Below are 144,179 nucleotides of genomic sequence, written 5' to 3'. Positions count from 1 at the left end.
ATGATGATGTGTTTCCCTCTTTATGCACTGAAGCTGGCACGCCCTGAGTTTTTCCAGCAAGATGGTGCACCACCACATTATGGGTGTCAGGTCCGAGCATTCCTAGATGAACAGTTTCCTGGAAAGTGGATTGGTCGTGTGGGCCAGTTGAATGGCCCCAAGGTCTCCGATCTGACCCCTTAGACTTTTATCTTTGGGGTCATCTGAAGGCAATTGTCTATGCTGTGAAGATATGAGATGTGCAGCACCTGAAACTACGGATACTGGAAGCCTGTGCTAGCATTTCTCCTCGGTGTTGCTATCAGTGTGTGAAGAGTGGGAGAAGAGGGTTGCATTGACAATCCAACACAATGGGCAGCACATTGAACACATTTTATAAGTGGTCAGAAACTTGTAAATAACTCATGAAAGAATAAAGTTACGTTAAAACCAAGCACACCATTGTTTTTCTTGTGAAATTCCCAATAAGTTTGATGTGTCACATGACCCTCTTCCTATTGAAAAACAAAAGTTGGATCCAAAATGGCCGACTTCAAATGGCCACCATGGTCACCACCCATCTTGAAAAGTTTCCGCCTCACATATACTAATGTGCCACAAACAGGAAGTTAATATCACCAACCATTCCCATTTTATTAAGGTGTATCCATATAAATGGCCCACCCTGTATTTTCTCATAGGATTGATGTTTTTTATATGTTGGATTTTCTTTTGGTGGATCAAGTGCAAAGGGCGGAGGAGTTAACTTTGATAACTTTTGTTCATTTATATACTGATGTATGTTAAAGACCAATCAAAAGACTGTGAAATACCTTCAAACGGCTCCTTGAAAATGGCCTTAATGAATACTCGGTCTCACAACCTGAACTTTCTATTTATGTCAGACAATTGGTTAAGTGCTGGCGACTCAGTTTCTCTCCTTGATCTTTCTCCTCCTGATTGTACCTTTTTAGCTCACCTAGAATCACTGGTCGATTCTACTGCTACTGGTTTTCAGAATCGTTTTAAATATAGACTTTTGACTGTACACAATTTGTTCATTTTTGAGGCTCAGCTGTTTAAAATTGATCTTACAAATCCCATACTGCGCCGCACTGGTTTATAGACCTCCAGGATATAAAAGAATTTTGTCCAGAAGTTATCAGTATTCTTATCTTTCATGGGTGTCACATAATAATAGAATGCTGATTCTAGCAGATTTGAACATTCATTTTGTTGTCCAACAAAACCCTGGTTAAAGAATTTCTAGGACTTTTTATTTTACTCAAGTGGTGTCAAGTCCCACACAGGGAGGACATACATTGGACTTAGTTCTAACACTCTCTGCAAATAACCTGGAGATCTCTGATGCGGCATTTTTGATCACTTTGCAATTGTTTTTGAAATTAAGTTTTTGCGTCTGCCCATCAATTTCACTAAACCACACACAGTATGAATGCTGACACAGCACAGCAGTTCTGTGATTTTCATTTAACCTTGGTGTTAGAAGCCCTCTTCGTGTGTTCGGATATTACTGATATGATTTAAGCTTCTCGTTCTCACTTGTAAGGATACTCTGGATCTGGTCGCACCCTTAAAGTTAAGGAGAGTCAAGGTAAAAGCCAGTGTTCAGCTCTGGTTAAATGATGCCACTTGCGCTCTCAGACAGGAATGCAGGCAGGCTGAGTGGAGATGGAAAACTGACAAACTGTAGGTCTCTTATGAAATTCTCAGAACTCGCTGGATGTCCTATCAAGAGGCTGTGAAAAAAATTTTTATCTTGCTAATGCTGCCTCAAGACCTAGGGTGCTGTTTAGCACCATAAACACTCTCTTAAACCCACCTGTCAGCAGCTTCCCTGAGAGTACACCTGAGGCCTGTGAGCTTTTTCTCAGTTATTTTATAAATAAAATCCAAGCCATTCGATCCAGCATTACTCTTCCATTGTGGGATGACACCAGCCCCTCTAAGGCCAGTGCACAGTCATTTTACTTCCTTTCAACCAATTTCCTCTTCTCAGCTAGCTGATATAAACCTGCATATGAAACCTTCCAATTATTCGCTAGATATCATACCCTCGCACCTATTTAAAGATACTTTTAGAGCTAGCATTTCTATTTCTAAGCTCCCATTTCTGTCCAAAATTATGGAGAAAGTGGTTTCTTTGCATGTGTTTCAATCAGGTTTTAAAAACTTCATAGTACTAAATCGGCTTTGCTGAAGTTGACAGATGATATTCTATTAACTTTGGAGTCGGGCTCTTCTGCAGTCTTAGTCTTATTGGATCTTAGTGCGGCAATTGACACAGTGGACCATGGGGTTCTGATTAAACGGCTTTAGGGTGAATTAATCATTCAAGGCTGTGAATTGAAATGGTTTAAGTCCTACCTTAAAGGTAGATCTATTCTGTTAACATAGATGGGAACTTCTCTCAGCCAGCTCCTCTTAGAAAAGGCATCCCACAAGGTTCTGTTCTGGCTCCCTTCTATTTATCTTCTCCCCTGATGACCATCTTTCAAAAACATGATGTTGCGTATCATTGTTATGCTGATTATACGCAGCTATACCTCAAAGTTAGTCCTGACATCACATCATCTGTAAAAAGCTGTTGAAATGTTTTGAGGATTTTCAGTATTGGATGGCACAAAATTTCTTACAGTTAAACAGAGGTCATTATTTTTAGTCCTACCACATCTACAGTTGAAATTGGCCCTCAGGCTCCTTGGCAGCAACGACTCCTAATGATATCAGAAACCTAGGTATCATCTTCGTGTCGTTGCTAAATTTTGAAAATCAAATCTCAATGGTAGTAAGTTCCAGTTTTTACCAACTGAGGCAAATTTCTAAACTAAAATCCTCTCTTTCACAGAAGGACTTGGAAACAGTCATTCATGCCTTTATTACTTCGGCTAGATTGCACCATTTCTAATTATTGTAATTCCTTGTATGTGATACTACCCAAATCTGCTGTGTTGCGCCTTCAGCTGGTTCAAAATGCTGCAGCTAGATTTTTAATTGGGTCTAGAAAAAAGGATCATATCTCTCCTGCTTTAGCCTCTTTCCACTGGGCTACCAGTGAGGTGGTGTGATGATTTTAAATTCTTGTTGTTTGTTTTTAAAGCCTTGTATGGTTTTGCTCCAAAATACATCTGCAACCTCCTTCACCCTTATGTGCCACCAAGAGCATTGAGGTCATCTGAACAACTACTCCTTGTAGTTCTAAGATCTCAGCTGAAGTCCAGGAGAAACTGAGCTTTCTCAGTTATTGCTCCTAGGCTTTGGAATGATCTGCCTTTCCACATCAGGTCTTCATGTTCTATCGATGTTTTTAAAAGTTGGCTTAAGACCTACTGTGTATGATGGGATTGTGGAGGATGTTTTAATTGGTTGTTTTATTAATTTGCTTCTGTATGATTGTTTGCATTCTGTTTATTTTAATGCTTCTTTGTACAGCACTTTGGTGCAACTTCTATTGTTTTAAATGTGCTTTTATAAATAATCTAACCTAATCTGATTGTCAAAAATTGGAGATGGAGATGGTTTAAAGGCTGGAGAGGTGGAAGAGGTGGGCCCAGGGGACTGGAACTTGGAAGTGATATCACTTGTCGTTCCATATCTTATTGTTGGATGTGCAGGAGATGTGAGGAAAAGCATTAGGCAAAAGCACCAACCCTTGCATGAGGCAATCTTCATGCAAACACCTTCTGACTTCTAGAATTTCCTAACCATCATAAATGCCCAAACATTTAGCATATTCAGTGATCTATTTGTTATCAGTACCATATGTGATTAGGTTTCTAAGGCCCAATATAGCACCTCTTTCCCTATTAACACACAGTGCACCTATTGTAATTACTCATGATCTTACAAATAGATGGTGCACTGCAATGTTAATGCTAAGGTCTATATTGATTACTTAGATTTTAACCCATTTTAGATGGGTAGCACTGATAGAAGATGAATAAAAATACAAACCTTCACGTTTGCCTGTTTTGGTACTTTATCTTGTTGCCTGAGGTCACAGATATGAAAGGAAGTGTAAACATAATAAGGATGTATATTATATTATATTAGCTTGCTTCATGCAGTGTTTCTCAAGTCATGATTTTTACTACAATTTTTTGTCTGTGATATAATATCTACAAGAGTGGCAGTTACTGGTTACAATCTAAATGTACTCCACTTTTCCTTAGGTTTCTCCTTGCTGTGTGTGATGACACTGTGCACAGTAAATTACCAGAAGATTCTAATGAAAACACTGAAATTATTACATTTGTGATTTTGTAGTTCTTTTGCACCTTTGAAAGGAATAAATAGAAAAATGTTGGATATACACAGTACTACCAAGGGTTAGTTCCTGCCTTACATCTGGCAAGGTTGAAAAAAGAGGAGACAAATGAATAGAAAAATGTTCCATTAAACACACCATTATCTAATTCTTTTAATTAATTATGTTACAGGAGATTATGAAATATCTGTGAATCTGTCAAAACATACACTAAGTGATCTTAAAGAAAAGCTGTATAACGATCTGGAATTCCTCCTAATATACAACACTTCAGGTCAGTATGCAAAATTTCTATATTAAATACAGTGTTGCAAAATTACATAATAATGTTTTGAATTCTGTTTTTTATTCTACTTTCACTGGATGTTTAGATATAGTTCTGAATTTTCAGGATGGCAAGGTGCTCATAGAGTATTATGGTGCCTAGAAAAGAATAGGTTAAAGGTAAAAAATGCAGAATCAGAGAACAAGTCAGTCTAAACAGCCAAGGAACTGTTAGTACTTAATGTTGAAACAAAAACACTAAAGCAAAATCATTGTCAGGAAAAACAATGTACAAATTTTAAAGTCATGCTTGGTTCATTTGCCTGTAACTTACACTATAAATCACAATTTTTTAAAAATGTGATCCAGTATTCGAATGCATGCTGCTGGGTGCCTCAGCATAATGAAATGACTCACTAAACGGTCTCAGTGTCATATGACTGGTAATGGATAGAGCAAAACAAACAAACAAAATGACCTTGACCATTCTTCACAATAAAAAATAGACATGTTAAAGAAAGGGTACAAAAATACCAAAATACAATGAATCAGAGACCTAGAAAACATGGATAAGTAACAAAAATCATATTATATCATTTTAAGATATGGGCTACAAATGCACCCTTCAGTGTTGTGAAATGTGGACTTGGTTAATTTTGTTCTAGCTTTAGTTTTCCTGTAATCAAACCTCTTGTAATAAAACATTTTTACTTCCTATGTATAATACTTTACATTTACTTACATCAAATTTCATCTGCCATGAAATGGTAAATGATTCAACAGATTCTAGACTATCTGCCAATCTAGCCTGGTATCATCTTCAAACTTAACCAGCTTGTTAGTTACATTCCTATCCATTTATATAATTTATGTATATTAATAATAGCAGCAGCCCTAGCCATGATCCCTGTGGAACACCACTCTTAACATCAGCCAATTCTGATGAGCTTCCTCACACTCTCACCCTCTGCTTCCTGTATCTGAGCCAGTTTTGCACCCATCTGCAAACACCCCAAAGTTCGACTTCTTTAGGTTTGATGCCCAACCACTCATGTGGTACCTTATCAAATACTGTCTGTTAAACCTGAGAAAAGAGTATTGACTGAGTTTATAGACAGTATGTGTTTAAACCAATTTTGGCATTTGAAGAAGAAAGAGAGAGATCCTCACAGCTATAATCATAGGATATTTGCAAGAGCATTCCACCAGCACAAGGAGTCTCTTCTAATTTGATCATCATTAATTGTACACCTCAAAAACATTTCAAAGGTCCTGATTTGCCCTCTCCACTTACCCATTATTCTAAGTGTGATGGCCTGAAGTTAGGCTTAATTGAATGCAGAGTCCTTTTAAACATTGGGAAAAAGTTGGTGCTTCGACACTGAAATAATAGACTTTAGAAATCTTTGAGAAAAATTTTAAATTCTAATTTTTAACTCAATTTACAAGTTGTTTTCTTACAGTTTGGACAGAATGTTACAAATATGTGTAATGTGAGTCTCAAAATTCTACTAAAATATTAGTATATTATCTATGTATACTGAGACACATAACACCAAAACATCTAAAAAATTATTGTTGATGAAAGAATATAATACTGCAGGGTGTTAGCTAAACCATACAAAAAACAAGGTACTTGCACTGACAGAACAAAATATTGAATGTAATTTCCCTGTTGTTCCCTTCTTGAATTCTAATAGGATTGATTATCTGTGCTACACAAATCTATCTTGTCTGGGAGTGGATACTCCCTGGGACCTGATTTTGTACTGATTGCACAAGGCAGCAGCAGTTGTAAGCAAGATACTGTAGAGTCAGAAGAGGAATCAAAAAGTAATAGCTAGCCAAGGTTGTAACTAGGAGGATGTTATTCAACTAAACAATGGTCTGGAGTTGAGACAAAAATATAAATTGAGAGACAAAGAGAGAGACAGTCACATAGCCTATGCCAAATGACATAAATCAAAGTCAAAGAGCAGAAAGCAATTCATGTCAGGAGAGATCTTTAGCAACAATGACACCAGTAGTGGTGAACCTACAGTGAAATTAATGAAGCTTAAGCATGAGAAGATTTTTTTTTAATAATATTAATAATATAGTGGAATACAAAATACAAAATAATAGTTATAAATGAACCTTGTTTCTGGTTGTTAATGGAGCCCAAAATGTAGGTCCACCACTGGACACTTGGGTTTTGTGAATGAGTCACAAACCTAAGTACCATCACAGTAATTACATCACTCATCGCACAGTCCCAATGTCCTACCTAGAAACAGCCTGGCAACCCTACATTACCAACAGCAAACAATTGTGGTGCTGATAATAAAACAAGTGGAGACATATTTGAAAATTACTCTTCAAATTGAAACGCACACCAGACCATTAAATTTCTTGACCTCTAAAACTTAGAAACACTACCTCTGTTATTTTTAGGGGCCAAGGAAAAGCTGTAAAATAAACCAAAATAAAAACAAAGTCCAGATCATGACAGATATAATAAAGATGAGTGGAATGAAAGTGGGAAGCTACTTTTAACTGTTAACTTATTTAGCTGTCAGTAGTCAATACAGGTACATAGAGAGTACATCGGTTATGATCCTTTTAAGTACCCTTTATCTTAGCCCATCAACAGAGTTTTGGTTAATTTTACTTTATTTTTTAAAATATTGCTCTAATAGACTATTATGGTTAATGGTGTTATGAAACAGAATTTTCTTTGGATGTCTTTAATTATTATGTCATTACACACACCTTACTTTTGAATCTCTCTCTCCCTCCCTCACTTGCTTGGTGTACTGTGTAGATGAAGTTAAAAATTCTTCCAAAAGAATTTAGGATTATTGTGAATCCAGCTACAAAAATATAACAGAAAGAGTACATGCCTCAACAAACCCACACAACAGCCTACTGGATAAGCTTCACCCCAGGCAGCCAAAGGCTGACTTTCCAGCCTACACAAAACCCAATGGGGCTTGGACTTTAAAAGTTAAAAATATACCAAAATGACCTTCAAGAGAGTGACTGCAAGCCTATATTTTAAGACAAAATTAAAACAATGTACTTTATTTTAAAGAATGTATTTAATCAAAATCAAGCAGAAAATAGAAAAGCAAAGGAAAAAAACTTTTCTTAAAAGCAACCCATATCAACCATAGCCAACCTAAAGTCAAGAATTTGAATCAACTAAGCAGAAAACCCAAACAGCACTTACTTTAATGATCTAAACTTCTGAACAATGGCTCTCTGCTGGACCTTAGCCCTCTATGCCTGAATATAAAGGCTGTGGACATAAAAAATAAAAATAATCTGTTGGGATATAATATTGAATAATTAAATAAAATGTTAACAAACATTTTAAAATTGCATAATTTGAAATAAAACAAAATATCCAAAACAGAAATAACAAAAAAATTTTAAGCCAAGAGATAAACCCAAACTGACATATAACATTTAACAAGAAATAGGACTTGCTGCTTGTTTCTTGACTATGATTTTGTTTTGTGCTTTACAGCTAATGTTCATTTCTCTTTGGTTTCTCCTTGGTTTTGACTGTCCTTGACTAAAGGCCATTTTATACTCAGGCATAGAGAGCTTGAGACGTGGCATGCACTGAGGATGTGCACCTATTTACAGTACAAGTGTTCAGTGCATGACACCGCACAACTTTGTGCTTTTGCAGAATTCCTGGTTTTTCCTCCAGAGTTTTTAATTTTCGTTTAGCTTTTTCTGTGTATGATTAATGTTGGGTGGTTTGGGTGCAGGTAGGAACAAATCACTTCACAAAACTTTTCATCGAATGAGCCTATGTTTTCACAGTTGATGTGCTTGAGACTTCAAAATTAAAAGATTCTGAAGGCATGCAATTGCTGATAAGAAGGTTTGTGCACTATGACTGCTAATAAAATGTATGTCAGGCACACCCTAGCTGACCCTAGCAGTGATGCAGACACTCAAAAATAAACAGGCCTTTAGATGCTGCCTGTCCTTTTTCTGTTCTTAATCTCACTGTCTTTTCCCACTCTATTCACTTCAGGACATTCTCGGTTTTCCAACATTTGTTAATATTTATCATCTATCATGATCAGTTTCTTTTTAATATTAATTCTGTGGCATTGACTTCAGGTTTTGATAAAAATACATTTTACCTTTTAGTAGAGGAACACCGGGTAGAAGATTCATTGCACGATTTTATGGTTGATAAATCAAAAATGTTTATACTCAGTGAACAAAGCCTTTGCTGAACAACAGATTATTGGATTAATACGTTTGGTAGGCATAATTGCAAACAATTTTGTCTTCAATACTTCTTTAATGAATATTCCAATTAATATAATAAGAGTGTTTCTACACTCATGGAAATCCTAAGATTATTTATTGCTATTTCTAAAACATATACAACTGTTTCTTTCTAAGAAAGTCACCCTTTTGAAGTTTAAATTATGGCTATATGTGTTTAACAGGTGTGACAGGTAGGGGCGCTGTCGTCCCCTTGAACCCTCAGATCAGTCACCAGACACCAGGTAAAAGTCCAATAATACTTTTTATTTGGACAAATACAGTGCACCCTCCTCTCCACAATACTTATATAATTAAACACAATACAATAATCAATAATCCTCCACTCTCCCAGACGCGCTGCCACCCTTCCACCCAACTCAGCTCATTTGTCTGGGGTTTCCCACAATCCTTATACTGCTTAACCCGAAGTGCTTCATCCCTCAGTCCATGATTCCCCATCACTTCGGGTTAGATAAAAAGTCCTTTTTTCATCCTGGAAGTGCGTCGGTCTCTTTGTCCATGTGACTAGGACGCACTTCCGGTTGTATGCAAAAGCCTCGGTTCTCCTCCCTGCAGCGCCTTCTAGTGGCCCCTGTGGTATCCAGCAGGGCTGTGGATGAAAACTCCAATGTCCATAACTCCCTGCTGGCATTTGGGTCACCTCTATGCTGCAGGAGGGCTCCACCTGCCTGGGGTATTGACCGGAATGACTGGCCGGCTATAGTACACACAGGACACTTCCCTATTAGCACTACATCCATGAGTTTCAGGTGTATTTTTAAAAGAACTATTAAACTGTTGAAGAAGGCATTGAACTTAACCTAACATTCTTCCCCTTCTTGAAGTTTATCTCTGTCCAGATGCTCAGGATAAGGTGTGTTTGTGTGTGTTATATCACAAATGATGTTATTTGTTTAGGCTTTTCTTTTAGCATTGAATTTAGTGTTTTACTCTGGTTTAATATCTTTTTCCCATTTAATGCTTTGCATCTCCTGTGATTATCTGTTTAGTGTTCTAAACAGAAAATGTTTGTATCCAATTTTCATATACCCTGCTGTTTAAATAAGTGCCTTTAGCATGGGAAACGCACTATATAAATAAAATGTATTATTATTATTATTATTATTATTATTATTATTATATTATTATTATTATTATATATATGGAAAAGACATCAAATATGATGAAAAGTGTAAGATAACGATAGTAGAAGAACTATGTTCCTATTTTGGTAGTGCCAGGAACATGAAAACCTCACCGAAAAGATCAAGAATACCCACTTTAACAAGGTTAGGATGAATCACTGTAGCCAGTGCTTTAAAACAACTGTTTGATAGTAACTGCAATGATCATGGCTATTTTTGTCCTACACTTATCATTTTGGAACCAGCTCTAAATTGTATGGGTTTTAAGTGCTCTTGCAAATAATGAGTATAACAAAACTACCTTTGAAGTATAATCCTTGGGTCATGTCCATTGGTTGTGGTTCCACTGGGAATGGCCAGTTAGAATTTTTACATCTTCCATAAAGATTCAGTTTGAGGTATTACATGTGGAGACTCTTATTTTTGTGATAGTGACACATACAATCTCATTTTAGTATATATTTGTCTTAAGAGATGTAATCTAAGAATTAATTAGTTTGCTTTAAACTTAGAGAGAAAGCTTGGGTTTGTAATTTGAAAAAATCTGTCTGTTGACTCTCCAGCCCACTACTGTATTTTTTATTTGAAACATTGCTTCAAATTTTGGTACATGTTTAGCAATTAGACATCATTAACCAGGTTTCCATCCAAGGAGTTTTTGAAAAAATATTTAGCGCTTCAAATTTTAGCTGATGGAAATGCTAATTATCGATAAAATGTTGTACATGTCGACATAATATTTTTCCGTTTAACTTTAGCACATAAATTCCATATCGATACTTCAGATGTCGAAAACTACATTGGAAACACTTTTGTCGGAAAAAAGGGCTTTAACGCAAATAAATGTGTCACATGATACATTTTCATCACGTGCAATCAAAACGAGAATAGCGGAGCGTTCGCATGGTCTGATGAAGAGACTCGTTATTTCTGATGAGCCAATGCAGTAGCGGATAGGCTGGGTCTCCTGCTACTAAAAGGGTACCTGAACTCCCTCCACATCAACTGTAGCCTGGGGGTGTCTCTCAGGATGTCTAAATAATACAAAAACCGCAAAGGTAATTTACTGTGCCAGTCAAAATATTTAATAAACCGTGTGTTTCATTATCTAAACATTTTTTTCTTATTATTAAATGGCAGATGTTTTAGCATATATGAGAAATTCTCTCATTAATATTAACTTTAGTTTTTTGATTAAACGTCGTTATTTTGTATTAATTCAAATTTCAGTTTTAATTAAAACCTTAAGGGAAGCAGGTTACAGTACTAATTCAGTTGTTATCGCACTGAGAAGGGATGTTGAAAGGTAGGCTCACCTGTACAGATCCGATGCTGCAAACACAGCTGCATCATGGGCACTTCCAGGAGTGCCAACGCAAATGTCTCGTTCATGCACCTGTCATCAACAAGGGCCTGGAGAACAATAGATGGCCACCCTTTGCGATTAATGTAATCGCGTAGCCTTCCGTCGGGAAGAATAGGCACATGCGTGCCATCCAGCGCACCGTAAATCTGTGGCACAAGATGCACCAAGGAATTGCGGTATGCAATTTCATTGGCCTCCGCTACAGTCGGAAGTCTGATATAACGCGCATTAATTTTTCTTTAATAGCGGTGCACACAGCATATACACATCGATGGACGGTAGTTTTACTAACCCCAAAGTTTCTCCAACTACTCTATACTCGGCAGGTTGCCAGCTTGTAAAGGCGATGGCAATCCGCTTTGGGTTGGAACCGTGGTCGGTGGCAACCTGTGATGGGCAACATCAGGACTGATGAATCCACACAACATCTCAAATGTCGGCCGTGTCATTCTAAAATGTTGCAGCCAGAGATTTTCTGTGAAGTGTCTTCCCACCACCTCCTCCCAGAAGGTCTTATTCCGTCGTCTCTCCCATACCCGTGGGTTTCATCGCACTGGGGTACTTTCTTCGAGCTCTAGGGCTATCAGACAAGCAACTGCTTCATTCTGCTGTCGTCTTCGGATATTATGTACAATTCCAATTATTTGTGAAACTGAAATAACAGTAAGCTGGCAAATTTCAAAAACTGTCTGAATAATCTCTCCATTTCTTTGTTTCTTTGTTTAGTGGAGGTGTAACGTGGAAAACAAAAGGTAGATAATTTGCGACATACACAAAATTATGTATGGAAACGGCTCAAGGGCAGATTTTTTTTCGCGATACAACAAAACTTATGCGACAGTTCGTTTTGGAGGGGATGATGTCATCACGCACACCATTTTATCGATAAAAAGCCAGTTGGATGGAAACAGGCTGGAGACAGCAAATTTCGCACATTTTTTTTACGTATATTCTGTTTGTCGATAACAAAACGTCGCAAAAAACTGGATGGAAACTTGGCTATTAATACGTCCTCTACATTGCAAATATGACTGCACAATAGTGCTCTTGGCAAGTGCTCCTTTTCTATAGGAAAAATGTATGTATTGTAAGAACCAGAATCAAAAGCAATGGAAAATTATATACAAGATTATATAACATTTGAGTACATACATACAGAATGGGTACATAAGATCTTCTAACAGTCTTCTGGGAAATGTGTTTTCCTTTGTTCAGAAAAAAATAGAACTTTGTTACTTTTTTTATTTTTTATTTTTATTTTATTGATTTTATTGTAATCACACAACATTCCATACAAATAGATCAATTTTTACAAAAATAGGATCGAAAACAAATCAACCCCCATCCCTGAGAAAGAGAGCTAGGCCAGCAGAGTAAAACCTCAAGCTAGTAAAAATAAGTAAATAGATTAATTAAGTGAATTAAGTGAATAAAGATAAATGGAGAAGAAAAAGAAATGGAGAGAGAATCTGCTTTGTCAGTGCTTTAAAATCTTATTCTAAAATGTTATTGATTAGATCCTGCCAGGTTTTGAAAAAAGTTCTGCATAGATCCTCTGAGTGAGAATTAGATTTTTCAAATTTCAAATAGTATAAAACATCAGTTACCCACTGACTTAAAAGAGGAGAGTTAGGATTCTTCCAGTTGAGCAAGACAAGTCTGTGTACCAATAGTGTCATAAAGGCAATGCAGTTTGTTTGTCCTTCTCCACTTTAAGCCCATCTGGAAGAACACCAAACACAACTGTTAATGGATTAGGAGGGATTGTGACATCAAAGCTGTCTGAAAGCCATTTAAAGATTTTTGTCCAGAATGATGTTAATTTGGCTCAGGCCCAAAACATGTGACCCAATGATGCTGGAACTTGATTGCAGAGTTTGCAGGTTGGATCTTGCCCTGGAAACATTTTGGACAATTTTAAATGAGACAGATGGGCTTGATATATAATTTTGAGTTGAATAATTGTATGCTTTGCACATATGGAGCTCAAGTGAATTCTCTGCATTGCTACCTTCCACTCCTTTTCTGAGATGTTAAATGTGAGAGATCCTTTTCCCACTGTACTCTGGGATCTTTGAAAGGGAGGGGCTGTAAAATGGTTTTATATGTTGCAGAAATTCTGTCTGAGTCCTCCAAACTGAGCAATTTTTTTCAAGCATAGCGAGAGGAGGTGAGGAAAATTGGGAAGGTTCTTTTTAACAAAGTTTCTAATTTGAAGGTAGTGAAAGAAATGTGTTGCTGGAAAGTTAAATTTGGAATGTAATTGTTCGTAGGTTGCAAAGACATTGTCTATGTACAGATCTCTAAGTGATCTAATCCCAATTGTTTTCCAGATATTAAAAATTGCATATGTTTGTGAGGATGGAAAAGGTGGTTCTCGTGCAGAGGTGCCACAGATAAAGGCTTCTCTATCTTAAAATACTTCCTACATTGATTCCATATTCTGAGTGAGTGCAGCACAATTGGGTTGTTAGTATATTGGCAATAACTTGCATTTATAGGGGCACAAAGCAGGGAATATAAAGAAGTACTGCAGGATTTTATTTCTATTGCGGATCAAGCCTGTGTCTGTTCATCTATTTGTGTCCATGTCCAGGTTTTATAGCTTGCATATTTGCCTCCCAGTAGTAAAACTGAAAGTTAGGTAGAGCCATGCCACCTTCTGCCTTTGGCCTTTTAGGTCGCTCTTTGGATACGTGGATGTTTTGAATTCCAAATAAATGAGGCTATGGTTGAATCTAATTTTTAAAAACTATTTATTGATGTATATTGGAATGTTTTGAAATAAAAGAGAAAGCTTAGGAATGTCACAACCAGCTGGGGGCCAGACCCAGCCGGGACACCTTGAAGGACGGAGGTGGCATGTACGTCCTCCGGCCACGAGGGGGCAACCAACCTGGATCGGAGGAGGATCATGGGAGAAGAGCAAGGAGACTCAAGCCCATTGGCCTGTGGCCACCGCCAGGAGCCCAGTCTCAGAGGGCCCGGAATTATCTACTTCCGCCACACCTGGAAAGATGGAGGATGATCCCTCCAGGGGCGCCGGAGTGCTTCCGAGTGCTCTCCCAACACTTCCGCCACATTAGGAAGTGTTGTCAGATGGAGCACCTGGAGCATATCCGGGTGAGAATAAAGAACCCGCCTTCCCACAGTCTGGGAGCTAGAGTCGGGCGGAAGTGGGACAAAGCTCCCGTGGAGAGGAAAGGCAGCCCACAGGCATTTGAAGAGAGGCCCGGGTAAAGGTGGTTAGTACTGGGAAGCAATGTGTACTGTGTGGGATTGTAAATAAAAGTGCAGTTTATAAAGATGTGGTCTCAGTCTGGTGGTGTCGGGCATGCCTCACAGGAAGAATATTCATCTTAACAACGTTAATTCTTCCAGCTAAAGTGAGATGAAGGTTTGACCATCTATGCAAGTCTTGCTTAATTTTTTCCATATAGATGGTGAAATTTTGTTAATAAACAGCTTTGTGTTTACTTGTGATGTTTACCCCATGGTATTTAAACTGACCCAGCGATGATAAAAGGGAAGGTGTCCAATCTAGTGTAATATTGTGTGCTTGAGAATTCACTTGAAAGAGCACACTTTTATTCAAATTAATTCTGAGACCAGAAATCTTTTGAAATTCTGTAAGTGCTGTTAGGACTACAGGCTTAGTATTTTGTGGGTCTGATATATACTGTACCATTGCATACAGAGTAATTTTCTGTTCAAGTCCTTCTCTGATAATCCCCTTTATCTGATAAGCATTTCGACAGTTAGCAGCCAGTTGCTCAATGGTGATTGCGAAGTAGTGGTGACAAGGGGCATCCTTGTCTGGTACCACTTTCTAGTTTCAAGTAGTCTGAATTAATGTTGTTAATACAAACTGAAGGTTCTGGATTAGTATACAGTAGTTTGATCCATGCACAAATGTTTGGCCCAAACCCAAATTTCTCCAATGTAGTGAAAAGGTAGTTCCATTCAATCATATCAAATGCTTTTTCTGCATCCAGCGATAATAATATCTCTGGGTTGTTTGACTTTGCGGGTGAATATATTACATTAAACAGGCATCAAAGATTGGAAGCTAAGTGTTGGCCTTTAATAAATCCAGTTTGATCTTGTGATATTACAGAAGGCAGCACTTTCACCATCCTTCTAGCTAGAACTTTGAGAGTATCTTAACATCATTTGTTGGGAAAAGATGGTGATTAATGATTGGCGAAAAGTTTGAGGTAGAATTTGATTGTCTGTAGCTTCTGTGAATGTTGTTGATAAAAGGGAAGCTAGCTGAGTTGAGAATTTCTTATAAAATTCGACAGGGTAGCCATCAGGGCCTGCTGCTTTCCCACTCTGAAGTGACTTTATACAGTAGCATCTAGTAATTATGATAGTGCCAAGGTTTAACCAATTCCTCTGCACTGAGAGTATCTATTTTGGTATCTGTAATGTATCCAGAAATGCATTAGATTGTATCTTGTCTTCTAAACTCAGTAGAATATAAGGTTTATAGTAGTCTCTAAATGTGTGCATTATATTTTTATGGTCAATGATTTTGTTTCCGTTTGTGTTGGTGATTGCTGGGATTGCATTGCAAACTTTTGTTTGTGGGTTTGTTGAGCTAAGGTCTTATTAGCTTTCTCCATGTTCATAGTAATGATGTCTTAATTTAAAAATGAGTTGTTCAGTTTCTTTAGTTGTTAAGAGGTTGAGTTCTGAATGCAGAGCCTGCCTTTTCCTATGAAGAGCCTCACTTGGACACCTGGAATGTTCTTGATCTATTCTAGTAATTTCGCTGGTTAGCTCTGATACCTTCTTGGTTTCCAATTTATTTCTGTGGGAAAGATATGAGATAATCTGTCCTCTTAAGAAGGCCTTCAGGGTTTCCCAGAGTATTCCTGCAGAGACCTATGAAGATGTATTTGTCTCTAGAAAAACTGATTTGTTTTGATATAAATTCTGTCTAGTTCTATCTGCTAATTGAAGGCGGTTAAGACGCCATCTGCGAGAAGAGTATGGGGAGCATAATGATTTTAGCTCCAAGATCAGAGGGGGAATAACAATAGCATCGTACTTGCAAGATTTAATCGTAGGCAAGAAATTGTTATCTACAAAGAAATAATCAATTCTTGAGTAGCAATGATGCACTGGTGAGTAGAAGGAATATGTTCTTGAGTTTGGGTTTAGAAATCTCCAGGGTCTGATAAGTTGTGGTCAAACTGTGTAATTGTCTTTGCAGTGTTAGATGTCATTACCCTGTGACAGGAGACCTATCTAGGTCTGGATTAAAAATACAATGAAAGTCCCCAGCCATTATAATTTTATGAGTGTTGACATTGAGAATGGATGCAAATACATTTTGGATGAAGTCTCTATCATCCACATTGGGTGCATAAACATTTATCAAAATCACTTTACAGTTAAATAAATTACCCATGACAATCACTACATCTGATACTACAAATGAGACTGTTCTATGTATAAGAATTCCCACACCTCTAGTTTCCTTTGTAAAGCTGGAATGGAACATTTGGCCAGTCCAGTCTTTTGCAGCGGAACTGATCCTTGCTTAATAAGTGGGTCTCCTGTAAAAATACTATTTTAGCATTTAGACCTGTTAGGTGAGTATATACTTTCTTTCTCTTTAATTGTGATTCAGGCCTTTAACATTCCAGCTCACAAAGTTAACTGTCCCATCATGGAGATTCTGAATTTTTGATGTCATTTTGTAGTCTTAACTGAAAGTGAGACAGCTTTGACCTTAATTTCCAGTTTTCCCAGGAGTTATTGCCATGCAGCCTATTGTTACATAGGCATTATAATTATAAGGATTAAAAGGATAGATTAGATATAGCTTGCTCTTTCTCTCCCCCACCCCCCATTTTGCCTCCCCATTTGAGGCTGGACCACAGTCCTCTGATATACTGTACCTAGAGACAGGGCACGTCCAGAACAAAACAAGCCCCGCAGCAGTGGCGTATGTGGATTAAAATTGAGATATCTATTGCCGATAAAGTCTAAATACTATAAGCATAAAATATAATCTACAACAGTCGTGAAATAGTAAGATAGTAAACCCAGGAATGGTGTTAAAAGTGGCCCTGGATAAGCATAGTAAACCTAATACAATAATAACAATAACAATAAACCAAGGGTATGATGTTAAATAGTCTCCTTTAAAAGAGTAAAAAATAAAAAATTAAAAGTTACTCATTTAATTTCTTCCACACCTGCATACATATATGCATATAATTGTAATAAAAACGTAAACAAAAAGTGACCAAGAAGGAAGAGGATGTATAATTATGGTACCAGTATCATTGCAAACGGATCAGACAGCCAGTAATATCTTCTTTGCCATGCTATGACAGGATGCGAGTCACGATCATATTTCAAAAAATTGTCAGGATAAGCTTTCTTAACTCTTTTTCTGCTTCCTCCGTAGTGGTAAAGATGTAATGCTTGTCTTGAATATCCACTTTCAGTTTGGCAGAATACAAGAGGCTTTATCTGATCTCAGCTTTCCATAAGCACTGTTTAATGTTATAAAAAGCGCACGCTTAGCAGTTGTTGAGGGCAGAAATCAGGAAAAATACTAATGTGGTTATTTTCAAATATAATCTCTAGTTTCTGTCTGAGAAGTGACATTACATTAAGTTTAGATTGTGATTTTTGAAATGCACGAAAAGTCCTAGGTTTAGAGGTATTTGATCCGCATATACAGTAAGCAGCTGCTATCTTGGTGTATGATTTAAAGTCCTCTCCAATTATTTTTGAGAACAGTTCAGCTATGAATTTCACTGGGTTTGGACTTTCACAATTCTCAGGTAGACCTTCGATTCTAATATTATTCCTTCTGCATCCATCTTCTTTTTGCATTCGAATTCACAGCCCTTGTTTTTTCGTCAGCAGTGGATGCCAGATATTCGCTGTTTCAATTGATTCGTACATTTTTTCTTAATGTCTTTCCACTGATCACCAAGTGCTCTCAGTTTTCCTCAAACTTTGACGCATTTTCCTGAATTTGTTCCTCAGTTTTTCCAGCATACCTTTAAAGGCTGCCTCAATGAGATTATAAACACGTTTCTCCAAGTCTGTTATCCTGTCGCAGCTCCTGCTGCTCCAGCCACAGCTTCTTCTTTGGCTTCTTCTTTGTCTTGAGCATACCATTTATTTCTTTCTTTATATCTTTCTTTGAGCTCAGGGATCATTATCTTCAGTTCAGACAGATCGTTTCGGCTTACGCTCAAGGGGTGAGGCGGCAAGCCATATTACAGCCGATGCTCCTGGTTCGCGAGGAGCAGATAATGATGTGGACGGCAAGACCATTTCCAGTTTCAAGTGATCTTCTGGAATCGGCAAGCTATCGTGACCTGCATCACTTGCACATTCGCCCACTTTCACTCTCAACTGGAGACGATGCAGCAGACCAGGGTCCCGGGAGACCTGTGCTTTCGCCTGTCCGCTCCGGGTCAGTCTCTGACAGGCCATACCTTTAGGTTGAAATTGGACTTGATGCCTGTCTAGGTTTGGGTGTATTTTTGGGTTTCTTTTCCGCTTCTTTCTAAGCCCATCTTTATATATGCTTGCATATACTGTGATAGAACCTCCTCGAGTTGGGTAAATACAGGATAACTCGGGATAATAAAAATAAGAGAAAAATTAACTCCCCGCTGAGTTCCGCTTCAGACGTCCATCTCCGCAAAGGACAAGACTACAGTCAGAACTTTATTTCTATGCTTTGATAATCATGAACTACATAAAAATCTCCATCAAAATGAATTATTCACAGTCCCTATATCCTTATTTGAATCAGAAAAGGAGACAAGAGAAAGTGAGTATTTAATACATGCAATATTATGAATATATAAATACAGTAATCCCTCCTCGATCGCGGGGTTGCTTCCAGACCATCGCGATAGGTGAAAATCCTGAAGTAGAAACCATATGTTTGTATGGTTATTTTTATATATTTTAAGCCCTTATAAATTCTCCCACACTGTTTATAAATATTCCCCACAGTTATACAGCACAAACCCTTTGTATTCTCTTACATATTAGGTAAGATTCATTGAAATTATGTATGTAAACACACTGTTTATATACAGTAAAACCTAAATATTATTTTAAAGATATCGAGTGTCTCCGATATCACATATGTTACTGCTATTACGATAGACAGGCCACCAGCAATAAATACGCATAATGCAAGAAAAATTGTATACAGTAAATGTGTGTACAGTGACACTAAACGCATGCACATGTACTAAGTACTGTAAGTAGAAAATTAATTATGGGTACTCACCAACAATGACCACGATGACTTGTCTGATAACGATGAGTTTAGTTTTACTGCACAACAAAGGAGAGCGTTACAGCTCTTCTAAAGAAGCCTCTTCAGGCGACTGTGTAGCACCGCCATTGTTCTTCTTCAATCCAAATCCCTAAAGCAGATTCCATCCAGACTACTGCCTTATTACATCCACTTACAACTCGTTTTGCACCCTGGTTAAAAGGACACTGCAGCCGTAGATCTTATATTTCTTTCCTACTTTTAAATAAAAAGAATCGTAGCCTCATTGATGCCGTAATGGCATCCTACAGCGATGTAAGTTTTCCCTTCCTTCAAGAAATCCAAAACGTTTACCTTTTTGGCAGCCATTAACATCTTCCGTTTGCGCTTGGGCATGGCTCCTGAAGCAGTAGCAGGAGCAGATCGTTTTGGAGCCATAATGAAGGGGTTGACTATGCACAAAGATAAACACAAAGAGTACAAAAGTTAACTCTTTATACAGCTAAACACGTTGATGCTGAATGAGCTAGACGAGACTTCCTGGTTAACGCCAAGGAATCGAATTCAGCGCCCGTCGCTGAGCCATTCAGCACACGGGAACTTAACTGCACGTGCTCTGATTGGTTAGCTTCTCAGCCATCCACCAATAGCATCCCTTGTATGAAATCAACTGGGCAAAACAACTGATGAAGCATGTACCAGAAGTAAAAGACCCATTGTCCGCAGAACCCGCTAAGCATCGAAAAATCTGCATTATAAATTTAGATATGCTTACATATAAATCCTGATAGAGTGAAGTCGCTTGAAAGTCGGCGCGATATAGCGAGGGATTACTGTACACCATATGAGTTGGTTAATGTTCTGGCCATTTTCAAATACTCTGTCTTTGTCTATTTTTACTAATATTTTGAATTGGTATACGCTTGTTTACATTGATGATATATTTTCTTCCTGATATGAATGATCATGTGTGCCTTTGAAGGAACAACCTACAGTATGTGTGAAACTTGATAACTGCAAATTTCATAATTTAATCATGCTCTTATAAGGATATGATATTTGCCAAACTGTGTTAGCCATAGATTGTACTAAGACTTATGCTATTTTGAATAGAAAAGCCCTTAAAATGTTAAACAGGTCCAATTAAAGTCCAATATCTTAAAACTTACAACTACTATTGTTGCTTTATGAAAATTTAATCTATCTCACATGTTACTTAATTAACTGAGAAATTAAAGTCCTTTGTACCTTTAAAAATTATTAGGCACCCAAACAGTTCCTTAAAATATGAAGATAAAGTGAAAGAGTTCAGTATTGATATTGGGGCTATTTTGTCTGTATTCTAAGCACACGCATGTACTCAAGAATTATTGTAAGTTGCAAAGGTATTAGGACATGATAAGAGCATGAGGCCGTGAAGATACTCAGATAGATGAGGACTGTAACTGGAAATACAGATAACACCAAGTACCAAGTTCAAGGGGAATACCAAAAAAGAGTAGTCTTAAAAAAAAAACCAAAGTCAAAAAATCGAAAATGACTCTCTTCACTTGTTTAATCAGCTAAGCTATTGAGAAAAGTCAAGGTTGGTTTTGTTTATTCACCAGCAAATATTCCTATATACCTCTACATTTTCCTTGTTTGACTTAGTTTCTGATTAGGTTGGGAGACAATTGAAATAAGGTCCAGAGCTACCTGTTTATGGCAGAAGCCTCTGCCAAGTGATTCGTTGATCTCATGCCCCAAAGTTTTGACTTGGACAGATGATTTGGTTATTCTCCAGAGGTACCCACCCAGCTTCTCAGCCCAGACACATATACTGTAAATTGGCCCTTCCTTCTGTGATAAGTGGTCTGTGGCAAAGTGCTGTTTTAAATAACTAATCACTTCCTGGCAAGTGCAGACTCCAATTGGGTGTGGTTGAGTGCAAGCGCACTTCACTCTGGGGTTGATTGGGGTGCTTGTGCTGATCGCACATACATGTACAAATGTGAATCGATCAGTTAGGTGCCTCATTCACACTTGGAGGTAGCAGCATATCACACCTGCACCCAATCAGGCCAGATAAAAGAAGCCTACACAGCAGAGAGGGGACAAGTAGGACAACAAATAAAAGAAAGAGACAGGCAGGAAAAAGAGGTACAGAGGTTAAACATAGGAGAAGAAGGCAGGAATGGGAGAGAGCTGGTGCAGGAGAATGGAGGCAGGCACCCTGGAAGAGATCCAGGAAAGAGTGTGTGGCCACCGCTCAAAAGGGGACTGAGGGTCACTCCTGCTGAGCAACTTGGGGAGCAGGAGAGTATGAATGCTCTGGGAGAGCTCCCTGGCAATGGCAGTGGGATTTGGAGGAGTGAGGCTTAGTGGCGGCTGTGCCAGAAGCCAGTCAAAGGGGTGGTTGTGCTTGTTGTTGAGATGTCTTGTCTGGCTGCAGGATCCCATCAGGGTTAGCGGTGGAGATGTTGGTTTAAGAAGATTGCACCAGGACTTACAAGTTTTTAAAGAATTGTTTCCTGCTTGTAATTTTAACCTCATTTTAATGGATTTATTTATTAGATATTTTAACCTCTGCATTCACTAATTTTATGGATTATTGGAAACTTTGTTTTGGTTTGATTTTAATAACAGAACTTACACACTAACCCCTTGCTGAATGTGTGTGTCCTCATTTGCCCTAGTTATCTTGGTATATGACTATCAACAGTTATGGGTTAAAGCATCTCCCAGATGCAACAAGGGAACATAGACCTAACTTTCATATTTTAAAATTCAACTAACATTTCATGTGTTGTATTTCTATTCTAGTCCTTACCGAAGGAAAAGAAAACCTCCTCCCCGGTTCTGGTAGATGGGGAAAATCAATGCAAGAGTCAAAACAAATTTTGGGTTATTGTCAATATGGTTTCATGGTATTCTGTTTGGTCCATGGGTATAGTTATGGTCCTGCAGATTGTTTCTGGATATCTTACCAGGGTTTACGTGCACCCTCACTTTTGTGTCAAATTCTTCTTTGATATTTTGGAAAGCTTGATGTGTACTCTTATAGTTTATGGTTTTAGACACTGTTAGATTTTACAATTTTGAATATGGAGAACTCACTTCTAATCTTATTTTTTGGATTTATTTTCACTTTGGACTTAATATTTTACATTTGCTGTATACTGTATTTATGTTAACCACACCAGAGCTTTGCTGATAACATATATAATGTGAGAGAAATGTTGAATCCTTATAATGTGTAGATAATCCAGCTGTGAGTTTGTTTTAGTATAATGTAGACACTTGGTATATATTTGTTTATTCCATGCTTTCAGAGTGATGGTTATGTCATGCATTTTCTATTACATTAATTTCTAGATACAGTGAGGTTTTTCCTTTTTTCTTTTTCTTAAGGTTAACTTGCCTCAAGCAGCAGGAGAAATGAGCTGTTGTATGAGCAGCTTTGCTCGCTTCTCCACTTTTTGACTAACATGTATTAGAGATTCATTCTGCCTTCATGAGTGTTATGTGACACTTCTTTATTTAATGGTTTGTTTGTTTTTAATTGTCTTTTGTATTGGATTTTTATGGAAGTGATGGATTTCGACTTCTGGTGTGCCTACACAGAATAGTAGCTTCTAGTTTGTGGTTTGTACATTAATTCTGATTATTAAAAATGATTTGTGCATTTTCCGATTTCTTTTTGATTTATGCTGTTTTCTGTCATCTTGGTAACACTACAACACGTATGGCATAGGATTAAAGCTCACTACTAGCATATTTTTGCTATTTGAGATCGTGAATAACCAACAACAATTAATTATCTAATAACATTGTGGTTTCTTTTTCCTCCGATTTTGATTTTATCTGCATATCTTTTGATTTTGTTTCTGTTTAACATATTTGGTTTTGGCTCATTTGTTTAATTTGTTTCAGTCCAGACCTTTGCTTCATCCTTCTACCGTGTCTATTCTTCTGATCCTTTATAATCTTCAATGCTACTTTCCACTTTAGCAGTTGTCAAGGACAGCATGGATGTACTGGCATCTCAGGGTAGATGGACCTTTTTCTGTCTCAGCCTGGAAAGTGAAAAGTTCCAGTCTGGTTTTAAGCCTTCACAGTACAGAGACGGCACTTGTAAAATTACCAATGACCTTCTTATGGCTGCTGATTTTGGTTTAATTACTATTCTCATCCTCCTTGATCTGAGTGCGGCCTTTGATACTATTTGTCATACCACTCTCCTTAATAGATTATCTTTCATTGGAATTACCCACACTCCACTTGATTGGTTCAGATCCTACCTTTCAGGCTGCACTCAGTTCATTCAGCTTAAAATTTTCACATCCCATCTCATTGCTGTTACTTCAGGTGTGCCCCAGGGCTCTGTCCTGGGGCCTCTTCTTTTTATTATTTACCTTCTTCCCCTTGGAAATATCTTTCATAAATATTAAATTCATTTTCACTGTTATGCTGATGACACCCAGCTCTCCTTGCTAGTAAACCCACCTCTTCTTTTCTACCGTCTTTGCTTATTGACTGCATTGCTGAAATTAAATCCTGGTTTCTTCAACAACAACAACAATAACATTTATTTATATAGCACATTTTCATGCAAACAGTAGCTCAAAGTGCTTTACATATTAAAGAATAGAAAGATGAAAGACACAATTATAAAACAAAATAAATCAACATTAATTAACATCGAATAAGAGTAAGGTTCAATGGCCAGGGGACAGAAAAAAAAAAACTCCAGGCGGCTGGAGAAAAATTATAAAATTATCAAATTTTCTTAAATTAAACAGCGACAAAACTGAGGTTCTCCTCATAGGTTCAAAATCATCATTATCCAAAGCCGATAATCCTTCATTTACTATTGATAACTCTTTTGTTTCCCCTTCACCTCAGGTCAAGAGTCTGAGTGTCATCCTTGATAGTACTCTATCTTTCCAATCTCACATTAATAACATAAGCTGGTCTTCTTACTTCCACCTACGTATATTAATCACAACCGCCCTCCCTCACTCCCCATACCACTACCATTCTTGCTCACAGTCTTGTTACTTCTCATCAAGACTATTGCAGTTTGCTCCTCTTTGGACTCTCTAATAAATCATTCCATAAGCCTCAGCTAGTCCAGAATTGTGCAGCTTGCATCATTACTCAAATCCCATCTATTCACCATATTACTCCGGTCTTGCAGCAGCTTCATTGGCTCCCGATTAACTTTCAAGTGATTTTATAATTCTGCTGTTAACATTTAAGGCCATTCATACCCTTGCCCCTTCCATATCTGTCCAACTTTCTTCACGTTGTCATTACCTCCTGTAACCTAAGATCCTCTTCCTCCATCCATCTGGCCATCCCTCTCGCCCGCCTAACCACCATGGGGAGCAGAGCATTCAGTCGTTCTGCAGTATGCTGCCATTTCTTCCCAACTGAACAACGCATATGCATTCAATCATCTATGTGATCTATAAGACATTAGACCAGGCAACCTTCTTCCATTGCCCCATGGTCCAGTTATGACACTCAATTGCCCATTGTAGGTGCTTTTGTCAGGTCAGAATGGGCGCTCTCACTGGTCTGCAGCATTAATTTATACAGCAATTTGTGCTTCAGTAGCTCTTCTTTGTGATCAAGCCATACAGGCTATCCTTCGCTCCCCATGTACATTAATGTGCCTTGGGCACCCATGACCCTGTTATTGGTTCACTGATTGTTCTACCTTGGACTATTTTTGGTAGGTACCAACCACTACATACCCGGAACACCCACAAGACCTGATGTTTTGTAGTTGCTCTGACGCAGTCATCTAGCCATCACAATTTGGCCCTTGTCAGAGTCGCTCAGATCCTTACATTTGCCCATTTTCCTGCTTCCAACACATCAGCTTCAAGAACTGACTGTTCATTTGCTGCTTATTATAACCCACTCCTTTACAACTGCCAATGTTAAGAGGTAATAAGCTTCAGCAGAGTCCTATTGCATTTATTCTAGGACCAGTCATGCCCTGGTACTATAGCATACGGAGGAGCCAGCAGAGCTGTCATTATTACAACCCAAGTGTCAGCCTGGAAAGCAACTGAACAAGTGGCAGTTCAATACTAGTGCATATTGTGTAACTCTGAATACAGACAATGCTGTTCTTTTTCCATTAAATTGGTGCAACAGGTGAAAAAAGTGAGCCATAATGCTTATGTTGCTAATGGAATCTATTAAAGCAGTTAACTTTATCTGTTTATTTCTGCTGAGCCTGTAAAAGAAAGAGAGAGAGGGTTAAGTGCAGTACTTGCAGCCATGAATCCATCAACAGTCCATAAGCTACAGAATATAGCTGACTTCCCTGCATTTATTGCAGTGCAGGGGTGGCGATGACTGAACTTTTCTTTTCAACCTCTATTTCATTCTCCTTTCTCTCAGATTCAGATCTTTGCTGCTGTAATGATTAAGTACTCTTTTGTAATACAACTCAATGCCTCTCAATAATCTCCACCAGTCCTTCCGTAATTGACCAGGAGTGTTGAAGTATGGGTCTAATGAGATTTTCTTGAAAGGCTTGCACCAAATAATCACATGACACCATCTATAATATGTGTCCCACAGTGTTTGCACATGAATGCTGTATCGGCCAAGTACCCCAGTGTATCCAGCAGGGTGTGCTCTTTCTCCTCTGGGATGTGTTTCTTGATGCAGAAATGACTAGAACCAATACAATCCCTATTGTACCCATGGTGTAAAATAATTACAAGAGAGAAATATGGTGCAAAAAGAGATATATGCATTTAATTTGCTTTAAAATGTAACAATTCATTCCCTTATATATATCCTTATATATACAGTATATATATATATATATATATATATTGTGTGAAGGACAGCCGGGTCCCATGCCCGCAGGGACGCTTCTGCTGCTTATGTTCCGGGCGAGCTGCCATGGGAAGTCCAATACCTCCCCTGGGACGCTTGGTGGCAGTCTCCCTGGCCGACGGTGACTCAAGAACCGCCTGCAGGGCTCCATGGGAGATGGAGTCCTCCACAGCTTGGTTGGGGCCCGGCGTGGCCGCTAGGGGGAGCTGCCTGCTTCCCACAGCCCGGCTGGACGAGCTTTCAGCCCCACCGGAAGTGTAATTAGGACCAGGTGGTTAATCACCTGGAACGCTTCCGGGTGGCTATAAAGGGCCCAGCCACCACCACTCAAGAGCCAGAGTTGGGAGGAAGGAGACAGAAGCTTGCCTGGGAGGAGTGGTGGAGAATTGTGGTTTGTGTTGTGCTTTATTTGGTGCTTTGGGACTGTGTTTAGGCTGTGTAGCACGGGAAGGCGTGTCACACAGCTGAAGAAAAATAAAAGCCTGTGTGTTTTGTACACGCTTGCCTCTCGTGGTTCGTGGGTCGGGCGCTATATAGCGCCTTTTACAATATATATATATATATATATATATATATATATATATATACTAATAAAGGGCAATGCCCTCACTGACTCACTCACTCACTCACTGACTCACTCACTGACTGACTCACTCATCACTAATTCTCCAACTTCCCGTAGGTAGAAGGCTGAAATTTGGCAGGCTCATTCCTTACAGCTTACTTACAAAAGTTGGGCAGGTTTCATTTCGAAATTCTACGCGAATGGTCATAACTGGAACCTATTTTTTCGTCCATATACTATGGAGTATATGGAGTTACGCCTCCACATAATTTTGTGCCTGCCCATATAAGGCCGTCCGTCAGCAGCAATCCAATAGAAACACTGCCGCTAAATATTCACGGGTGAAGGACTGTGCTTATGCAGACGAAGATGAGATGGTCAGGGTGGTGTTTGGCACAAACTCAGCGAAACTGCGAGAGAAACATTTAAGTGCCGGGTCTTAGCTAACATTAAATACAGCCATGGACATCGCACGAGATGGCACCTGCACAGCTGGGAACCTTCGATGCATGTATACTGAGGGGCTTACGTGAACTGACGCGAGTGCACAGACAAAAGCAACAGTTCCAAAGAGTGCTGAACAAAACCGAATTACACAATTGAGAAGGCAGCAAAAAATATGAAGCGTCTGACACATACAAGCATATTCATAAGTGCAGCTACTGCGAAACAAAGCACACGGTGGAAAAGTCAATGTCCCGCTAAAGGAAGACAGTGTAAAAAAAACCGTGCATGCAGTGTGTCACGTCTCAGATAAAGAGGAAGACGAGCTGTTTATTGATGCAGTAAGAAACTAATCGATGAATGAAACCTGTTATCTTTACAACGATTGACAAACATGGAATGTAACTTGAACACAACACATCCTACAAATACGAACCTGATTGAAAGAAATAATGATAATCAAATCCTTGATGACAGCAACACTCATAACACAAAACAATTACTGTATATTGACAATCATGTTACGTTATTTTTTAAAATGTTCCCTTTTCTTTTTCATAACTTTTTAACACACTACTTCTCACCATGGCGAGTATATATATATATATATATATATATATATATATATATATATACATATATATATATATATATATATATATATATATATATATATATATATATATATATATATATATATATATATCCCGATCTACATACACTCAACTAGACAAACCAGATGCAGTGGCGAATGGAAGAGGCTTCGCCTCTAGCTGACGTCCGATGTTCGATTCCCGAGAGGGGGTGCACTGAGTATGTACGCTGATGACCCCAAAATTATGGCAAAACACGCGGTCGCATACTCTTTGCATTATTTCACAGTAAAACTATTTCAATATATATATACATACATATATATACACACACATACATATATTTCAGCTTCCCGATTCATTTTACCTCGCATCCCCTTGGTTTGAGACGATGAAAAAATATGCGTTAACGCAGAAAGAGAGATCACCAATTGAAGCTTTATGAATAATGGATACTTTATTCGCCATTAATGAATGTTTTGGTAAAGCCATACTCAGTGTATTCATTAGATGAACGGTAAAAAGTAAGAGCGAGGGAGGGTGACTTATTGAGGCACGCAGGCTTAAACACAATAGTACGCGAGCTCGATGTAGTGTGTCAACTCGATCTGAATTGCGTGATCACATTCGAAAAAATATATCTTTTCAAGTTCTATTTAGTCGACACAAATATCTTTGGTTGGAATGTAAGGCGAATTTACTCTTTACATTTCTATGGTGAAGAAAAATTTATGCAATGTTGCCTACATTTAACTTACATTCCTACCAAAGACATTTCTGTCGACTAAATAAAAATTCCTTCTATTTAAAATTTAAATAGAACTTGAACAGAATGATAGTTCATAATATCCACGCAGATTTGCATGTAAGAGCGGAGTCATCCGTTTTAACAAGCAGCGTATTGCACTGATACGAAATAGCCTGCCCATTTAATTACAGTATTTAGGAATGGATAAATAAATTAAGATTTTGTACAAATAATGTTTTTCTTTTTCTTCCTTGATGGATTCTGGCACCCCAGCAACAGTTGCTCATGTAGCAAAGTGTAAAATGTTATCTATAATTTTATTTTTTTTGTTATGAACTTCCCCAAAAGTGTTGATCCCGTAAATAGTTTATAGTATACCAACAATATATTCTATTGTAGCGCAGGCGTTAATTAGCGTCACACCTCACAACCCGAGTGCACCATATTTTTGGCTCTTAACGCCAGAAGCGCGTGGACGCTGTACGGTAGATAGATAGATAGATACTTTATTAATCCCAAGGGAAATTCACAGTAGGTTGTGGTTTCAGTTTCTTTCCCGATATTTTTTATTTTTTTTTATTTACTTTGTGTTAATAATTTATAATCAATTTAATTTATTATTTAATAGGCAGAGGGAAGAAGACGTGTATGTGACGCTCTGTCTATTTCTTTCCTTTGTTTTGCAAAGGGGTTTACTGGAAGAGGAAAATAAAAGCTTCTGTTCTAACCCAACGGGCCTATGTGATAATTATTTACACAACGCAGGAAAAAGCAGAGTCGAGTCGGTTACACTCTCACCCCAAAGATTGTATATATATATATATGTATATATATGTATTTGTGTGTATATATGTGTGTCTATGTATATGTACAGTATGTGTGTATATGTAGATATGTATATATATATGTATATATATGTGGATGTATGTGTATATATGTATATATATATGTATGTATATATGTGTGTGTGTGTGTATATATATATGTTTATATGTGTGTAATTATATATATATATGACAGCAACACTCATCACTCACAACAGTGACAAAACAATTACATTGACAATCATGTTACGTTATTTTCAAAATGTTTCCTTTTCTTTTTCATTATTTCTTTAACACACTACTTCTCCGCTGCAAGCGCGGGTATTTTGCTAGTATACTAATAAAAGGCAAAGCCCTCACTGTCTGACTGACTCACTCACTCACTCATCACTAATTCTCCAACTTCCGTGTAGATAGAAGGCTGAAATTTGGCAGGCTTATTCTTTACTGCTTACTTACACAAGTTAAGCAGGTTTCATTTGGAAATTCTACGCTTAACGGTCATAACTGAATCCTACTTACATACATATATCGTCCATAGCCTGCAGCTCGGTCGCTGTGTCAGCGGAGTTAAGGCCCCCATCCCCACGCCTCCCACATAATTGACTGCCTGCCCATATAAGGCCGTCCGTCAGCAGCAATCAAAGCTGTGAGAAAACAGTAAAAGGAGGCATGTCAGGCGTCGTGCTACATTTTCTGATGTAGCTAGACGGAAACAACTTCATGACGCTGCCGCCAAATACTCACAGAATAATCCACAAGTTAATAAACGCTGTCGCTAAATACTGCGAGGCAAATCCACAAGTTCATAGAGATGCTGTCGCTAAACACTCACAGAAAAATCCACAAGTTAATAGACACGCTGTTGCTAAATACTCGCAGGCAAATCCACAACTTCATAGAGAAGCCGCCGCTAAATACTCGCGGGCTAATCCACAAGTTCATAGACACGCTGCCGCTAAGTATTTGCAGGCAAATCAACAAGTTAATACCGGAATGCCTGTTAAACATCTTAGATTCACGAGTAGCGATTTGGGTGGTGAGATGTTTATCGAGGTGATCACCATCGATCAAAGAACTGTCACTTACTGAGTGGTTTCCATGCCCGGAGATGCCCTGTCTTCTCCATTCTCTGTGTTACATATTGCACGACCATATCAGGCTCAATCTTGATATCCAGAGGAACATTGTGTCTTATGTACTGAATGACTGGGACAGGTTCAAGGTGTGGACTGATGACGGTACAGGAGATAATTATACTACACAGGGGCACTATAAGAGTGAAATGCTTAAGCCCTTCACCTATGCTTCTACATGTGAGTTGATGGCTGCCGCTGAATTGTTCGGTTGTCGCTTTCAAGTGTACCGAAATGGCCAAATATGTTACACCTTTGGACCTTTCCGCCAATGCCTCTTAAACATCTTAGATTCACAGGTGACGATTTCAGTAGTGGACACTTTGATGTTTATGAATGTTTCAACTCTCAAAACCTGGATGCGGTTACGATGAAGCTGGTTGTATGCTTACAGCGCTTGACAGATGCCGAATGTCACTTCAACACAAGTCCTGCAAATACTAATGTAATTGAAACAAACCATGAAACTCAAACGGATTATGAGAGCAGCAATCCAAGCTGTGAGAAAACAGTAAAAGGAGGCGTGTCAGGCGTCAGTGCTACATTTTCTGATGCAGCTAGACGAAAACAACTTTGTGGCGCTGCCAAAATACTCGCAGAAAAATCCACAAGTTCATAGACACGCTGCAGCGAAATATTCGCAGGCAAATCCACAACTTAATACCTGGAATGCCTGGTAAACATCTTAGATTCACGAGCACCGATTTGGGTAGTGATGACTTCGATGAATGAAACTTGTTATCTTTACAACGGTTGACAAACACGGAATGTAACTTGAACACAACACATCCTCCAAATACGAACCTGATTGAAAGAAATAATGATAATCAAATCCTTGATGACAGCAACACTCATAACAGTCCCAAAACAATTACATTGACAATCAGGTTATGTTATTTTTAAATGTTTCCTTATCTTTTCATAACTTCTTTAACACACTACTTCTCTGCTCGCGAAGCTCGGAATTTTGGTAGTATATATATATATATATAAAATCATATACATGCATACATACATACATACATAAACAAGCTGGTGAGAAGCAGAAGGACATCCTAGCCAAGTGGGTAAAGGCTAATTTCAGATGTCCCTTCCAGCCGGAATGTCATGAACCTAGGTTACCTTCTGACATAGTACTGGATCCTCTCACTCATATGATTAAATATTCTTAGAATTCATGTCAGAAACCAGAATAACCAGCTGGTTATTAATACCTTCTTACTAAACACTATGGGTTCTTAGCAGATATCAGTACTTTTTAAAATAACCTGCTTGTGTGCCCCTCATACACCCCTCTGTCAATCTGACCTGATTTACAGCTGTCCTTTGTCCATCTCTGGCCGTCTCTCTCTCTCATGTGAATTACATGGCTTTGAGAAACAATCTACACAAATTAAATTGGCACAAAATAACCTTATTACACCCAATCAGCGTGTATATGATCCCACCTGCACCTGTACCCACCTTTGAGCCTTCACACATTGGGTCATTCATTTATTTATTTAAAAGTATGTCATCACGTACCTCTCCATTCACTGCTATTTAAAATTGACCTGTGCCAGCACAATGATTGTATCCCATGTTTAGAAATTGCATGTATTTATTTTGGAACCAAACACCGCGAGAAAAATATAAAGCTCTGAGAACTGCACTGAAAATTGAATATCACCTAGGGACAGATGGACGACATCGTTCCTGCCAGATCCTAGGAAAAATGCCACCCACACTCTCAAGGTGGACAGAGCCGATTGCCAGGAAGTCCACAACTGCATTGTGCTTTGCCAACAGCTTGTTGCAAAATTTTATTGTTATAGTTGTCAGCCAATATTAAAAGAAGCTACATGTATCCTTCCTTAAGTTTTTTTTCTTTCTTTCTTCATCTTCTTTTGGTGTTAAGGATTTTGATATTTTAGTAATGTTTTAACTTGCATACAGATTGGTTAGGCTTTGGTAACAACACTGACTTTTTGTTTGCATCTCATCTCTTGATCCTTTCTCACTGTCTCCTTCAGAGTCTGAACTTTTTACATTGTATATGATCACATCTAAAAATTATTTTATGATTTTTTCATCAGTCAGCTTTATTTTTAGTGTACCAGCACCCAAAATTCAATGCAGCTTCTTTTAAAGGCATTATGAAACAAAATACACATGTTATGAGTTTTGTATATGAGTTTCAGAGGGGACTGGGCAGTCTAATGGTCTGGAATCCCTACAGATTTTATTTTTTCTGTCCACCTAGCCATTGGACCTTACTCTTATTCTATGTTAATTAATGTTGACTTATTTTATTTTCTTACTGTGTCTTTTATTTTTCTATTCTTCATTATGTAAAGCACTTTGAGCTACTTTTTGTATGAAAATGTGCTATATAAATAAATGTTGTTGTTGTTTTATATATGTACATATTTCATTAATAAAAATAAAAATGTATGCACTTTGCTCAAAATGGGTGGGACGGTGGCACAGTGGTAGCGTTGCTGCAGCAGTAAGGAGACCTGGGTTCGCTTCCTGGGTCCTCCCTGCGTGGAGTTTGCATATTCTCCCGTGTTTAGCGGGTTTTCCTCCGGTGCTCAGGTTTCCTCCCACAGTCCAAAGACATGCAGGCTAGGTGGATTGGTGATCCTAAATTGTCCCTAGTGTGTGTGTGTGACCTGCAGTGGGCTGGCGCCCTGCCGGGATTTGTTCTTGCCTTGTGCCCTGTGTTGGCTGGGATTGGCTCCAGCAGACCCCGTGACCATGTAGTTAGGATATAGCGGGTTGGATCATGACTGACTGACTGACTTTGCTCAAAATTTTTAATATTAAATCCTCAAGCAAAGAAAGCAAAATATAATGTCTTTGTAGGATACACCTTTTTAAACACAAATTAATTTTATCATCCAGCCATGGCATTACATAGCAGTTGTTATCCAGTATATTGTATTTGTACAGTACATTTTATAATTGATTGATAGATTGATTTTTAAATTTTTATTGATTTTTCATTCGGACACATTCTTTAAAAGCTGCGTTTTGTTATCTTAATTACAACAAAGTTCAATATAAATATGTCAGAGTAATTTGCTGAAATAGTTACAGTATGCTAACAAAAGTGCATTTATTTGTTTGTTTATGTTTTATTTATTTTTATAGAGATTCTACCTGGAGCAATGTGGCTATATTGGAATCACTTGGAATTACAGAAAATGACTCTGTCCACATCATCTTGTCCTCAGAGTCTATCTCAAACCTAGCTTCTAATATGCAAAATTTTCATGCTAATATTACACCAGTTGTGCATCAGACTCCAAAAGGACTGAGCATGTTCTTTTCATCATTTCTTACGGTGGTAAGTAGGAAAAAATATAATTTGTTGTATTTTCTATAGTGATTTAGAACTAGAATATTGAAGCATACTGTTATGGTGTATAAAATCTACATTTTATTCTGTATTATATTTTGCTCAAACCCAACAAGATGAATCCAGATGTAGGAGGCATTATAATAAAAAGACATATCCTCTTTTGAATACCTCACTGTTATAACAGTTAAAGCCTGAGAAAGAAAGCCGGACCTGATACCTCAGGTTCTTGATTACTTTACGGATGGACATCTGGGACATCAATGGGATTTACAGCCTGAGAAAGGAAGAACTGAGGCAATCTCAAAGAACTTTATTACCTGGGGAGCAAAATTCATCCATCATATTGACAGCCAGCCAATCAGGTGCATGGAACATTCATGTGCTGTGAAACCACGGCATGGAACTTTATAATAAATATGCCTCATTTTTAAGCAACGTCGGAAGCAGATGAAGAAGAGAAACAGTGGCGACGGAAGAGCCGTCAGAGAATACAACAAAGACACGTGTAACCAGTTTTCATCCGATCGTCAGTTAACAGCATTCTCATGAACATCGTTTGCTAAATCAACCGCCGCCTGGGACTTTCATCCTTGACATCACTGATTCCTTTCAGTAAGCTTTTTAAAGACTATTTTATCCAGACTTTACTATCAAACTTATTTTCTATTATTATTTGTTTTAAATAAAAAGTAACTTGTTTTCATCTTTCTATGCTTTGTCTTAATATCTAGAGTGATTGAAGTAATAAGGTAGATTTCTAAGAGCACCTGAAGCAGCTAGAGATTTTGCCATTTAGCTCTGCGCTGCGGGTTTTAAGGCTGAGAGCGCTTTCGAAAGTTAGGGGCAATGCGAGAAGAAGGTGTTCTTGGCTAATAAATGGCCTATAGTCAAGGATACTGAGTCTTTGTATGTTTTAATATTTTCTTGGAGACCAAAAGTAATATTTAGGTCTGTGGTCTATTTAAAACATCGCATGTTGTCCGTGCCGATAGTAAATAAGTCTCTTGATGTGCTGAGAGAGTGACAAGTTGTGTTATACCTAAAGCATTTGTGTGGTTCTTTTACTTTTAAGTGCTAAAAGTTAGCCAACTGTGTGTGTGTCATTCATAGGGCACTGTTGTGGTTAGGGTCTGAGTGTATGTGTATCTGTGTATGCGTGTGTGTTATTATTTAGGGTGCGGGAGTAGACCAATCCAATAACGAACTTGATAAAGAAAAGGGTAACTTAAAAATAGTCGATAATACACATACAGAATATACTAAAAACACAATTTAAAGGATTAGCAAAGCAAACTTCCAACATGGTGCAAAGTTCATAATAAAACAAACCTCTTGATAGCTATGATCTTTAAAACAAGTTCAGATTGTATCTAGGTTGACATTTAACTGATTTAATGCTTGGAGTAATATGATAATATTTCTAAGTTAGGATCATTAATGTTACACTTTTGATTCAGTATAGGGGAAATAAGAATGATTTGAACTACTCAAAAAGAAAATAATTATATCTTTCAAACAGAGCTTTTAAGGGCACCTTCATTAGTGTTTATGTATCCTTTACAGTTTAACAATATATATAATCAGGAGAAACTATTTAAACTTATTGTAGCAATTAGTTGGGGATATAATAGGTAATTACGCTTTTAAAAGAATATGGAGTCCAGCATAAGGATTAAAGTTAATGTAATGTCTGCGCATAAGCCCTCTAACAGTAAAATAAAGAAAAAAGAGGTAATTTGGACTAACATTGTGGTTCATTATGTATGTATTGAATTTCTTATCTCAGTTTACCACTTAATATTTCATCATTATGGTGAAACCCATGCATCAGGATTGTAGTCAATTCTGCCAAAGGCCATAAGTGTCAATTTCTCTGCATCAGAAGATACATTGTTAACAAAAGAGCTGTTTCTGTTCTATCAAACAGATTGATATATTAACATTTACAAATATTGACACGATATTAAATTTATATCAGTGGAATAGTTTTGTAACTTTTTTAATTGTTTTAATTTTATTTATAAAGCTTAATTTCACAGACAGAGTCACAAAGTTCTGTACACCATAGAAAACAGTTAAAACACAGTTACAAACAGTAAAAAGTAATTTTAAACTAACATTCTACAACTGGGCGGTCTCATGGTCTGGAATCCCTACAGATTTTATTTTTTCTCCAGCGGTCTGGAGTTTGTTTTTTTCTGTCCACCCTGGCCATCGGACCTTACTCTTATTCTATGTTAATTAATGTTGACTTATTTTATTTTCTTACTGTGTCTTTTATTCTTCTATTCTTTATTATGTAAAGCACTTTGAGCTACATTTTTTGTATATAAATAAATGTTGTTGTTGTTGTACAAATTAACCATAAGCAGAAGAGCCAAAATGGCTGCCCATGCACTAATCTAAAAGATTCTTTCTTCAACTGTTTTGAAATACAGGTATATCAATTGTATCTGCAGCCCTTAAAGCACAAGGAAGGCTATTCCACCATTTTGGTGCAATGGACTGAAAAGTAAGATCCCCACAAGTCTTTAGCCATAGTAATGAAGTATAATAATTTTCTCTAAACATTTACCCATGATTCCTGTTTACAATACAATAAAATACAATTTATTTTTGTATAGCCCAAAAATCATACAAGAAGTGCTGCAATTGGCTTTAACAGGCCCTGCTTCTTGATACCCCCCAGCCTTGAATGCCTAAGAAGACAAGGAAAAACTCCCAAAAAACCCTTGTAGGGAAAAATGGAAGAAACCTTGGGAAAGGCAGTTCAAAGAGAGACCCTTTCCAGGTAGGTTGGGCATGCAGTGGGTGTCAAAAGAAGGGGGTCAATACAATACAATACACAGAAAAGAACAAATCCTCAATACAGTATACAAATAAAAATTGTAGAAGTATGTAGCAGAATTTAAAAGTAGATGATATCACATAATATGATTTGATTTGTTTAGAGTCCTGGAGACCTCATCCATCAAGCTGCCTCCCCATTTGGCCATTCCACAGCTGAAACAGTGCTGGCCAGCCAATCCGATGAAAGGACCCCCTCTTTCCCATGATTCCTGCGATCCTCCATCAGGGATGACTTTACCTAGGCAGGCAAAACAACTTGGCAGGTGGGCCGTGCACCAAGTGCCACATTTGAGTACCGAGAAGAGAAACAGAATAGGTGAGGGTTAGTAACAAATTATAACTATCATGTTACTTATGTTTTAGTGCTAATGACTAACAACAGAGATGCAGTATGTACAGTTAATCAGCAGCTCTAGTCAGGATATGCTAAACTGAAGTAGTGAGTCTTCAGCCGGGATTTAAAGGCTGAGACCAAGGGCATCTCTTATAAGCAGGCAGACCATTCCACAGTTTAGGGGCCCTGTAACTAAAAGCTCGACCTCCCACTGTTATTTTATTAATCCTTGGAATCATAAGCAGACCGGCATCTTGAGATCTTAATGTGCGCTCAGGTTTGTAAGTCATGATAAGTTCAGACAAGTAAGCCGGACCTTGGCCATTTAATGCTTTATATGTTAAAAGGAGGATTTTGAAATCTGCCCTAAACTTAACCAGGAGCCAGTGTAAGGATTTAAGAACTGGAGTTATGTGTTCATATTTTCTTGTTCTTGTAATAATTCTTGCAGCAGCATTTTGGATTAACTGGAGGCTGTATAGAGAACAGTTTGAACAGCCAGTGAACACTGCATTGCAGTAGTCAATCCTACTAGAGATAAATGCATGAATTAATTTCTCAGAATCCTGTTTATTTAGAAAGCGCCTTAATTTCCCAACATTTTTAAGATGGAAGAAACATGATTTGGACAACTTTGTAATATGCGCTTTAAATGACATGCTAGAGTCAAAGATAACTCCTAGATTGTGGGCTGATTCAGTAAAATTAATGGTGATTCCAACTGAGTTAAATGATGACAAAATATTGTTGTGATCAGTGTCATTCCCTCCAACAATTAACATCTCTGTTTTATCTGTATTTAAAGACAAGTAGTTCTCATCCATCCACTCCTTTAATTCACTAACACAACTAATTAAAGACAACATCGGAGAAACTTCATTTGATCTAAATGAAAGGTATAACTGGGTGTCATCTGCATACGAGTGAAAATTAACATTATGTTTCCTAATGAGAGATCCCAGTGGAAGCATGTAAAGTGAAAACAGTAAAGGTCCCAGTACTGAGCCCTGCGGACACCATATCTCACTTCTGTGTATAATGATGGAGTACTGTCAGCACATTTCTGTACATATTGGAATCGATTTGATAAATAAGAACTAAACCAAGCAATCACAGTACAGTGCCTGTAAGCCCAACATCATTTTCTAGCCTGTGCAGTAAAATAGAATGGTCAATGGTGTCAAATGCTGCACTTAAGTCTAACAACATAATTACAGTGGAGTTTCCTTCATCAGAGGATATCAGAATGTCATTTACAACCCGTTAGTGCCGTTTCTGTACTATGACCAGTGCGGAAACCAGACTGGAATTTCTCAAATAAATTGTAATGCGTAAGGTGTGACTGAAGCTGATTGGCAACTACTTTTTCTAGTATTTTAGAGAGAAAGGGTAAATTTGAAATAGGCCTATAATTATTTAGTATGTGTGGGTCTAGGTCTGACTTTTAAGTAATGGTTTAATGACTGACACTTTTAGTGCATCAGGTACTGTGCCATGCAATAATGAACTATTGATAATGTTTAGAATAGGCTGCAAGAACATCCATTGCACTTTTTACTAGTTTTGTTGGCACTGGATCTAGGGAACAAGTAGTGGGCTTCATTTTAGAAATTAAAGTTAAGACTTCCTGCTCAGTTACAGGATTAAAATTACTAAAGTGCTGAATGCAATGTGAGGCAGGGTCTGTTAAGCTAGTATGCAGTTTGTACTGTGCTGCTAATATCTGTTGGTATTTTGCATTGTAGATCTGAATTCCCATTTGTTAATTTAGCAATTGTTCTAAACAGGGCCCGAGGATTTTTATTATTGATATCTATTATTGTAGAATAGTATTCTAAGCAAGCTTTAAAGAGAGCTTTTTATATTTTTAACACTCTCTGTCCATGCAATTTGAAAGACATGTAGATAGATAGATAGATAGATAGATAGATAGATAGATAGATAGATAGATAGATAGATAGATAGATAGATAGATAGATAGATACTTTATTAATCCCAAGGGAAATTCACATAATCCAGCAGCAGTATACTGATACAAAGAAACAATATTAAATTAAATAGTAATAAAATGAAAAGAATTAAAATAAAATTAATGTTAGCATTTACTCCCGGTGGAATTGAAGAGTCGCATAGTGTGGGGAGGAACGATCTCTCAGTCTGTCAGTGGAGCAGGACAGTGACAAAAGTCTGTCACTGAAGCTACTCCTCTGTCTGGAGATGACACTGTTAAGTGGATGCAGTGGATTCTTCATGATTGACAGGAGTTTGCTTAGTGCCCGTCGCTCTGCCACAGATGTTAAACTGTCCAACTTTAATCCTACAATGGAGCCTGCCTTCTTAACAAGTTTGTCCAGGCGTGAGGCGCCTTTCATCTTTATGCTGCCACCCCAGCACACCACCGCGTAGAAGAGGGCACTCGCCACAACCGTCTGGTAGAACATCTGCAGCATCTTACTGCAGATGTTGAAGGATGCCAACCTTCTCAGAAAGTATAGTCTGCTCTGACCTTTCTTACATAGAGCATCAGTATTGGCAGTCCAGTCCAATTTGTCATCCAGCTGCACTCCCAGATATTTATAGGTCTGCACCCTCTGCACACAGTCACCTCTGATGATCACAGGGTCCATGAGGGGCCTGGGCCTCCTAAAATCCACCACCAGCTCCTTGGTCTTGCTGGTGTTAAGGTGTAAGTGGTTTGAGTCGCACCATTTAACAAAGTCTTTGATTAACTTTCTGTACTCCTCCTCCTGCCCACTCCTGATGCAGCCCACAATAGCAGTGTCATCAGCTAACTTTTGCACGTGGCAGGACTCGAGTCATATTGGAAGTCTGATGTATATAGATTGAACAGGACCGAGAAAGTACAGTCCCGCGGCGCCCTGTATTGCTGCACACAATGTCAGACCTGCAGTTCCCAAGACGCACATATTGAGGTCTGTCTGTAAGATAGTCCACAATCCATGCCACAGGTGTGAATCTACTCCCATCTCAGTCAGCTTATCCCTAAGGAGCAGAGGTTGGATGGTGTTGAAGGCGCTAGAGAAGTCCAAAACATAATTCTTACAGCACCACTGCCTCTGTCCAGGTGGGAGAGGGATCGATGAAGCATATAGATGATGGCATCCTCCGCTCCCACCTTCTCCTGGTATGCGAACTGCAGAGGGTCGAGGGCGTGACGGACCTGTGGCCTCAGGTGGTGAAGCAGCAGCCGCTCCATGGTCTTCATCAGATGTGACGTCAGAGCAACAGGCCGGAAGTCATTCAGCTCACTAGGACGTGATACCTTTGGGACAGGAGTGATACAAGATGTTTTCCAAAGCCTGGGACTCTCCCTGTTCCAGGCTCAGGTTGAAGATGCGCTGTAGAGGACTCCCCAGTTCCAACGCACAGGCCTTCAGCAATCGTGGCGATACACCATCTGGACCCGCTGCTTTGCTGGCACAAAGTCTTTTCAGCTCTCTGCTCACCTGGGCTGCTGTAATTGTGGGTGGGGATGTCTCACCTATGCTGGTATCAGCAGAAGGATGGTTGGAGGATGCAGTACTCGAGGTGAGAGTGGGTTACTGTGATCAAACCTATTAAAGAAGTTGTTCATTTGGTTTGCTCTTCCACGCCTGTCTCGATGGCGCACCCGCTTCGAGTTGCAGCCAGTGATAATCTTCATCCCATCCCACACTTCCTTCATACTGTTGTTCTGCAACTTCTGCTCCAGCTTTCTCCTGTACTGCTCTTTCGCACCCTGAGCTGGACTCGAGTTCCTTCTGCACGCACTTCAGCTCATGCTTATCACCACCTTTAAAAGCCCTTTTCTTCTGGTTCAAAAGGCCCTTGATGTCACTTGTAATCCATGGCTTGTTGTTAGCATAGCAGCATACTGTTCTTACTGGAACTACAATGTCCATACAGAAGTTGATGTAATCAGTTGTGCATTCAACAGCCTCTTCAATGTTCTCACTATGTGACCCAGCAATATATCCCAGTCTGTAGTTCCAAAGCAGTCTCTCAGAGCCTGCTCTGCCTCAGGGACCACTTCCTGAATGAGCGTGTGGTTGTAGGTAGCGCCTCACTCTTGGTTTGTATTGAGGCTGAAGCAGAACCAGGTTATGATCTGCTTTCCCAAGCGCAGGCAGTGGGTGGCGCTGTATGCGCCTTTAACGCTTGCATATAGTAGGTCAATAGTCCTGTTTCCCGAGTGTTACAATCCACATACTGGGAGAAGGCAGGTAATGTTTTATCCAGCGTTACATGGTTAAAGTCTCCAGCGATTAGCACAAGTGCCTCAGGGTGCTGCGTTTGTAACTTAGCAACTGCGGAATGGATGATGTCACACGCCATCTCCGCTCGCTTGAGGGGATGTAAACAATAACAGCAATCACGTGTCCAAACTCTCTGGGCAAGTAATAGGGGCGCAGACTTATGGCCAACAGTTCGATGTCCCTGCAGCAAGTGGAGATTTTAACGCTTACATGTCCTGAGTTGCACCACTTTGTATTGACATAGAGAGCGAGTCCTCCTCCTTTTTCTTTCCACAGGTACTTGCGTCTCTGTCCGCTCTAACTGTGCTAAACCCGGTAGCTCCACGCTAGCATCTGGGATGATAGACGTTAGCCATGTTTCACTAAAACACAGCAAGCTGCATTCTCTGTAGGTTCTGACATTTTCACCAGCACAGCCAGTTCGTCGATCTTATTTGGTAGTGAGTTTACATTTCCCAGGATCACAGAAGGCACCGACGGTTTATAACGCCATTTTCTCGATTTAATCTTATTTTTTATCTTTGCGCCACTCGGCTGCCCCGATATCGTCTTCTTACCTCGTCAGCTTTGTTGTTCTCCATCTCCGCCCAGTTTTCGACACTCTAATTTACGAGCATGAGTGTTTTCATTAAACCAGGAGAGTTTCTATGTGCTTTGATCACTTTTGTTTTAAGGGGCTTACTGTGTCCAGAGGATCTCTCAAGGTCTCATTATAATGTGATATTAGCTGATCTAAATTGTTTTCCACGCTTTACATTTGATGTTAACTGATCTAAATGGTTTTCCACAATTACACTCGACTTACTCAAGGTATCTATAAATTTTGAAACTGAATTACAATCTAGATGTTGCAAAGTCTTTGTTTTAATCTGTGAGTGCATTGGCAAGGGAAGGACTAAATCAAATGTAATTAAGTAGTGATCGGAAATAACTTCATTTAATGGAGTAATATTTAAATTTTGAATTTCAACTTTGTAAGTTATAATTAAATCTAATGTGTGTTAATGATTATGAGTTGGGCCTTGACAATCTGACAAAGTCCTACTGAATTTAGCAAATAAGTAAACATTTGCTAAAAGTGTTAGTTTCCACATCAATGTGTACATTAGAATCCCCCATCAGTACTACGTGATCATAATTTTTGCCAAATCAGATAAAAGGTTGCTAAAGTTTACCATAGCTTAATACAAAGAAGTCAATTTCAACACCCAGTCAATACATGGCATCAGGTTTTTCTGGCTATGGAGATCTTTCCCAGCATGTCCTGAGTAACTGTGAAGAGTATAATCATCAAGTCATAGACGGTGGTGAAGAACAGAGAACAGAATATGTGTAATTTTAACACAAATTTTAAGGTAAGCTCATTTAAGAGATACTTATACAGGTACTTTGAGCTAAAGCAGTCATTAGCAAAATGTTTACAGTCAGCTGTTGTAGTTCTATTTCAGAGTTGATCATTTAATGTTACTTTGCTATGTCTGTGTCTCCTAAACTGTGTCAGTTTGAGGATTATTATTACTATTATTGCTGGATTATTAACAAAAGCAATACATTCTTTATAGATTTTTTATCCAGTGTTCAGGGAATGCAGTGTTTTGTAAAACCTGTACAGCAGTATGTGCTGTATCTGAGTTTATCGTCTCCGGTCCTATAAGAATATGTCGGGTTGTGGTGAAATGGCAGCAAAAGTGTACCTTGTCCAGCGGAATTATTTAACGCCAGCCCTGGTGTAAGGTATACTGTTACGTGTTGAATTTGTAGAACTTTATCAAACTATGCCCCCTAGCATTTTAGATCCCCACGCCCATTTATCATTTTGGTTTGGAGCCAATGCTGGTTACAACCTAACTTAATCTTGAACGGTCAAGACTGATGCTGCAAGCTTAGAAGTAGACACTGAAGTGTAAGGAACAAAACAAGCAGATTAAAGAGGTAATGGTTAAACTGAATCTACAGACTAGGAAATTTTTATGGCTCCTCATCAGATTTGGAAAAGTATGCTAAGGTCATCACTGGGTTCATCCAATCTATGAGATTTGTAGAGACCCAGGCAGGTACTTGGCAGGCTAATTTTAGAATAAGGTTGATAAAATTTTACTAAACTCTAAATAAGCAATGCATAGTATCACATAAAGAAAATTTTATTTTTCTAGTTTTAGATAGTGCTAGTGAAACACACTGACCAAATAAAATGGGTCTGAAACTGTTAAAGTCCACCAATATAATGAAAGAGTTGACTATGAATTTTGAATAAAATAGACACCATATCTTGGGGAAAAAGAAAACAGCATGGACAACACAAACATGAAGCAATGCAAGAAAGTGATAAAACATTAAATCAAAAGCTTGAAGAGTGGTGTACCATAATGGAGTTAAAGCTGTGATGAAGAACTTTTAACTGGTGGAAGGTGTATGATGTTTGTCTGTGCTTGTAGTTTGCACCTCTGTTGCAGTTACACTCTATTTGTAAAGATGTGGGTGTCATCAGCAAAGCAGTGTTCAGTAATGTTAATGTTATCTATGGCCTTGAGAAGAAATTAAGGGCAAAATTCAGTACCACCGTGAACCATGATGGAAAGCAGCTTTGGAGCTTTGCCAAAAATACAATCAGAGAAATATTAAGTCATTATAATGTGCAAATAATGTAGCTCTGAGAGTGTTTGAGTAATGCTTTTAATGTAAATACTGAGTACATATTTCTTCACTCTGTGCTACAGAGTGATGCTCACATAATTCTTATCCATATTACATTTCTATTGTAAATGAGGGATTGTTTTAAAATTACAGCTTCTTTATCTGGTGTTGCATAACCAGAGGTGCATCTTATACTTGTGCGCTTCTCCCAGCATTTGACAAACTTGTATTGTTTTGCTATTGTTATTGAAAATGGACTTGCTGTAGCTTTAAATGAAATACTCAGAGTCTCAGGATGGACACTCGGCTGGAAGAATTCAGCATAAAGGTAAAAGGAAAAAAATGTCAGAGACTAACAAACAGTTCTAGGAAATGCCTACTTGAGTGGAGGGTCAGTGACTAATTGTAGTTCACATTTCTTAAATATGCAATTTTTGAAAAATGTACCTATGGAGAGTTAAAATTTTAGTTGAAGTTTCAAGATAATGTTGTTGGCTGCTTTGGACCATGATGGAAAGCAGCTTTGGAGCTTTGCCAAAAAATACAATCAGAGAAATATTAAGCCATTATAATGTGCAAATAATGTAGCTCTGAGAGTGTTTGAGTAATGCTTTTAGTGTAAATACTGAGTACATATTTCTTCACTCTGTGCTACAGAGTGATGCTCACATAATTCTTATCCATATTACGTTTCATTTGTAAATGAGGGATTGTTTTAAAAATACAGCTACTTTATCTGGTGTTGCATAACCAGTGGTGCATCTTATACTGTGCTTCTCCCAGCATTTGACAAACTTGTATTGTTTTGCTATTGTTATTGAAAATGGACTTGCTGTAGCTTTAAATGAAATACTCAGAGTCTCAGGATGGACACTCAGAATACACTTTTATTGCAAAATGCACAAAACCTATCTCAGTTCAATGAAGTGAGCACTGGACATTCAGCAGTACCTTGTTTTAATACAATTTCTTATTATGAGATTACTTCACATTGAAATCCTGGGTCACGCTTGTATGTGTCATGGCATAAGCTGTCGATTGAGACCAAGATCAAGCTTCAAAGGCTTGGAGTGTACAGGTTGTTCCATGACAGACATCCCTTATAATTTTATATATACAGATAAAGTATTTTTCATTAAGTTGCAAAAGAGGGTGCATTAAGTCCTTTCAATTGAAGAGAACTAGTTGACATACTAACAGTGCACTGTAGGAAATATTAGTCAGTTTATCATGAGATAGTCTAGATAATCTGAAATAACTCCAAAGACTGCTGTAAAAGGATTTGCAATGACTGTAACACTACCTGACAGATAAAAAAAAATGTTTTCCTAAAAGGGTTTAAATTAACATAGTCCCAAACATATTCCCAAGCTAAGCCAGAGCTGCATGCAATCATCCACAATTATGGTGCAATCCCTGATATATTTTAGACAGTTTTAATTTGGAGAGCTGTGTCCAGTAAACAATTTTAGCTGTATTATTGTGTGTTTTGCATAAACTGAAGAAGAAAAAATATTTCAGATTATTAAATTCTACTTCTTGTTTTTTCACATGTGGAAAAATTGAGTACATCCCTATACAGTATTTATTGCTACCTCAAATATCTAAAATTAGAATTAAAGTAGATACACCAGGGATTAGAACATCATTAGAGAGGATCTTTGAGCCACTGGTCTTTTTAAACCTCAGACATTTGGTTTGATTTGCTCTTTGTTGTTGAAGTAAGTGCTATAACCATGCCTAGATTAAAAGAGCGCTCTGAGGGTTTCAGAAGTAAGCTTTATAGATGTCTATGAGTCTTGGAAGGAATTTGAAAAGGTCACCAAACAATTTGAAATCAATCATTCCACTGTCCAAGTGAAAAGGTTTCCAGCCTCTGCTGTCTTGTCCAGGCCAGGTTCCCTTCAGCAAATTCAACATCAGAGCAGAATGTAAGATGCCGAAAGGAGTCTCTGGAATTTCATCATAGGACTTTCAGGTAGCTCTTGCCACAGCTATTGCCAAAGTGTATGAGTCTACCATTAGAAAGAGGCTGCACACATTAGATCTACATGGGAGATGTGCTAGGAGAAAACGTTTCCTATCCAGAGAGAATATTAAAGCAAGACTAAAGTTTACTCATTGATACCTAGGCAAAGACCAGGATTTCTACAAAATGTGCTCTAGACAGATGAAGCAAAGACAGATTTATTTGGAAACAGCATCAGAGGGCATGTTTGATAAAAACAAAGGCAGTATTTGACCAGAACAGCCTGATACTATTCATAAAGCATGGTGGTGAAAATGTTATGACTTGGTGTTGTTTTATTGCATCAGAGCCTGGGAAGCTCACCGCCATAGAATACACTATGAATTCTTCATTGTTCCAGAGGGTGCTTGAGGATAATGTGAGATCATCTGTCAGAAGATTGAAGCACAACCAAAAGTGGACCTTGTAACATGTCAATAACTCTAGTCTAAACATACCAGTAAATGCACCAAGGAATGGCTGGAAAGAAAGAAATGGAGGGTTCTTGAATTGCCAAGTGAAAGCCCTGATTTGATTCCTAATCTCACTCAGCTGGAAGAATTCAGCATAAAGGTAAAGGGAAAAAAAATGTCAGAGACTAACAAACAGTTCTAGGAAATGCCTACTTGAGTGGAGGGTCAGTGACTAATTGTAGTTCACATTTCTTAAATATACAATTTTTGAAAATGTACCTATGGAGAGTTAAAATTTTAGTTGAAGTTTCAAGATAATGTTGTTGGCTGCTTTGGACCATGATGGAAAGCAGCTTTGGAGCTTTGCCAAAAATACAATCAGAGAAATATTAAGCCATTATAATGTGCAAATAATGTAGCTCTGAGAGTGTTTGAGTAATGCTTTTAATGTAAATACTGAGTACATATTTCTTCACTCTGTGCTACAGAGTGATGCTCACATAATTTTATCCATATTACATTTCATTTGTAAATGAGGGATTGTTTTAAAATTACAGCTTCTTTATCTGGTGTTGCATAACCAGAGGTGCATCTTATACTGCATGCTTCTCCCAGCATTTGACAAACTTGTATTGTTTTGCTATTGTTATTGAAAATGGACTTGCTGTAGCTTTAAATGAAATACTCAGAGTCTCAGGATGGACACTCAGAATACACTTTATTGCAAAATGCACAAAACCTATCTCAGTTCAATGAAGTGAGCACTGGACATTCAGCAGTACCTTGTTTTAATACAATTTCATATTATGAGATTACTTCACTCTTCATATTTTTCTCATCATTGTCTGACTCCTACATTCCTGTGTTTTGCCTTGTCACCAACAGTTTGTAATGCCCAATAAACACTGATGAATTTCTAATGGATATAATTGTTCCATATGAGCCTGTTACGATGCGGGTTCTGCTCCATGCACCCAACACCGGCGATAGATATAACCAAGTGAGCTAGACAGTGAGGCAATAACATTTGAGCAAGGGGATGATGTAAAAAGGTGCAAAGTGCTTTTATTTAAAATCCAACAAAACAAAACAAAGTGTCCACAAAGTGTAGTGCTTCAAAATCTTTATCAAATAAATAACCTATAAAAACAGTGACAATCATGGAGGTTAAAAGTCAATGAATAGAACAACACTTTAACACCAGGTTAAAACATTCACCAGGAAACAGTCTTTAAAATCAATAACAAGTTCGTGCTAGCTGCCTCACCTGCTTCTCCGGTTGGGCTTTGCAACAGGCTTAGACGCCTTCTCTGCAGCTGCCCTTTCTCTCATCACATCAACACGGGTCTGAGGCCCTCCCGATCCTGGCTTCGGACAAGCACTCATCCCAGGCCCAAGACTTGGTTCACACCCAACGCCAGGACGCACATGCTGGGGAATCCACCACCAAGCCTCCCGACTCCCGCTGCCTTTCCAGTCTTCTGTGGCCAGTCGTCCTTTCACTGGTCACTCCCGCTACTTGATCACTCGGCGGGAGCGACATCTACTACGACTCCTGGGTGTTGGCCTAGCGCCCAGGCTTCCACACAGCTGCTATGAAGCTGTTCACTCGCTCGCCGCCGCCCACTCACACCACTCTCTCTCTCTCTCTCTCTCTCTAGCACCGACTTGCTCGCCGCTTCCTGTAACCTCCGCCCTTTCTCCCTTTCCATTTTGTTCTTTTTCGCTCTCTTTAACCCACTCGCTTTCTTTATATTGAGGGGGGCCATAGCAGCTGCAGCACATTAGCAATCCCAGGAACAATCACCGATGTGGCAGTCCCTCACCTGTGCACTAGGTGAGAAACGCCACACCGCAGATCGCCCTGAGATCATGTTACAGCCACCACACCCTTACTAAGCCGCCGTGAGCTGCTGTGATTATTTATTTAAAAACTGGCCTTTGCTGAGAGAGGTGTGGACCCGCTATACCACACAGCCACCATTACCTTGATCCAAAAGACATATTGGCCACCTGACCAAAGGATTGACCCTCACCTTCTATTTACCTGTCAAGCATTCTTACATTCTGACTTGTAAATACTATAAATGTTTTGTGCTTAATGAGCACAAATAATCTCCTGATGGACGGATTACCTTTCCACCATTACCCAAGAAGTATATTGTTGCCTTCTGGCCACAGGGTGTCCATCTCCTATTTACTTGGCTCATTCCAAAACCTTGCTTTTGTATATATTGGTAGCCTTCCAGATTACTTTAGAGAAAAAAGGTATGGTCTTTAGCCTTTTAATATTTAACTGAGGCTTTCTGTTACATTCTTCACAAGCTGAAGCTACCTTGTGTAATACAGTATATGATTCAGTTTTTAATTTAATGAAGACTTTCATTACTCATAGTTTTAATGTCTGTACTATCAGGAGCAGATATCAGATGAATAAAAAGAAAATGTTCAAAATATAATATATACAGGTTTAACTACCTTCTAAAGGTATGTATGAAACAGTAAACTAATTAATTAAAGAAGCATAGATTGTGTATCTGTTTTAAGGTAGACATGCTTGAAAATTTGCCAATCTTTCTCAAAGGCAGGTTTTGAAATTTCAAAATGTAAATCATTCCTTAGAATAAATGAAAAATAATGTAACACAATCTCCTAATTGTAGAGTAATTTTTCTTTGTTTTAGCAAACAATGTGAATTAAGCAAATCTTTCAAGGAGAGGCCAGTACACAAATCAAAGAGAAATATAACCATTAACTGCTAAGTTGAATAAGCATTTTTTTACTCCATTCTTGCTTAACATAATTAAACAAATATAAACAAGTTCACTCAAAGAAATATTTGTCCAAACTGGGTTTTGGAATACAAATACAAATTAAAATTGCAATGTGAAAAATCCTTTTATATGTATTTATACAGTATACTGTAATATAAATAAACATGGAGCTTAATACATTTACAGTCATGTGAAAAGCACACTCATAGAAACTGTTGACTTTTTCAACATATTTAAACAGACAAACATTAGATCTTCAGGCAAATAGTACACACAGATAGAGGTGATATACTTTAAGAAATGACACATAAAATTGACATGGTGTATTTATTCTCATAATTAAAATTCAGATTTAAAAGTAAGCACCCACCTTCATTTTATCACCACGTCATAGCCATAAAATCAAAATCAGGTATTCCAGATTGGGTGTCAATGATTAGAAACTACTTAGGGGTTATGCAGGTGGAGCCTGTCATATTTAAACCACAGATATACAGTATAGGTTTTGGTGTCTTTTTGTTGCTGACATGTGTGATGTCAGCAGCCCAAAATCAAAAGAGCACTCAGAGGCCAGAATTCTACGTGACCATCTTCATCAAGCCCTTCCGTGAGAACCCTAAATCCAAAGAGGACTGTTTCATTTATGTTAGGTAGAATGCCCAGAGGGGACTGGGCGGTCTCATGGTCTGGAATCCCTACAGATTTTATTTTTTCTCCAGCCGCCTGAGTTTTTTGTTTTTTCTTTCCCCCCTGGCCATTGAATCTTACTCTTATTCGATGTTAATTAATGTTGATTTATTTTGTTTTCTTATTGTGTCTTTTATTTTTCTATTCTTTATTATGTAAAGCACTTTGAGCTACTGTTTATATGAAAATGTGCTATATAAATAAATGTTGTTGTTGTATCAGAAAGAAGGTTGTGAATTATATAAGCAGACAAGGAATTTCAAAAACTCTCCAAATTATTTGAAATCAATCATTCCACTGTAAGGAAAAATCATCTGCAAGTGATGTAGATTTGAAAAGATTGCTAATTTGTCAAGGACTGGCTGGCCCAGCAAATTGAGCTCAAGAACTGACTGTTTCATACAAAAGAAGTCTCTGGGAACCCCAAAGTTTCATTACAGGACTTGCAAGTAAATCTTTGAAAAGTTAGAGGAAAGTACAAATTTTGTGTGCCAGGAAAAGTATTTGCTTTCCAAAAGGACATTATTGCAAGATTAAAGCTTGCCTTTGAACATATTGATTAAGACCAAGGGTCTAATGTATAAACAGTACATGCACAGGAAAATGTTGCATACCCATTTCCATGCTCACATCACAATGTATAAAACTGAACTTGGTGTAAAGCCACACACATTCTCACCACAGCACCTCCTCTTGCGTACACGCTTCTGCTCGGTATTGCAAACTGGCAGCAGCCATCTTCAAAGAAGTCCTACTGTTCCTTTGTGGTTTCCCTTTGTTTTTAAATTCACATCCATGACACAGGCTTTATCAAATACAGTGGAACCTTGGATTGCGAGCATAATTCATTCCAGAAACGTGCTTATAATCCAAAGCACTCGTATATCAAAGTGAATTTCCCATATGAAATAATGGAAACTCAGATAATTAGTTTCACAACCCACAAATATTTATATAAAATGATTAATACAAAATGTAAAGTAAAATACATAAAACAAAATAACCTGCACTTTACCTTTGAAAGAATCGTGGCTGGTGTGAGGGAGACGAGAGAGAGGAGAGAGAGAAGAGGAGGAGGATTATTGTGTAGGATGATTTTCACTACAACTCACGGAATCACATGAGAAGCAACTTTTCTTCCAGAACACGTGGCCATTGCTTTGATACTCTTGTGACTCCTTTGTTGCATCTAGCCCCTTATTTCTCTCTTCTTTAATATTGTGCAAATTGTCGACGAGACTCGTTATAAAATCTTGCAATGTAAGCCACTTGCATATCTCGTTCGTGCTTCTCAATGATTTCCACCGTAATCATCTCCTTCTTCTTGCCACCTTCCTTTTCAACCTTTTTGTTCATGGGGGCCATTTTCGCACATACACTAACAGTATATGCTAACACGGATGTTGACTATAATGAGTGAGCCACAATCCCACAGTTAGTGAGTGAGAGTGAGAAGTTGTGATCACGTTAAGCTCGGCGGACGAAGCGTATGCATACTACTCGTATTGCAAGACCTCGCTCGTTCATCAAGTCAAAATTTCTTAAAAATTTTTGCTCGTCTTGCAAAACACTAGCAGACCAAGTCATTCGCAATCTAAGGTTCCACTGTATACTAAAATAAACCACGATCGTTTATAAATTTAACACTAGAATTACCATAGTCTACTTAAAAACTTGTAGATCCGCCCACCTTAAACCATTCTCACTTCTCCGCCAGTGTCCTTTGTCTCTAAATGTTCCGATTAAAGAGCAGCAAGCAGCCAGGTATTCCATCCCCACCGTTGCAGAACGTTCACTAAGTTTTCTCAGCTCATGCCTTGTTTGATTATCTGGAAGTGACTCAACTGCTGGAGTTTTAGAATGGAAATAATAGATCGTTATTTGGAACACATGCATTTCATGTGTGTTCTGTTTCTACAGTAATCTGTGTACACACATTGTTTAAACATAAACTTTGTCATATTTTAGTAATAAATGTTGCAAAATGTAGACATAAACTATAGAATGTTTGAAGCCTAATTTCCAAAGATCAAATAAACACTTTCACAAAGGTTGAAGAACCTCACAACAGCTTCTGTGGCGTAGCTCTATGATTTTTCCTCTTAGAGTGCAGCATGCTTACCGTACTTCAGAGATTCAAGTTCGATTTGCCGGTAGGAGGAAGTGTGACTTTTTTCTTTTTAACCATGGCGCCACTGCCTGCCTGCAAGCCGCCTGCTTTCTGCGTGCTGGGCGCTTTTTCTTTTTTTCTTAAGTAAATTGTTAAGTTTAAAATGTCGATTGCGGTTATTTCCGTTGATTAATTCATGCTTTCATTCATTATAGCTAATACTGTTATCAAGTGGTCGCTATTTTTGCCTGTTGTGTACAATCTACCGCCTTTATCTCCACTCACGGACGGACATAAAATTTATAAACTGGTATGCAATGTCAGTAAATGAGATCGTTATATTTTCATGTGGGATGCTCCTTTTAAAATATTTTTAACAAATGAGACTGCAATTAACATGAACAAGTGTCCTTATAACTGTTATTTTTAAGATCCATAACACACAGACAGAGCACTGTTAATAGGAGACAGACAGGCGGAGAAGTATCTAGATATATAAATAAACAGGAAGGCACATGTACTGAAAAGAAAATAAAAAGATCAACGTGCATTGTTCCTGCTTGTACTGAATAAGCTCACGCGCTTCTAACCCTCCCTCCCCGATCTGACTCTAAGTAACAACCCAAGTACAGACGCAGGAGGGGAATCGAACTTGGGTCTCTGAGGCACGGCAAGCCCACCAAACTAAAAGAATGAAAGACTCTTACCACTAAGCTATAGAGACTATCCATGCCTACATTTTGAAACATTTATTAATAAAATGTGACAAAATTTCTGTTTTAACAATGTGTTTACACAGATTACTGTAGAAACGGTGCCAACATGAAATGCGGTGTTCCAAATAACGATCTATTATTTCCAATCTAAAACTCCACTTCACCCCAGATAATCAAACAAGGCATGAGCTGGGAGAAATTAGTGAACGTTCTGCGACAGTGGGTATGGAATAGCCGCTGCTTGATACTCGCCTTAATCAGCACATTTACAGGACAAAAGAAGCTGGGAGAAGTGTGAACGGTTTTAAGGAGGGCCGGATCTACGATTTTTTCGTAGACTCTGGTAATTCTAGTGTTAAGGTACCTGATTGTAGGGTGGGGTTGATTTTTTTTTAATCCTATTTTTGTAAAATGTATCTGTTTCTACGGAATGATTACAATAAAATTAATAAAATAAAAAAGGCACCTGATTGTAATCAACCTGTAACAATATAATGGTACACTGAATGGCCAAGCTATTCCAAATATCACAACTGCTTTAGCTTTGTTACTCTCAGTGTACCACTTAGAGTATTTTAACCCATTGTATCAGAGTGTGGAATCACAGCTCTACAACAGCTGATCGCAAGGCTCAATGGCAGGTTGTGTCAAGAGCACAGAGGATTATAGGGATATAGCTTTTAGCCCTGGAGGATTTTTATAGCACACACTTTCTCAGGAAAGCCACCAGCATCTGCATGGATTACATCCAACCATGCGCACAGTCTATTTGAACTCCCATCTGGCAAACATGTCAGAAACTTTTCTGCACGTATCCTGAGGCTCAGAAACAGCTTCATCCCAAGAGCTAAAACCCACTCAAACAGTCCATCAGGTGCTCCACTGTTTGTACTTATAATTACAATGACCTCAGTTGTAACTTTGACAACATGAGCCATTTTATGAACCATGTGCACTACCTGCACAATATGTTCATTTATATTGTACTTTTGCTTTCATACTGTATATGTTTCATTGTTTTTTATCGTATTATTATTATTGTTATTTTATCATTTTATAGGAAAATAAGTTTATGGAGGATTTGCATATTTAATCTTATTGTACCATACAATTACAATAAAGGAATTCAAGTTAAAGTCAAAGCGAACTTTATCGCATCTCAACCATTGAAAGATTTGAGTTCATATTCAAATAGCATTTGACAATTTGTAGGGATGGAAATGCAGGTCTAAATGCAAAATACGCCTTGCCAAACAATTACTGAGGCCAAGTTCAGAAGAATGCTTCCTAGCAGATCGACTTGGACTGCGCAGCAAAGCTAGTCGTGACGCTTTTCCACATTTTCAGGGTACGTGCATTCATGTAGCCCCGGAGGTCTTTTGTTCATTAGTGTACCTCGTGTAAGTGCTTTAACCCAACGTAGGATAGTGTTACGAGCGGGAACAGCTTTATTTCTGTGGATATTGAAATGGCAACGAAACTCACGCTGAACTGCGGTAATAGATTGGTTGTTCTTGACAAAATAGTCGTACGCAAAAACGTGGTGTTCTATCGTCCACGGCTCCATGGCTTCAACTAAAAAGAAAATAAAAAAATGCTAAGACTTTGTGAACCTAACTGCCACCTACCAAGACATCTGTCTCTCCACCTAGTGGTGAGTTCTAGCCATTTCAAAGACGCCCATCCTTTCTGCCTCACTATGTACAAGTACTGTATACAGATAGACGAAATTGTGAAGCTCAGGGTCCACAGTGTAATAACATGAAGTGCAAATACAAAAATAAAATTAGAATTAAAATTTTAAAATTAAAATTAAGATTTAAAATTAAAACACAAACAAGACCAGACATTGTGCAAAGACAAGACAAAGAAGTAGCAGCAATATTGACGTGTAGTAAACAATATGAACATTGATGCAATGTATGGTATTAAGCAATCTGATACATAAATATAGTCAATAAATATGTAATATTTTAAATAAATAATAGATATAGATAATGCAGAAATTATCAGTGTATGATAATACAGGAGTGCAGAATTATTAGGCAAGTGAGTATTTTGACCATATCATCATTTTTAATGCGTATATTCCAACTCCAAGCTGTATTAACTTGAATGCTTATTGGATTTAAGCACGTCAGGTGATGTGTATTTGTGTAATGAGGGAGGGTGTGGCCTAAGGAGATCAACACCCTATATCAAGGTGTGCAGAATTATTAGGCAGCTAGTTTTCCTCAGGCAAAATGGGCCAAAAAGAGATTTAACTGACTCTGAAAAGTCAAAATTGTAAAAGTCTTTCAGAGGGATGCAGCACTTTTGAATTGCTAAGATATTGGTGTGTGATCACAGAACCATCAAACATTTTGTTGCAAATAGTCAACAGGGTCGCAAGAAACGTATTGAGAACAAAAGACGCAAATTAGCTGCCAAAGATTTGAGACTAATCAAATGTGAAGCTACCAGGAACCCATTATCCTCCAGTACTTTCATATTCCAGAGCTGCAACCTACCTGGAGTGCCCAGAAGTACAAGGTGTTCAGTGCTCAAAGACATGGCCAAGGTAAGGAGGGCTGAAACCCAACCACCACTGAACAAGAAACATAAGTTGAAACGTCAAAACTGGGCCAAGAAATATCTGAAGACAGATTTTTTCAAAGGTTTTATGGACCGATGAGATGAGAGTGACTCTTGATGGACCAGATGGATGGACCTGTGGATCAGTAAGTGGCACAGAGCTCCACTCCAACGTGGAGGTGGGGTACTGGTATGAGCTGGTATTTTTAAAGATGAGCTAGTTGGACCTTTTTGCATTGAAGATGAACTCAAAATCAACTCCCAAACCTACTGCCAGTTTTTCAAGACACTTTCTTCAAACAGTGATACAGGAAAAGACCATGATTTTATGCAGGCCAATGCTCCATCACTTGCATCGAAGTTCTCACTGCGTGGCCAGCCAGTAAAGGCCTTAAAGATGAAGGAATAATGAAATGGCCCCCTTCCTCATCTGACCTAAACCCTATCGAGAACTTGTGGGCACTTCTTAAACGCTAGATTTACGGGGGAGAAAAACAATACACCTCTCTGAAGAGTGTCTGGGAGGCTGTAGTCACTGCTCCACAAAAGCTGATCGTCAACAGATCAAGAAACTGACAGACTCCATGAATGGAAAGGCTTATGACTGTTATTGGAAAGAAGAGTGGCTATATTGGTCATTGATTGATTGATTTATTGTTTTTGAAATGTCAGAGATGTTTATTTGTAAATTTTGAGGTGTTTGTTTATTATTCTCACTATAACAGATGAAAATAAACAAGTGAGATGGGAAAATTTTCATTTTTCCTTTAGTTGCATAATAAATCTGCACACTAATAGTTGCCTAATAATTGTGCGCACATATGTATTCCCCTGATGATGTTCACACTCACATTTCCGTTGTGAAACATTCAGGTTTCAGGTTTATTAACATTTTGGATTGACTGATAGCACTGTGTTTGTTCCATATTAAAATTAATCCTCAAAAATACAACTTGCCTAATAATTCTGCACTCCCTGTAGTTGTTTAGGACATGTGTAAACAATGACAGGTCAGAATGCTTCACAGCAGAAGGATATCAAAGAATGTCAGTGCAGTGTGCAAAATAGTTAAAGATCAGTATGAGATTTTCAGTTCTTTTCTACATGCACACTAGTCTTTTGCAGGAAAGTGGTTTGCATATATAAAAGTTCTGTTTTTAGAAGTGGTTGAGGCAGTGTGGAAGATCCCAGGGGCAGCATAGTGTTAAGAGTCTGACAGCTTGGGGTAAAACTATCCTGCAGCCTAGCAGATCTGGCTGTGATGCTGCAGTATTTTCTCTTAGATGGCAGAACTGTGAAAAGTCCATGTGAGGGATGTAAGGGTCCTGCACAATGCTGCAGGTCTTAGGGACACTGCGTTTGTAAAATATGTCCTGTAGTGAAGGGAGAGGCACCCCAATAAAGTTCTCTGCTGTCTTCACTATCCTTTGCAGGTGCTTGGTCAGATATGTTGCAGTTGCCATACGAGACAGTGATGCAGTTGGTTAGAACACTCTCAATGGGGCCTCTGTAGAACATGGTGAGGATGGAAGGGGAGACTTGCTCGCTTCAGCCGCCTCAGGAAGTGTAGTCTCTGCTGGGCTTTCTTGATTAGTGATGAGGTGTTATGCGTCAACGCACGTTCCTCAGTTATGTGCACACCAAGGAACTTGGTACTCTAACAGTCTCCACATCTAAACTTTTTGATGCTGAGTGGGATGTGGTCAGGATGTGATTTTCTGAAGTCCACAATTATCTCTTTTGTCTTGTCGACATTGAGAGATAGATTGTTGTCTTCACACCATGACAGCCGTCTGTATTTTGTTTCATCATCCATGCTTATCAGTCCCAGCACCGCCATTATCATCCGCAAACTTGATGATGTGGTTGGTGTTGTGCGTGGCTGTGCAGTCATGAGTCAGTGCTCAGTGTGATGATACTGGAAGTGTTGCAGCCCATCCGAACTGACTGGGGCCTCTGTGTCAAGTTCAGGATCCAATTGCAGAGGGTGGTGTTCAGGCCCAACCTACTCAGTTTTCAACCAGCTTTTGAGGGATGATTGTGTTGAAGGTGGAACTAAAGTCTATGAATAGCATCCTGACATATGTGTCTTTTTATCCAGATGTGTCAGGGGAGAGGTGAAGGGCAGAGTATGTGGTATCTTCAGTTGACCAGTTTGAGCAGTATGCAAACTGAAGAGGGTCAAGGGAGGCAGGGAGATTCGTCTTTATATGTGACATGACTAACCTTTCAAGCACTTGATGGTAGTCGACTTAAGGCAGCGCTTCCGCACTGTTTCTGGGAGTGCCAGAATACATGGAGGAAGAAAATGAAAAACATTATTTGTACAAAATCTTAATTTATCTATCCATTCCTAAATAATTAAATGGGCAGGCTATTTCGTATCAGTGCAATACGCTGCTTGTTAAAATTGATGACTTCGCTCTTACACGCACTTAGTACTGCGTGGGTATTATGAACTATTGTATCTATTCAAGTTCTATTTAAATTTTATATATAAGTAAGTTTTATTTAGTCGACAGAAATATATTTGGTAGGAATGTAAGTTAAATTTAGTCATCATTGCATAAATTTTTTCTACACCATAGAAATTTAAAGACTAAATTCAACTTACATTCCTACCAAAGATATTTATGTCGACTAAATAGAACCTACTTATCTCCAGATAGAACTTGAAAAGATATATTTTTTCGAATCTGACTGTGCATTTTAGATCGACTTGACACGCACTACATCGAGCCCGCGTGCTATTGTGCTCGCTGCCTGCCTCAATAAGTCACCGCTTTCAGCTCTTACTTTTACCATTCATTTAATCATGGCTAGTCATGAAAAAATTATAAAATGGAAGGAGGATTACACTGAGTATGGCTTTACCAAAACAATTATTGATGGAGAATAAAGTATCCATTATTCATAAAGCTTCAATTGCTGATCTGTTTTTCTGCATTAACCTCATATTTTTCATACTTCTTCTCAAACCAAGGGGTGCGAAATCGCCCTCGTCCATCACAGGGGTGCGACAGTAAAATGAATTGGGAAGCGCTGACTTAAGGCATGCTGGGACTGACGACTGGCTCAGAGATGTGTTGAAGATGTCTGTGAGGACACCAGCCAGTTCACTGGCGCATTCTTTGAGCACACGGCCAGGTATGTTGTCAGGTCCTGCAGCCTTGCGTTACTGACTCTGGATAGAGTCCTTCTCATGTCATTTGTGGACAGACTGAGTACCTGGTCAGTGGAGGGAGGTGTTGCTTTTCTCGCAGGCTCATTGTTCTGTGTCTCAACCCGTGTCAAGAAGTTGTTCAGCTCATCTGGTAGAGAGGCATCACCATCGCTGCTGCGTGGGTTGGGCTTGTAGTTTGTAATTGTCTGAACGCCCTGTCGCATATGATGTGTGTCTCTGGTGCTGCTGAAGTGCTTGTTAATCCTCTGCATGTAGACCAGCTTAGCTCTCCTCATAGCACAAGACAGGTTGGCTCTGGCCACCCTGAGGACGGCCTTGTCTCCAGATCTGGGCTGCATTTCTGATCTTGATTCTCTCGTCATCCAGGGCCTTTGGTTGGCTCTTGTGATAACATCCTTGGTAACAGTAACATACTCTATGCATTTGGAGATGTAGCCAGTCACAGAGTCTGTGTACTCCTCCAGATTGATGGAGTCACCATCCATAGCAGCCTCCCTGAAAATGTCCCAGTCTGTCAATTCAAAGCAGTCTTGGAGAGCTGAAACAGTACCAACCTGCCCACACTCTATGTTCTTGCGGGCTGGTTTAGTGTGCTTCAGCAGGGACTTGTATGCAGGAACCATAAACACACTGATATGGTCTGAGTAGCCAAGGTGGGGGCAGGGTAGGGCCTTGTAGACATCAAGAGCACTCGTGTAAACATTGTCCAGACAGCTTCCCCTCTAGTAGCAAAGCTCACTTTCTGGAAGAATTTTGGGAGAACAGATTTCAAGTTGGCATGATTGAAGTCTCCAGCAATAATGAAAAATGCCTCATAGTGTGTCGTTTGCATTTTGCTGATGGTCTGTAGAGTTCCACTAGTGCCTGGTTAACATTTGGCGCTAGGCGGGAGGTAGACAGCAACCACCAGCACGCAGCTGTACCCTCAGCAGATAGAAAAGCCAGCACCTTACCAATAAAACCTCTGTCAGTGGGGAACAGTGTCGCACGACTGCAGCAGCGTTAGTACACCACTCTCTGTTCACATAAACTCACAGTCCCCTCCCATGGGTCTTACGGACAAAGAGGCGTCTCTGTCCGCTCGAAGATGGTCAGTCCATCTAGCTTGATGGCGAGTCCGCAATGTTTTCCTGGAGCCATGTCTCAGTGAAAATAAAGATGCAACAGTCTTTCATTTCCCACTGCTTGGCCCGCTGCAGCTTTATGTAATCCAGCTTGTTGTCTAGCAATTGGACGTTCGCAAGCAGAATGGATAGTATCGCAGGTCTGGTGGGGTTAGCTTTTAGCTTTTTTGCTAACACCGCCACGTTTCCCTCACTTCTGCTTCTGATCTCTGTGCTTGCGTTTAGGCCAGGTCAGCTTCTCAGGCTGCGAAGTAAGCAAAGGCTGCAGAGCGTCTCTGTCACCTTGCTAGATATTTCGCACAGTTCCTTCAGAAATCGAGCAGGATTTGCCACTTGTAAATGTATGTCTGCATACCACTATCACTTAACTCTACTTCTTTTCTTATACTAGTTGACAAAGACGAACATAGATTAACACTAAACACCACGGACTCTGGAGATTTGTAAGCTGCACCCTGCACAGGCGCCACCATCTTGAGAAAAATTCGATTCAATTCAATAGAAGAGAGCACATATTTACAGATGATAATGACTGGCTTCTAAGTCAATTTAGATTTCCAAGAGCTATCCTCTTGGAGCTCTGTGTTGTTAGAATACTAGCATGTATGTTTGATGTCATTTTTAGGAGAAATGCATTAAAGTATGTATATTACATTTGTGAAGGAAGAAAATGAGACAATATAACTTTTTTGGGGTTTCCACCCGGTTTACTGCAACAAAAAGTGAGTAATGTCTCCACAGCATAACAAATGGTCACAACTGACAAGTTAACAATCAAATAGGGGAACATTTATACAGGGGACAGGAAATTGAACAGAAATGGTGAGATGGATGATGGGAGATAGGCGTCATCATCTCGTAACTGGAGTGCAGACGGGAACCCGGAAGTATGGCGTCTTTTATTTACATCGTGCTTTATTACGGCGGCGAGTCCTTGTTCTGGCTGATGAGATAAAAGAGGAAGGTTAATGCGCCACTGTCCCTCGGCATGGGTTGTTGCGATGAGTCTTTAAACTGCTCCCCATGCGCTCGTGCGTGACACATTATACAGATAAATTGTTAGCTTCATTTAAATAATATATATTGTTAATAATTAAACATGTAGGGTGCGTGGCGCAGCGGTAGTGATGAGCTGGCGTGCGCGTCCAGGGATTGTTCCTCCCTCACGCTGTATGCTTACTGGGACTGATGTGAACCTGGATGGATAGATGCATGGAATAATTAAAATGTACTACGAAGATTTTTCAATGCTCTTTAAAAGTTTTGAAGAATCTGCATTTTAGCTTACAGCTGGTTTGACATTTATTACAGAACTTATATTGTGGCAATTGGTTATGTGGAAAAGAAAACAGAAGGATAGGAATTGGGGTTGGCACATTTGACAGAGACAGAACTGCTGCAATAAATTCATTGAGAGTGGTGCACATCCCAGCAAGCATCTTGTGGGAGGCGAGAACAATCCCTAGATGGGGAGGCAAGAACAATCCCTGGGTGGGGAGGCGAGAACAATCCTTGGACAGGGCGCCAGCTCATTGCTACCACTGCACGATTGTGCCCCCATGTTTAATACATGCTTTAATGAATTTCATCATATGATATCAAGTATACATCTTAGTATTCTAAAATGTTCAGAGAGCTGTAATATCATGAATGTAATGTATTTTGTGTGGAGATCAGTGCCTGTGCGCTCCTGTCTACAAAAGAAAAAGCCAGTTTATGAAGTACATAGTGATTCACACACATAGAACATATAGAATACTAAGCATTTAACATGCTACTTTAGTTCTTGATGGAATTTGAGAAACTCTTGAAAATTAAACATCAATTTTAGGATGAAGATTATGACGTTCTCCTTTAATGACAAAGTAAACTACAAGATTAAAGTGGAAATTTCCAGATTAAAGTCGACATTTTGACCTTTCTTTCTTCACTGTGTCCCTATTTTTAGCTTTTCTCTGCACCCTAATACAGTGTGCTACAACTCCCCTTTTCATGGCAACTTTAATATCTGACCACTTCTTTTTATTTCGGTCACTGTGCAACTCTGCCACTCTGTATTACTCCATCAACTTCCTTTTGTTGTTTATACTACTGCTTAAGCCAACAAATAGTACATTTTTCCTTGCCTCCACTTCGCATTCACTGAAAATTTTTATTTTTCCCATGCTTTTGCCATTATCTTTTCACAAAATGCTGAACTTAAGGGGCTATTTATATTGATTTACATATTTAAAGGGAGTGCAGTTCTGGGAGGAGTGGGATGGCATGGCAGGCGTGCACATGTGTTACATTTCACACTGACTGGGATTTTACCATTTTGTGTCTGAATGCCATGTTTTAGTGTGTTTTTCCAGGCCTCCTGGAACATTAAAGAGGAGCAATCAAAGATAGAGATGTTTGGTCACAGTAATAGTAGGCATATTTGGTTCATTTCTGCATTTCTGACATGACAGCATTTCTGGAAAACCCATGCCAGCTGTGGTACATTGTTGTGGAAATATTATGCTTTGGCGTTGCTTTGCTACCTCAGGACTTGCAGTCATTATAAGTATAAATTCTGCATTACATCAAAGTGTGGCTGAAGAGAATATGCTGTCCAAAAGTTGAAGTTAAACCAGAAGTTGATCTTTGAACACAATAATGCATTGAAGTACACTAGCAAATCCACCAAGGAGTGGCTAAAAAGAAGAAATGGAAGGTTATGAACTTGCCTAGTCAAAGCCCTGATTTGAAACCCATTGGAATGTTGTGGGGGTTTAAAATGGTGGTATATGCCAGAGAACCATGAAATATTTTGCAACTGAAGGAATTTTGCTTGGATGAGTCAATTTCATTGACTCATTGTCTAACTAGAAGAAGTTATTTTGTCTAAAGGGGCAATAGCAGCTTCTGTAGCCAAGAGTATACTTATTTTTCCCAGTAGACAAATGTCCCTTCTGTTTTTATTCATGTATGTCACGTTTTACCTGTAAGCACTGTTTGCATGAAGATATGTTGTTTGCCTGTTCAAATATTTTGAAAATGCAAACAATCTCAATAGGATGTATTTACTTTTTCTCATGATTGTATTTCTCCATCAAAATCACATTTTTCTTTTTAGTTTGGTGGTCTGAGTGATTACTGAGTGGATAAATATTGCTGAGACATGAACCCAATTAAACTCTTCTCCATTATGTTGAGGAAGAATGAAGATTTTACCATCTTAAATGTTCACAGGGGTATCCTGAAATGTTTATGCAATTAGTATTCCCAATTAATCCTCAAATCCTCTGAGCATTCTAAAACTATAGCAGCAAAACCTTCTTCAATGACGATATATTTTTGGAAATGAAAGGAGCTTCTTCAATATCAAATTGTCTTAAGATGACATCTGCATTACCATTTTATCACCTGAACATTGAAGGATTACAAAGTTAAAGTAGCTAAAACAAAGATCACCTGCCATGTCTCGAGTTTAAGCAACTGGCAGTTTTAAATACACTAAGCTCTTGTTACCCATTAATGGTAGGGTGTTCTGGTTTTGAATGACTCCTCTATGACTACTTTAATAGCCAAAAGTTCACATTTTGCTATTTAGTTTTGCTGGAGATAATTAGTAAAGCTGTAATTTGCCTGCATCAGGAAAGCACTGGGAGAGCATTGTACCATTGTTAAAGATTCAGATTAATTCAGTGCCTCCTGAGTTCAAATAAACTTGCATGGTCATTCTTTGGTTAGTGGTTGATATGATGATAATAGCAAGTCTTTATAAAGCAACTGTAATTGTGAATCATGCAAAATGTTGTTTTAATGTTCCCTGAAACACTCCAATTTTAGATTAAACTAGGGTGCCTTAGGATTAACTGTGACATAAAACAAAGAGTGTAAGTCTTTCAAACCAAAGGTTGCAAGTTTGTAACAAAATCAGGGGTGTCATACATTCTAAAGTCCATTACCAATTGGATTACAATCACCAGAAAGGATTCATGTTATACATTTTGGAGGAGCCTTAGTCTTGTCTAACTGTGATAAAAGACTAGAGATAATAAAATTTAACCAGGGCCGAACAATTTCTTGAACTGATCTTCACTGAATCATTACACAAATACTCAAATGGCTAATACTGTGAGCCCTGACCAACTCATCTCTTAAATAAGAGTAAACTTTTTGTTTGGCTTGCTTGGGACAGGCTGCATACCAATGATTTGAACCACTACAATAAAAGCAACAATCCACCCATAAATGTTTATTGCACACAGCAGAACGCATTACATTGATTTGTCATTATTGCTACCTGTGTTTAATATTCATTGGGCCAAAGCTACAATCTGAACAAATCTAAATAATACAGTTAGATCAATGTTATTTGCTTTCTGAGATTCTCCTGCTTAGTCTGTGTTAGGTCTATTTTATCATACAATTCCTTCATTTCAGTGTACAAATTTTAAAAAGGTCTAACCTTCTGTAGTGTTAGAACTGGAAATGGAAGGCCACAATGGCAAGGAGGTAGGACCAGGAAATAAAAACTAACCATAGTCAAATAGCTGGGTAGTGGTCTAAAGCTAGGAAATCAATGCAAAACTCAGATTTCCATATTACCTCACAAATAGATATGGATGAGTAAATATGGTGCTTGAAGTTCTGCCCAAAGAGTTCTGTTTTCCTCATACCCTCAGAGTCCTTTAAATGCGATCATGTTTTTCACTAAAGAGTGGCTTCTGTCCAACCACTCTTCCACAATCACCTGTTTGATGGAGTGCTACTGAGATGGTCATCCTTTGAACAGGTTCTCTCATCTCAGCAGAAGACTTCTGAAGCTCTGTTAGGCTGGAGTTATACTTCACACGCACGCTCCTGCTACGCAAGCATTGTAGTGTTTATACTTGCGCCAGCACTTTACGTAAATCTGGAGGAATCCACCAGGTGGCAGTGCAAGATATTATCACGGTGAGGACATGTTCGCTTCTCTGTGTTGTGAATTGCCTAGAACACCTATTAAATTCCGATGACACCTTACAGCAATATCTCTGACAAAGGATGTTTATTGATTAAATCCATCAATCCAGGGATGTGTCCATTCCAGCAAGCATTGGGCACAAGTGATAAACAATCCCTGGACGAGGCCTCAGCTCATCGCAAGGTGAATACAAGCACACACATACACTAGCGTCATTTTACGGCACCAAATCCCCAAATCTGCATATCTTTGGAAGGAAACCAGAGCACAGTGTAGAATCCAAGCAGGGAATAGCAGCAACATGACTCCCTCTTGAGACAGCAGTCTACCGCTCCGCCATCGTGTCACTCCCATGTGTGTAATTATTAACAGTATTCATTATTTAAACAAAATTATATTTAAAATGGAACATACACACTTTAATGCATTTCATCATGAAAGTGATATTAAGTATAATTCTAAAGATTCTAAACGTGTAGAGAGTTGGAATATCATACATTTAATTTGTTCTGTGTGGTGATCTATTGCTGCTTTCGCTGCTGTCAGGTCCAAGAAGCTCGTAGCGATTAAAAACTGGGATGATGTTTACGATGGTCTGCTTTAATGATAAACTAAACTATGAGGTTAAAGTGGACTTTTCAAGATTAAAGACGAAATTTCCACTTTAATCACAAAATACACGCTTTTACCGTGTCCTTTATTTTTTCTCAGTGGCTTAAATGCAGTGCTATACATTATGTTGCTGTTGTGAAGTTGCAAAAAAGATGGCACAAAAGATGGTATTTGAGACTTTTAAAATGTATTGTGTCATTACGATCGGAATATGCGCGCTTGAATATAAAAGCACCACGAATGCATCTGTATGTCGGCATTTTGCTTCACCACATCGAACCATTCATCAAACAGCGGCACGCATCGATCCTCGTGGGATCTGCATAGAGGCGTTCTGTCACATGTAGATAATAAACAGAGACTCTGACATCACATTCCAACTTTTAGCACACTGTGCCCCCAACTTTGCTGGTACTGCAACTCGCGCAGCGTCCGTTAATTTCTGAGGACCTGCTCAGAGGGCGCATGAAATGAACACTGGGAACGCGTGGCAGCCATGATGCTGGGCGTCGCATTCTGAGCGTGTAGTAGTATAAACTGGCCCTTAAAGTGACCACTGGGCTCTTGGTCTCCTCCTGACTATGGCCCTTCTTACCTGGTTTCTCAGTTTGGGCATACCACCAACTTTAGGAAGAGTCCTGGTGGTTTCAAACATCTTCCACTTTACAGTTATTGAGGCCACTCTAATTCTGGGAACACTTAAAACGTTTGAAATGGTTTTACACCCTTGCTGTGATCTATGCTTTATTTTGATAATCAAAGTTTCCATGACTATAATACACCCCACCCATCTAAACTTGCCAGTTTACTATTATTAAAAAGATGCACATTGCAATTACTGTCTGCATAAGGTGGTTTATAGCACACTGTTAAAATACAGTCACTATAAGGAATGCTTTCCTGGCAAATCCAGATGTCCTTACTATGATATGTCTCATCATCCAATTGACAAAGACTTACATTTAAATTCTGTTTTACATAAATGGCATCCCCAACTTTTCTTTTTGTTTATAGTTCATAAAATGTGTGACCATCGATGTTATACTCTTCTCTGTATTTATCCAGATATCAGTTATTGTTGTAATATCATAACTATGCTCAGCTGCAAACAACTCTAACTCACTTCTTTCATTTTCTGGAAATTGAGTTACAATGCATATTTGTCGCTTCAGTAATGGTTGTCGCTTCATGGGGAGTTCTAAACCAGACCTGTCCTAAACTCCCAATCCCAGCACATGCTCACAATCTGCTACTCAATGCCACATAAACCTATACCGTTCTATCCTATACCAAAATATTGTCACTCATTAAGCCTTCTAATCTCTGTGATCGTACCTGGACTGCTGTGTGGCACAGGAAGAATTCTGGAAACTATTACCTTGTCAGTTCTGTTCCTCAGTTTGGCACTTAACCCCTAAAATTTTCACTGTAGAAGTGATAGCCTATGATTATGTGTGTCACTTGTTCCACTTCTGTTCTGTCCAGGAGCCTTTCCACCCTTCCAGGAAGATCTCCCACCTGCTGACCTGGAATATAACACATCGTACAAGACTCTTTATCTTTGGAGCATCTCAATCTCCTCAATTATCACAACCTCTCTCAGGTGTTGTTGTGCTCCTTAAACCTTTCTACCACAGTCCAGCTCTGCTGATGATGAAAAAGGTTTAACATTTCCAGCTCTGGGGTTAATGCCCTTGATTAGCATGCTCCCTATGGCTAACTGTGTCCCACCATATCTACCTCTCTTGTCTGAATGCATGTTATCTCCCTGAAGGACATGTGGGCCTGGTCTACCAGTTCTCTACTAATAATGTAGGCTAGTCACCTCCTCCTCTAAGTGATCTTGAGGTTCTGGATTAGCTGGCCTGTCCAGCAGATGTAGCCTTCAAGGAGGCCTGATTCATCTAACCATCTAAAACTCCACCATCAAACATTACTTGCATTGTATTGACCTTATTTTTAAAATTTCAGTTACTGAACTGATCACCCACTTTTATAAAATTGAAATAACTTAAATAATTAAAATTAAGAAATTAATATCAAATCAAAGAACCTACTACACTTATTTAACACCTGATAGACTCTTAAACTCTTGTAATACTTTCATTCCTCTACTGCCTGCTGTGTGTTTCCTTAAAGTTAATAAAATATTCTTTTCCCTGCTTACATCTCCAGCTGACTGTTTTCCTAACTTTGCAGCCCTCTTATTCCTTCCATACGTTTAAGTTCATTTTATGATAAAGAATTTCAGGCACTAGCAAAAATACATTACTAGTCAAAAGCTTTTAGAAGACCTCAGTTTTTCTAGTTGTGCTTCAGATTTAATCAGCTAAAATGTAATGAATGACCTAAAATGGTGAAAAGTTAAGCAGTAAACAACCAGAGGTTTAACTTTAAAGTTTAGGTTAGCAAAACTGGAAAAAAGGATATTTCAGAATATTACAGGCAGGCCTTCTTCAGGAATAACTAATAGGTTACAACTTACACATGTCCTGCAGCAATTAAAGTAAATTAAGCCTTACAAGTTGAAGCAAAAATTTTACAGGTGTCCCAACTTCTGTTGATTACTTAAAAACTCTGTCTTAAAGCAGAATATCTGTAGGTTATAACATGTTAGTTGTTCCCTGAAGAAGGCCCATTTGCATATTCTGAAATTTTATGCTTTTTCAGTTTTTGCTAACCTAAACTATTTTAGGTCATCCATTTCACTTCAGCTGATTAAATTTAAAGTAAAACTGGAAAACTGAGGTGTTCTAAATCTATTTACTGGTAGTATTGCTTGAGGTAATAAAACATATAAGTTGTTATTTGAAATGTTCAGTGAAATGTCAAGCAAAATGACCCCTTTTATTGGCTAACTAAAAAGATTACAATATGTAAGCTTTCGAGGCAACTCAGGCCCCTTCTTCAGGCAAGATGTAATCAAATGTTCAGTGAAATTGGGTATTATATTTTAAAAAAACATAGGCATTGTAATAGCACTAGCAGCAAATATGATTTTTAAAATAAATGTAAGTTCAAAACAAACACCTCTTTCAAGTCTACAGCAAATGTACAAGAGGGTAAATATCATACAGGAGGACCCTCACATATTCTTGTGGTACACTGGGGAACTTTGGGGAAATAAAGGTTGAGAACCACTGCCTTAGATTATTATGTTATTATTAATATAACTAATATTATATATTATTAATTAATATAATATTGTTAAACTCTTTGTGTGTAATGTTCTCCTGAAAATCAACATTAATGAAACATATAAATGCTTTTAATAAATGGAAATAAAAATAAAATTAAATTCTGGTTAATTCAGATGATGCATGGTTTGGATGTTTATATTCTTATTAGTAGTGTTATTTTGATTTCAAATGTTATGGTTCTTTTTGAATTTTACATTTTTATGTGTGTACTTCATTGACTTTTCTATGTATTTTTTCTTTGTGTATATTTTCAGAATTTACATAATATTGGGCAGAAATTTTTAAAGTCATTGCCTTAATTCGTCGACTAACTGGCTGTCATGTATTGGCCCAGGCTTTATATCAGATTGTGTGCAAAATGAACTACTGAGTAAATCACAAAAGGTAATGTATCTTTATTTTTCTTTGTTTGCTATATTTATTTGTAAAATAAATTAATTTATAATTGAAAGAAAAATTATAAATAGTCTGTTGGATAATAAATGTTTTCAAATAACAATTAGGTTTTCTAAGAAATATTACCAAAATGTTTCTGTAAAATGATACACAATAAATGTATAAATGAAATTATACTAAAGAAAGTACTTCAAATGTTTCGAAAGTCTATAGCTTTGTTTTTTATATTGGTTAACAGATAATAAATATTGCATGAATTATGTACAGTACCCTGCAGCATCACACTTATACTAACTGCCATCTTGTAGATTGATAAAAGTAAGCACTTACAAAGTTAAATTAAAGGAGTATTCCCTTAGTCTCTGGACAGTGCTTAGTGCTGTTGACCAACTGGTTTCAATAGAATCTGCTGACCCATCTTACAGTCTCTTGAGAGGCATATAACACTCTTAATGTACCAAAGTCAGGTCACGTTATTAATGTAATGTAATTAATGTAATTTCTCAGCTCACAACCTGCCTTAGTGAAATTAAAACCTGGATGGAGCAGAACTCTTTAAAATTAAATTGCAACAAAACTGAACTCCTGCAAATTGGGACTAAAGTCCAACTTAATAAAATGAGCTCTTTCCCAGTCCATCTTGGCGGTGATCTCATCAGACCTGCTCTACTGCAAAGAATCTTAGCGTCATTTTTGATTCCTCTCTCTCTTATTCCACCCACATAAAATCACATTAAGAAACTTTCTTACTTTCACCTCTGTAACATATCCCGTGTTCGCTCCTTCCTCTCCTTTCTAATGTTGAGAAACTTGTCCATTCTTTTATCACATCCTGCATCAATTATTGTAACTCACTGCTGGCAGGTGCCCCATCTAATCTTATATCACAGCTCCAGCTTATTCAAAACTCGGCAGCAAGAGTCCTTACTCGAACCAGCAGCAGCGAGCACATCACACCCATCCTGTTCCGTCTTCACTGGCTCCTGTGTCTTACAGAATCGAATATAAAATCCTACTAATAACCTACAAAGCCTTAAAAAACCTTGCGTCAAACTACATCAGTGACCTTCTCCATCACTATGTGCCTGCCCGCCCACTAAGGTCCTCTGATTCTGGCAATCTTGTTGTACCCCACACTAATCTACACTCCATGGGTGACAGGGCCTTTAGCTGTATAGCACCCAGACTCTGGAATGACCTACCAAAATTAATCAGCTGACTCCATGAATTCTTTTAAAAATCTCCTCAAAACTCATCTGTTCAGGAAGGCTTTTAGCTCTACTTGACTTTATTCCCCTTCTCTCAGTTTACCTCTATGTCAAGATGCTCATGTAACCTGTGTGTGTGTGTGCTAGGCCATCAATTATATTGTCTGTTAGGCTTTTCTCTGAATTTACTTCCTTAATCTTATTTATTTATTTATTTGGTTTGTACAATGATATATACTGTATACCCAGCCATTCTTTCTTATATTCTGTAAGTGCCTTGAGCATGGGAAAGGTGCTATATAAATAAAATGTATTATTATTATCATTATTAATTGAAGTAGTTTTCAGACATCACTCTGTTATCAGTCATACTGGCAGAGTAAATGACACTTTCTTGTCTCAGGGCTCAGAAGCTGAAGACAATAAAATAAATAAAATGTGATATCTTTCACACAATAAATTAATGATTTATTTAAGAGATGAGGAATGTCAAAGAAATGTCTAAACCATAAGGAGTAATGTGGTGTTTGCTTTCTTTGTCATTATTTTTAACAATTTTAAGCCCTTGGATTCATTAAATTCTTATACCACTTCATATCCATCCATCCATCCATCAATTTTCCAACCCGTTGAATCCAACACAGGGTCACGGGGCTGCTGGAGCCAATCCCAGCCAACACAGGGCCAACACAGGGCTAAGGCAGGAACCAATCCCGGCAGGCCAACCCACCGCAGCCACTTCATATCTGTAAACAAATTAAAAAATACTCTAAAATTGTTTCTGTAAATTATTGTTAGCCGAATGATGTAGTAATGTCATATAACTTTAATCCATGAAGAGAACAAGTGGGTTGAAAGGTCTTTCATTATTTTAAAAGTAATTTGTAAAATCATTTATTTCAATACATACATTTATGCATTTCCTAGAGATCTACAGTAGAACATACAAACAGCAACATACACAGGCGTACCCTAGATAGGTATATTAGCAGGTCACTAGCCTTTGGCGTTCAAAACCCAACGAACGCAAGGAAACCGCTTCTAGTTCGTTTTCTGCGCGTTTATTTTACGCTTCGGAGGACCGATATATATAAGTTTACATGTTGTATATGAAAAATATTAATATTTTTATGTTTTCATATACAACATATATATTTTCATATTGCTTATTTTATTTATTGTCTCATGTAATTTGTAAACCATGAACCTATTAATTTATGTTCTAATATAATATTTGATAACGATTATCTAGGGGCAATCCGGGGCATTTCAGTGCATAACACCGGTGTAAGCGCACACTCGACTACTGTTTCCTTACCTCAAAGTGACAAGTAGTCTCTCTTCGCTAACACCAAGTCGCATATTGGTTGATCGGCGTGCAATGTGGCATTGCACCAGCTGCAGCAGACAATCAAAAGTGGAAACCGACATCCGACAGTAATTAAAAAACTTGCGCGGAAATTTTCGCATTTCTTCATAAAGCACAAAAAAACTTCCTTTAACCCGACGTTGTGCAGTCAGAGGATGAACCCAGTAGCGGCGGCGATTTTTCTCTCCCTACGTCGCCGTATTACGAGTATTTTTAAAACAAGAAGATTAATATCTAACATAGCAAAATGGTCCATATTGAAAGGAGGCACCTCAAATAAAACGACAAGGGCTTTCATATCCAGTTCCCGACACTGCCTCCACAGGTTAACACACAAACTACAATTTGGGCTGCAGGCTGGCGTTAGACAGAGACAAACGAACGCCGGTGTAGAAGTCAATCGATCGCCACCACAAATGCAACATAAACGTCTAGGACGTTCAGAGCAAATTCGTTTATCCAAAAACTTAACGCCCGTGTGAACAAGGCCTAACTCACATGCACCAACACATTTGCTATATCAGTTCAATTTAAATTTGACAACTGACCACACATTGTGTCTCAAGCCTGCTCACCAAAACAGAGTTCATAATGTCTGAACACAACAACATGTAGAAAAGGTCTCAAACAACAATAAAATAAAATACAAATCTGTAAAAAATATTGTAAACAGTATCTTGTAACAGTATCTTGCTCAAAATCTTGAAAACCATGATTGTTGTAATGGTCCTTCCAGGGCTTTTTCTCTGACTCATGTTTTTTCCATTTACTTAACCCTTTTGTTATCAAATTTGATTTTGTATATTTTGCTATTAATTATATTAATAGTGATGTTCTGTCTGGGCATGGTGGCGTAGTGGTAGCGCTGCTGCCTCGCAATAAGGAGATCTGGGTTTACTTCCCGTGTCCTCCCTACATGGAGTTTGCATGTTCTCCCTGTGTCTGTGTGGTTTTCCTCCGGTTTCCTCCACAGTCCAAAGACATGCAGGTTAGGTGGACTGGCGATTCTAAATTGTCCCTAGTGTGTGCTTGGTGTGTGGGGGGGTATGTCCCATGTGGGTTGGGCCTACCCAGGATTGGTTCCTGCCTTGTGCCCTGTGCTGGCTGGAATTGGCTCCAGCAGACCCCTTGACCCTGTGTTTGGATTCAGCGGGTTGGAAATGGATGGGATAGATGGATGTTCTGTCTGTGTTATATTTATGTTAAAACTGCATTGTTTATTAATTATTTTGATATTTTGTATTACATTAAGAATATATGCAGTTTTATATGTTGTTTTTGGCCCTTGATTGTGCAGTTAGGAGAATGTACCCAGCAGGTTCTCACAGCAACTTCAGCATTAATTTAGTGAGATTCCTCTGTGTTTGATTTATGCTTTTGATTTTTGGATTCCCTGGCTTTGCCCCTGCATTTTTTTGTGTTAATGTCTTCTGTTTTTACATTATTTGAATTTGTTTGTCTTGCCTTTCGCTGTTCCCTTCTTCTTTAATAAACTGTTAAATTGTGTTTGCTTGACCGAGTTCAACCTATTTGTTATTGTGGACATTTGAATGTGTTTTGAACTTTAAATGACTTGGCTCAATTTTGTGCCTGTGCAGACCAGAAAGCCTGCCCCATTATGTTGAGTTTATGTTGCCTGTGGAGCAGTAAATCTAGTGGGCCAAGTCCCAATTTTGTGTGGGATTTTAGAGTCCTGTTCCTTTATTGTGCTTCATTTTTAGCAGAAATCACAACTGCGACCAGCAAAGGTATCTCTCCATAGATAATAACTGTTACTATCAGTTTTGGAACCTCTTTTTGGACTTTATATACATTGTTTACTTTGTCTTTGCAATTGTTGACACAATTTTTTTCATTGTTTTGATTATGCCATTTTGTGTTGTGTTTGTTTGATAGTCACCACCAATTTTTGGAACTGCTTGTGATTGTTTATGGTGTGCCATCATGTCTCGCCTATGGAAGGTGGTGGTGCACAGTTCCTGGTATTAATGCATAGGTTTGAAGATACCTGTAAAATATTTTTGTCAAGTGTGTTTTGCATTAGGAGGCAGAGACAGGACATAAATCACGTAACCTGGGAGACATTTGATAATACCTAGAGTAGAAAATAAGTATCCAGCTATACAAAAGTAGTATCAAAAGGACATGCTTTGGTTGTATCAAAAGTTAAAAAATAATAATTAGTAAAGCTAAACTGTTGAGACAGAAATTATAGTCAACATACACAAGCAAAAGGTCCAAGCCATAACTAAAATTCCTTTACCAAAATAAATTCTTATAGTGATCGACACACAAAAATGTTCGTTCAGATGCAAGTTTCATGGAAACTAGAATGCCCATTCTACAGCAGTGTTGGTGGAGTAGTCATATCCAGTGCAAAAACTATTTTCCATACCATATGAAATTGAGACCATAATCTCAGCATTAATTGATTATGGTGTAACACAAAATTTTATAACCTTGCCCTTGATAGAGCAATTAAAAATCAATCCAGTACCTTTGAAGTTAAAACACGGATTTTACCAGCAGATTGGAAGCCTATTGATTCTGTCTGTTCAGGTTCCACCACATCATCCCTTACAGTTCGAATTAGTTTTCTAGGAACAATTACATTTTTGTCATACAATTAGCAATTCCCCAAATCATTTGTGTTTATCATGGCTGCAGAAGTACAATCCTTTAATTAATTGGACAAATAAATAAATCTCTCAGTGGAGTCCTTTTTGCTTTAAGAATTGTTTGAAAACCCTTCCCTTCTATATAGTGTGTAACACCATCTCTGTGTTTCCTTCATTTAGTAAACAGAAGGTGTTAGTACTGCCTCAACACCACAATCGTGACTGCTCCACTGAATTGTTCTCAGGAGCATGATTTGCCAAAAAGGAAAATATATGTGCTTTCAACACCAGAACAAGAGGCTATGGAGCAATATATTCATGATAATCTACAGAATATGTTTATAGTATCTTCTAATAGCCCTGTAGGCTGTGTTTTTCCTTATACAGAAAAATTATGGTGGACTGCATCATTATATTGATTACCGTGAGCTTAATAAACTAATAGTTAAGATAAGTTACCCTCTTCCCCTTATATCATACATACTACATCAGTTATGGGGTCTTTCATAGTCACAAAATTGGATCACAGGAGTGCCTATAACCTCATTCATTTCAACAAGGGAGATGAATAGAAGACTACATTTGATACTTTAGGCAGACATTATGAATGTAGGTCACACCCTGTAGATTAGCAAATGCCTTAGTAGTATTTCAGTTATTGTGGATAATGTTATTCTAGATTTATAAGTATATTTGTGCTGGTTTATATCGACTCTAGTGCTGGGCGGTCAACCGGTTCATACCAGAAACCATTTTTATTTTTGTTATGATTTGGATTTTTCTAATACCGCAACACTGGTTTAAATTGCCTAAATGACGTTCGGAACGTGGCGCAGCGGGAAACTGTTCAAGTGGGGATCCTTTTTCACTGCTACACCGCTAAATAGGTAGTGGTAGTGTAGGTATTGCGCGTGAAAATGGACAGAGAACATTCTAAAACTGAAGCTGTAGCTGACGCTACAGTTAAACATGATGACACAGAAGAACTTTAGCCAAAGAAAGGAGTCATGTCCGTTGCCTGGAGATGCTTTGGTTTTAAAGGTCGGATGTAGACCATTATGTTCAAATGTGTAAATACTGTTTCTATACTACTGGATAATACTGCAAGCCAAGTTGTACTTGTTTTATTTGTTTTCAATACAGTGTAATGTACCTGGGTACTGTGTAATAGTGTGACGACATGTTGACTTTATTCTAGACATTTCCACTTTAATCTCGACGCTTATGACGAGATTAAAGTCACATGTTGACTTTATTCTCGTAATTTGTCATTAAAGTAGGACATCGTAAACTAAACTTCATCGTAAAATTAATATTTAATTTACTAGATTTTCTCAAACCCCATCATAAGTTATATAGCACATTAAATGCTTTGTGTTAAACTTCTTAAACTGACTTCCTCTTGTACTAAGGAGGCGGCAGTGATCGCCACACAGAATACATTCACATCATAATATTCCTGCTCTCTGAACATTTAGAATGCCAAGATAAATACGTGATATAATTTTCATGATGGAATGCATTAAAGCATGCATTAATCATGTGGGGTCATGGCGGCATGGAGGTTGCACTGCTGCCTTGCAGCAAGGGGGTCTCGGGTGTTCCCTGCCTTGAATTTGCATGTTTTTTCTGGTGGGTTTACTCGGCGTTCTTCAGTTTCCTTTCGAAGTCACGTAGGATGTGGGGTTTTGTTCTGCTATATTAACCCTGCTAGTGTATGTTTTGCTCGTACTCACCCTGCGTGCTGTGCGGCCATGCTCAGGATTTCCTCCTGCCTTGCACACAATGCTTGCTGGGATGGGCACAACTTTGAATGGATGGCATAATTAAACATGTATAACGAAGATATTTTTAAAGTTCTGAACACTCCTTGGGCTAAGTTTATAACTAGTTTTAAATTCACAAAGACGTTTATCGTGTGGTGATTGGTTATGTGGAGAAAGAAAAAGGAAGGATAGGAACTGTGGTTTTGGTATGTCAGACAGACAGCACGTGTGCAATAAAGAAAGCCCACTCAGAACAACATCCATTGAATTCTGTGTTCGTGTCTCCAACCACCAGATCACAAACCCAACATTTACACGATATTTCAGTTAAACCCGTGCGATACCCATTCATACATCCAGTTTTTGGAGCCTCGTCACACCTTCCATAAAGTTCTCTACACTGAACGCATACACCTGGGGACCCTAACTGCGAGAGAGCAGCACTACCACAGTACTGTGCATGTTTAATACCTGCTTTAATGCATTTCATCATGAAAAGATATCAATTATTTATCTTAGCGTTCTAAATTTTCAGAGAGCAGGAATATCATGAAGTGAATGGATTCTGTATGGTGATTGCTGCCTGCTTAGTGCAGAGGAAGTTAGTTTAAGAAGCGTAGTGATTAACAACTTGGTCGGAGAACACTTAACACAAAGCATTTAATGTGCTGCATTAACTTATGACAGGGTTTGAGAAAATCTAGTAAATTAAACATTGATTTTAGGATGAAGTTTAGTTTACACATTCTACTTTAATTATAAAATAAATGGTGAGAATATAATAAAGTGGAAATGTCGACTTTAATCTGGACATAAGCATCAAAATTAAAGTGGAAATGTCAAGAATAAAGTCAACATGTCGACTTTATTCTCGACATATAGTTTGTTTTTCTTCCGTGTCCGTATTTGTTTTTCATCACCGTGGCCCTAATATGATTCTGTAGGGCTATACCACAAATAGCATTATAAATACAAGTTGCAGTTTCATTATTTATGTATATAGCTTAGCTTGAAGCAAGGTCCATATTAATGCAGTTTGCCTTAATGACGGTTCAGTTGGTAAAGGTGTCATCACCAAGTTGCACTTGTTTTATTTTATTTTAATTTGGTGAATACTGTGTAATGCACCTAGGCTTAAAGTAATAGTGCAACTATCAGTAATAATACTATTATTTATTTTATTATTATTATTTATAAGTTTAAATATTATGCAGCTTAATGATGGTAAAGTTGTTTAAAAAGTCACTTTAACGTGTCAGTGGACAGAGATTGTTAACATTAACGGAAAGTGTAGTTGGTTTACAAAAATTTTTACTATTTATTCCTTTTCTAAGACATTTTCAGTGCAATACAACTTTTGACACGCACCTCTGGATATTTTACTAAGTCTAAATGCCTCTTTGGATGGTTGAAAATATGTTGTTAAAATTATAGTTCAAATTTTTGCAAAATTTGTTCAATAAAAAGGTTCTATATTTTGACTGCATCTGTCATGCAATGTGATTCCTTCTCTTGCCACCCCTTGAAAACTATCACTTTATGGGGCCATGCAAACCTGTATTAATACTTGTGTGCACATTGAAATGTTTTTTGTACAATGTACAATCTCATGACAGTGGAATCGGTTATTCTTAGCCAGTCTACTGCAGTAATTGCAGTAGAAAATGTGGTTAACATCCACTCATGCACGGGAAAACAATACCGTTGAATACCGTGAAACTGGGATAATTTTGAAAAATACAGTGATATAGAATTTTGGTCATACCAACCACCCTAATAGACTCTATTTTATTCTTTTTCAAGGACTTAATCACACATATTACCCACACTAAGACTTTATAGACTTTCAAAACTAGACTTGATGTATTTTTAGAAGAATTAAATGGATAGGACTGGTGAGCTCTGTTGGGCTGAAAGGCCTGTTCTCGCCTAGATTGTTCTAATATTCTAATATTCACCATGTCTAAGTAGTTTTACATAGATAATAACAAAACCATTTTATCTAAAACTTCAAATATTTGAATTCCATAAGAAAAGATCCTGTTCCTGAGGTACATTATTTCCCTAATACAGTTGGGCTGGGCCAGAAAGGAAAAACAGTTGCAAAAATTTGTAGGATAAACCAACTGTTACAGGAGATTTATCAAGAGTTTTCACTCTTTAATATCATAATTCAATTTGTTAACCCAGAAACTAATTGTTTGAAGGGATGAACCTAATGCAGCTTTTGAATATGCAGATCATCTCTTTACCACATATTCCACATATTCAGTGCTTTGTCACCCTGATCCAGAATTATCCTTTACTCCGAGGCTGATATATCTACTGTAGATGTGGGCCCAGATTTATCTCAAAGATTCCTAGATACCAGATTGCTGCCACCCCGTGCATATATTTTGAAGAAACTAAATAAAACCTGCAAAATTGTCAGTAAATGAGAATTCCTGGCAATTACATTCACATTAGAAAAATGACATCATTATTTAGAGGAAATTTTAAATGTACCTGAAATTGGCTAAACAGTTAAATGTCCAACATGCCAGGTGGGTGCTTTTCTCTAGTCGTTTTAAGTTTTTAGTTTCATACAGGCATGGAAATAAGAATGGTAAAGTGGATGCCTTGTGACATTTATTTGAACCCAATGAATGCATAGTATTGAAGATCCAAAACCCATCCTTCCTAATAAGCAATTCTTAGGAACTTTGATCATGCCTCCAGAAGATGACTTAATGAATAACTTAGTGTGGCCTAGATCATTCTCAAAAGTACCTGCAGGAAGTTATTATGAACTTCAGAACCTCAATGGTCACATTGTTGAATTATGCTATTAAGCATGCGGATGACGCAGTGGTAGCACTGCTGCCTCGCAATAAGTAGATCATGGGTTTACATCCCAGGTCCTCCGTGTGGAAAGCACTTTGATTAATGAGAAAACACTATATAAATGTAAAGAATTATTATTCATTATGTTTGGACATCTGGAAAAACTCAAACTTTGAACATACTCTAATAGAATTTCTGGTAAGAAAATATGGCAACTGAGGTTAGAGATAACATCATTGTGTGCAAGGTTTGTTGCAGAGCTAGGTCATGACCTGATTACCTATAGGGTGATTACACGCCCCCTGTACCACTTTGACCTTGGGACCATGTCTTGATGGACTTTATTTCTAACTTACCGTTATCTAGGGGTTTCACCTATATCTTAGTAGTTGTTGATACATTCTCATAGTATGCTCATTTTATCCCAATAAAAGAGTTTCCATCTGCTAAGATGCTGTTAGGTGATTTCTTGAAAGGGTAATCATTTGACATTCTTTCCCTCTACTATCAGATCATGGTCCTTAATTCATATCTCCTTTTGGACATTGTTTTGTGAGAGTCTTGAATGTTTATTTAATTTAAAGACAGTATATACTGAAGGCATCAGACAAACAGAGAGGGTTAATAATGATTGATGTACTTTCAACAAGGACTGGATGAAATTTTGCCACTGGCTGAATTCTCCAGGAATGTTTCTCATTCACTTATCATTAAAAATATCCCTTTTTGAATGTCTTTGTGGCTTTTTGACTAGTTAATCTGTTTTCTTAAGTATCTTACCTGTTATTTTTTTTTTGCTTCTCATTTGGCCTTAACAAAGTGCTATAGATCTTACAGTATTGACCTATTTCTGATCCTGACTATGCTTCTTCTCCTGGGTTTTCCTTCAAAGAAAGCTCTGCTTCTAGGTCACCATCAGTACAGCATAATCCAGTTTTGTTTGGGATATAACAACACGCATTCACAAGAAGCAAGTTTAAAATCATCAGTCAGGTTAGCCAGCATGCCTTTTGATTGTGGGAGGAAATTGAAGAAACCCCACAGAGATAATGTACAAACGCTACATAAAGGCGTCTGTGCAAGTGAAGATTGGAGCTCAGGAATCTGGAGAAATAGGGAAGCCAAAGTAGTACTATCAGAAAGGAGCTGTCACGGGGTGATATGAATGATTGATGACCTTAAGACCTGCCCCAAAATGATTTATGAAATATGGAAATATTATATATGAAAATATGATTTATGAAATGTCCCTCACCCCTATGGGTGTGTGAGTGGTAATAATGGGTTGGACCACTGTCATAACTGATAATCTCTAAACCCTCCTTTTGCAATATGCTTTTGTAAACCGTGCCCTTAGCACGCCCATTAACAATTCCCATACCCATGAGGTATGCCTTTGTCTCTCTAACCGCCTATAGGGTTAGGGGAGAGGCATGTCGCTCTACCCAGCTGCGGCAGGAGACGCGAAAGAGTTCTTGTATAAAACTCTAGTCATTTACTGAAAAGCCATGACAAACAAAAGCAGATAGAATGGATGGTCTTGTGAATGCTCCAAAGAAAATTAAAACAAACAGGGTTTCCAGAATCCTTGAGCTATGAAACCATCGATTAAGCTCAGCTTAGTATGATTCTAATTGTGATTTGAGCCAGGTAGAAGTAAAAGAAATGCTCAGGGACATTGCATGGTGGTAGTTTCCAAAAGGAGCCTATCCTTCCTGAATATAAAGAGGACAGTTACTGAAGAGGGGATGGGTATCAAGAAAATGAGATAAAGGAACGAGTGAGTGAAATCCATTTTCTTTAAAACACTGGACTTTTTAAATCTCTTATTCCAAATATTGATGAGGCTATTCATCAAGGAAACTGTCTGACCAAATGAAAAGAATTAAAAGAAAATTGGAGCAATTGTTTTCAGAGGAGGAGATTTGCATGTTGAATAATTCATGCTCGGAGGAGGAGGAAGAAAATTGGAAAACACCCACCCCTAAGTAAGTGGAGATAAATACAGAGGTCTTTTTAATAGATTACATTAACCTAAAGCGATCTCAAATGTCTTCAACCAACTATCCTACCGCTGAGCTCCTCGAATCCGTTGATAGCTGGACCAGTCATCTCCCTGTTCTCTTGGACTCTGAGGTGTCAGAAGTTCTCCACACTTTGATGCGCTCCAAGAGCCGATCTACTATAGTGTGGAACAGACAGCCACCACTGCCTACCTGTTTTGGCCGACTAACCATCAAACCAACGTTTGCCTAATCTACTCCAGACCAAATGATGACCGCCAGTAACCTACAACCTAGCTACTCTGTTCCAGACCAGATGCTGACAGCCAATGAATGTGTTTTGGTCGGGTAACATCCAGCACCTCTCCGGCTATTCTCCTGATCAGGCATGTTGGTCTACGGAACAGATGGCACCTGCCGATTGCCTGTTTTGGCCTGATGATATCGCTCCCACCTCCACGCACTCTGATACTAAGAGCTCGCTTCAGACCAGCCTTCTCGGCCGGACCATCTTATGCCTTCAACTGACCAGATCTATTGAGCTGAGCCTCAGTTACCTACCCCTGATGATATGTATTGGTCGGACCATCTCCTGGAGAACCGCACAGTTCCTGATATTTTTGTACCTGCTGATGGTGTTCCGGAGAGTCTAACAGGGGCTGAGGAGATAGCCATTCAGGCTATGCAGCAAGAAGAGGCCGTTGACAAACTGGCAGAGGCTGTGGCCGCTTGGAAAATATCACCCAAGGATGCTGGATTATGAGGGTATGGACCTTGAACAAAATGACGGACCCCTGGGTGAAACATTTCGAAAAGATTTGAAAATGGTCAAGAGTTTGATTTTGGCTCTGCTGGATATAATAGTTGATCAGGACCTAAAAAGTACCTCTCAGGGGTGTTCAATAGATCACCCCAGCCAGACACAGTATACATGTCTGTTTGAGCCTGACTGTTTATCAGGTTGGCCGCTTTCAAGAGGTTCTGGATGTTTTCCACAAACCATGGCTCAGGATCCTGGTCATAAAGACTCTGGGTTACTTCAACATCTTCAATTCACAAGATTCACACATTTGTACAGAATGCTGTCGATGACCTGGAAAATGAACATTCTATTAATGAGGCTATTGTACAAGCCTTTCATAACATTGGACGATTCCTCTTACTCAAAAATATGTGAAATAGTTGATGCTTTCTCTAAACGCCATTTTTCTGTACCAGATATGTCCTATGTACCTTTGGGGCTTTACTGGGAATATGACATGGAAAAATCAGATGAAGTGTCTGAACTGAATGTACCTGTGATATAACATGTTTTTGTCTGTTTTAATCATGCTGTTTTGAAGTGGTTGGTAAGACATCTCTGAATTTCAATATTGTTTTAAAAATTACCAATAAAGCACCATTTGATTTTTAAACCATTGTCATTTTCTTTCACCGCGATGATGGAGGGTTAGATAAAGAAAGTTTATTATAACCCGGCAAATCTTGGCAGCTTTGGGGAAAAGACTCTTTAAAAGAGTTCTTGAGGTTTGGTCAGAAAAGTAATCACCATCAGGTGTCGGAATGGTTATCGGGTCAATATTCTTATACAATTCATAAACCCACTAGAAGGCATTTTAGGAGAAATAAGGTTTATGTATCTGATATGTGGACATGACAAATGAGTCTCGCATAACCGGGGTTATAAATATTTGTTGACCTGTATCAATGTACTTTCTACAGTAGTGCTTGAAAGTTTGTGAACCCTTTAGAATTTTCTATATTTCTGCATAAATATGACCTAAAACATCATCAGATTTTCACTCAAGTCCTAAAAGTAGATAAAGAGAAACCAGTTAAATAAAAAAATATTATAATTGGTCATTTATTTATTAAGGAAAATGATTGAATATTGCATATTTGTGAGTGGCAAAAGTATGTGAACCTTTCCTTTCAGTATCTGGTGTGACCCCTTTTGCAGCAATAACTGCAACTAAACGTTTCCAGTAACTTTTGATCATTCCTGCACACCGGCTTGGAGAAATTTTAGCCCATTCCTCTATACAGAACAGCTTCAACTCTGGGATGTTGGTGGGTTTCCTCACATTAACTGCTCGCTTCAGGTCCTTCCACAACATTTCATTGGATAAAGGTCAGGACTTTGACTTGGCCATTCCAAAACATTAACTTTATTCTTCTTTAACCATTCTTTAGTAGAATGACTTGTGTGCTTAGGGTCGTTGTCTTGCTGCATGACCCACCTTCTCTTACGATTCAGTTCATGGACAGATGTCCTGACATTTTCCTTTAGAATTCTCTGACATAATTCAGAATTCATTGTTCCGTCAATGAAGGCAAGCTGTCCTGGCCATGATGCAGCAAAACGGGCCTAAACCATGATACTACCACCACCATGTTTCACAGATGGGATAAGGTTCTTATGCTGGAATGCAGTGTTTTCCTTTCTCCAAATATAACGCTTTTCATTTAAACCAAAAAGTTCTATTTTGGTCTCATCCGTCCACAAAACATTCTTCCAATAGCCTTCTGGTTTATCCACGTGATCTTTAGCAAACTGCAGACAAGCAGCAATGTTTTTTGGAGAGCAGTGGCTTTCTCCTTGCAACCCTGCCATGCACACCATTGTTGTTCAGTGTTCTCCTGATGGTGGACTCATGAACATGAACATTAGCCAATGTGAGAGAGGCCTTCAGTTGCTTGAAGTTACCCTGGGGTCCTTTGTGACTTGCCGACTATTACATGTCTTGCTCTTGGAGTGATCTTTGTTGGTCGACCACTCCTGGGAGGGTAACAATGGTCTTGAATTTCCTCCATTTTCACACAATCTGTCTGACTGTGGATTGGTGGAGTCCAAACTCTTTAGAGATAGTTTTGTAACCTTTTCCAGCCTGATGAGCATCAACAACTCTTTTTCTGAGGTCCTCAGAAATCTCCTGTGTTCGTCCCATGATACACTTCTACAAACGTGTTGTGAAGAGCAGACTTTGATAGATCCCTGGTCTTTAAATAACACAGGGTGCCCACTCACACCGGATTGTCATCCCATTAATTGAAAACACCTGACTCTAATTTCACCTTCAAACTAACTGCTAATCTTAGAGGTTCACATACTTTTGCCACTCACAAATATGTAGTATTCAATCATTTTCCTCAATAGATAGATAGATAGATAGATAGATAGATAGATAGATAGATAGATAGATAGATAGATACTTTAAATGACCAAGTATAATATTTTTGTCTCACTTGTTTAACTGGTTTCTCTTTATCTACTTTTAGGACTTCAGTGAAAATCTTATGATGTTTTAGATCATATTTATGTTGACATATTGAAAATTCTAAAGGGTTCACAAACTTTCAAGCACCACTGTAAGTACACATGGGTATGGCCCTGAAGAACAAAATGGGTAAGGAAGTGATAAGTGTCTTCCAAGACATTCTGAGCGCCGGTAGAACTCCAAAGAAGCTCCAGACAGATAAGGGGAAAGAGTTTTTCAACCGAGATTTTCAAAAGCTGCTAAAGAAGATTGGAATAAAACATTTCACCACAGGAAATGAATTAAAGGCATCCATGGTGGAGATATTTAACCGCACACTAAAATCTAAAATGTGGAAATACTTCATTGCATATAATGTGAGAACCTACATCGATAAATTGTCGGATCTAGTATACTCTTACAACAAAAGTTATCATTGAAGCATAAAATGGCTCCTTTTAATGTATACACGTTAAATTCCTGGAAAGTTTTCAAAAACTTATATGACGTCGCTAACCCCCCGGGGTCTACCTTTGTTTAAGTTTAAAGTAGGAGATACAGTTAGGTGTCTAAAACCAGACATCCTTTTGAGAGGTTATGAACAAACATTTTCAGATGAAATCTTTACCGTATCTGAGCTTGTACCTAGGGCACCGGCTGTGTACAAACTGAAAGATTACGATGGTGAAGAGATCATAGGATCCTTTTACAACCCTGAATTGCAAAAAATTAAAGTCGATTCCACAGACATTTTACAGGATCGGAAAAATACTGGCTAGGAAAGTTAAGAATAAAAATCACTCATTTTAGTCAAATGGCTCAGGTGGCCAGAAAAATTTAACAGCTGGATACTGGAGAGCCAAGCCCAAGATGTTCAATAAAATCCAGAACGCTCCTAATCGGCTCATCTTTCTCTAATGGCACACGATGGAGTGCAAAGGTTTTTGTGACACTGCCTAGCAACACTTCCTCAGACATTTTCCTACAACACAATTTCCAATTTCACTACAAAGCTTGCTAAACCCATAGAATTAGAAGGTCCTTGGGAAGTCGGTCTAGCAGAAATACAATACCCACACACGTAGGATACCTTAGACAAACCAGATAATTAATTCTACGTTTCATCTCTGGGAGTAAAAAATATTACTACATTACATACTCCACATGGGTATTACGAAGGTATTCATGATGTACTGTCTTTTATGAATTCAACAACTTTAAGCCTACCGACTTTGACAGATGTTGCTGCTGGAACTGTCCCTTCTGAGAATCCTGTGAAATTCAGTTATAATGCAGTGGAAAGAAGAGTCTACGTGGTACCAGGTGAAAAGGATGAAACTATACACTTAAAAGGACAGCTGGGTCGAAAATTAGGAGCGCATCCTGATTAGACTCGGGGTTAAATTACAAGGCTCCCTTTCCCCTGACATCAGGGCTGGCATTTACACATTGTACATGTATGGGGACATGGTATCTCATCAGAGAGTCGGAGACAGCTACGTACTCCTTTTGAGGTTCATTCATATAGAGGATCAAATGAATAAAATTACTACCATCACATACGACAAACCTCAATATGCCCCGTCACCAAGATTAATTTCAACACAGTGACTATTGAAATAAAGATGGACCAGAACAAAAAGTGCCATTTCAAGGGCTATACCAAGTGCGGCTGGTGGCGTCAGATAAAAGCAGGAGAGTGGGCGATGGTAATGAGAAAGACAAAACACAAGAGACCACGGGTTGCATGAGGCCCCGCCACTTAAAAAGGCAAGGCGCACTGTTTTACAGCATTTTCTAAATTTCGTCAGGAGAAGAACAAGACTAAAGCAAGTAAAAAGAAGAAGAGACATTTTTAAGAGAAGATGAGTTTCATACACATAATGTCCGAAGAGTGTGTCAAATCTGAACTGGACCTCTTTACAGTGCCTTTCACTCAAGCGAGTGTAGATAAAAAGTATATATGTTGAAGTCCCACCTCTCTCAGCCCTCTCTGAAGTAGCACCACTAGAATTTTTCATAGCTGGAAATAGGGAAGATTACCTTGACTTGAATAACACTCTTCTACACATAAGGGGCAAATAGTGAATGCTGATGGGACTAATATAGCTGCTGGTGCAAAGGTCGGCTTTGTCAACTACCCTATAGCCAGTTTGTTTTCGCAAGTTGATGTTACCCTTGGGGACTGCCTATTATCACAGAGTTCAAATTGTTGTGCTTACAGAGCTGTTTTAGAAGGCCTGCTAAATTACAGCCAGGAGACTCTTCATTTCAGTTTGCTACAGGCCTTTTATAAAGATACACTTAACAAATTGGAAGAGACAGATCCTGATGAAGAAAATACCGGCTTTAATAAAGAAGCTATACGGCCAGTAGCAGAACTGTTGAACTTCTGGGCACATACATACCTATCTCTTTTTCCAGGAAAACTAATATTGAACGGCATAGGCGTGAAGATTAAAATGGTTCAGAACAAAGATGAATTCTGCTTAATGTCTGGTGATGCTGAGCGTTACAAAGAAAACATAACGCCAGCCTCCCATGCTTATGCCCTAACATCAGCCAATGCTAAATACCCTGTGGAAAGAGTGAATATAAGTATTCAGTATGCCTGCGGTATCCGAGTATGCAATCAAGAAATCTGTTTCTGGGTCAACTACCAAAGTATGTGGTGATTGGCATGGTGGATAATGAGGCTTTTTCAGGTTCTTATACAAGGAGTCCGTTCAATTTCAAACATAATGATGTAGAGTTTCTGGCTCTGTACATGGATAGTGAACAGATTCCTGCCAAACCGAAATCAATCAGAGGCATAATTTTCTGTATGACTACTAATAAACATTATGAATACAAAACAATTAACAGAACTACGGTCCCAAGATCCCTACACCAAAAGATATTTGATGGGGTGCTTGCGTGTGATCAACTACTGAAAAATGTCGAGTGCCAGCCATGTTGTAGTGAATACTCACTGCCAAACCCAACCTGAAGAACACTGGCTGGGGATTTACCTCACTGAAGATGGCCATGGAGAGTTTTTGATCCCTATGGAAGTTCTCGGACTTTATCTACAGTACTTCGAATGACATTTACCGTTTCTTAAGCAAAACTATAAACAAATCATTTACAACAAGAGGCAGCTTCAAAGTTGGTTCTCGGACAAATGTGGTCAACATTCTTCTATCTGGATCAGAGGAAAAGGACTCCTGTACACCTCTGTAGTAAAAAGTATCCTGATAATGTGAACAATAATGATGCTATGGTCTCTAAATTTGTTCGTTCCTGGCTTCCTTCACCGGGATGTTGTTTTATCGTACCCTTGAATGCAGAGATCAGAGACCTATAAATATTTCAACAGACAATTAAAGGATGAAGACACTCTGTAATGACATAAAATTTTATTTAATAAACAAACAATTTTACAAATTACTAAGCAATCCATTCCAGTCTTTTTTTTCTCGGTTTCCATAGGTAGGGGCTAACTTCAGGTTGATGAACAGGGAGGGTGACGGGTGGCTTAAAACCTTCAAGGAGTTCACTTGTTTACATCATTAGGTACAACAGAAAATGGAATGTTCAAACCAGCCATGGCATTTACAAATTCCTTCCAACCACGCGACTGACTATGCGTCAGGTATTGTATGACATGCTGCCAGATTACGCATTACAAATCCACCATGCTGGAGCCAACCAAAGGTTTACCTTCTATCAGCAGCTCTTCATGGTTATTCCAAAACACGTGATTGGGATTGACAGACATTTTATGTAAAACAAATTCAACACTTTTCTTTGCTTTTACAGGCGCACTTTTCAAAACCTCTTGCAAAACCTGGTCCTCAGACACATTGACTGTTCTAACGTCACTCAACATTTTCTTCTTTTGGTAACTTGAGTGTCAGACTGTTAGTTTCTTTATCGGCCTTTTAACTAACATTAGATATCTCTGCAAGATAGAGGTGTAAAGCTTAACATTCTCGTCAGCCCCTATATCACAGCGTTGCAGGACGTTTCTCATTTCCTTGTCCAGTTCAGTTTCAGTGGCGCCAAGAGATTGTTTGATTCACGTTGTTTTGCTGAAAAAGAGACATTTGTTGTTGTGATACCAAGTACATTTTTTGGCGTGTTCCATGTTTATGCTCTAGAAGCTAATAAATTGGATATAAAGGGCACTATGACACTTTAAAGAGCCCCAAAAAGCCTCCTTTCTGGTTCAAAATAGCTTTCTTCTTTTAAGGTTAGTTTTCTGTAACTTATTTTTCTGACGGATGTTTTATGCTTCTCGAGTTGCTTAAACTGTTTGGGCAAAAGAGGTATATTACCTTTTAAAGTATTACAGGCTATTTTGTACAAAGCATTAATTAAATCATCAGAAGGCGTGTTTATAAGACTTTTTACGGCAACGACAAGAGCAACGGAGTAAGGCCTTGAGAGGCAGTTGGTTTCTGCTTATTCTGGCTGACATGCTGACAGAATGTGTAACTTTGACTCAGAACAGCTTCTTTTATCTTTTCATGATGTACATGACCGCCAATAGGGCGGAAACAGACCTGTTTTTAATCGCAGTTCATCGGGGTCTGTGCTTTCAGATCCACTAAGAGATAGCCATAAGGTAATTTTGTAGCATCTTAGAAAGCTTCCAAAAGGAATTTAATGCCCCGGATACATTTGGCGGCCAAGGTAGTAATCTGCAATTTGTCCCTGGGGTTTTTAAAAGAGTAATATAATTGGTGTTAAGATTAATTGTGCGGCTTTTCTTTCCTTGAGAGAATACATTTTGAACTAAGTAAATGATAGATAGAGTCCTGTGATGAGCATATTTCGTGACAGCCTTTTCTATTTCCCTGGCTTTACGCTAGTCGGTTCCATCAGATCATCTATAATGACCAAATTTATTTTCTCAGGAAGGAGAAGTTCATCGTCGCATAACGACTTGGGATCCCCTCAATAAATTTTATTTTATTTTTTTTTGTTGAAGTTTTATTAATTTTATTGCAATCCATACAAATCAATCAATTTTTTACAAAAGGAAAAATTGAGTTAAGGACAAATCGATCCCCACTCTGAGAAAGAGAGCAAGGCAAACGGCGTGACCTAAATTAATAAATTTGATAAGCCAATAGAGATGAATGCATAAGACAAATAAATACGGAAATAATTGCTTCCTCTGTGCTTTAAGAGCTTATTCTAAAATATTACTGATTAGATCCTGCCATGTTTTGAAAAAATCTGTACCGATCTTCTAACTGAGTATTTGATTTTTCCAAATTCAAATAGTATAAAACCGGTTTCCACTGACTTAAAAGAGGAGAGTTAGGATTCTTCCAGTTTAGCAAAATAAGTCTGCGTGCCAAAAGTGTAGTGAATGCAATCACAGTTTGTTTGTCCTTCTCCACTTTAAACCCATCTGGAAGAACCCCAAACACAGCTGTTAATGGGTTAGGAGGGATTGTGACACCAAGGCTGTCTGAAAGGTAATTAAAATTTTGGTCCACAATGACATTAATTTGGTGCAGGCCCAAAACATGTGACCCAGTGAGGCTGGGACTAAATTGCAGCGTTACAGGTTGGATCTTGCCCTGGAAACATTTTGGAGAGTTTTAAGAGAGACAGATGTGCTTTCGATATATAATTTTGAGTTGTGTAATTGTATGCTTTATGCATATGGAGCTTGAGTGAATTCTCTGCATTGCTACTTTCCACTGCTTTTCTGATATATTAATTTGCAAGATCTTTGTCCCAGTGTCCTCTTGGATCTTTGAAAGGAAGGGACTGTAAAATGATTTTATATATTGCAGAGATGGTGTCTGAGTCCTTGAGATTGAGTAATATTTTTTCCAGCATGGATGAGGGTGCAAGATGAGGAAAATCTATAAATTTTAACTGCTGAAATTTAGCCGATAGCTCATCGCATACATTTTCTGCCAGCAACTCTATCCATCCATTATCCAATCCGCTATATCCTAACTACAGGGTCACAGGGGTCTGCTGGAGCCAATCCCAGCCAACACAGGGCGCTAGGCAGGAAACAAACCCTGGGCAGGCGCCACCAGCAACTATAAAACCAAATAATATTTTGAAAAGGTTGAGACACAGCGTGATTTGAATGTTCCAGTAATTTTTTACATAATAGGATTTACTCCAGTTTTTATTCATCATTAGAGGTTTATTGAACCGCTCTTTGTCTCATCCGTCACCTTATCGTGGTGGAGGGTTTGCGTGTCCCAATGATCCTAGGAGCTATGTTGTCCGGGGCTTTATGCCTGGTAGAACCACCAAGGCAAACTGGTCCTAGGTGAGGGATGAGACAAAGAGCGGTTCAACAAACCTCAATGAAGAATAAAACTTGGACGCGTTTTCCCTTGCCGGGCGGGTCACGGGCCCCCTCTGGAGCCAGGCCTGGAGGTGGGGCTCGATGGCGGCGCCTGGTGGCGGGCCTGCACCCATGGGGCTCGGCGGGCACAGCCGAAGAGGTAGCGTGGGTCCTCCTCCCCATGGGCTCACCACCTATGGGAGGGGCCAAGGAGGTTGGGTGCAGTGTGAGTTGGGTGGTGGCGAGGCGGGGACCTTGGCGGTCTGATCCTCGGCTACAGAAACTGGCTCTTGGGGCGTGGAATGTCACCTCTCTGAAGGGAAGGAGCCTGAGCTAGTGCTTGCGAGGTGAGAGGTTCGGCTAGATATAGTCGGACTCACCTCGACGCACAGCTTGGACTCTGGAACCAATCTCCTTGAGAGGGGCTGGACTCTCTACCACTCTGGAGTTGCCCCGGTGAGGCGCCGAGCAGGTGTGGGCATACTTATTGCCCCGACTGGAGCCTGTGCATTGGGGTTTACCCGGTGGGCGAGAGGGTGGCCTCCCTCCGCCGGGTGGGGAAGGGTCCTGACTGTTGTTTGTGCGTATGCGAACAGCAGTTTGGAGTATCCACCCTTTTGGAGTCTCTGGAGGGTTGCTAGAGGGCATACCTTCTGGGGATTCCCTCGTTTTGCTGGGAGACTTCAATGCTCCGTGGGCAATGACAGTGAGACCTGGAAGGGCGTGATTGGGAGGAATGGCCCCGATCTGAACCCGGCGGTGTTTTGTTATTGGACTTCTGTGCTCGTCATGGATTGTCCATAACGAACACCATGTTCAAGCATAAGGGTGTTCATATGTGCACTTGGCACCAGGACACCCTAGGCCTCAGGTCGATGATCGACTTTGTGGTGTGTCGTCGGACTTGCGGCCATATGTCTTGGACACTTTCGGGTGAAGAGAGGGCGAGCTGTCAACTGATCACCACCTGGTGGTGAGTTGGCCGATGGTGGGGAAGATGCGGTCAGACCTGGTAGGCCCAAGCGTGTTGTGAGGGTCTGCTGGGAGCGGCTGGCAGAGTCCCCTGTCAGAAGTAGCTTCAACTCCCACCTCCGGCAGAACTTCAACCCGTCCCGAGGGAGGTGGGGACATTGAGTCGAATGGGCCATGTTCCGTGCCTCTATTGTTGAGGCGGCTGACGGAGCTGTGGCCGCAAGGTGGTGGTGCCTGTCGTGGCGGCAATCCCGAACCCGTTGGTGGACACGGCGGTGAGGGATGCCGTCAAGCTGAAGAAAGAGTCCTATAGGACTTTTTTGTCCTGTGGGTCTCTGGAGGCAGCTGATAGGTACCGGCAGGCCAAGCGAACGCGGCTTCGTTGTTGCTGAGGCAAAACTTCGGGCATGGGAGGAGTTTGGAGAGCCATGGAGAGCGACTTTGGACGGCCGAGGAGATTCTGGTCCACCGTCCGGCGTCTCAGGAGGGAAGCAGTGCAGTGTCAACACCGATATGGTGGGGATGGTGCGCTGCTGACCTCGACTTCGGGCGTTATGGGTGGTGGGAGGAGTACTTGAAGACCTCCTCAATCCCACTAACATGCCTTCCAATGAGGAAGCAGAGCCTGGGGACTCTGAGGTGGGCTCTCCCATCTCTGGGACTGAAGTCACCGAGGTGGTCAAAAACTCCTTGGTGGCAGGGCCCGGGGTGGATGAGATCGCCGGAGTTCCTTAAGGCTCTGGATGTTGTAGGACTGTCTTGGTTGACACGTCTCTGCAACATCGCATGGACATCGGGACAGTGCCTCTGGATTGGCAGACCGGGGTGGTGGTCCCCTCTTTAAAAGGGGACGGAGGGTGTGTTCCAACTATAGAGGGATCACACTCCTCAGCCTCCCTGGAAAAGTCTATTAGGGGTTCTGGAGAGGAGGGTCCGTCGGATAGTGAACCTCGGATTCAGGAGGAACAGTGTGGTTTTCGTCCTGGTCGCGGAACAGTGGACCAGCTCTTCACCCTTAGCAGAGTCCTGGAGGGTGCATGGGAGTTTGCCCGACCGGTCTACATGTGTTTTGTGGACTTGGAAAGGCATTGACCGTGTCCCTCGGGGAATCCTGTGGGGGTGCTCGGGAGTATGGGGTACGGACCCCTGATAAGAGCTGTTGGTCTCTGTACAACGGTGTCAGAGCTTGGTCCGCATTGCGGCAGTAAGTCGAGCCCGTTTCCAGTGAGAGTTGGACTCCGCCAGGGCTGCCCTTTGTCACCGATTCTGTTCATAACTTTTATGGACAGAATTTCTAAGCGCAACCAGGGTGTTGAAGGGGTCGGTTTGGTGGACTCAGGATTGGGTCACTGCTTTTGCAGATGATGTTGTCCTGTTTGCTTCATCAGGCCGTGATCTTCAGCTCTCTCTGGATCGGTTCGCAGCTGAGTGTGAAGCGGCTGGGATGAGAATCAGCACCTCCAAATCCGAGAGCATGGTCCTCAGCGGAAAAGGGTGGAGTGCCCTCTCAGGGTTGGGGAGAGATCCTGCCCCAAGTGGAGGAGTTCAAGTATCTCGGGGTCTTGTTCACGAGTGAGGGAAGAATGGGCGTGAGATCGACAGGCGGATCGGTGCGGCATCCGCAGTGATCACGGGCTCTGCATCGGTCTGTCGTGGTGAAAAGGAGCTGAGCCGTAAGGCAAAGCTCTCAATTTACCAGTCGATCTACGCTCCTACCCTCACCTATGGTCATGAGCTATGGGTAGTGACGAAAGAGCGAGATCGCTAATACAAGCGGCTGAAATGAGTTTCCTCCGCAGGGTGTCTGGGCTTTCCCTTAAAGATAGGGTGAGAAGCTCAGTCATCCGGGAGGGCTCAGAGTAGAGCCGCTGCTCCTCCGCATCGAGAGGAGTCAGATGAGGTGGCTCGGGCATCTGATCAGGATGCCTCCTGGGCGCCTCCCTGGTGAGGTGTTCGGGCACGTCCAACGGGAGGAGGCCCGGGGAAGACCCAGGACAGCTGGAGGGACTATGTCTCCGGCTGGCCTGGGAACGCATGGGATTCTCCGGAAGAGCTGGAAGAAGTGGCGGGGAGAGGAAGTCTGGGCCTCTCTGCTTAAGCTGCTGCCCCGACCCGACCTCGGATAAGCGGAAGAGGATGGATGGATGGATGGATAGGATTTACCGGAAAAGGATGGACCCGAGATAATTTTAGCAAAGGGATGTTGAAGGCATATATCAAAATCTCTTTTTGTATCCATACAGCCTTGTGGTGTAATCTTTAGGAGAACCCTCTTGTTATACACCACTCTGAATTTCTTCCCAAATGGTCTGTTTTCTAAAGTGAAGCATTTTTATTAATAAGGATCTAATTACCGTGTACCAGTAACTCTTAAGGAGGCGCTTCATGAGACGTCACAAAATTCTGAACTACAGTAGATTGGTTAGTGTTTGAGGTTTACAATTTTACGGTTTCATGGTTAATGGTAGTGCCTTTACCTTCATACATGTTTTGCCTTGTGCTGTTTTATACCCGTATGTCTTTGAACCACCTAAAGCACATTCTATAATATAATCACCAGGGGCCTCATGCATAACGCCGTTCACACTATAACGGACAATTATAGCATACAGACAAAAGCGCAAATGCACAAAAAATCAGATGCATAAATCTGTGAACACCTGCATCCACGTTCTTCCGCTACATAAATCTCTGTCAGCGTGAAAAGTAGCACATGTGCCTGCTGTCCCTACCCCAACTCCTCCCAGAATTACGCCTCTTTGAATATGCAAATCATTATAAATAGCCCTTAAGCTCAGCCTTCTGTGAAAAACAATGGCAAAAGCACGGGGAAAATAGAAGAATTTCAGCGAAAACCAAGTGGAGGCAAGGAAAAACTTACTATTTGTTGGTTTAAACAGTGATATAATCAACAAAGGAAGTTGATCGAGTGACGTAGAGTGTCGAAGAAACTCAAAAGCTCAAGTTCACAAAGTCGCACAGTGCCCGAAGTAAAAAAGTAGTTGTCAGATATCTAAGTCGTCAGGAAAGGTTGTAGCCCACCGTCTGAGTGTCATATGAAAGCTTATTAGGGTACAGAGAAAAAAAATAGAAACACAGTGGGGAAAAAAGCAAGAAATGTCAACTTTAATCTCGAAATTTCCACTTTAATCCGTAAGTTATTTTGTCATTAAAGTAGAACATCATAAACTTCATCTTAAAATCGTTTAATTTACTAGTTTCTCAAATCCCATCATAACTAAATTAATAATGCTTTGTTTTGTATGTGTTTTTCTATGCTCTATGTGTGAATCACTCGTGTTTCTTAAACGGCCTTTCTCTTTCTCCGACAGGACAAAGAATCCATTACATTTGTGATATTACAGCTTTCTGAATAATTAAAATACTGAAATGTATACTTGATATCATTTTCATGATGATAGAAGTTAAAGCATGTTATTAAACATGGGAACATTCTGGCGCAGTGATTGTTCCTGCCTTACATAAGATGCTTGCTGCGCCGTACATGACCTTTGATGAAATAATTTATTACAGCAGTACTGTCTCTTTCAAATGTACTAACCCACAATTCCTGTCCTTACTTTTCTTTCTCCAAATACCCAATGCGTCACACAATCAGCTCTGTAATAGACATTAAGCCATCTGTAACCTGAGAATGGCGATTCTTTAAAACTTTTAAGGAACATTGAAATATCTTAGTAGTACATGTTTAATTATTCTATCCATCTATTCTTCCAGTGTAACGCCAGCCACAGCAAGAATACAGCACGAGGCAGGAACAATCTGTGAGCGGAGCATCAGCTCCTTCGCTAGCGCTATGCACCGTGTCCTCACATGTTTAATTATAAACAATATAGATTATTTAAATGATGTTAACTTTTTATCTGTATAATATAATAAAAATATTTTCCTGCATTTCATCTTAAAAATGATATCGTCATCATATGTAAATCGCTTTTTATAAAGTGGCTCAGGTTGTGCAATATTATAACTGTATCGCAAGTTTACAGTGAGGTGATTGTACTAATAAGTACAAACAGTTCTACAAAGAGCACTTGATGGACTGATTGAGTGTGTTTATAGTTCTTGGGATGAAACTGTTTCTGAACCGAGGAAAGGCTCTGAAGTGTTTGCAGTATGAGAGCAGTTCAATAGGCAGCATGGCTGAGGCAGCATGTGCTTGATGCTGTATACTGATAATCTCTTTCCAATCAAATGCTGTAGTGCTGTGATTCCCCACTCAGATACAGTGATATAAATACTCCGAGTGGTACAGTGAGAGTAATATGGAAAAGATGATCCGCTGTAGCAGCCCTAACGGGCAGCTGCTGAAAGAAGAAGAAGAAGGTGCAGTGAGAGTAATAGCGCTAAAGCAGCTATGGTATTTAGAATAGTTTGACCATTCTGCGGACCATTATATTTTTACTGGTTAATTACAATCAGTTGCCTTAAACTAATTAACAATATGCGGTTAATTACAGTGTATTTATAAAGCCGCGTCAGGGATGTGGATCTAAAAAGAAAGGAAACCACACTGGAATAGTAGCACTGCTTTGGCGCTGGTGCTGCCAGTTTGCAAAACGAGCGGAGAACTTTCATTATGCCAAGCATTTAGCTACGTGAAAATGTGCATGGAGTTTACGCCAAGTTTAGGTTTTATACATTGCAATTTGAGTGTGGAAATGGGCTTACCAACATTTTGTGCGTATGCACCATTTATACATGAGGCCCCAGGATTTAACTCACTGGTGAGCTCTCCTAAATAGTCACCCAGAGGAGGATTGTACTTACCAGGCTGAGAAGTAAAAATAGCTGAGTCGGTGTCATGATACAACACCCTTTCTCCCAGACTGTCCAGTAAATCATACAACTCTAACTGGGCATAGGCAGTTGTGAAAGCAGCAATACGACATTACGCTACCAGGTAGGGTATACTTTTCATCAGCGTACTTCCACTGCATTTGAGTAATCTCATTGCTGATAAATTTAAAATAAGAAACATTATGCTGTTTGGAGAAATATATTGCAAGAATTCCTCACTGCGTTCTTGACTAAGCTAGTAGTGAGATAGAGAGCTTCTGCCCAAATTTTACCAAAAGAATTTAAAAACAACTTTGAAATCTGTGTCTCAGCCGAATTTCGGCAATGTTATTCGCGATCCATTTGTACACCTTCCTTCTGATAATATTCTAAAATATACCGTATCAGGAAGCCTCATCCGTTACACCAGGTAGGATAACCCGATGCCTCCTGCTTTCCTTATAGATGAAGCTTGATATAGTCGAGAATAGTTCAGAAGTACGTTCAGGGTAATGCTAAATCTTTTGAAATTTTATAACCTTTGTCAATGTCATTCACTATTTCCACACTACACCAAGTCCTGGTTAAAGCTCGCTCATCCTCTGTGTGACAACAGTCCAGAGTCTGAGATTCTGTTTCCGCACAGGTGCGACAGAGGGTGAACATTAATTTCCCACAAAATCTGAGAGGCAGGATTGGAAAATTGAGACCACGTGGAGGCTGGGCGGTGGCTTTAATTAAACCAAAATACTGGCGAGATCACCAAACTGCTGAAAATAATGGTGGGATGACCGATCGGGTACATTTTGTTTTATTCACAAATGGGTACAAACTAGTGAAATCATAATAGTGAATCTGATCGCTGCCCCAGCCTTGTGGTACAATTTTATGGTATTGGCATGGCCTCTGAACAACGAGTCCCTTAGGATTTATATGTTGAGGGAAATTGCAGCGTTTTAAGAAGGTTTGTAGCCTGAGGTTGTGTTTTTCATCGTCTCCCATTCATGCTCCCAGATCATACGCACATCTATATTAAATTTTGTCCGAATGTATTTCCAATTTTAGCATAAACTTTTGGTACATAACCGCACAAGTCATGCCAGTTAAAGGATGGGTACTGTTAAAATCATAGCATTCTGGACCGCTGTGGTAAAAGCAGCCAGAAAATTCAAAGGTGGTCAGAATACCTCTAATTCTGGCATAGCCGTCAAGAAAAAGGAACCCTTCTTTACTTCCCCAAGGTTTAGAGCGTGCGAATGTTCAACTTTTCTGTTCCACAGAGATACAATAACCATTGAATAGATGCATTTGAATAGTTTTCTGACTACTAATGTAATGGTCAGAAGGAATTATATCGATAGATTTGAGGCATACAGTTTTGCCTGTACATGGCCATACATAGAAAGCTAGGGTCATGCATTGAAACGGGTCAATATTGCCAATTTTGATGACCTCGTCTCTAAATTTGATGCATGCAGTTCTAAAATTTCAAGCGTCATTTTACAATAAAAAGCCATCTCCTCTTTAAAATTAGAAACACCATGTTTGACGCTCTCATACCAGGTAAAAATTCTTTTTTTCTTTTGTCATCATGCTATGGACGCCGTAACATTCGTGCTCAGGATAGGGTCTGATATAATCCTGGTTTTCAGCTTTATTGAAGAAATGGGGGAAATACCCTTTTTCAACTTCAAACCCCATGGTTTTAGGCATGACACTCAATTTCATTGTTAAAAATTCAAAGAATCTATAAAGCGTAATTGATAACCCTCATTTGTGAAACATTTCCCCTGCAAGGGCGTACAGTATACATAATTGAATGTGAACACCCATTTCTTGCCAACTTTCAAAATCATAAAACACATATTAGTCACACAGCTCCTCAGACTTCAAGGTTTCTATAAAGCATTGAAAGTTTTCTGTATCATTTTCAATTTTTGATTTACAAACACAGCATTCCTTGGGACAACATTAATGGGGTTTTGAGGCAGCATTCACTGTGTAAGTTTTGTAACCACGGGACACATTTTGCAGTGTGGCAGGCAGCTTACATGTCATTGGTCTTGTCATTAAATTTAGGAATCGTATGCTGAATAAAACAAAATTGGAACCAACAGTACTGGTTGCACTCAACACACTTGATAAGGTCTTCAGGGATAGGTCTGCAATGGGGGAGAAACAGGCGTTGCAGTGGCCTTCTAGCGATGGCTAAGGTTTGAGTGGTAGCCTGTGTAACAGCAGTCACACAAGTATTTCACACCCAGAAAACCCTTTAAATTCAAAGTGCTGTAGTAATGGTTGTCATGCAAAAGCATAAAATATGTTTTAGGGTTTCTACCGCGGTGCTTTCAAATTTTAAAAAATTTCATTTCTTGGGCATCTGTACCAGACAATAATTTTAATATCCAGCAAATTTTCAAATTTGTGAATGTCCATAAAGGACACTTTTTCAAGCTCTGATAATCCTGCCCTGCTCTGAAGGTTGTATGCTTCGCATGCATAACTGCTGATTTTGTCTGTACCGGTCTTCCACTAGGGTAAGCAGACAAAAGGCAAAATAGAGCTGATTCCCATAATTATAAGAAATAATTAAATGCCTAATTTTCTTTCTGACTATTTCATGATTAAGTAGAGCGGACGCTTTGCAAGAAGTGTTATTTTCATAAGTCAATCTTGTTTTTGGGTCACCTCACTTTTCATTCTGTTTTGAGTACTGGATCAAACTAAGATGACAGGTCCAACAGTTTGCAAGCAATTTTTCATCACTTTTATTGCATTATAACTCAATCTTTGATTTATTTTGACAGTCTAATATAACTTACAAAATAATTTACTTCAGTTGAAATGCTTTTGCCATTCAGGTACCACCTTCTTTTTCAAATCAGAAACAGAAGCCTAAAGTATTGGTGTGGTTACCATCCTGTTTTAGTGTATTAAGAATTATAGAATTAAGAATTGGAGAATTACTAGCCATTAAGTCTACCATTGCAGGAATGAAGACATTGACTTGATGGAGCATATCATCAATTTGTAATATTTACAGATCATGAAAAACCTGATGCATTACAAATCTCCTTTTGAGATTCTTAATTTGATTTAATTTTGTGTTTATCTTTACAACAACAACATTTATTTATATAGCACATTTTCAAACAAATGAAAAGCTACTTTACAGGATGAAAAAAGAAAAAAAGACAAAATATAAAAGAAAAGAAAATTAAGCAATGCTAATCAACATAGAATAAAAAGTAAGGTCCAATGGCCAGAGAAAAAAACTCCAGATGGCTGGAGAAAAAAATAAAATTGGCAGGGGTTCCTAGGCCACGAGACCCCCAGCCCCCTCTAAGGCATTTTTCCTAAAATAAATGACTTCAATCAGTCCTCATTGTATTCAGGATTCACATGGAATAACTTGATGATGGCGGTCCGTGGACTTCTGGCCTTTAATCCATCAATGTAGGGACATCACGCTTGCTTTGATTAGGTGGTGGTGGTGCAGATCGTCACCACAGAAAACCAGAAAAGAACAGAAGAAAAAGTAGGGGTTAGTACAGATTTCGAGCCACCATGAATAATAATGATAATTAATTGAATATACAGAGCATCAGGATTTAACTAAGATGAAGCTATGAGAAAGCCATGTTAAAGTAATGAGTTTTTAGCAGTTTTTAAAGTGCTCCACTGTATTAGCCTGGTGAATTCCTATTGGTAAGCTATTCCAGATTTTAGGTGCATAACAGCAGAAGGCCACCTCACCACTTCTTTTAAGTTTAGCTCTCGGAATAATAAGCAGACACTCATTTGAAGATCTAAGGTTCGATTTGGAGTGTAAGGTGAAGGCATACTGAAATATAGGATGGAGCGAGATTATTTAAGGCTTTGTAAACTATATGCAGTATTTTAAAGTCAATTCTAAATGATACAGGTAACCAGTGTAGTGACATCAAAACTGGGGTGATGTGCTCAGATTTTCTTTTCTTAGTTAAGATTCTGGCAGCTGCATTCTGCATCAGTTGCAGTCGATTGATGTCTTTTTTGGTAGTCCTGAGAGGAGTGCGTTACAGTAATCTAGCCGACTAAAACCAAAACCGTAAAACTAATTCCTCAGCATCTTGTAATTTTATAGGGATCTGACTATTGTTATATTTCTTAAGTGAAAATGATGTCCTAGTAATCTGATTAATATGTGATTTAAAATTCAGGTCAGAGTCAATGGTTACCGCTAAATTATTTACCTCCATCTTGACTTTTAATCCTAATGGATGAAGTTTTTTCTAATACCCTTATTATATCCATTTTGCCAATCACTAAAATGTGTTTTTCTCCTTATTTAGTTTGAGAAAATTACTACTTATCCATTCAGGAACACAAGTAAGACATTGTGTCAGTGAATCAAGAGTGTTGGGGTGGTCAGGCGCTATTGATAAATACAGTTGTGTGTCGTCAGCATAGCTGTGGTAGCTCACGTTATGCCCCAAGATAATCTGACCTAACAGAAGCATGTAAATCACGAATAGAGCAGCAGACCCAGGACAGAGCCTTGTGGAACACCATATATAATATCATGTGTCTTTGAAGTATACTGTAATTACCACAACTAACAAAGAATTTTCTACCTGCCAGGTAGGGATCAAACCAATTTAAAACACTGCCAGAGAGGCCCACCCATTGACTAAGGTGATTTCTAAGAATATTGTGATCAATGGTGTCAAAGTCTGCATTTACCATAGAGTCATTTACTACTTTAACAAGTGCAGTTTCTGTACTGTGATTTGTTCTGAAACCCGACTGAAACTTGTTTATGGGGAGATCATTAAGCTGCATAATGACTGCCTTCTCTAGAATTTTACTTAAGAAAGGCAGGTTAGAAATAGGTCTAAAATTTTCAAAAGCAGAGGAGTTGAGATTATTTTTCTTTGAGCAGGGGTTTAACTACAGCAGTCTTAAAACAGTCTGGGAAGACCCTGTATCTAATGATGAATTTATTATGTCAAGAATACTATCAATTAGCACACCTGATACTTCTGCAAAAAAATTTGTTGATATTGGGTCAAGGACGCAGGTGGAGGTCTCAGTTGAGAAATTATTTTATATAAATCAGGTAAATCTATCCTGGTGAAAGAATTTAATTTGTTTATAATGGAATACAGTTTAAAAGATCAGTACTGGGGAGATGTAACTATATTGTTTCTAACATCATTAATTTTTGATTAAAAAATACAGCAAAAGCCTCACAAGTTTCACTGGAAGTTTTTTGGAGGCATTCCATTTAGTGACCTGGATTTAGCAGATGATCAATTGTAGAGAACAAGACTCTGAGAATACTAGCATTGTTATTTATAATTCTAGAGAAATAACACCGCCTCTCAAGACGGACTATGTTGTTGTATTCTGTTATTTTAACCTTCAATATTTCATAATGGACAGTCAGTTTAGTTTTTCTCCATTTACGCTCAGCTCTCCGGCATGTTCTCTTAAGATCAGACAATCTTTGGGTCTTCCACGGTGTAACAGTGCTAGGATATTTTTGACTGTATTTTCAGGTGTGACTATGTCAGCAGCAGCTCTCACCTTAGTATTAAAATTTTCCACCTTACTATTTACATTATCCTCCACTACTCCTGTACAAATGGACTGGTTGCTTAGAATGTTTGTAAATTTTGAAGCTACTGATGAATCAAAGAAGCGTGTTTTAACAATATGCTTCTTGTGATTTTTTTCTAGCATTATTTCTATATTATTATTAGGCCTGTGATCAAAATCTCAGGCAGATACTTTATTAGAACAATTTGAAGGTACTGAACAGGTAGTTGAACCTAAAAATATTATGCCTGAGGAGAGGATTTTGGTGGCTTCTACAGTATAAAAGAAATACATTGAGTTTCTCTGACCAAAATGAAACAAAGTTTAGAGTTCCCAAGCCAATGAAGTAACAAGTGACCCATTCTTGGAAGGACATCTGGATATGAATGAATTGCTGTATTTGGTTAAAAATTATTTTTGGTGAATCAAGGCATTAAAGAATACATATAATCATGTGAAACCTTTAAGAGAAGTAAATCAAGAGCTAGAAGTCCTTTGATTTGTTTACAACCTATACCTCTCCCAAATTAACCATGGGGAGCAAAGCCATAGATGTTATTACTGACCTTCCTACTTCACAGGGTCATACTACTCCATTGGTTATTGAGGATAGGTTTTCAGAAATGTACCCATTTTATTTTCTTTAAAAACTCCTCTCTGCCAAGGAATTAGCTGATTTTGTTAAATAAAAAGTACAGTACTTCTCCTTAAAAAGACTCAAGTTATCCACAGAAGGACTGTGCGGCAGACATATTCCCCACCTTCCCCAGCTTACTAAGTGCCAAACATCCCTCTGATTGTGGCAGCAAGCCAGCACTGAATTGATTATATTCCATCCTTTTTCTATCAGAAGCTTGAGGTGGTCAAGACAGAGGGGCAATGCAGTGCACTATATAAATAAAAGAAGTATTAAGCAAGCAAGAAAATTGAACAGCTGTAGCATTTGTCTAATGTCTTCATGAATGTTTTAACATTGTTTTATTCATGTGAATTGTTTGACTACTTGATAGCTTGTTCTGCAGAATTATTAGTTATTATTGTTATTATTAATCTTATGTGTGGTGAAAATAAAAAATCACATTAATTGTACACTGAATTGCTAAAAATTCAATGCAACCAGAAATAAATATTGCAGGTTTAATTATACAGCATAATATAACACAAGTGTATCAAGAGATGCCATTCAGCTCATTTCTAATGGTACAGTATATGCTCTGTGGCTATGTTCACACTGCTCTGTCTGATATGAGAGTGTACAGATATCTATCCTGAATGTGCCCCTCATGTGCAAAATGAATAAAACAAATTAGTCAGAAAGATGTGACCTACAGTAATAGGCCAACATGAACACCAACAACCTGCTGACTGCTGTGTTACTTTTTTTCAATGTAGGCGTCTGCAAATTTGTCAAGCTTGTGTTAGCAAGAAGGTCAAATAGAAAATGAAGGATCATTGCTGGTGGTGCAATTAGCTTTTCTGTATCTATATATATAAAACTGGAGACATGAGAGAGGAACCAAGATTTGTAAGAGTGAAATATGGAAAATTTCATTCAAATGCTAGGTTTCATAATTTCATAATGTTTGAAAAATCAACCTTAAAATGGAATCATAATGGGAAAAAAAGCACAAAAAGTCTTAACATTACAGACACTACATTTTGATCATAAAACAATTTGCAACTGTCCAACAGGGTGTTTATTATTCCTGCCACCTCATTTTTCTTTGAATGTACATGCTGTGTCTGCCACTGACATTCACAGTGATTTACAATTACAGAGGTATGATGCAGGCTAAATAAATGAATCGGGAAGCGCTGATCAATGTAATCGATTGTGCCATGAAATAATGCATTGACAGAAGTTCCCATTTGGTTGTATTGCAAAGTGTGATTAAATGCGTGATTTTTAGCAGCGTTATGGAGCATATGCGTATCGAAGCTTCTCAGCTGTGCTTGTGCTAAGAAAAAACATTTTAAAAATAGCATAACACGATTGTCAATGTAACCTTTCGTAAGTAGTGCCTGGAGGATTCAGTGTGGAGAAACTGTAGAGACAGCGTGTGTATTTTTCTGTGAGTATTTGGTGGCAGCGTCCCAAAGTTAAACTTCCGTAACACTGCGTCGTTAGCTGCGGAGCTCAGCTCAGAGCGAAATGAGGTGAATGGGAGGGAAATGATGGCGTGACTCCCCACCCGCCTTAACTGTCAATCCCCCCACAAACACAGTCTCTCGGAATTTGCATAAGCACAGCCCTTCACGTGCAATTTTAACTTAGTTACAAAGTGATCAAAACTCTCGTTTATATCCTCGTCCTCTCATTAAACTTGTATCCCGCATTACCGTGGGCATGACAAACGCCAGCCAGCCTGTCTATGAACTTAATTTAAACTTTGGTTTACACCTTGCTTTGTTTCCAGTAGCAGCACTCATGAATATTGTTGTATATGTCATTCACTAAGCTACTTATTGTTTCTCTGCCTTCTCAATTATATAATGCATGTTTTCTTCAGCGCATTTTGGACGCTCTTCCTGGTTTTCTACGCACTGCGTTGACAGTCAGTTCCGCGTGATTACGTGGAGGCGTGATGATGTCACGAGCTTCGGCTAACGGCTTTCGAGCTCAACTCCATTACAGTAAATGGAAAAATAGCTTCCAGTTATGGCCATTCTGGCGTAGAATTTTGAAATGAAACCTGCCTAACTTTTGTAAGGAAGCTGCAAGGAATGAGCCTGACAAATTTCAGCCTTCTACCCACACGGGAACTTGGAGAATTAGTGATGAGTCAGTGAGTGAGTGAGTCAGTGAGTCAGTCAGTGAGGCTTTTGCCTTTATTAGTATAGATAATAATAATAATAATGAGCATTTTTTTTTAATTACAGATTGCTGTCATGGAATGTCTGTACATACTTTTTAGGGAAATACTTAGTGACCTTACAAGAAACACTGGAAGATCAATGGAAGATGGAGAAGTTTTTGAAAATTCTAATGTTTGCTGGGCACTTCTGATTGGAACATCACAGGTGTGTTTCCTCAACAACAACAACAACAAATAAAAATCTTGTGCATTATATTATTTTTAAATATTTGTATTATCTTTATTTATTCCAGAATGAAAGCATTATGCATGAGGTGTATGCTCCTATGAGCCTTGTGTGTAACAGTTCTCATATGCGCTTTTCTGAACCAGTACGTGTTCCTGGAATCACAACTGTGTATGAAAAAGAGTATGTCCGGAAGACAATTTCTGGTGAGTACAAAAATACGGATAAATAAATTTCTATGTAAATTTTAGCAGACATTAAATGTTATGTATAAAACTTACTTTTACCCCTGCGGTGGAAAATAGTGATTCAAAATTTGGAATGATAAATGCATGACTTAAAAATTGTATATGCTGTTATTGAAAATTATTACATACATTTTTAACACAGAATGTTGTAGTCAAATTTTTCTCTTGGACCAACAAAAGGTGATTTTTTATATTTGGTTAAACAAAAAGCCTGTTTTTGCATAATCGTATTCCATTTAGTTCAATCAGTATTCAGTGCTTCAGTGTCTTGTTATTGGTTGAACAGGATACAAAAACAACAAGCGTATATTTAAAACAAATAAATCTAAAACACATTTGTCAAGAACAAAATAAACAACACATTTGAACTTTGCAGCTTTCAAAAATTGAGCTCTCAGGCTTCTCATTGTATTTTGAGGTCAGAAGAGTGCAAGATGAACTTCTAAATCTATCAAATTAAACATACATAGCTAGATTTTAACAGACAACTGAATCTTAAAAAATGTCCATTCATTAAGATCTAATCAAATTTTCTTTTGGAAGATGTAATATGGTATTTGCTTTCCTTCTTCAGGGCCAGATAGTCAACCAACCTTCAAAAGACATTAAATAACATAACCAACTTGTTTAAAAGTTTTATCTACAGATATAGTTTACAGTAAATGCTAATTAGGTACTCACAGTATCAAGACAATAGTTCACCACAGATATCCTTAATATATTCTTACTGCCTGCTAGAATTGTGGCTTGAGTACTATTTATTCTCTTCTTCATTAAGCTAGCCTGATCACATTATACACTTAAGATCAATTAAATACTTTAAGGCATATGAGGCCATATATTCCAATTAATGTCATAATATATCAAATTGAACCACGTTTAAAAACTTTGTAGAAAACCCCAAAAAAGAATATTTTGTAATCTCAGTAAGTTTTACTATGAAGTAATGGAAACAACTATACAGAATAAAAACAATAATATAGTATACTGTACCACTATCTATCTCAATAATGAAACCTACTGTAGTATTAATAATAATTACAAAAAGAGGCAGAGTATTTAAAAAATTGAAACACATTTGTCAAGAACCAAAAACAAACAATGCAATTGAGCTGTACAGCTTCCAAAATTAAACCCTCAGGCTTCTTATTGTGTTTTGCAATCAAAACAGGACAATATGGTATTCAGAATCTATTAAATTAAAAATATGTAGCTTGATTTTAACTGGAAACTGAATCAGAAAAAACTGTAAAGTCTTGAACACCCAGTCAGGTCTTCTTCAACTGTCTTGCTTGAAAGTTTAAGATAAAGATTGTGATCCATAGGCTTATTTCTAATTTGTATCTAGTTTTACTACGGGCAGTCTTTCACAAGTATTTATTTAACCAAATGAATGAAACTGTCATATATGTATATAACTGTCACTAATGTAACATTGGTTTTGCGCAAGAGCATTTATTACCATGCAATATGGAAATATGGAAAGCGGGAAAAGTTTTGATGAGAAAAAGCTATTCAGTGCATTTCTCATTTCTCAATCATTAGATATTGAAAAAATATTCAACTATACTCATAACCCTTTTTTAGTTTCCTTTCCCTAGAATCTTAGTAGTGATACAGTGCTTGAATTGCAAATTATTTTCTATAGCAGCTATTTGGAATTTTTTCTTTATTTTTGTTGATTATTAACTTTACCCTAGGTTTGGTATACCTTGACTACAACTGACTTTTAGTTCACTGCTGTTGGCATAGATTATGAATGTCTCTTAACACAACAGAACACTGTAACTCTGAAATCTATTATCTTAGCCTCATTTGAGAAGGCAAGATTGGCATGGGATAGGGGAGTATGAAAAGAAGGGAAAGAGATATTTTTTAGACTTATTCTGTACTTTATTGGGTATTTTGCTAGTTGCATGGGCCAGCAATGACAGATTGATGGTGAAGCTAAATTTAAAACTTCAGACATTTTCATCTAATATCAGAATATGGTTCTTAGAAGGCAGAAAGTGTAAGATTCTGATTAATAAACTTTGTAACCTGGAACAATAAAGGTGTCAATCAGAAACTTTAGATTAAAAGTGTTGTAAAACCTCACGTCCTTAAGGGACAATGTTTTTACAGGAGGCCCTCTTAGTAAATAAGGATGTTTTTCTGTGAAAAACAGAAGTGTGGGAATTGCAATTCACAAAACAACAATTTGTACACTCTGATGCAGTGACTGAGTCAGAAAGGTGATGTATAATTGTAGAAATCAGTTAACAGTCTAAATTCATTCTTGCTAATATGTACATATTGAATATGGATGACAAATCATTCATGCTTGAGGAACTTGCATTAGTTCCCAGTATGAACAGTCATAACCTTTGTGGCAGATGGCCAGGACCCATGCCCAGCCGGGACGTCCCTTTGACACTGGATCTGGGGAGCAGCCATGGGATGCAACACTACATCCCTTGGAACAATTGGTGGCAGCCCCTGAGTTGCATCGGGGCCACAATTGTGTTACACCAGAGCTCGTCCCTGTTGGGTTCCGTGGCCACCTCCAGGGGACCTGCACGGCTTAATGAGCCTGTCTGGGCTGTGATGCAGTGACACCCGGAAGTGCAGCCTAATTTAGGTCAATTATCACACAAAGCACTTCCGGGTGGGCTATAAGAGAAGCCGACACCCACCACTCAAGGAGCCAGAGTCGGGAGGAGTGAGACAAAGCTGCAGAGAGGAGTGGAGGAAAGAACAGTGTTTTGTTTTGGTGTTTCTGTTTATGCTTTTGGGACTATGTTGTGTGTGTGTGGTGCGGGAAGACGTAGCCCACAGACCGAAGAAAATAAAACATTTATTTGTTTTATTAGTGTGCCTCCGTATCTGTCTGTGTCGGGTCTGACGCCAATATAGCACTTGTCACACCTTATAATGGCTGGAAACTTTAATCATGTATTAAATCAAGACTGAGATAGTTCTCAGCAACTAAAACTATAAAGTCTAAAATTGCAGTGATACAGTTTATTAAAGGTCATAATCTCTTTGAACAATGGAGATTTCTATATCACAATTCACAATAGTTTCCTTGTTTTAATATGTCATAGTGTAGTTATTCATGAATTGATTATTTGGGCAATGCCATCAGAGTTTCTGGACAACCTGGTTGGGTATAATCAGCAGAGCTCTAAGCTGATTAGGATGACTTTTATGTATTCTCAAGTTACAACAACTAGTGACAATGTTGTGGCTCTGAAAGAAAATACCACCTCTGCAATGGTCCAAGCAAATTTATGCCACAACCCGTTGAACTGCTAGACTGGTAGTAAATGTAAAGCCATAATCAAGTTCTGTGGAGGTTAGCCTGGATTCTGGAGATGAGCAGAGTGGACCCAGGCAAGGTTACCCTCCTCCACAAAAATTACAAATCCACATTTTCGAGCAAGGAGGGGTAGCACAGGGCAATATGTTCAATAAAATGCCTTCCTATGCCTAGACTTATTCTTTTAAAGTTGTTGGTAAAACCTCTTGCCACATTTTCTCCGTTACCAGTGCCATACATGGACCTTGGCAATAATGTTCCTCTCTCATACCAATTCTGTCCCAGTACTGTGCAACTACAGCTAGATTTAAGATGTCATTGAAATCCAAACATTCATCCACAGCCACACTGAACACTGGTTCATCTGTCAATCTAACTAATTGCTGGAATTTTGAAAATCTGCCTTTTTATAGTTTTTCTGAAATGAGCAAACCTTTAATTTTGGATGTAATTGTTTATCTGTTTGGCAATCCATTATATAAAACATGTGCACTGCTTAGGAAGACTTCTTTCAAGAACTGCCTATCAGTAAATGGTTTTCTGTATTTGGTGATTCATTCTGAGAGTTTATAGCTGAGCGCTTATAGCTTACGTTTGAATGTTTTTTGATCAAATGGGTTTTGAGCACACTACTTTAATTCTCATATTTTGCCACTGCTCTCCTGATAATTTCTGCTCTGTCTGGCTCATGCTTTATTTTTTTTCATGCTTTGTTTCAAAGAGATGTTGAACACTTAATGTTCAGCACACAACATTTTCAAATGCAGTGCTTGCACAAAACCCACATAGCTCTTAGCAACACCTCCATTGTACGCTCTTGCTGGGTTGTTGTTTTAATAATTATTCTGTGTATAGCTTGATTTGATGGCTTCATCTGTTTTAATTTTATGGCTATTACCTCACTACGCTCATGATAGTTCTCCTTAAAATGTATGTGTTTGGTGTGATAGTGGCATTACATGTGCTGCTTTTACAATGGCAACTGTTTCATGACAAATTAAGCACATCAGTTTTTCAATTTTGTACTTTTTCTAGGACAATGAAGACATTCTTTTCAGTCGTGTTGCCCTTAATGTACAGTTTTCATTGTCAACTGTTCTTTTTGAACTCACCATTTTTACTTTTTTGTATGAGTTTTAACCATTGTTATATTGCCAAGAATATTCTTGCAGCAGCTTGTGGAATAGTAAAGATGAATGTTTAAGGCAGATTTTGCTAATGCTGTTTTAAAGTGGCAGACTGAGGTCTCACACAGCTGTCATTGAATTCACACAGAGTATTGCAGCTTCTGTGATTGAACCAGATATAAGAGCACTAGTAACAAATTTTTAAAAACAAATATCTTACATAGTGCTATTTTGTTTTCTGTGTGCTGACAACAAATAACCAAAATAACTGAATTTTTGTTTTGTTCACAGTCCAGATTAAATTGTAAGTAATTAACACTTGAATAGCCAGTTTTAGCAAACTTTTACTACAGATCAATATCACATAATTTTGTTGACGATATTCATATTCTGGTGCCATTGTTTGCCCGACTGCTAATGTTTGCGATAGCCATCTACACCAACAACATTTATTTCTTTAGCACATTTTCATGCTTTACAAAATGTTAAAGAACTAGTTATAAAAAGGAAAAAAAATTAAATTAGGTAAGAATAATAATTAATAATTAACAAATAATTAGTATGGGCTTATTCATCATTAATTCATCATTAATATAAAACTAGTCTTTTTATATTATATTATATTATATTATATTATATTATATTATATTTGTGTTCTAAAGCTCTAAAGATAAGTATAATGATAAGGTCACATGGTTGGAAGAACAGAAAAAACCTCCAGATTAGCTGAAGAAAAACAAAATAAATCTGCAGGTTTTCCTAGGCCAAATAGCCACCCAAGCCCCAGTGGCATTCTACCTGACATAAATCTTCTTAAGTCATTCCTTATTGTTTCCAGGCTTTGTCCTGGGGATTCGACAGTGGGTTTTTGGACAGCTGGGTCATCCACCTTCATTCAAGCATCACAGATGGCTGCACAGTACTGTATCTTGATCAAGTAGTACAGAAAACTAGAAAAGAACACAAAGAAAAGCAGAAATTAGTAAAGATTGCTAATCCAAGAAGAATATGATAATAACATGCACATATAGTTTGTTAGGAGCAGAACTAAAATGATCCACTGTGTTAGTCTGTATCTGTATTGGTAAAGTATTCCTGTTTTTGGTGGATAATAGCCTCACCCACTTTTTTTGCTTAACTCTTGTAATAATAAGCAGACCATTATTAGAAGATCTAAGGTTACAACTTAAAATGTGTTGGGACAAGCATTCCAAAATATAGGAAGGATTAAAATTATATAAAGCTTTATATATTTTTAGTAATATTTTAAAGCCAGTTCTAAAGGACACAGGAAACACATGTAACAATGCTAAGACTGGTGACATGTGCTAAAATTTTCTTTTTCTGTTTAATACTTTTGTTACTATATTGTGAATTAATTTTAAAACCAATTAATGACTTTCTGAGGTAGTAGAGTTAGGAGTGCATTACAGTAATTTAGTTGACTAAAACAAAGGCAAAACAAAGGAGAAATTCTCTTTGGATTTCTCTGATCTCTTCGGATCAGAGAGTTCAGAGTGTCAGGGTCATCGGGTGCTATAGATAAGTAAAGCTGTGTATCATCTGCATAACTATTGTAGTTCACCTTGTATTTTGATATAATCTGGCCTAATGGAAGCATGTAGATTGATGAAAGCTCCAGGCTCACAATATATTCATTTGGTACACTGTTTACAATATCATGGACCTTTGAACAAAATCACCACAATTCACAAAAAATTCCTACCTGTTAAATAGACTGAAACCAATTTAAGACACTTACAGAGAGGTCTAGTCATTAACTAAGGAGATTTATATGAATACTGTGGTATCTGGTGTCAAATGCTATCTCTATATTATAAAAAAAATCCTGGAGAGAAACAGTAGGTGACAAGACGTGATCTTATATGATCACGAAAGACACTTAAAAGACCCACAAGACTAAAGAGATCCAGGGCTCTCAGCACATATAAAGCGTATAAGGACAATACGTTATAAATGAAATGTAGACGACTAAGCGAAGAAGAAAGCAGCGCAGAGAAAAGAGACTCAAAAGCATTGGAGAGACAAAAAAGAAAAAGAATAATCTAGGTGCAAATTCAGAAAATAAGGAAAGTAATTATCAGCCCGGAACAAGTGGAATTGAAAAAAGCATGTCCAATCTGGCTCAGAATTAAAAGACAGAGAGTAAAAGACAAAGTAGAACTTTAGTTATAAACACGTTCACAAGCGTTGGTGCTATATACATACAGAGCAGGTTAGAGATTATGAAAGCGATACACATGTGGAGAAAGTTAAAGAATATGAAAGTAGGAAAATTAGAAAGTATAAAAAAGAAAGTAAAGATCACAGTAGCAAACAAACGGAAATTATTACTCGAAAAGGTAAAATAATCACCATGGACCAGGTGTCATTAACACTAGAATTACCAGAGCCTACTTAAAAACTCGTAAATCTGTCCCACCTTAAATCGCTTCTTAAAACCGTTCTCACCTCTCCGCCAGCGTCTTTTGTTAATCTAAATGTGCTGATGGATATTCCATCCCCCACCGACTTAGAGCGTGCACAAACTTCTCCCAGTTCATGCCTTGATTGAATTTCTGGGAGTGAAGTGGAGTGTTAGAGTGGAAATAATAGATCGTTTTGGAACACACGCATTTCATGTCTGTTCCGTTTCTACAGTAATCTGTGTAAACACATTGTTAAAACAGAAACGCGTTTTTATATTCTACTAGTAGATGACAAAATGTAGGCATAAACTATATAATGTATGAAGCCTGAAGTCCAAATATCAAAGAAATATTTTCCCAGAAGGTACAAATCTAACACAATTGCGCTTTTATTCAAAAATATAACTGCAGAAACAAAAGTCCGCCTTAACATGCGACATTGACACCTGTTTATTATGACTGTCTCCATGGTGCAATAGAATCAGCTGCCGACTGGGAATCAGAAGGTCGCGATTCGATCCTGCACCTCTCTGTTTTGAGAGTAAACTGCTCTTAGTCTTACTATTTTAGAATAAAACATACATTTGATTTCAGTCTGTAACAGCCGGTGTAATTTATGATACTTGTAAAGGTTAGCTTTAGTTTTACTTACTTTTACAGCAGATCGGACTGTTCGTTTTCAAATAATATTGCATTTGTGCGATGATGTTTTCACATATATTGTCTCTTTCTTTCTGGTGTGTAATAGAAACCACAGCATAGAGAGAAATGCAATATTATTTGAAAGCGAACAGCGTCTGATCAGCTGTAAAAGTATGGCATTTCTAAATGTTTGCTTTTTTTCAGTCTGATTCTCTCAGTCAGACTGTATATTTGTCTCTTATTCAGTGCACGCAAGAACATGCAGGTAGCCAGATGCTGTGTGCTACAACATGCTGGCGGTGATCAACGCACATTTTAAAAAAAGAAAGAGACAAATATATGTGACGTTTTGAAGAAATCATTTTATGACACAATTTACCTTTATTTATTTACTTATTTCCTAAAGCCTAAAGTCACAATTAGTGTGCAGAGGGCATGCTCAAAAATGTGTGTAATGCCACGAAAAGTGCCTGCTGACACTTTAGTATGCAAGCAATGGTATGTGCATTCTTGCTTGATGTAGAAGGGAGCTGAGTTTACCTCTGTTATAGCGTCTATGTGAAAACTGCAGTGTCAGATGCAGGGGTGGAGTGTGTTTGGGCTCGTGAACGTGGCTAAGATAATAAAACTGACTAAAAAAAAAACGAAGCTAACCTTTACAGGTATCATAAATTACACTGGCTGTTACAGACTGAAATCAAATGTATGTTTTATTCTAAAATAGTAAGACTAAGAGCAGTTTACTTCTCAAACGGAGAGGTGCAGGACTGAACTCGTGACCTTCTGATTCCCAGTCGGCAGCTGATTCTATTGTACCATGGAGGCAGTCATAATAAACCGGTGTCAATGTCGCATGTTAAGGCGGCTTTGTTTCTGCAGTTATATTTTTGAATAAAAGCGCAATTGTGTTAGATTTGTACCTTCTGTGAAAATATTTCTTTGATATTTGGACTTCAGGCTTCATACATTATATAGTTTATGCCTACATTTTGTCATCTACTACTAGAATATAAAAACGTTTCTGTTTTAACAATGTGTTTACACAGATTACTGTAGAAACGGAACAGACATGAAATGCGTGTATTCCAAACAACGATCTATTATTTCCACTTTAAAACTCCACTTCACTCCCAGAAATTCAATCAAGGCATGAGCTGGGAGAAGTTTGTGCACGTTCTAAGTCAGTGAGGGATGGAATAGCCGACTACTTGCAGCTTTTCTTTTATCAGCACATTTAGATTAACAAAAGACGCCGTGGAGAGGTGAGAACGGTTTTAAGAAGCGATTTAAGGTGGGATGGATTTACGAGTTTTTTCGTAGTCTCTGGTAATTCTAGTGTTAAAAAAAAAAGCAGGACAAAGCGAGGTCAGAAATAAAAGACAGAGTAGAAAACAAAGTAAAACGTCATAAAGAGGTTAAAAAACAAGGGGGCCAAACACATGAAGAGCAGGTTAGAGATAATGAAAACTGGAATTCAAAAGACTAAAAAACGTAGGCTTGAAACACATGCAGAGCAAGATGCAGAATATGAAAGCAGAAAAACAACAGTGTCAAAATAAAGAAAGTAAACATCACATTGACACAAAGAAAGAGAAATTATTACTGAGAGAAATAACGAAAAGGCTGAATAGAGATTGAATATATGGACATAGGTGATATGTCAGAGGTATGTACACATGGTAAGGCTTTGAAGTTTAAGTCAGAGAATTTCAAAACTGAGTTTACCTCACATGAATTTATTGGTTACTTTGCAAAAAAATGATTAACTGCTGATGATGTAGATTGTTTTGTCTGTGCTGAAATTCCAAACAGAGAAACCTATCCTGAATTATGGTACAAAATCAATAAACACATGTATCACTGACCTCATTAAAAAGATTCAGCACATTGGGACTCGAAAGATTCCAAATATTGTTTTTACAGAAGTTCTGAAATAAAAGTGAAACTAATGAAATAGCAACAATTCAAAGAAAAAAATCCTGAAAGTGTGTATCGGAAAAACAAAAATGGGGTTGGCTAGCGAAGCGAGCAGGGGCAAAACCCCTAGTACTCTAAAGAACAAAAATAGGTATGTGGCCTTGTGTCGACATTAGCCTGGAAGTCTTTTAGTACTTTAACCATTGCAGTTTCTTTAAAACCTGACCAGAACTTATCAATAATTGAACAGTTATTCAAGTAACCATTTAACATATTTAGCACTGTAAGCTGCTGAGTCACATTTCACTAAATATAAGGAAAACTATTTTCCTTTCAATAATAAGATTGTTAATGTAAAAGTGTTACCAGTTAATGCTGTAATATTTAGTAAAGCTGCATTTAAGGTCTTGAAAAGAGCACAGCTATATGGTAATGTTAGGGCAGCTAGAAGTGGCATTTAAGTTATTCAAGTTTATACTGCTTTGTCCAGAAGCCATTGCAGAATTATCATATCCTATAATAGATTTATTGTTAATATTAGGACTAAAGTCATAGTCATAAAGACATAGTCAACAATAACAACTTATCTTTGAGATATTGTCAAAGGGGGCTCTATCACTGAATCTGTTCAGATACAGGCCAGCATGTTTGATGAAAAGTGGTGTCTTCCAGTTGCAGACACAATGGAGGAACAGAAAGGGTCAAAGCAATTGTGTGTGGTGATGACAGGTTGAGTGAGTGGGGTGTTTTTAAATAATGTATCTTGTAAATATTGAAGTGCCAAGACTAGTTTGTAAATGTTCAGTTAAATACATTTTAATGCAGAACCTTAAAATACACAACTCAAATTAATTGTGTAATAATTGGTAGATCAACTGATTACGAGTATAACCAATAGTTGGCTCAAGCTTAACCAATGTCTCAACCAAAGTACAGTAGATATGTTCATACATTTGCTGGCTTTACCTAGCTATGAAGTTATAAATAACATTGATCAAGGAATCAGCAGTAATGGTACTTAGTGGGGTCAGATTCATGTTGTCTCACGAGCGAAGCAAAACCTTGTCTTGAGGTCTTTAGAATCACAGAGAGATTTTACTAGCAAATATTTACAAAGAAAGTACCTGTTTCTTTGTCCAGGTGCCGCTGTTACAGCTTAGTCATACAGCTGCAGTATACAGTTACCGTATTTGAGGTTTCACATAGTGATAATCACTTTCTTGCATAAAACCGGTCTGCTGAAAGTTGCCCTTCATGAAAATAAGCGTTTTTAATGTATTGTCTCGTGTTTGCACACCACACTGTACTTTTGCTAGGCGAACACTATGTGGCACCCATGGCCATCGATAGTACAGGCTGCATTCTGTTGCCAAGGTATGGCTCTAGGTTTTCACTTTAGTGTACAAGTTGCTCAAACCAAATTCTAGCCAATAGGAGGTATGTTGCAAAGAAAATAAGTTGAACCCAAGTTCAGTTGAAGCACAGAAAATAGACAGCTAGAGATCCTTATATAAATGAAGAGTGGAAAGTTTGTTGTTGCTTTCTTGGATGTACATGCAATAAGCCCATGTGTTTGGTTAAGAATTATTGCACATGTTTGTCCATCAAGGCTGGCAAAGGTGAGTTATGGCCACTCTTTTCCCTGATGATGATGATTAAACAGCACAAGATCAGGGGCCTGAGTATCTGACATGCTTACAAGAGGAACATTACATTGTGATTGATACTATATTATCATTTGAAGTGACATATCTGATGTTAAGGTTTTGCCAGGACTCCACCTCTGACTTTGTTACATTTTAAGTTTATTTTGGTATTTTTTTTTTCCTTTTTATGTTTCTGTTAAGTATTGTTATGTGTTATTTTAATGTGTGATTTGTTGTTTTAAGTGATAAAACTATTGTAAATATTGGCAACTAGCAAAATACCACTTGGGAGCGGAGAACTAGTGTGTTAAAGAAGTAATGAAAAGAAAAGGAAAATTTTTTAAAATAACGTAACATGATTGTCAATGTAATTGTTTTGTCACTGTTATGAGTGTTGCTGTCATATTATATATATATATATACAGTACATATATATATTATATACACATACATACATACACACACACACATTATATATACCTGTATATATCTATATCTATATATATCTATATCTATATATCTATATCTCTATATATCTAATATCTATATCTATATATATCTATATCTATATCTATCTATCTATCTATCTATCTATCTATCTCTCTCTCTCTCTCTCTCTCTCTCTCTCTCTCTCTCTCTACGCTCTCTCTCTCTCTATATATATATATACATACATACATACATACATACATACATACATACATACATACATTATATATATATATATATTGTGGTCCCCGGCGGGACTGGAGCAAAACAATTATTGATGGCGAATAAAGTATCCATTATTCATAAAGCTTCAATTGGTGATCTTTTTCTGTGTTAACCTCATATTTTTTCATACTTCTTCTCAAACTAAGGGGAGAGAGGATAAAATGAATCGGGAAGCGCTGATTTATATATATTGAATATATTGAAATAGTTTTACTGTCAAATAATGCAAACAATACACGGCACGTGTTTCGCCCTAATTCTGGGCTCATCAGGCGTACACACTCACTGCACCCCCTGTCGGGAATCGAACCTCGGGCGTCAGCACTAGAGTGAAGCCTCTCGTGTTGTGCCATGGCGTGTGGTTCGTTTATTTGACAGTATGTAGATCGGGAGATATATATATATATATATATATATGTAAAATAACTCCTGTAGCCACAATAAATGCCTTTATTGAATAGACAAACCGGGGTGAACAAGTTCCTTTCTACTGCAGCCACAGCCGCGACATCACATAAAAACATCAATAATCTATACTAATAAAGGCAAAGCCCTCACTGACTGACTCACTCACTCACTGACTCACTTATCACTAATTCTCCAACTTCCCGTGTAGGTAGAAGGCTGAAATTTGGCAGGCTCATTCCTTACAGCTTACTTACAAAAGTTAAGCAGGTTTTATTTCGAAATTCTACGTAACGGTCATAACGTCGATAACGGTGACAAGCGTCCGCATATGTTGAACTTTCTTATTTATGGCCCCATCTTCACGAAATTTGGTAGGTGGCTTCCGGCTAGCCAAAACCGATGTGCGTACTTATTTCGATTGGTATGGCGCCATTGTCGGCCGCCATATTGAATTTTCCACACGTCACTAATTCTCCAACTTCCGTGTAGGTAGAAGGCTGAAATTTGGCAGGCCCATTCTTTACAGCTTACTTACAAAAGTTAAGCAGGTTTCATTTCGAAATTCTACGCATAGCGGTCATAACGGTCAACAACGTCCGCCATATTGAACTTTCTTATTCATGGCCCTGTCTTCACGAAATTTGGTAGGCGGCTTCCTGCGCTAACGAAACCAATGTACATACTTATTTCGGTGGTATGGCGCCACTGTCAGCCGCCATATTGAACTTTCCAACGTCACTAATTCTCCAACTTCCCGTGTAGGTAGAAGGATGAAATTTGGCAGGCTCATTCCTTACAGCTTACTTACCACAATTAAGCAGGTTTCATTTGGAAATTCTACGCGTAACGGTCATAACGGTCAACAACGTCCGCCATGTTGAACTTTCTTATTTACGGCCCCATCTTCACGAAATTTGGTAGGTGGCTTCCCTTAGCTAACGAAACCAATGTACGTAGTTATTTCGGTGGTATGGCGCCACTGTCAGCTGCCATATTGAATTTTCCAACATCACTAATTCTCCAACTTCCGTATAGGTAGAAGGCTGAAATTTGCAAGGCTCATTCCTTACAGCTTACTTACAAAAGTTAAGCAGGTTTCATTTCGAAATTCTACGCGTAATGGTCATAACGGTCAACAACGTCCGCCATGTTGAACTTTCTTATTTATGGCCCCATCTTCTCGAAATTTGGTAGGCGGCTTCCCTGCACTAACTGAAACCAATGTACGTACTTATTTTGGTGGTATGATGCCACTGTCGGCGCCATATTGAACTTTTCAACAGTCTTTGTTACTTATGGGCCCATCTTCAAGAAATTCTATCGATCAAAGAACTGTCACTTACCGAGTGGTTTCCATGCCGGAGATACCACCTACCTTTTCCATTCTCTTTGTTACATATTGCGGCCATATCAGGCTCACTCTTGATATCGGAGAAACATTGTGTGTTATGTATTGAATGACTGGGACAGGTTCAAGGTGTGGACTGATGACGGTACAGGAGATAATTATACTACACAGGAGCACTAGAAGAGTGAAATGCTTAAGCCCTTCACCTATGGTTCTGCATGTGAGTTGATGGCTGCCGCTGAATTGTTCGGTTGTCGCTTTCAAGTGTACGAAATAGCCAAATATTTTACACCTTTCGACAACCGCCAATGCCTCTTAAACATCTTAGATTCACAGGTGGCGATTTCAGTAGTGGACACTTTGATGTTTATGAATGTTTAAACTCTCAAAAGCTGGATGTGATTTTATCGATGAAACTGGTTGTGTGCTTACAACGCTTGACAGATGCCGAATGTCACTTCAACACTACATATCCTGCAAATACTGTAATTGAAACAAACCATGAAACTCAAACCGATTATGACAGCAGCAATCCAAGCTATGAGATTTGAGACAAGATTACTGTTCACATGGCCAACTGTAAGTTACATGCTCAAGAGTAAGCTCAGCGCTCAGCTTGGTCATGTTACAACGGAGGGCGAACTGACAACGTGGCACACAAAGAGATCCTTAACAAATAATTATTGGCATATTTTCCCTCAGTTTAAAAGGTTTAATTTTCTTCTTAATAAAAATTTTAATGCAGTACTTACCGCTGTGAAGCGGGTATTCTGCTAGTAACTCATAAACTTGTAATATTATTTAGGAAAATCGCAACATTTTACTCACCAAAAATTGGATTATTTGTAAACAAAATCCATCCTCCTCTCTTTCCTCAAAACAGTTTAATTACTTTGTCGTGCGGATTATCTGTGCTTCAGTTCCATCAAAACATCCCTTTCTATTGCATTGAAGCTAATGCTACCCTATGGTATTTCTGGCATAAGTTTTAATTTGCTTTAGGGCTGAAAATGTCGTCGACAGAAGCAGTATACAGGAATGGTCACCGCCAAATATATCAATGTGAACAGCTGCCCCATGCTCTCATTCAGGTTTTTCTGATGAAGGAAGTCAAGGAGATCAGTGGGAGATTTTCCTGAAAATCGTCCATGGCATACATTACAGTCAGTTCTGTTTTAGCGAGACAGATCAAAAGTGCTCCATGGCTGTTGTGTTAAACTGGAGAAGGCTGCATGCGTGAAATTTTCTTGTATTCCCGAAACTTCTGGGGCTCGAGGAGTGTGACAAACATCAGGTTTTCGTGGTCTTGAAATCTGGTCTGTGTCTGGCAAATAATATTGTCCAGAATCCTGCCATGGAGTTGGCTGTAGTGCTGTGACGATCTTTCACTCATAGAGTTCCTCATATCGGCTTCTGTCCAATCAATGGGTCTGAATACGGTGGCGTTGCCACGCCTGCTAGAGGGCCCGACTGACACTAACTCAAAATCTGATTGGTTGAAGCAACAGGTTAATCAACATTTATTCTGTGTTAGAGTGCCTACACAATGGATTGTGAAAGCCTCTCTGCCTGGCAACAAATGATGGCTGAAATGTGATTGGTTAAATGCTTTATCTGAAACTCCGCCTCCCACGGCTATCGAGCTGCCTTCTATTACAGTACAGTATATGGACGAAAATCGTTCCAGTTATGACCATTACGCGTAGAATTTCAAAATGAAACCTGCCCAACTTTTGTAAGTAAGCTGTAAGGAATGAGCCTGCCAAATTTCAGCCTTCTACCTACACGGGAAGTTGGAGAATTAGTGATGAGTGAGTGAGTGAGTGAGTGAGTGAGTCAGTCAGCCAGTCAGTCAGTCAAAGAGGGCTTTGCCTTTTATTAGTATAGATTGTATATTCCTTGCTCTTTGTATGTTGAGGCAAATTGATAGGCCCTTGATGCTGCAGTTGTGGATGTAGGCAGCCTCTTTTAAAGCCAGAGATGTCCCAAGCCTATGCTAAGGCATTAACTTCTACTGGCTTCCCCATATTGATTCTTCTTCTAAGTCGTTATTGGTCTTTTGACCTTTTTATATTATTCTCTTTGGTTTTAGAATGACTTGTTTGCGATTTGATTTCAATTTTTGTCTTTTGCCTTGTTTTCTTTTATTATCTTTGATTGTTTGTTAATAAACTTTATTATAAAGGTTTTTTTGCACAAGATGGCAAGGGTTTTAAGGTTTTAAGGCTTTAGCCATTTCAAGGTTGTAGGCTTCACTTACTTTTGGAGTTCAGAGCCAGGCCAACTTTGAATTTTCAGGCCTCCTTTCGAGTTTCATGGGCCCAAAATCACAACTCTATTATGTATCAACATGTGTGTATGTGTTTTGTTGTTATTTTGTAATAATTTTTGAATGATTGTTTTCATATTTTTATGTATTTTCTGGTATGTTTGTAGTTATATACTGTTCTTTCAAATATGTCATCATTCCTTCTGTTTTGAGTTTTTATTTGGAATTGTGAATATTGATATTTTTGTTGGATTTAATGTTTTCTGATTATTTTGTCTCTGTCTTTGGTGTTCTGCTAAACGATTGTGTTTTGGAATTTAATTGCCTTTTGGGCAATACCATTTTGCCTATTTTTGCTTAATTGAGAATTTTTGCTTTAATCTTCTATTGTCTAATAAATCATTTATGTATACAGTACAATACACTACAATTTGTTTTGTATTGCTCTCTACACTAAGTGAAGGTACATAGTGCTGTGTCAAATTCAAGTATGTCCATTATAATAAACAATAATTATAATACATTTTATTTATATAGCACCTTTTCCATGCTCATACTAATTACTAAAAAGAAATAGTACATATAAAGATTTGCTAAAGCACACAGAAGAAAACTTAGAAACGGATTAACATACATTGAAAACAACAATATCTGTCCCTCAATTAATAGCTGAACAGTCAGTTGACAACAGAGGAGAGAACATTGTAAAAGACAGACATAGTTACAGTTATGGAAACCTTGGCCAACTAGTCGCCTACCCCCTCTTCCGACCATTCTATACCAGTCTGTACTGGGCCGTCTAATCTGATGAGAACTTCTTCGATTTAAAAGTTGAGACTGAAGGGACATTTCTCATATTAGCAGGAATATCATTCCACAGCTTTGGGGCCCTTTAACTAAAAGTTTAAACTCCAACTGTTATTTATGTAATTATTGGAATCATAAGTAGACCAGCATCATGAGATCTTAATGTGTGCTTTGATATGTAAGTAATAATAAGTTCAGATAAGTAAATATGTTTTGGATAGTTTCATAATGTGTGCTTAAAACAACAGATTAGTGTCAAAGATAATGAAATATAATGAATGCTGATTCAGGAAAGCTAATGGTGATTCCAAATGAGTTCAAATGTGTCAGAATGTTGTTGTGGTTAGCAACATTCCTCCCCAGTAAATACCTATTTTGTTTATTGTTATTATTATTATTTTATTATTTTATTCTGTATTCAGTGACAAGTAGTTCTCATTCATCCATTCCTTTAGTTCACTGACACACCTAAGGACAGAATCATTATTTACTCTAAAAGAAAGGTATAATTGGGTGTCATCTACACAAGATTGAAAATTAATAGATTATCTATTAATCTAGAACAGTAGTCCGAGCAGGCTGTACAGAAAGCTTATGAAGATTCTCTGTTTGCCTCTTTGTGCACAGGCAAGGTTTTTATGGTAATTTACTCTCATAGTGCTTTTTTGATTATTTTGCCATTTTTCTTTAATATTTGAACTGTTAAGCCAGTTTTCTCTGCTTTGGGCCTAGCCAGGCTAAAAGCCTGCCAGGAATTTTATGCACAGGCTGTTATAGGGTGTGTTTCTTCTGGGGTGGCTAGTGAAAGTTCTGGTCTGATTTATGGTTATTTATGCAAACTTAACCCCTTCTCACCTTGTTCAAGTTGGTTTATCTCAAACTCCTCTTCTAGTTCCACAAACAAAGTTGTTCTTTAGCTTATAAAAATTTCACATTGGTGAAGGTAGGGAGTTTTATGTTGACATGAAGTGAAGGACTGCAGTTCACATCATCAAGCTGCAGTACCAAAAGGATAAATAACTTTATCTATATTTGGAATCTGAGTTATATGAAACCTATGCCTCTTATTAGGGAAAATAAATAATAGCTGTGGGTAGTCATTACAAATAAATAAAAAAGGGTTTCCTTTATTTACACTGTTGGTGGAGCCTCGCAGTTCTCCGTGACAAGACTGAATCAGCTAGGTTCATTTACAAATAATAGCTAGAAAGCATTTCAATTACACCAATCAACACACAAGTAAATTTTAAACATCCACATGTTACTAAGTACCGTCTACAGGTCCCAAAATAGTTCATCATTTAAAGTCTTGGGTAAATATCATATTCCTTAATTAAGGTGATTGAATGTGGGCAGCACGGTGGCACAGTGGTAGCGCTACTGCCTTGCAGTAAGGAGACCTGGGTTCGCTTCCTGGTCCTCCCTGTGGGGAGATTGCATGTTCTCCCAGTGTCTCCTCCAGGTGCTCTGGTTTCCTCGAAAGACATGCAGGTTAGGTGCAATGGCGATCCTAAATTGTCCCTAGTGCCCTGCGGTAGGCTGGTGCTCTGCCGGGATTTGCTCCAGCCTTGTGCCCTGGGATTGGCTCTAGAAGACCCCTGTGTTAGGATATAGCAGGTTGGACAATGACTGACTGACTGACTGACATGAATGTATGGATCATCCTGTGCAGTATGTAAATTACAGAAAGTATTATTGTGGTGAATAACAGATGGTTCTTGCTAAAGAACTGGTACATCCACTTTGCTGGCAGAAATACTACAAGTCTTTAGTGTCAAGTAGTTACTGTCTTTTTTTATTATTAATTTTATTGTAATCATTCCATACAAATCAATCAATTTTTAAAAAGTAGGATTGAGAACAAGTTGACCCTCACCCCTGAGGGAGAGAGAATGCCCAATGGGGTAAAACTTAAGGCTTGTAAACATACCTAAACTAATGAGTTTGATAAGCAATAGAGATGAATGGAAAGGAAAAGAAATGTGGAAATAATTGCTTTCTCTGTGCTTTAAAAGCTTATTCTAAAATATTATTGATTAGATCCTGCCATGTTTTGAAAAAATCTGTATAGATCTTCTGAGTATTTGTTTTTACCAGTTTCAGATAGTATAAAACATCGGTTTCCCACTGACTTAAAGAGGAGAGTTAGGATTCTTCCAGTTTAGCAAGATAAGTATGCATGCCAAAAGTGTAGTGAATGCAATCACAGTTTGTTTGTCCTTCTCCACTTTAAACCCATCTGGAAGAACCCCAAACACAGCTGTTAATGGGTTAGGAGGATTGTGACACCCAGGCTGTCTGAAGGTAATTAAAATTTTGGTCCAGAATAATGTTAATTTGGTGCAGGACCAAAACATGTGACCCAGTGAGGCATTTTGGAGAGTTTTAGGTGAGACAGATGTGCTCAATATATAATTTTGAGAGAACCCTTACAATGAATTAGCGAAAACTTGTAAGGTTGAAGGTCAAGAAAGCACCTAGTGACCCGTGGATTTCACTCCTTGTGAAGGGCCATCCACTGTAAAGGAGTATGATCCGTAACGGGTGAACTCCGGCCCAAGAAGTAGTACCTCAACTCGTAATCACCCATTTGATCACAAGGGCTTCCTTTCCACTGCTGCATACCTGGTCTTCGATCCAACAGTTTCGGTTCAGGTACATGACGGGTGTTCAACACCATTGGCGCTTTGGCTTATTACGGCACCCAGGCCTATGTCTGAAGTGTCCGTCTGGAGAATAAAGGGAGAGAAAACTAGGAGCTTTAATATATATTGGTGCTGAAGTAAGAGACTGTTTTAAGTCACTAAATGAACCGTCCGCCCTGTCAGTCCATACCACATGATTAGGAGCCCTCTTCTTTGTTAGATCAGTCAAGGGTGCCGTTCTTTCTGAAAACCGAGGTACAAACCGGCGGTAGTACCCGCCAACCGAAAGGCTTGGACTTGCCTCTTGGTTCGTGGGCGGGACCATTTTACAATGGCATCTATTTTTGAACACTGTGGTTTCACGGTACCCTGACCCACCAGATAGCCCAAATATTTAGCCTCTTTCAATCCAAAGAAACATTTCTTGGGATTAATACAAAGCCGGCTTCTTCTAGTGTCCGCAATACGCGTGACCTGCTGTGCGTGTTCCTTCCATGTGCTGGAATAGATGATGACGTCATCCAGATAGGCAGCACTATACACATTATGGTGTTGGAGCACTTTGTCCACCAGATGCTGGAAAGTCACAGGAGCCCCATGTACCCGAATGGAAGAACACAATACTGCCAGTGTCCGCTAGGAGTGCTAAATGCGGTCTTGACCTTGCGGAGTCCGTTAAAGGAATCTGCCAGTACCCTTTGTTATGTCAGGCGTGGTCAAAATTCTGCTTGTCCAAGCCTCTCAAGGAGGTCATCCACGTGAGCCATGGGATAAGCATCAAAAGGAGACCTGGTTAAGCTGGCGAAAGTCATTGCAAAACCTCCAACTGCCGTCAGGCTTACTAATTAAGACAATTGGACTGGGCCAGGGACTATAACTTTCCTCAATCACTCCTAGTTCCAGCATCCGCTTGATTTCCAGCTCCACTTCTGCTTTCTTTGCCTCAGGAAGTCTATAGGGCTCCCGGACTATAACCCCTGGTTCAGTCACTATGTGCGCAATCAGAAAGGTCCTTCCGGTTTTTCACTCACTACCTCTGAGATGGACAGGATAGCTGATTCCAGCTCCTGTCTTTGTCTATAAGTTAATTCCTCACCGAAATTAAGGGTGTCTATGTGAGCAAAGAATGAGCAGGGCTGAGTGGAACAGGGATCTGGTTCTCTCTCCTTCCACGGCTTCAGCAAGTTCACATGATAAACCCACTCACTTGGTCTACGTTTGGGTTGTTTCACCAAATTGTCGACCAATTCTTTTCTATCCTTAATTTCATAAGGGCCTTGCCAATGGGCGAGCAATTTAGAATGGGAGGTGGGAACTAATAGCATGAAACAATCCCTCAGATGGAATTCTTGGAGTGTTGTACCACGGTCATAATAACAGGCCTGTGCTTCTTGTACCTCTTCCATATGACTTTTAGAATAGGTCTGATTTTCCCAAATCTATCGCGTAACTGTATATATTCCAAAATGTTTGTAGAGGGAAGAGCCTCTCCTTCCAAACCTTCTTTCAAAATATCCAATATACCTCGGGTTGTCATCCGTATAACAATTCAAAAGGTGAGAACCCGTAGAGGCATGTGGGACTTCCCAATAGGCAAAGAGAACGAGGGGAGGAGTTGATCCTAATTTCTCCTATCCCCGCTGACCACCTTACGAGGCATCTGTTTGAGAGTCTGATTAAATCTCTCCACTAGACCGTCGGTTTGAGGATGGTACACCGCGGTCTTTAAATGCTTTATTTTCAGTAACTTGGCCGTTTCCCTGAACGTCTCCGAGGTAAAAGGTGTTCCTTGGTCTGTTAGGACTTCTTTAGGAATACCGGCATGCATAAATACTCCTACTAGTTTCCGTGCGATTGCTTTAGATGTAGCTGAGTGCAAGGGAACAGCTTCCGGATATTGGGTCGCATAATCCACGAGGACTAATATATTTACGTCCTCTGGCTGAAGGTTCCAAGGGTCCTATAATACCGACCCAGATTCGTTCAAAGGGGACATCAGTTAAGGGAAGGGGAACGAGAGGAGCACAGTCCCTCCTAGGAATTTGGCGTAATTGACATTCTGGACAAGAAATACAAAACAGCGAACCTCCTCGTTAACACTAGAATTACAGAGACTCTGAAAAACTCATAGATCTGGCCCACTTTAAAACCGTTCACACCTCTCCAGCGTCCTTTGTCGTGTAAATGTGCTGATAAAGACAATATGCAAGCAGCCAGCTATTCCATCCCCCACCGACTTAGAATGCATGAACTTCTCTCAGCTCATGCCTTGATTGATTATCTGGGGGTGAAGTGGAGTTTTAGAGTTGAAATAATAGATCATTTTTGGAACACATGCATTTCATGTATGTTATGTTTCTACAGTAATCTATATAAACATATTGTTAAAACAGAAACTTTTTCATATTTAAGTAATAAATGTTACAAAATGTAGGCATAAACTATAGAATGTGTGAAGCATGAAGTCCAAACATCAAATAAACACTTTCACAAAAGGTTCAAGAATGATACAACAGCTTCTATGGCTTAGCGGTAAGATTTGCTGACTCAAAGCACAGTGTGCTTGTTGTGCCTCAGAGACCCAAGTTCAATTTCCCGTTGGGGAAAAAGTGTTTTTCTTTTTAACCTCAAACGAACCTAAAATTTATAAATTAGTATTGGTACGCTAAACCAAGTTTATATGTGTACTATATAATATTAATATAAAGAGCAGCTTACTACAGAAAAACGACAAATATAGGAGTGAGTAGGATTGAACCAGGGACTCTTGATTACACTTGGTTTTGCGTATGTACTTGCTGTTACTTAGAGTCTGCTGGGGGATTAGAACACATGAGCTTATTCAATGCAGCATGATCAACGCATGTTGATCTTTTTTTCTTTCAGTACAAGTCGTAGTTTCAGCAGGATCAACGCATATGTTGATCTTTTTTCTTTCAGTGCATGTGCTTTCCCTGTTTATTTATATATCTAGTTACTTCTCTGCCTGTCTGTCTCTCTATTACGCAGTGCTCTGTCTGTCTGTGTGTTATGCATCTTTAAAATAACAGCTATAAGGACGATCTCATTAACTAACAGTGCATACCAATTTATAAATTTTATGTCCGTTTGAGGTTAAAAGAAAAAACAGTTTTTCCCAGCGGGAATTGAACTCAAGTCTCTGAGGCATGTAAAGCCGCCACGCTGTGAGTCAGCAAATCTTACAGCTAAGCCACAGAAGCTGGTGTAGCATTCTTGAACCTTTGTGAAAGTGTTTATTTGATGTTTGACTTCATGCTTCACACATTCTATAGTTTATGCCTACATTTTGTAACATTTATTAATAAAATATGAAAAAGTTTCTGTTTTAACAATGTGTTTACAGAGATTACTTTAGAAAGGAACACACATGAAATGCGTGTGTTCCAAATAACGATCTATTATTTTCACTCTAAAACTCCACTTCACTCCCAGATAATCAATCAAGGCATGAACTGGAGAAGTTCGTGCACGTTCTAAGTTGGTGGGGATGGAATAGCGGCTGCTTGCAGCTTGTCTTTATCGGCACATTTACAGAACAAAGGACGCTGGAGGAGAGGTGTAATGGGATTTAAGATTGGCTGGATCTACGAGTTTTTCGTAGGCACTGGTAATTCTAGTGTTAATTCCTGGCCAATAAAATCTGAGCTTAATCTGCTCTAAAGTTTTTGAGCCTAAATGGCCTCCAAGGAGGTGGAGTGAGCTAATTCACAAACCTGCCGGTAGGATCGTGGATTAACAACAGTTTCCGAACCTCTGCCCCATGTTCCAGCGACCGATATAATAAATCATTTTCTATTACAAAGTGAGGTCCTTGTGGCATGGGTTGGTGTGTGCATTGACCGTTGACAAAGACTACTGCATTTTTGCAAATTTTAGGGAGTCATCATTCTACTGCTCTCTTTTAAAAGAAGCCAGTGTTCATTTAAATTGAAAATGAATGTCAGAAAGAGGATCTGGTCTAACCTCAAGGGAGGATTCCTCCGACTCGTTGAGGTGCGGGTGGATGACATATTTGCCTGCAACGGTCCAGGAATCTCCCGTCTTCCTTGTGGGCTTCCTCATCTCTCTCTGCCGGCTGTGTACACAGCAGGAGACAGTTTGAGATGAGTTATCCCCTTCTATATCGAGGCCTAAGTTTTATCGGGAGTAGTTAACAGTTTACGCATTTCTTTTCTAACCAGTTCTGACCCAGAATCGCTGGAAAGGGAGGATTAGGGTGGACTGCCATGGGAATTTTTCTTAACAATTCTCCCTGACTTACTGAAACATAGGGCAGTATTGTGCATCCAGGTGTCTCTGTGAATACATTTAATACTGGTCTTTTCTTTAATTCTTTGTCATGGTAAGACAACAGTGGAAATGTTGCTGCGGAATCAAACAAGGCATTGAATTTGTAACCAGTCCCATATTCGATAACGTCAGGGGTTGGCAAGAGTACAAACTGTCTCCCCTTCCACCTACATCCCGCCTCATTCCTGGGTAGGTTGCAGGCGCTGTAGCCCGGGAACTCAGAAACAGCCTCCAATTTATGTGGAAGAGACTTATTTTGTAGGATGTAATTTCTAGGAAATCCACTAGAGGACGTTCTGCTCTCCCAGATTTGAGACTGGCATAGGTGATTTTATGAGCTTTATAAGCTCTTCCATAAAATGGAAATCTCCTCAGTCTGGCTGGGCAAAGTTTTTAGGGAGGCTCTTTAAAAATAAAGCAGGTTACCTGCTGCACTATTTGGCAGGTGGATAGTTCAAATGGCCTTAGCCATAAGGCTACCTGCTCCCAGAGGGTCATAGCCTGTCCCTGGATTGACCTCTCTGGATCAAATTCACAGTTTTTATTAGTTTTGCCTGCTGGACTGGGGATAGCCTATATTTATCTGGGACTTCAGCCTCAATGGGCTCAGCTCTCTCCTCTGAGAGAGCATAATATGCCTTTTCGTTTCATCCCCAGAAACCAGCTTATGTCTGTATGTCCCCTTCACACTCTCCCTTTGGTAAGTTATAAGCCGGTGCTGTATTTGAGGAGCGAGCCTGTACTGAGTCCTTCCTGACCCCAAATGCACCCCAGAAACTTGGCCCCGGTACTTTCCTACCTGGTTGGTTTCATGTTGTGTCCCAGTTTCTTCTGGGACTTCATCGTGCACTCACTCCACTGTGATAAGAATACACAAAAGACATCATAAAGGTTTGGGGCAACCACCCAGGTTTTCCCAGCTGCAAAGGTTATGTTTTGAAACACGTGTGCATAGAACAGAGTCCAAAACAGAACTGGCTATAGTAGCCCAAGATGGAGGCTTTAAAGGTCTGGAGAGGAACTGATGTCATCAGAATGGCTGGAACCAGAAGTGATGTCAGCAAAGGGCCGGCTTCGAAGTGATGTCATCATAGGGGCCGACTTCAGAAGTGACATCAAAGGGGCTGGCTTCAGAAGTGACGTCTTCTGAGGCGCCGGAATCTTGCAGGATTTCCTGGGAAAGGTCTTTAGGGAACGGAGAAAGACAGTCAGCGCACTCCGCCCCGGTCAGATTTTTATTACACTTGCTCAGACCCTTTAGCTGCCTCCTACTGCGCGTGTGTGACAAGGTATAAGCAATCACTGATTTTAAAGTTCTTCTTTTAACATACAAGGCCTTGCATGAACTTGCGCCACCTTGCTTACCTGAGCTAATTACACTATGCACTCCGATAAGTCCTCAACGCACTTCTAATGCTGGTCTTTTGGACATTCTTCAGATTTAGAAAAATCAGTTTGTCAAGGAGCATTTGCCTACCATGAATCTTATCTTTGGGTGGCCTTCCTTTATGTGTAAGTGAAGCACACTTTGTTGATATTTTTAAATCAAGACTAAAACCCTACCTTTACTCCCTTAATTACAAATTGCCTTAGAATTCAGTCTGGTCTATCATCTTTGAAATAGTCCTTAAATTACTATTAATATTATTTTTATTACCTGTTGACATACCTTAACATTTAATGTTTTAATGTCATTTTATTTCAGTTTTGCTTGCAAATTGTCTTTATCAGCACATTTAGATGACAAAAGAGCTGGCGGAGAGATGTGATGGGATTTAAGGTGGGCCGGATCTAGGAGTTTTTCGTAGGCACTGGTAATTCTAGTGTTAATTCGGCCAATAAAATCTGAGCTTAATCCACTCTAAAGTTTTTCGAGCCTAAATGGCCTCCAAGGAGGTGGACGTGACACATTTTTTGCTAAATTTATATGTTGTTGCATTCATTCCTCTAATTTGTACTGTGTACTGATTAATTGAATTAAATTTTAATTTGTAAAACATACAATTGTTTTCTTTTGCATGTTGTTTAAATAAAGTGAGATGAGTTCCCAAAAATGTTTCAAGAACCCTTTGCTCATTTTAACCTTATTTTGTTTTTTTCTCATTGTGCACTGCTCAACACATTTATTTTTGGTTTTAGTCTGCATATCACGTACTTATAAAAATAAAGTAGTTAAAAGTAGACACAGGAACCACAAAACAAATTTTAAGGAAAACCTACACAATCTGTGATATACCTTGTGGTATTAAAATGCTGAAACAAATACAAATATTTTGTACTATACATTTTATTTCAAACTGATATACTGATTAATATCATTATCCATCCACCATATCCTAACTACAGGGTCATGAGGGTCTGCTGGAAAATCCCAACCAACATAGGGTGCAAGCAGGAAACAAACCCCAGGCAGGTTGCCCGCCCACTGCAGGCATAAACACACAAAGCACAATTTAGAATCGCCAATGCACCCAACCTGCATGTCTTTGGACTGTGGGAGGAAACTGGAGCACCGGAGGAAACCCATGCAGACACTGGGAGAACATGCATACTCCACACAGGGAGGACCTGGGAAGTGAACCCAGGTCTCCTCAATGTGAGGCAGCAGCATTACCCATTTTAAAAATGTAAAAATTCTAATAGTAGTTTTTTGTTTTTACCTTTAGAGGGTGTCAAAATACCTGGATGCACAGAGAAGAACCTAAATGTGAATTCTATAAAAAGAGCAACTGACATAGAAAAAATTTTATTCTGTACATCATAATTAAGCTTTCCATTGTGGACTGGAGATAAGACTCTTCCCCATGAAAAGTAAGTTTGGTATTTAAAATGTGGTATCCTGATTTGCAAAATTATTTTTCTAACTTGTGGCATTTGATTTTGAAATTAGAATCCATGAATAGGTACAGCTGTGAGGAAATTGTAAAAAAATTATAAATGCGCACTCTTAAAATATAGTATGTTATGAATTTGCATTGCTTCTTATTGTCATTAGATACAGTGCTGGTTGAAGCCCATGTGGAGCCATAAATAAGGTTCAACAATGCCCCCAACATATCACCATGCCAAAAAAATGCACAAAAGTGGATGCAAAAACACAGATGCCTTGGTTTAATACAGTAGACCAAACTAATGGTAAACTAAACATGTGTAAAGTGCATACAAGGTAATAATAATAATAATAATAATAATAGTAATAAATATCTTAAAACAGATGGTATGAGGAAAATGCACAATAAAACATATGAATGTAAGAATAAGTTTTAAAAAACTCTGGAACCAGATAAATTATACATTATGTCACTTAAACAAAATAATTGCAGAGGTTTTACAAATGACAGTTAACAAAATTTAAGGACAGACATAACATTGAAAAGTTTTCATTGTCTAAACAGGGACTCCTGAGAAAGATGTGTTTGTTGAGAGTGACTGTAGATATTGTAAAAGTGCATCTGATATTACATAAATGACAGTGCTGTCAAATAAACATAAGTCATTGCCTCATTACCTTTTATTATATTTTATTATTACTGACCTCTCTTGTCACTGATTGCAGCTATGTTGTATTAAATGATCAGGGACAGAAATACAATCTTACCCTGGCGCATATTCCTTGTTGACTTAAAATGGCCATGAAGTCATGCTTATGCAATAGGATTAATTAGATAATGACAGAGTAAATTCAGGCTGAATCTGCAATCTTTTTAACTTAACAACTACACAATTGGGTGATGCCTATGATGTCTGTAGCTCCATTATGAATCTGAAGAAAAGAAAATACAGGTAGCTAATAGCCTGAAGTCTCAGGCTAACTTTACATATCCATTATCCAGGGCCAGATTAAGACTCAATGGTGCCCCTAGGCATCAGTGCCTCTCATATACAATACATAGTAAAAGAAATGGATGAAAGAGTCTGTGGAAGAAAAAGATAAAAGGGATAATAATTTGAAACTATTGCCCCTTCCAGGATATTCCAGGCTGACATAAACTGGATGATGGCTCTTGTCTTGTTTAATGGACGTCCTGGATTTCATTTATAGTGATGACTCTAAACCTTTTTATATACTATAGTATGTTGTTAATTATAAAACTAATTACTAAGTTATTTAAGAATTTGTTTTGTGCTTTATCAGATTTCAAAGCTTTAGTCATTTGTAGAAGATAGTGGGATGTACTGGAGACTACCACTAAATACTAATAGCAACATTTGGCTCTTCAACACATGGCATCTGGGTCATAGAATTGACCTTAAGTGTGGCTGATTTTTGGTTATCATCTGGGGAGTTGTTATATCTAATGTCCAAGATCTTCTGGCCTATCTGCCAGCGCTCTGCAAGGACACCACTTTCAGGAAGTCACTGAGACGGACAGTGGCAGGGTTGCTTTGGGAAGGAATTGCCATTACTAAATCTGTAAGTTGGTCATCTCTTTCCATGTACTAAGTAAGTAGCTCCACATACAAATCAATAAAGGTATTCTTCCCATCTTGAACTGGCTTTGTGAATTTAACTTTGACATATATAGGATTAATTAGATAATGACATTACATGAACTCCAGGTTGAATGTGCAATCTTTTCTTTAATACTTATCTGAGCACTACAAAACATGGTGGCCCTGGCCATCAGTGCCTCTAAAGCCCCCATAAACATGAGACAAATTGAATGCAATTTTCTATACTCCTAAAATAATTTAATTAACTACAATTTAGACCAAACAGGGTTTCAAAAGGCTAACTCACATGTATCAATTTTCTTAAATTCCATAAGAGTGATAGAATCTGTGTAATGAATTGTAATGATTTATGAATTAGTATTTTTAAAAATTTTCTTTAAGTAGCTTTATCTAGTTCTTTTGCCCAAAAATAGAATCAAAATAAGACGTAGGCAATTCCTTGTGAATAAATGTATTAAAGCTGGTTAATAAAATGTGAACAAAATGCACAACAAGAAATAGGGTATTCAATAGAAAAATAATGTAATTACTACTTCTTCTTTCTTTCGACTGCTCCAATTTGGGGTTGCCACAGCAGATCATCTTTTTTTCATATCTTCAAGTCCTCTACATCTTGCTCTGTCACACCCACCATCTTCATGTCCTCTCTCACCACATCCATAAACCTTCTCTTAGGCCTTTCTCTTATCCTGTTGCCTGGCAACTCTATTTTAACATCCTTTTCCCAATGTTCCCAGCATCTCTCCTCTGCACATGTCCAAACCAATGCAGTCTCATCTCTCTGACTTTGTCTCCCAACCTTCCAACCTGAGTTGACCCTCTAATGTACTCATTTCTAATCCTATCCATCCTCTTCAGTGCAAATCTTAGCATCTTTAACTCTGCCACTTCCAGCTCTGTCTCCTGCTTTCTGCTCAGTGCCACCGTCTCCAACCCATATAACATAGCTGGTCTCACTACTCTCCTGTAGGCCTTCCCTTTCACTCTTGCTGATAACCGTCTATCACAAATTACTCCTGACACTATTCTCCACCCATTCCACCCTGCCTGTACTCTCTTTTCACCTCTCTTCCACAATCCCATTACTCTGTGCTTTTGATCCCAAGTATTTTAACTCATCCAACTTCACCAACTCTACTCCCTGCATCCTCACCATTCCACGGACCTCCCTCTCATTTACACACATGTATTCTGTCTTGTTCTTACTGACCTTCATTTCTCTCCTCTCTAGAGCATATCCCCACCTCTCCAGGGTCTCCTCAACCTGCTCCCTACAGATCACAATGTCATCAGCAAACATCCTAGTCTACAGGGACTCTTGTCTAATCTCATCTGTCAACCTGTCCATCACCATTGCAAATAAGAAAGGGCTCAGAGCCGATCCCTGATGTAATCCCACCTCCACGTTGAATGCATCTGTCAATCCTACCACAGAGCTCACCACTGTCACATTCCCTTGTACATATCCTTTACAACTCTTACATACTTCTCTGCCACTCCTGACTTCCTCATATAATACCACAACTCCTCTTGAGGCACCCTGTCATATGCTTTCTTCAGGTCCACAAAGACTCCTGGCCTTCTCTTTACATCTCCATCAACATCCTCAGACCAGACATCATATCTGTAGTGCTCTTTCGTGGTATGAAACCATACTGCTACTCACTAATCATCAACTCCCTTCTTAATCTAGATTCCACTACTCTTTCCCATAACTTCATGCTGTGGCTCATCAATTTTATCCCCTGTATTTATTACAGCTCTGCACATACCCTTATTTTTAAAAATCGGTACTAGTACACTTCTTCTCCACGCCTCAGGCATCCTCTGACTTTCCAAGATTCCATTAAACAATCTGCTCAAAACTCCACTGCCATCACTCCTATAAACCTCCATGCTTCCACAGGTATGTCATCTGGACCAACGACCTTTCCATTCTTCATCCTCTTCATTGCTGTATTTACTTCCTCCTTGCTAATCTGTTGCACTTCTTGATTCACTATCTCCCACATCATCCAACCTTTTTTCTCCTTCTCTTCATTCATCAGCCTCTTGAAGTACTCTTTCCATCTTCCCAACTCACCCTCCTCGATTGTAAGTAAATTTCCATCTTTAACGTTTTCACCCTAACCTGCTGCACATCTTTCCCAGCTCGCCCTCTGTCTAGCCAATCGGTACAGGTCCTTTTCTCCCTCCTTAGTGTCCAACCTCTCATACAACTTTTCATACACCTTTTTTTTAATCTTCGCCACTCTCTCTTCACCTTGTGCCTCATCTCCTTGTAGTCTTGTCTACTTTCTGCATCCATCTGACTATCCACATCTTCTTCACCATTCTCTTCCTCTGTATACTCTCCTGTGCTTCCCATTCTACCACCTGGTTTCCTTTTCCTCTTTCCTTTGTCCCAGATGTCACACCAAGCACCCTTTCTTGCTGTCATCCTTACTACTTCTACTGTAGTTTCCCAGCTGTCTGGTAACTCTTCATTGCCATCCAGTGCCTGTCTTACCTTCTCCCTAAACTCAACCTTGCAGTCTTCTTTTTCAACTTCCACCATTTGATCCTTGGCTCTGACCTTACTCTCCTCCTCTTCTTGATCTCCAACATCATCCTACAGACCACCATTCTATGCTGTCTGTCTACACTTTCCCCTGCCACCACTTTCCAGTCTTTAATATCTTTCAGATTGACTCTTACAAATAGGATGTAATCTACCTGTGTGCATCTTCCTCCAGTCTTGTATGTTCCTCCCTCTTCTTAAAATACTTGTTCACCACAGCCATGTCCATCCTTTTGCAAAATCCACTATCCTTTGACCTTCTTCATTCCTCTCCTTGAAACCATACCTACCCATCATCTCCTATTCTCCTCTGTTCCCTTTACCAACATGTCCATTAAAATCCGCTCCAATCACCACTTTCTATCACTTGGGTACACTGTCCGTCACTTCATCCAACTCATTGTAGAAATCTTCTTTCTTGTCCATCGCACACCCAACTTGCGTGGCATATGCACTAACAACATTCATCATCACACCTCAAATTTCCAGCTTCATAATAATTACTCTGTCTGACACTCTTTTCACTTCCAAAATACTTTTGACATACTATTCCTTCAGAATAACCCCTACCCCGTTTCTCCTCCCATCCACACCATGGTAGAACAATTTGAATACACCTCCGATCCACCTGACCTTCCTCCCTTTCATTTAGTCTCTTGCACACACAATTTATCGACCTTCCTTCTCTCCATCATATCTGCTATCTCCCCCTCATTAGTCATACTGCCAACATTCAAAGTTCCTACCCTCAGTTCTATTCTCTTTACCCTCCTCCTCGCCTCTTTCCTCTGGATGCGCCCACCCCCTTCTTCGCAAACAGTAGCCCAATTTCTGCCAGCACCCTGTTAGCTAACAGTACTGGTGTCGGCCGTTGTTAACCTGGGCCTCAACCGATCCGGTATGGAAATCTGTATTGTTGTCTGCATGTTGATCTGGCAAAATTTTACACTGGATGCCCTTCATGATGTAACCCTCCCCATTTTTTAGATCAATACCATTTAGCTAACTATATCAAAGCAGAAGATCTACAAATTAGAGTGCAGAACAAGAATATAAAAATAGACAAATACCCACATGCCTTCTTTCTAAAGGAAGACCCTTGTTGAAGAGCCACTTTTCTGACTTGCTCTGTAACTGGTCCTCATAATTAGAAGTCTACAGAAACACTGCAAGGGTTCCCAGTTATCAGGTGGGTCTGGGCTCATCACACACACTAATGTTGGGCACTTGCTTAATGGCAGTTTGTTGCTTCCATTCAATTACCATAACATTAGGTGCTTCCTCAGATCTGACCAAAGTAATACTCAGCTAATGCTAAATAGTGATGATTGTGAGGCATTATCTTTTCTAAGAAAAAAATTTGTGATTTCAGCAAAGTTTGGAACATGACAGAATTTCTAGACTTTTTTTCAATTTTCTTTCAGCACAGCCATTAAGCAAGGTGTTCTCAACTTTCTTTTGCTAAGGCCTGCAGCTCTGAACTCAACAAGATAAGTGGGCCATATAATAACACATTAACATTTTCCTTGAAAATGACATTAAATATAGAATATTACCTGGCTAAATATTCACCTGGTAACATCATCAATATTTGCTGTAATAATTTTTAATCATATCTTAATTGAGCACTGAAGAAAGAGAAAGAATACCTTTACAGTTAGCAAGTTATGTTTAATTAATAATTGAAAATACTACTGTATCTACAGTTTACTTAAACAGCTTTCTGCATAAAATCATTAACTTTTCAGAAATACCAAATGCTTTACATCAGTGAGGTTTATGATGCTGTCCATAGAGATGATTTTGTATAGTGAAACAGGTATAATTCACCATCTGTATTTCCTAATTAGTTAATACACACCAAATGGGTTGATAAATTATTACTGTGCTCAATGACTGGACTGAAAACAGAATTTATGTATTTGCTTATTCCTTTATTTATTGCACTTAGTATTGCAGAAATAAAAGTCTTCTGAATTTAATGAAAAGAATGATAAAGCAGAATACTGTTTATGCTTCCAGTTTCTTTTGAGACATGTTCACATTGTTTTAAACCAAAAAACACATATGAGCAAACAAGCAAAATACAACTGGGAATGGGATATGAAGATATCTTGTAGTAGCTGAGCAAACAGCTGTGTCAAGACTCATGATCATGCATCAATTGAAACTATTTGTACCCATGATATTTAAAATTTTTGCTCAATGTGAAGCACTGTTAAGTTATCAAATATATACACTCATCTAAAGGATTATTAGGAACACCATACTAATACGGTGTTTGACCCCTTTCGCCTTCAGAACTGCCTTAATTCTACATGGCATTGATTCAACAAGGTGCTGAAAGCATTCTTTAGAAATGTTGGCCCATATTGATAGGATAGCATCTTGCAGTTGATGGAGATTTGTGGGATGCACATCCAGGGCACGAAGCTCCCGCTCCACCACATCCCAAAGATGCTCTATTGGGTTGAGATCTGGTGACTGTGGGGCCATTTTAGTATAGTGAACTCATTGTCATGTTCAAGAAACTAATTTGAAATGATTCGAGCTTTGTGACATGGTGCATTATCCTGCTGGAAGTAGCCATCAGAGGATGGGTACATGGTGGTCATGAAGGGATGGACATGGTCAGAAACAATGCTCAGGTAGCCCGTGGCATTTAAACGATGCCCAATTGGCACTAAGGGGCCTAAAGTGTGCCAAGAAAACATCCCCACACCATTACACCACCACCACCAGCCTGCACAGTGGTAACAAGGCATGATGGATCCATGTTCTCATTCTGTTTACGCCAAATTCTGACTCTACCATTTGAATGTCTCAACAGAAATCGAGACTCATCAGACCAGGCAACATTTTTCCAGTCTTCAACTGTCCAATTTTGGTGAGCTCGCGAAATTGTAGCCTCTTTTTCCTATTTGTAGTGGAGATGAGTGGTACCCGTGGGGTCTTCTGCTGTTGTAGCCCATCCGCTTAAGGTTGTGCATGTTGTGGCTTCACAAATGCTTTGCTGCATACCTCGGTTGTAACGAGTGGTTATTTCAGTCAAAGTTGCTATTCTATCAGCTTGAATCAGTCGGCCCATTCTCCTCTGACCTCTAGCATCAACAAGGCATTTTCGCCCACAGGACTGCCGCGATACTGGATGTTTTTCCCTTTTCACACCATTCTTTGTAAACCCTAGAAATGGTTGTGCGTGAAAATCCCAGTAACTGAGCAGATTGTGAAATACTCAGACCGGCCCGTCTGGCACCAACAACCATGCCACGCTCAAAATTTCTTAAATCACCTTTCTTTCCCATTCTGACATTCAGTTTGGAGTTTAGAGGTTGTCTTGACCAAGACCACACCCCTAAATGCATTGAAGCAACTGCCATGTGATTGGTTGATTAGATAATTGCATTAATGAGAAATTGAACAGGTGTTCCTAATAATCATTTAGGTGAGTGTATATATATAATCTAAAGTTGACTGACTCACTCAGTCATCAACAAAAATGTTTTTCCTATTAGGTTAAAAGCTGCACAGCGCTGACACGGTGTGTTGCACAAAAGTAGCACAGAGCAGAAGCGATTAACAGCAACAATAACCAGTAGTGTAGCTGGATGAGTGAAGAAGAGGCAGTGTCCTGGACAGGTAAAACAGACGTAATTGTGTTTACCTTATACAGTGAGTTGTAAAATGGAAAGGGAAAGTTCGGCAAAGCTCAAGAAAGATTTGAAGATCGATGGTTGCAAGCTGTACCAGAAACAGACCTTATGGCTATGAGCATTGGTGTTGCTTGCACAAGAAACAAAAAGGCAGGGAGAGAAGAAGTAGAGGCAGAAGTGGCATTCTTGGTTCCAGCAAGGAGGACAGAAAGTGTGTTTAAGCTTAATGGGTCCCCCCACAAGTTTCTCCATTGTAATATATATTTACATCTTAGGACTTTGAAAGGGGCCCCACCCCACCTTCTGATATCACTTACATTTACATAGTTACTGTTTATTGTTTCTTTTACTGTTTTTGTTGGTGGAATTAAACCTGTCGATTTCTGCACAGTGAACTGTCGGTGTAGTTTTGTTCCTTGTGCCCAGGAAGAGGCATTACAACATTAATTCAAATTTCACATTATTCCCACTGATTAACTGTTTCAATTCAAACAAAAAATTTTTGTAGTGATCATCAACAAAAGCCAAGTCACTAAGAAAAGCTGGAATGGATCTAATACAGGAATATTTTACTCATGGATAATTGTGCATGTTAAAGAGTATGGTGATCCAGTGACCTTTGTAATATTGTTGTTACTTATTATATTACCAATACCTTTATCCATGGCAACTTACATTTGAGATACAATTGATTACATTTCTTTATTTGTCCAAGCAGGTTTAAGTGATGTTCTCATAGTCACAAAGTGTCAGCAGGATTTGAACACACAACCTCAGGCTTTGTCAATGTCAATTTATTTGCTGTAACTAAAGTACTTTACACAGACCATATAATAAGTTAAATAACTAACAATTAGGTAGAAAAATAAAAATAAAATACGTAAAACAATACAACAACAGTGGGGTGGAACAATAGAATGAAACAAACCACTGTTTTGGTGGGTAGGATTACTAGTATCACTGAAGATATCACTGGTTGTAATTTTTTATTGTTGTGTTTATTTTCTTTCTCTTGTAAATGGTTTTGTTAATTTTATGAATGAAATTGTGTTAATTCCTTTCTTTTACTATTTAATTATTTTCATCATGTACTTTACTTCTACTCTGCAAATTATTTTATTGTCTTTCTATTGTTTCTAGATTGTCTCTCTATGTTGAGAGCAAAGGGACAAGGCCTCCCAATACTTCAGACATTCAGCTAATGAGGGTGCAACCTGAGCCTCTATTTAAGGTTATTCAGGGCCTATTAAAACAGCTGAGACATTGAGTTTCTACTCTCTGTTGTTGGCTTACCTTTTCTGATTTCATATATTTGGATTGGTAATATACAGTTAGGTCCATAAATATTTGGACAAAGACAACTTTTTCTAATTTTGGTTCTGTACATTACCACAATGAATTTTAAATGAAACAACTCAGATGTGCAGACTTTCAGCTTTAATTCAGTGGGTTGAACAAAAGATTGCATAAAATGTGAGGCAACTAAAGTATTTCTTTAACACAATCCCTTCATTTCATGAGCTCAAAAGTAATTGGACAAATTAAATAACTGGAAATAAAATGTTCATTTCTAATACTTGGTTGAAAACCCCTTTGCTGGCAATGACAGCCTGTAGTCTTGAACTCATGGACATCACCAGATGCTGGGTTTCCTCCTTTTAATGCTCTGCCAGGCCTTTACTGCAGAGCTTTCAGTTGCTGTTTGTGGGTCTTTCTGTCCGAAGTTTAGTCTTCAACAAGTGAAATGCATGCTCAATTGGGTTAAGATCAGGTGACTAATTTGGCCGTTCAAGAATTTTCCACTTCTTTGCTTTTATAAACTCCTGGGTTGCTTTGGCTGTATGTTTTGGGTCATTGTCCATCTGTATCATGAAGCGCCGCCAATCAATTTGACTGCATTTAGCTGGATTTGAGCAGACAGTATGTCTCTGAACACCTCAGAATTCATTTTGCTGCTTCTGTCCTGTGTCACATCATCAATAAACACTAGTGTCCCAGTGCCACTGGCAGCCATGCACGCCAAGCCATCACACTGTCTCCACCATGTTTTACAGATGATGTGGTATGCTTTGGATAATGAGCTGTTCCATGCCTTCTCCATACTTTTTCTTGCCATCATTCTGGTAGAGGTTGATCTTGGTTTCATCTGTCCAAAGAATGTTTTTCCAGAACTGTGCTGGCTTTTTAGATGTTCTTTAGCAAAGTCCAATCTAGCCTTTCTATTCTTGAGGCTTATGAGTGGCTTGCACCTTGCAGTGCACCCTCTGTATTTACTTTCATGCAGTCTTCTTTTATGGTAGACTTGAATATCAATATGCCTACCCCTGGAGAGTGTTGTTCACTTGGTTGGCTGTTGTGAAGGGGTTTCTCTTCACCATGGAAATGATTCTGTGATCATCCACCACTGTTGTCTTCCGTAGACGCCCAGGTCTTTTTGCGTTGCTGAGTTCACCAGTGCTTGTTTCTTTCTCAGGATGTACCAAACTGTAGATTTTGCCACTCATAATATTGTAGCAATTTCGGATGGGTTTTTCTGTTTTCGCAGCTTAAGGATGGTTTCTTTCACCTGCATGGAGAGCTTTTTGACCGCATGTTGTCTGTTCACAGCAAAATCTTCCACATGCAAGCACCACACCTCAAATCAACTCCAGGCCTTTTATCTGCTTAATTGATAATGACATAACGATGGACTTGCCCACACCTGCACATGAAATAGCCTTTGAGTCAATTGTCCAATTACTTTGAGCCCCTGAAATGAAGGGATTGTGTTAAAAAATGCTTTAGTTGCCTCACATTTTTATGCAATTGTTTTGTTCAACCCACTGAATTAAAGTTGAAAGTCCGCACTTCAACTGCATCAGAGTTGTTTCATTTAAAATTCATTGTGGTAATGTACAGAACCAAAATTAGAAAAAGTTGTCTCTGTCCAAATATTTATGGACCTAACTGTATAAGGTTAATGTGGTATGATTTGAACTGGGCCTTTTGTCTCATAGTATTTTTCCATCATGATCTTTTTAATTGCCTAAACATAAATATTCTCTAATTGTTATTGTGTTTTCAGACTTTGCCCTTTCTTTGTACTTGGCCTGTTTGCATACCCATTATTATTTTCAAATTAATTGCCTTTTGTTGGTGTTCAGCCCTTTTATTAATAATTTTATTTTTTAATTTTGGATGATAGCTAGTGTTTACCTTTTTATCTAATAATCTCTGTATTTTGCATTTTATCCTTTTTCTTGGTTTTGCCTGATTATTATTCAATTGGTATTAAAGTTATTTACGTTTATTTTAAATAAATCATTTAAATTATTTAAAAGTCATTTTGGGGCCCATGACCTTTTTTTAGCTTCACAAACAGATTCATGCCATCATTTTCCCCTTTCCCTCTTAAGCTTTATTGTTACAAACATAAAACTGCAGATTTGCCAGCCTTGAAGTCAACAATAACAAACATATAAACATACAAATATGCCATGTGATTGTTGATGCCAGTTACCACAACATTGATTCTGTTTGCTGGATCAAGTAACTCAAGCTGTTAAAATAATTGTATTATGTTCCTTTGGGTTGTAATGCATATTGGTTTCTGGATTTAATTTAGATCTCACTTTCACCCCACACCACCTCCTGTAGCCTTTGAGAAGTTAAGCCAGTTTATCAGCTGTATCAGGTGTACCATTTTGAAAAGTAATTATTTTCTTGTTGCACAATACACATTATTTATATATGGGATTCAAAACAAAAAACAGAATAGTCAGCAAACCAAATCAAGTGTGTCCTTACAGTTGCAAGAAAATGTTTGTACACCCTTTGGTTTGTTATGGTTTGGTTTGAATCAATGCATTAATTATTCTTAAATGTGATTCAATCTTCAACTAAGTCACAATAATAGACAAACACAGTCTACTTAAATAAAAATACAAACAATTGTATTCCTTTGTTTCAATAATGAACACAATGCTTGATCATGTAAAATCCAGACTGGAAAAAATTTGTTATGTAAACCTGTGCATTTAGTAAATGGTAATAATGTGTAAATTAAGGATGGGTTAAGGAACAGGTAAATTGCAAAAGGACATAAAGGCAAAACAGTCTTAATGAGGAAAATAGGGGCTCTGTTTAGAAGAAATAACTTTTGCAAGCTTGAGTGAAGTGTGGAACAGACCTATACTGAACGAACAGATTGATCATATATATGTTGAATTGAGTTACACGGCAGTAAAGAGAGTTTTGTTGTGAAAATTTTGAATCAAAGCTGGTTAAGACTTTCTTACTTACCAAAAGTTTGTATATTCATAAACATAACAGGAACACAGAACAGGAGTCTGCATGTGAATTTTTTATTTCTGTCACTTCTCCTGGATCAGGCAGATTAGAGATCTCAGCAGCACAGGAAAAAAATCTGTAAATTGAGTTCTATATATAAAATGTTTGCTTCTTGTTATACACATTTTTGACTTGCACGTCAAGAAATTCTTTCAAGACTTCTTCAAAAATAATTTTATGTAATCTTGAGACGTGAAATTCATAAACTTTCTTTTATCTTTTGAAAAACTGGATCTGGTGAAAAAATTAGAACACGTTTAAAAATGGATCAATCCCAGGTTTCAGCATTCCTTAACTGAAAACTCCTAGAAACTTTAAAGCAAGTCCAGCACTTTATAGGGTTTATGAATTACTATCACAATTTCTAAAAAACATTTAGCACAATCATTTCACCTTTCACATTTCTAACAAACAAAACTTCTCAAAAGTTCTTTTGGACCAAAGGGGTTTTAAATTATTTTGACTTGAAGAAATTCAATTTTCCATTAAGAAAATGTTTACCTTGACTCCCATTGTACACCAGTCAGTTGTTTCATTGCAATTTAAGATTGAAATTAATGAGTCAATTATTGGAGAAGGTGCTATCCACTCACAACACTTTTCACATACAGGAAAACTGCACCCTTGTCTTTTTATTCCAAGAAATTAACTTTTGCTGCACAGAAATACAATGTAAGTAATCATAAGCTTTAGCTGTAAAGTTAGTATTAGAGG

At 38.6% G+C, this 144,179-nt stretch overlaps 1 long non-coding RNA gene across 1 annotated transcript; it reads left to right on the top strand.

Moving 5' to 3' along the window:
* Positions 1-33,894: 33,894 nt before the first annotated feature.
* LOC120522153 lies at positions 33,895-104,856 on the top strand. The gene is made up of 4 exons (XR_005632300.1): positions 33,895-34,082; positions 68,764-68,893; positions 104,495-104,635; positions 104,724-104,856. It is a non-coding gene; the product is annotated as an uncharacterized LOC120522153 (long non-coding RNA).
* The last annotated feature ends 39,323 nt before the right edge of the window (positions 104,857-144,179 follow it).

Source organism: Polypterus senegalus, unplaced genomic scaffold, assembly GCF_016835505.1.
Source record: "Polypterus senegalus isolate Bchr_013 unplaced genomic scaffold, ASM1683550v1 scaffold_1103, whole genome shotgun sequence".
Classification (NCBI taxonomy): Eukaryota; Metazoa; Chordata; class Cladistia; order Polypteriformes; family Polypteridae; genus Polypterus; species Polypterus senegalus.
Note: the sequence above shows the minus strand (reverse complement) of the source record. Positions and strands in the feature narration are given on the sequence as shown.